Below are 144,179 nucleotides of genomic sequence, written 5' to 3' on the forward strand. Positions count from 1 at the left end.
TGCCCAGAAACTCACTCATGAGACTCGGGTGTGTGGGTATTTGTGCATGTGCCTGTTTGTGTAAGACATGGCTGTGTGTTTTCACTGTCTTGATGGGTCCTGATCAACAAAACCAACACAAGTGGTCACACACGGCTGTGTCCTCTTGGTGTGTTCCAGTGTTGTATCTTTTAACATGCGGTGTCACCCAGTGTGTCACGTCATCCCCAGGTGTTGACATTGTTGTTACTGTTTAGGGTTGGGCATAATGACCCGTACTGTGTACGAATACTGTAAACCAGTAGAAGTTTGTCAACAGTCAAATATTTCTTCTTTGGTATTTAGCATCAAGACATCTACTGTATACTTGTCATTTAGCAGGACTGCGTTATGGCAGCATATTTCAGGCATTTACTGTACTTGAAATTATTAGATTTCCAGAAAATTGACAGTTCACACGACATCAAAATGTCGTGCTGTAAAATGACCCACTCCTATGGAGTCGCGACTTGTCATGAATAATGGAAACTAGGCAAAAATAGATTAAGAGGCGCGCAGTCAAACGAAGGACCAGGGTTATGGTTGTTACTGCAAGTAGGTTAAAGTCAGGGTGAGACTGAAAATCAGTGTACAGTTATGTGTAGATGTCTTTTAATACAAACAGATGCCTGTAGTATCTGTGTTTGTGCATATGGACTCTTCCTTCCTTCCTTCCTTCCTTCCTTCCTTCCTTCCTTCCTTCCTTCCTTCCTTCCTTCCTTCAGTGACAGCAATCTGAGTCTAAGTAGGAACCTAGTGTTGTAGCGAGTCAACTCAATGAGATCCGAGCACAGCACCACCAGGTTTCCTGTAATCTGCGAAAACAAGCAAATGTTTTGGGCTTTTCTCTCCTGGTCGCTCCCCTCCCTCTGCACCGCATGGAGCAGGGTTCATTTGAAAGGCGCTGTTTGTTAAGGCTTTAGCGGTTAGTAAGTGCTTCCTTTGTTTGGTGGGAGCGCGGAGACAGGGGGTTAATATCTCCCAGGGAGCGCATACAAAGAGGGCCTTCAGCTCCCCTGGCCGGAGAGGGGTGGCTAGATGAATGAGGCCAGGCCGTGGGGCAAAGGTGCCAGGGAGGGCACGGGAGGGTGGGAAGCAGGGGGCAGGAGGCAGCGGAGAGTCCGGGAGGTCACGGGGGTATTAGAGCGGTGGAGGAGGTAGAAAAGGCTGCAGGGGGCAAGAGGCGAGAAGGAGAGTAGTTACTTGAAGGTAGTGGCGTGGCATAGAGAAGTGACTTGGATGCAAGGGGTCACCATTAGTGTCCATTTGGGTTAAAACAACATGTGCAGACTTTAACAGAAAGCAAGCCAACAAATTAGGAAGTGGGTTTTGACACCTTTTTGACATCCGTCCTGTCTGTTTTCAGATCAGGGTAGTTCGATGCCCAGGGGTTGGGGATTGGGGACATTAAGTGTTAGCCCTGTTTGGTCTCTGTGGTTCCTCAGGACAGGTGCCACAGGTGGCAGTACGAGTCCGCTAAGTAAAGTGGGAAGCAGAGATGCAATCAAAACATCTGATAACAATCAAAACAGTGCATGGGGGCCATCTGCACATCCCTGGAGGGGGGGGTGGGGGGGTGGGGGGGACAGATGAGGCGGGTACATCTGCTTGGGACATCCAAAAATGTGTGTATTTCAGTGCTCTGTTTAAAAGGAGTGCAGAGTTTCCCAAAGAGCTTGATTGTAGAGGGTCAGTGTTGCATGATGAAGAACAATGGGATTTCTGTAGTAGTTTTGGATCAGATGGATGCTTTTATTTCATGGGAATCGGAGTGTGTGTGTGTGCTTTGGATTGCAACATGTGTTGGCTTGGTCATGATAGAGATAAAATAAAGGCAGAATTTGGCTGCAGGGAATAAGTCTAATTTTCGGAATTGGGATTTGGCAGAAATAAATGTTTCCAGGTATTGATGTGCGGAGGATCAATAACAGGAGTCTCATTATTTTCCTGCTGTTATGTCTGTCCAATATTACAGATAATGGACAAAACCCCATTAAAAGTGCATGTTAATAATTACTCATAATGTATTCCAGAAGTTCGGTTCTTTGTCTTCTCTTTTGAAATGGTGTTCGTTACCCTCATTAGTTTAACTTCCACGCTTGCGGCATTGTAACGGTGCCTATGTCATGTTCGATTGAGATAATGCTGGCACTGAATTATCGAGGGCTGCTTGTGAGGGCTTTGTTGACGTCTCCATCTCCTCCTCTGTCACAAACTCTTTGAGAGGAGGGAGAGAGAGGGAGAGAGATCTGTCTCATTGAGCTCAACTCTTCCCACGGAACTCCGACTGGATTCCCGCTGCGTCTCGGCCAAACCAATGGTCCCTTTGTGCCCGTCTATCAGGGTTCCTCTCTCCGCTAGACACTGCCCTCTCTGTGCCCTGCAACCCAGGACCAACTATCTCTTACTTGCTGTGGGACTGCATCAGCCTCACGACATCTCAGCAGGTTCACTGCCCACCTCTGTCTACAGTATGGCTAATATTTCCATAGTTACAGTAACTGATGTAATGATATAATTTTACTTAATCCAAGATAAAATGGTCATATGGTCGTAGCTGCTGTCTGTTAGCATCATAAGGTAGTGGAGGTAACACTATGACTGACCTTCCTGTGCCATGTCGCTCCATCTGCTTACACATGGCCAGTTTGAAAAGATCTGCATATATCGTATGAGGCCTTATACAGAAATCTCTATTACTGGATGATCTATTAATTAAAAATGTTCAAACCCTCCCTTAACACACACAAATAGACAAAACTCAGTAATTTCTCATACATATGTTCAAAGGTTAAAGAAGTGAATGTCTCCTTACCAAACGTTAACTGTACCAGAAAATGCTGTTGCTGTACAGAAATAAGATGGCATTTAAGACAAAAGAGCAATGACTGCCACGCCTGTAATTGTGCATTTGACAAATGATGACGTAAAGTGAGACACCACAAAAGGTCCCAGTACAGGTTGCACACAAGGAATGAAAGCTCAAAATCAACAGGAAACAGTCCAGCATTTTCAAAATTTGCCTCAGCATGATGTGGACATGCCTTATAGACGTCCCCAGTCTGACCAGTAAATACAGAACCCTTAACCTGTCAAAGCCTGAGCTACACTGCCTCTAAAAGCTCCCAGTGTCTCTCCTAAAAAAAAAAGGCAAAGCAATTGTCTCAGTATCATGTTGCCTACCATGAATCTCCTTTATTAAAGTTCATCTAAGCTCCAGTCCCTGTTCGCCTTCTTTTTGTCTCCATTCCTGTTGACTTTGCTGTCTTTTTCTGTTACCGCTGAGTGTTTATTTCCCGTCTTTATATGTCACCATAGCAGCACTTTCTCCCAAATGATCTCATCCAATACATACAGCTTGAAATGTGCTGTTCAACGCTGATTCAAAGCAGTTCTGTGAAAGAATAATATTTATTCTCTTTAATCCCGCTCTCCACCTCTACACATTCCCCAGCCTACAGAACTGCGGGAGTGTGCCAACAATAGCACCCCTCCCTTCTTCCCTTTCTCCCTGCCGCCCACTCTGTTCTCTCCCCGGTCATGTCTGCAGAGTGGGTGGCAGGTGACACAGTGAAATGCCGCGTCGGAGGGTTAGGAATTGGCTCAAAATGGTGAAAAGTCAGTTTTAAGTACTGCTGTACCTGGCAGGGAACATCTTTGTAGACAGATGCACTGCTGTCTTCTGCAGATAACCTACAGTTAGAGGTATCCATGCTCTGATCCAGAGATATCACAGCTGTGGAGAGTATGTATTATATAGTCTGCCAGATAAAACGGTGCTGAAATGTACCATTGGGTTTGACTGTTTTGCTTAGCTAAATTAATTTCCTCCAGGTGCACCGCTGGAAATACTGCAGGGATTCAGTGAGTGATGTACCATAGATTTCTTTCTTTTTCAGCTCTCTGAAACTGCACTGCTATTGTTGTGATCGCAGTAATAGATATAGTCTCGCTCCAAAGTGTTTCGACATATTGCAAATACAGCAACCCCCTCGCCAAACATTGGAAATTCTGCAAACCTCCATAAGGCGTCTATTGACAAATGATTTGAACAGTCCACACCAGTTTATATTATTCTACACTGACCTAAAGTGTAGTTACAGCGGCTATAGACTATATTTTTATAATCACAGTGTATTGTGACAATTTGAAAGCTCATCTTTAATGGAGCTCAGTAGTGAGTGTCAGCTCATTTAGTGGTCCAGCTACAACTTCACTGTTTTGATGCACGCTCGTTGCTCTCGTAGCATCGTTTTTAAAAAGCAGCAGGCATACCCAGCTCATCACTACAAGGTAGACAGAGACAATAGCGACTAGCTTATGAACCTACAGAGATCACTTAGTAGCTTAAGAGCGAGATATTTCCCTCAGGAAGTGGGACAAGACAAAAACAAACCTAAAAGAAGGTGTTGGACTTATCAGTTCATCACTTATTGCAGGTTTAAGGTATGGTTAAAAAACACTTCAGTACTTTAGCATTGTACTCCTACCATTGTCAGATTCATGACAGACAGTTAAGAAAAATAGATCAAAATCTATGCAGTGGAATCACATTACCCACAATGCAATGCAACTGCAGACAGTTCGCTCAAAGGTTCAGGCGTATTGTGGGCTACAGAGGTCTGGTGAGCACATTCCTTTCTAACCACAGATTTTTGTTCATTTCAAACTTCAGCCCCAACTGATGCTGCCTCAAGTGATGTCACTTGAGGCAGCAATTTTACAGACTTCACACAACTCTGGAGCCATGAAAGGCTTTCTACAACTTTCGTCTCAAATATAATAGCCCTCCTCAAGACCTGTAAACATACCACGATTTGGAAAATCAGGGCAGTTCCCCCTTAAGGTGAGCTGGCTGAAATCTGTCATGATTAAATATTTGAGATTGTCAACATTGCAGGTCTCCTCAAAAACCTCCCAGACTTTGCTCTTTAATTCACTACATTTCCACTGAGCATTGGCACTGGTGGTAAATCGTGTCCTGCAGAATTGTCCACTGTGACTGTTATTCCCAGAAAGTGTGAGCTGAATACAGCCCTTAGTTTGATATTTCAACACACTGTCTTTTTCTCTGCTCAGAGAGATGTTCTCTGGATAAAAATGGTTTTACAGAATCATTTTCCCTTCATTCTTGTGGTCAGAGTTGCCTGGCACCATGAAATGGAGCATTTTACCAAGCATTATGATGGAGGAATCCAGCATGTCTCCAGAATGAAGTAAACAGCTTTGAAAAGCAGACACACATGCTCTCATCCTCGCTCTCTGTTTGAGCAATCTTGGGTCCAACTTTGCTCTGGATAGTTTTTCTTCTGTGATACAAAGACTTAAATCTGTTGGGGACTCCAAAAGGAGTGAGGTCATCAGCTGTGTGGTCAGGGAATGAAAGAGGAGATGAGGAGAGTGAGTTCACCGCGACCTGGGCTTGCCCTGGAGCCTGGGATATGGTTTGGGTTTTGGGCTGGGAGACAGGGGGAGAGGTCTGCCCTAGCAGCCTCAGGTCTTGGCTCATTCATCCTGTACCAGTCCTGCTCCAGGTTACTTACCTTCAGGAACAACTCTTGATACTTCTCTTTGCCTCTTTGCCTTATCTCCATTTTCCCGCCCAAGAAACACGAGATAAAACACACGCAAAGCTGTTTCACCACGTCAGTAATGGCAGCTAAAACAAAGACACCTTTAGAAGTCACCACCCTTCAAAACTGAGGACAATACATCACCATTGATGAGGGAAGACAATGTGCCAGATGACGATTCACTGCACTGTCTGTTCTGGTGCCATTACAGGACAGGGAATAGATGTAATGTCTAGACCATAACCAAACAAAACCTGTGTAATTAGCCATCTCTCACCCTGCCCAGGATTTGGCAGAGGTGCTGAGCATATAGAGGCTGATCACAGGTGGAGAAGGAGGGTGAGGTTTCGTGAGTTAAGTGGCTGTCAGAGCTGTCATGTGGACATTAGCTGGATTAGTGTGATGAAATTCAAGGAAGAATGCATCCAGTCATTGTACTCTCTATGTTTTTTTGCGACGATGATGCAAGTTTACGAGGGTTGTTTTAATCTGTTTAATCTGTGTTTGCGCTTGGCTCCTTTTTGATGTGCACACAGACACAAAAAACTCACACACCTTTTTACTGAGACCTACTCCTATCATTCCCACATGAACACAGCGGTTCCTCACCTTTGTCCCCCCCCCCCCCCCCCCCCCCCCCCCGTGTCCCTCCCTTCGCTCCATCTTCCCTCTCGCACTCCATTCCTCTCTTTTGCTCTCTGCTGCTGTAAAGCCTTTCCGTGACTAGCTGTCATTAATCTTCCCTCTCTAGGGGCAGGATCTTGACTGCGTGCCAGCAAGCGCTCATACAAAGCCAAGACAGCCATCCAAAAACAGAGCCGCTTTTCTTGTTTTCCAGAGCACCACGTAGCTCACACTCACGCTGCTGCAGCCCTCGGGGCAGCGCTGCTCCACACAACAAAGGAACGGCTCTGGATGCAGCCTCGCACATCACACCTAGACTGATATCCATACATTTAGATACACACCAAGGCATGCAGGTCGGCATGTATGAAACCACTCTTTCACTTCTCATACTGACTCAGTCTTTCCATTAATGAACACACACATCATGTATTGATTGGATGTATGTTGCATATAGTCTCACGGTTTATGGTGTATGAGTTTATTCTCCAAAATCCTCCAGTTTTAATATTTTGGGGTCTATATTTTGGCATACTTTGTCACAGTTTCACTGCATTTCACTCATCAGTACCGGCAGCCCTAAACAGCATCTGCAGATGCTTCCGGGAGGGAAAAAAAAAAAAGAAAATGATTATAGTTACTACAAGTACATGAGTCAGTCAACCACTGTTGACATTTGAGTGTGATATTATCAGACCATACACACCTATGTAGCATAATAATACTGTTTACAAGAGAGAACACCTAAAGCAAAAATACCTGGAATTCTTTGCCAGGTTGTTTCGCATTAATGTTTAAGCTGAAGCTTTAGACCAGTCCAAGTTCTTTGTTTCTTCAAGTAAACAACAAAAAGGTTGTTTAGTTGTATCTATTTTTTTGTTATATGGTTGTGATTGTCTGCATTCATACTTCAGATTAAGCTCAGCGTGCCTACTTCTGCGTTCGTCAGTCGCCTGGGTGACCCAGAGAAGCCGGGGGTCACCTGACTGTCCCAGTAATCTGTTTTGACTGGCGTTAGTAGGTGAACCTGTGCTCTGCGTCATCCTCAGTGTGTTGGCAGCAGACTCTGGACTTTGTGTCACAGGCAGAAATCACATATCGCAGCGCTGGGGAGCAGAATGAGTAGTAATTTCCCCTAATAAAAATGCAGATCCTTCACCATCATAAAGTGCTACTGTGAGGTTAACAGTCCATTGTTGGTGCTGTAAATGTCATTCAAAGGAAGGAGAAGAGGCAGGGGGGGCAGAGTGGAAACTCAGCTGTGTGGAAACACCTGTTCTGCGTGCTCCACTGTGAACATGTTGTCATTATGTGTGTGTGCATGTGTGTCGGGGGCTTGCTCCTTCATATATAATGGGCTTTTTTTGTTACGTTCTAACCCTTCTCCAAAACCTGATCCCCCTGGTCTCTCCTTTCCTGTGAGAAGAGATGTTACAATCTGCACAATAAAAAGAAAGAAGGGGCCACCAGCAGCGGGTGTATTACAATATCTCCTCTTTAACAACAAGTGCGCCATTCAGCCCCCATCAACCACTCCAAAACACACACATACTTTGCCCCCTCAGAGCACACCATCCCTCTACAAACCACCACCACATACTACTTAACTTCCCCACTTCCCTTTGCCCTCAGATCCTTTTAAGCTCCTTCACTTCAATCTAGATGGACCACCATGTTTTTTCTCAACAGTTCCCCAATTCTTTAGTGATCCAACAGCAGGAACTATGCACGGTTTACACTTCTGACTAAATAAACATAAGGCGATTATGATGTTGATATGGTTGTGAAAAGCTTTCCACTCTTTATGGGTATGCTTTTGCTCAAACCCACATTGTCTCGCTATGCGGGCTCACAGTAACGGTCTGTGGGTGTATTGCAAATGCGGAATATATTGCAAAGTTGCTGCCGCTTGCAGGCTTACAGATGTGTTTTACGTGGACATTTGTCCAAAAAAAGAGAGGAAATACTGGTTCTAAGTGCAACATTTTCGACTTTATAGTGCACTGCTATAGGCCAGTATTTCTCTTAAGGTACATTACTCTCCATGCACCACCTCTCAGCGACTGTGTTTACATGCAGTCAATATTCGGGTTATGGTCAGTATTCCTGTTTCTGAAACATTCAGAATAACCTGTTTACATGCGTGAGCAAACTGGGTTATTCCTGTATACATGGTAATTGTAATCAATTGGGATATGCCGATCAAAACAGCGATGCACGGACAGCGTGTCGACGCACGGAGAACGTCATGACGTAATGCGCGTCATTTCACCTTCTTCTTCCTGTATCCAAAAAAACCAACAACAGCAGCACGGCGGATAATGAACAGCCCGGGGCCGGTAGCAGTCGCCTTCGTTTGCGCTTTGGTGCTGGTGCTGACCCACCACCAGTACTTGACACTATTCTGTCTCACTTTCTTCATTAATGGAAGGCGAGAACATGAAGAAATAGGAAATGGAGCCGGAGCTGTGCCATCCATGCTACCTGCACTCAAAAGACCAAGATACCTTGTGAATAGAACATGCGCAGAACACAAATTAATGTTCTGTTCGATGGGGATATTCCAACAGGCCAAATATTCGGGTTAGAAAAGGAGTAACCCAGGGGTCATATTCTAGTTTTGAAAAACCGGAATATAAGCATATTCCGGTTTTTCAAAAGGGTTATTGGTGTTTACATGGCCGTGCGCAACCGGGTTATTGCTGTTATTACAGTTATGAAAGGGTTACTTGACGTAGTCCGTGTGTGTGTGTGTGTGTTTTTTCATCTGTGCGCACAGATCCACAACAGCGCTACAGTTGATTTAGACAGCTGCTGTTTGTCTTAAGAACCAGACATGCCGCACTTTGTTATTGTTTTTACAATCAGTCCTCAATTAACAATAGCATCGCTTGTACCCTTCGGTTTTATCTCCACAAATCTGCATGTTGTCTGAATCTGCTCGGAGCTTGTGTTTTCATGAACTCTGCAGCACAAAATCAACATTAGACATGTTAAAAGTTGCCATCAGCTCATTTGAAAGAACTTTCATTGTGTCAGCTGAGGGGTTGAGCAGTCACATCATGTGGTTGTGATATAAATGTCAAGCGATCTTTCAAACAGAGCTCAGAGTCCACGCTCTGCCCAGGCGGGGATGGCTTTACATGCACTGGTGGATTCAAATGGGATTTTAGTGGTTCTTTTCTATGTGCGCGCCGATGTCCATACAGAAAGTGTCATATATCACTGTCTTCTTAAAAGCAAAGATAAGCTCAGTGTAATTGCTTTTTTTAAGCGGAGGACTTGCTAATAAAACTCACAAAACGTTCAAGCACAGAAGTTCTCTTTCCTCCGCGCTTCATGTTCTCTGCCTTTAGGCCGCAGCCACTCCGTCGTATTTCATTGTGCCTGTCTGGAGGGGGAACACATTAACCTGCCTCGGCTGTCACGCGAGCTCCCAGTTGAGTGAGTCAGCGAGAGAAGTTGGACCTCAGCATACCATTCTCACACATCAAAGGCAGGCGGGCCAAAGTGACTCCATACGCTGAGCCTCCATGGCGTGGTATTCACATATCCAGCGCTCCTTCCTGACCGGTTCTTTTGAGCTGGCACTGGCAAAACATCGTGAAGTGTGACCTCACTCTGTCGCAATAAATGAGCAATAATGGTAGCATAAGCGTTAATGCCAATCATACTGGATTTGCCAGTCGGAGAAGCTCTTTATTGTTCCTTTGAAGTGGTTGTTGGATGTGTTACCTGTGGGTGTTCCTTCGTGGCAGAGAGGGCAGCGCAAATGGTAGCTCTCCTTTCAGATGCCACACAGCAACACAATAACAACTGACGTTAGCATTTGATGCACGCAACAAGTGGTTGCGGTATGTGTTCCATACAAACAAAAGCAAAACAAATACCATCACAGATCTGGGGAGTGGGTGGAACGGCTTTCCAATTTCTGATAGCGGGAAATCAGCTGAGAAGCGAGGCTAAATAATGGACTTTGGGAGCTTTTCGGGGAGCGTTTGGTTCCAAGTGTGGCTGGCGATGATCGTGATGCACTCGTTCCTCCAGAAATGTCACTGAGTTCTTGGATTTCACGCATTGCGGCTCAGCTGTGAGAGCTACTATAAACACATTAAATGGGCCGTGCATGTCGAAGAGGTTTAGTGTATTCACAGGCATTGTATTCACGACAAAGAAAATTGCACAGTAAAGTCACTCAACACCACCCTGACCTATAGAACGCTTCCCAGGCAGCATCTGACCCGCATGACATGCCTGCACGATTTGTCATCGGTACATTTAATACACTTTTGTTGCTGATGTATTCATTTCTTTGTCAGTGCTGTTCTTTTCTCTGCCAGAGCGTGCCAGGAAGCAGCCATTGTATTCCAGCTCAACCCTGTCATTAGCTGGCTGGGGACTGTTTACAAACAGCTGCTTGACATGACCGTAGAGAAAGTGACACACACACGCCATGTACTTCAGCACACCCCATACGGTCTGTCACCGCCTGCGGGACTGGATGTCATGTTCATGTTGGTCAGACATTACGGTTAATGTGCTGGAGTGTCGGACCAAAGCTGCAACGGCTGCTTCAGAATGAATAAATAAATAATGGTTCCTAATATAATAAAGATGAAATGAATAACATCTGTAATAGTCATAATTGTCTTCATGGCTCTATGGTAGAGCATGAAGACATCAGGCAGCATTACATCAGCCTTCCAGCTTCCAAAAGGCATCGTCTGCATGACTGTGTTTTGCTGGAATGTAGCTAAGTTTATGCCACTTTATCCCTCCGCTCGATGACAACTCAGAGTTCAATATCGCATTTTACTCCATTACTTTTGTCTGGGAGCTTTAGGTACATATTACTTTTCAGATTGCAATGTTTCATACCCGTCCTGTCCAAATTTAGTCATTTTGAATCTGAATTTTCCTGCTAAACTGAAGGATTAAGTGCTCCTTCATGGGTTGAGAAAATTCTCCTCCTTGTTAAACTAAATAAACTGTTTAAAACGCTCTTGGATTAGCTGAAAACAGGGCGTTTTCTTGTGAAAAGTTGACTTTGAGAGATGCGTGGTTCTCACAGGATAGCGCCACTGCAAACATATAATGATGTTTTAGAATATGATGCATTGCTGTAGAGTAAATTACAGCATATAAAGTAGTTGCAGTAAAATGCAACATCACCAAAAACGTGATATATGATGGTAAAAACACTGACGGGGGACATTTTACTGCATGATGAGTACTTTACTTTTGATGCTTTAAGTACAGTTTGCTGATAATTCTTACTTACTTTTGCTTCAGTGAGGTTTTGAACGCAGACCTTTTCCCTGCAGCGGAATGTTTTCAGTGTGCTATTAGTACGTTTACTTAAATGAAGGATTTGAATTCTTCTTCCACCGCTGGTTTCATGGATACATACTGAAATATTTGTTAACCACTTAATGCGGGTAATGAAAAGGAACAATGGTTCCTTCAGCAGCCATGTGGTACGAATTTACACAGAAAGCGTATTTCATCGTTACTGTGCCACATTGTTGGTTTGTCTCCAAGCACACCTTGCGGTGTGAAGAAGGACAATGCAGCTCTTTCACAGGCTTGACCCAACTGTCACACCTTATATCGAGGACATTCATTGGCTTTGTGGACAAAACAATTGTTCCCAAAGAGAGCAGAGAGCAACAGATGAACTAGGCATGAAACAATAGACACAGACAGGACACAGCAAGACTGAGCTGAGAGGAGGAAAGACACATGGGGGGGTTTGGAAAAGCTGGGTGAGAGTTTCTGCTGTCTTCGTTTGGATCAGTGTTTGTGCCTGCATGGAGGGTCCATTGACAAACAGCGGAGACTGTAAGAAGTATCCCTTTATTCTCCCACACCAATTGCTTCATATTCCCAATCAAACAGCCCCTTTGTCTCAGTGCTTTGTCCGCGCACGGGGAAACGGCGCGCTGCAATGACGAGACGCAGACAGATTATCTTGTTTGAATGGCTTTTCCAGAGCGGCAGAAAGGCCAGCACAACAATAGGTAACTTGTTGTGGGCACAACAAATCTAATATTCACTTAACATAGCCTTGTTGCAGGCTACCGATGGGAGCTGCTCACGCTGGTACAGTAATTGTTTGTATTTGCACAATGCACTCCACCTCAGCGGGGCCGCTAATTGGGCTGGTTGGAGGGAGCCAAAAGCCCCCCGATGAAAGAGGGCAGCGGCCACAATTATCATAGGAGACACAACAATGTAGGGATTGAAATAATTTCTTTTATGCCTACATGGGACATCTCTGACAGTGTGACTCTTCCAAATCAAAAGAACAGGCAGGACTCAGCTGAACGCCACGCTCGGAAAGTAACCTTAAACTAGAGGAATCACTAAATCATCCCTGCACAGGAACAATGCTATATGTTTTGTAAGTCCTGGGTAAGTCCTCATGCACTAACTTAACCCTCATGTCTGGGTTTGTCAATAGGCAGCACGCGAGTATTTGTGCAGACATGCATCCATGTGTGGGTGTATTTGATATTGCTAACAAGCTAAAAAGATTCTTCCCTGCCCATACGTTCATTAGCTCTGATTGAAGACATATGTGCTGCTGCTGAGGATCATGTTTTTCTCTGCTCGGACATGATGGTTGCCCATGATGTGTCAGAACCAGTCAGACCTTCCCTCAGTTTGTGCAGCGCAGCTCGAGGGATGTGCGTGACTGAGATTGGCAGAGCTGGCCTCCACAGACCAGATTTGGACTTGTTTTATTACCTTCCCTCAGTGTTCAACATCTGTTAGATCACAATCATTCACACGCACCAATAAATATTTTGGATGTTATTCACACACATTGTCTTTGTATTAGCAGTGCTCAGAACCATGTAGCAACAACACATGAAACAGCAAAGTAATGGTTACATAAGTTTGAAGTGATTGAAACGTGCTGTTGTTGTTGTATGATATGAATCAATTAAAGAGCTGAATGAAGCCAACATGCTCCCATCGTCGTGGAGTAGGAGTCAGACTTATGCTCACATATTTTTGCATCATATCATGCAAAATGGATTTTTTGTAGCGGTCCTGCAAATCCCCATTGTCATCAGATACTAAACCTAATTTATTAATATTTGTCTATTTTTTCTTCTTCCTTTACAGAGGCAGGTTAGATTAAATTAGTTTGCTAAGTTATTTTGGTTAGACACACACCACAAGTGTATTTGAAGTTTTCCCGGAGCTGATGAGGACGTGAGATGTGGTCAAAGACAACAGCAAAGACGTAGCTCGTGTTTGGAGCGTCTCTAATGTCTGTTTCATGGAACAGATTGTTTCCATTTTGCATCTGTGAGAGCTGCAACCCCCTGCGTGTATTTATTTATTTCTTTGTCACACAAATCTTTTGCTTTTGGCAAACATAGAGAAGCATAAACTCCATGGGCAGCCTTTAAAATCTCAGAAATCTCCCGCTGTCTGTCCTGTATGTACATACTGAGCATATAGATCGTGTTTTCTGAAGGCTCCTTGCATTTTCATTATGGGCGCACAGAGAAAGCGTGAGCGGAGGAAATAAATCAGTCATTCTTGTCAGTCCTTTTGGTTGTTTCTGAGGTCAGTGGTGCAGTAATGGAGGTCAAGTTTGGCATGGCTTGAATGACTCGGGGCTTCACACAATGCTAATGTTTCATGTGTGGTGTAAAAATAGGGGATTCCAGGTTCTTTTATTAAAGGAAACACCTTGTTTTTGCACATATCATGACAAAATAATTTCCAGAGAAGCTGCAGTACAACTGGTTCCAACTAGATTTTTGAAGTTTACAAGGACAGAAAAAGCGCAAAGGGTCGAAGCTGCCAGAAAGGAACTGATAGTGGACAGTCGAGCAGAAATTTGATAAGTCACTGAGCAGCGGAGAGAATGTGAGACAAGCCTAATAACCTCCATAGGAAACAGGTGCTGAGTCAGTGAGGAGAGGAATGCCAGAAGAATGGGGAGGGAAGGGTAGCGTGTCTGTGTGTGCATGGCTGAGAGAGAGAGAGAGAGAGGTGTGTGTGTGTGAGAGTGTGAGTAACGCTGAGTGGAAGCCAGGGAGCCGAGGAGAGAACAAGGGGAGGAGACTCTCTGGGGATTGCGTGCGGACATCAAATGTTTACCTGTAACAAAAAGAAAGGGGAAGGTGTAGAAGGGAAAAAAAGGAGAGGAAAAAAAGGCCGTGGTTTACAGTGGTGGGCGGGGACCCAAAGCCTAAAGCATGAGCTTCGCACGCAACTTAACAATACTACCTTTATGAAGTCTGTATTGCGTTAGTCAGTGAGCACACACGCACACACACAGTCATAGTCATGTAAGATACCGCTGGTGTCTTACACACACACACACACACGCACGCACACACATACGTCAAGGAATTTAACAGGAATAGATAACTAAGTGATGCCATTTTCACTGCAGCTTTCCATGCAAGCACTTAAAAAGAGGTGTAGAAAGCCTCCGTGACTTCCAGATAATGGGATCAAAGACGCTCGGACTCTTTTGTGGCTACCCATTATACACCAAATGGGACCAAATCACCGACCCCAGCTGTTCCACAGATGGGGTTTCTGTTTGACAGAAGGGGTACTTGTGTCCGTCCGGGCTCAACCCAGAACCCAAACTTCTGAAAGCAGATGTTCAGCGCTCCCTCGCGTCCCCGAACCCCTCTTTGCGGTTGCCCTGTTCATTTTTCATCATAATTGGCCAACAAATCAAGACGAAATGAGAGTCAGCCTTTGTTGTGGAAACCGCAGAGAGGCCCACTGATTTACCGACAGGCGGCCTCTCTCTCTCGCTTTCCGGGTCTCTGCCTGACTGTCTGCCTCCCGCTGTCTGTACATCTATAGTATCTTGGCTCTCCATCTGAAGGTTGCCTTATCTGTGCCAAGAACAAAAGCCTCAAAAAAAACCTGGGCTGGTGTTAGACTGATAGTAGATCACTTAACAATAGTCACACCATGGCTTTATATTGAAAGTCTAGTGCTATCTGTTATGATAGACCTTTACGGGAACACCTCTGATTTATCTCTGTGTAGGTGTGTAAGCTGTGGAGCAATAACATTAATCATGATTAACTTTTAAATGCAGACACTGGACCTACATACCAGGCTTTTTTTAGATTCTAGCATTTGTTTTAACACCCTTTAATGAGAAGCATGAAATATCATATGTTGCTTCCAAGCAAATAATGACAGTTGCGTTTAACCCAACACAACCTTTGTCCTTTTGCCAGTACTCGGTCTCTTCTCTTCCATTGGAAGTCAAACCTGTCAGTCACAGCTCTGATTGTCAGCTTGCGTGTAAAAGTCAGAGTTATTGGGATTTAGCCCGGGGCGCCTGCGGTCAGCACAATATGTGTACTATAAATAATTTGACTGTGTGTGTCGTGTGATTGTGTGAGCTGAGAACGAGAGAGAGAGAGAGAGAGAGAGAGAGAGAGAGAGAGAGAGAGAGAGAGAGAGAGAGAGAGAGAGAGAGAGAGAGAGAGAGAGAGAGAGAGAGAGAGAGAGAGAGAGAGAGAGAGAGAGAGAGAGAGAGAGAGAGAGAGCTACACACACACACATACACACACACTGAGCTCAGGGCTTCCTCTCCTGCGAGCGTCTGCAGTCAGAGCGCAGGTACAATAGGGAGCATTGTTCGGCTGGCAGGCCCCTGCGTGCCGGCTCCCCCTCCGTACCTGAGCACAGAGACAGGTGTATTTCTCCTAGTCACGCATAGCCCTGCCACACTCCCAGCTGCCTACACACAGCCTGCCACTGAGATCACACACACACATACACACCTAGAAGATTGAATATACCTACGTGCTGATCACAGATGCTTGTTTTAGTCCTCACAGTAGATCTTTTATTTGATTCCATTAGCCTCACCTTCACCATTTCATAATTCAACTTTTAACCTTAAACCAACCTTAACACGGGCCCCTTTCGAAGCTAAAATTTATGTCTCACTTCTAAAAAAAATCACACTCATGTAAACAAAATTTGCATACCAAGGCTTGATGTTTGCAGCGTGTGCTCTCTGACACAGACACCCGATAAACCGAAGCACCGGCAGGTTCAAAATTCTCATGGTCAAACCATGGTAATTCTCCAGGAAGGGTGTGTTTGTCCAAAGATATTCCCCTGCTTTGCCCAGTGTGAGTGTGTGTGTGTGCGTGAATGTGTGTGTGTGTGTGTGTGTGTGTGTGTGTGTGTGTGTGTGTGTGTGTGTGTGTGTGTGTGTGTGTGTGTGTGTGTGTGTGTGTGTGTGTGTGTGTGTGTGTGTGCGCGTGTGTTAGGGAAGAAGGAGGAATGAGTCATGCACATGTCAGTGGTATTGTGCAGCCAGCCCAGGCCAAAAGTTCATTTAATTTCTGCTTAAGTGGGAAAACATGTTTGAGTAAACATCAGAACCCCTGTTGCAGTTTGACATCTCAATGCAGGACAAGAGGGGAAAGGCCTGAAGGGAGCGAGGGGTAAAAGAGGGGATTTTACCAAAATCTTTACTTCTTTAGCAACAATCGAATGTTAAGGACAACAGAGTGAGAAGGGGAGGAGGGTCGGGGGGGTCATCGATTACATGGTTTCCTTTGAGAGAGCCTCCCTTCCACAGATCTGACTCCCTGAGGTGCTGGAAGGAGTCCAGCTCTATCAGTCTCATAGCACAAGAGGATTAGCTCTTTATCCTGTGTGATTCTATAGAACAGAGGTACACGCCACATTATGTCTTATTATATAGAGCAAGCACAAGGCATTTTTTTAACCACTTTTCACATGACTAATCATCCACCACGTCACTCTGAAACCTCGCCGTGACCCCTGTTTAGCTTTAGTTCCCATGGAGGGGCCAAAAACCTGACGGAAGTCTGCATATTGGCCGTACATGAAATTACACGAGCTGCCAACATGGAACCCAACCTCAGGTTTCCTGGCTGATATTTACCGAATTAATTCCCAGGCGGATGCAGAAATAATAACACCCGTGAAAAGTGGGAGAGTGGGAAAATAAGGAGGGGAAACCAAGTGTGGCAGGCTGTGAGGGAGCCTGTGGTGGGGGCCATGCCAGTGAAAGGGCATGCTGTCATTGGGAAATACTTATCATTTCTCATCTACTCCTTCGTTTCCATGATGTCACCTCCCCCCAACATAATAACATAGCTCACATCATACTATAAGATGGGCTGAGTGGTTAAATAGCTACAGTATGGCCTGCATTATTGTAACCTTCTCTGTCTTTCGGTCTCATAGGCTCTTGCTCTCTATCCTGTCGCTGGAGCTTGGGCACTCAGAGCCACATAAGGAAACATTTGTTCCCAGTCTGGTTGAATAGAGCCTTGTGTTGGAGGTAGTCAAAGAGATACAAGGGGATAGGACATCCAAACAGTCCAACACAAGAGCTCTGCTCTGAAGCCCCTCTCTGTCTGAGCCGGGCCAGTAATGAATGTCCTCTAATCTTAATCACTCTCAGAGCACACACTGGAGATATGACTGACTCCATTGTCCTCCTCTCTATGTTTTGTATGTTGAAAGCTAGAGTCGTAGAGGTCATCGCTTCCAGTAAATATTAGATTTGTTTCACCACTACCAGGTGATCACTGTGCTGCTTGTCTGGGCTCTTTGGGCAGAGTACATTTCCACACATGCGTGTTTGCATTCCTGCACTCACTTTGCTGTTGTGCACCTCGATGTATACGCTAAGAAATTTGTTAAAAAAAAATAAAAAAAATCTGAACCTTCTCCTCACTCGGTCAGCTTCGTTTCCCCTGGATTCTCTGAGGGATTTTCCCCCTTTTCCTCCCATCTGTGCGAGCAGCGTTCAGAATGCTTTTGTGCTCTCTGGATATGATTATCCTTGTCACACCAATCTGGAAAACATTTGTGTGCACATTAGCGCATACCTACATTGACGCACTGGCGTGAGTAGAGACGTGGAGGAGGAGGATGCACAAAGTGGGCACACACTTGCAGGCGCTTGTGCACACGCACACACAGAGGCGAGCCTGCAGACATGCATGCATTTAAGCACATGCACACATTGAGAAATCATGCATTTTCGTTTTATTTGTGGTTGGGCTGAGCATGAAAGCAGGAGTAACTGCTTGCTCTATTGTCAATCACATTGTTGCAGATAAAAGATAATTACCTGTACAAGATAATTACCTCTACTTATTGTTAAATTCGGCCGTGATTAATGCTTAATGAGCTATGAGAGTAGAGTGACTTTTGTGCAAGGAGCAAGGTCAACAAGGTGAACCAGATGAATATTTGTAACCGTCTTTTCTTTCTTTCTATTATGGAAAAAAAACCCTTCACACAGCAGCGGTGGCTTAGGAATGCGAGACAGGAATGCTGTTGAGTTACTATAAAGGGGGTTTGATCAGTGAAAACAATGTCTTTGTGTTTTCATCCCCAGCTCTAGTCACGCAATGCTGTGTGCGCAAACCTCCAGCAACTTTTCAACCCCGGCACACAAGAAAGCCATCAAGTACCTGCAATTGACAGAATCGCGTGCAATTCAGGTACTCCAGGATTGTACTGGAGCACGGCCAAATGTGGAGTAAAGGAAAAGGTGGAGTGGAGTTTCACCTGCTCAGGGTGCAGTGCAACCTGTGTGTTGTGATTGGAGATCAGTAATTGTGGAGGATAAGGCCACTTTAACTCCATGTAGTCAGTATAATACTTATAAGAAGGACGTATGGCAGGAATTTAAAAGAGCTAAATTCCTAAGTAAATAGAAATTATATGTTTTAAAATGTAGTTTGTTGTAAGTTCTATATGGGGAAAAGTGGGTTTTTTAAAAAATATGCTGTCAGAGTAAATCAAAGTGTCACTGGCCATACTACATCAAAGTGGATGCCATAGTTCACATAGTCTTATATACAGTAGTCTCATTCCACTCTCTCAGTACAGACCTCCTGAAAATCCAACTATGTTCTAATTTTAGTCTTTGAGGCTGCACTCCGTTCCTGAGAATCCACTCCTTGTTTTGATGTTTAAGGGAAGCTATAATCCCAGAAATACAAGCAAGCCTGGAGGTGGTTAGGACATGAAAGTGAGGTAGGAAAGACAAGAGATTCATTCATGGGAAGGTGATTCAAGGCACCGACATCCCTGTATCTCTGCACAGCGACAGATGATCATTATTACTCACTCACACTGCTCACGCAGGGCTCACACGCAACCTGGGATCAAGCTGACACCCGATGAGTGATGGCAGCAAGATTATAACTCATGACATAAGACCTTACTTGACTGTTACTGATAGTGGTAGTAGTTGTAGTAGTAGTAATAATAATAATAATAATATAAACTTAATGTTAGTAATAATAGACATTATCACCAAAACTGAGATGGTTGATAAAGCCAGGAGCACTTTTTATTTTAACTTTGTTGATTTACTGTAAAATAGTGTAAGTGGAAGCATTTCATTATCACGCTCACATGTTTTCTTCCACTGTAACCAAAATGAATTAAACACTACTTTCAATTATACATCACTGCCACTTTATAATGTTATAATTTTTTTTTTCCCCAATCTGTTATGTTCTCAAATATTTGGCAGCGACAGCAATAAACTCCACGTACCATCATGCCTTGCGCGCCTACGTTGCCCTAGAGCAGCATGTGCTGCGCTGCTCTGCTCCAACTATGGCTCAGTGCGGCTCAGGCTCCTCACGGGAGCGCATCGTACCAGCGACAGAGACGCCAGTTGGAGCTCCAGCAGAGACCATCACCGCGCTGGACCGTGAGGAGGGACGGGCTTCTTTTGTTACTAATTGGAAATAATTAATCGATCTGCGTGATTTGCCACAGCGCCGGTCAGTTTACGCAAGGATACTTTGGACGCGTAAAGGGGATTAAATGTTGCCGTTACAGCACTGACACACGTGGAGGAGCTATAATTATTGTTGTTATCATTATTATTATTGGTAAAACTTGATGATGGCAATAGCTGATGCATTCCGCACCCGAGCTGTGAGTCGTCCTGTAGGATATAAGGAAATACTGTCTCTTACACGGGATGAGTGGTGTCCATTACTCCCGCTGCCCAACTCCTGCTGGACAAGCCGTTTGGCGGACAGACGAGTCTCTTGGGATACTTCACGCATGTGGCCCGGCTCGTAAAGGGCCAGTCCCGTGATATGCTTTGGGAAATCGATATTTGTCGCGACGGATTTTGGCGCAAGGAAAGGAATACCCTGGAATATATTTTGAAAGCGATGCTCAGCAGATGATCAGCGGTTCGGATAATGACTACGCATCTCCTCATCCAGCAGGTACGTGAGCAATGGAGATTTACCTGCGACTTCTTCCTGCTCGGCAGGGGTGATAGTGAGTTGAAAGGAATTTGTTGTTTTGGGTTGTAAAAACGTGCAGTAGCCTACAGCCCAGTGCGTTCTGGGGTGCTCCAGAGGGAGCCCAGCCAGCATAACTTAATTTCAGGTATTATTTCACAAACCGTATGAAAATGAGACCCTGTGTTTCAATGCGATTAAATAAAGTTGAAGGGAAGTGAAATTAGAAATGAAAAACATTCAACAATGGCTGTTTTGACCAAAGGTTCTGTCGTTATCTCCCTACACACCCATTTGGCCTACATCTTCACTACCAAATTACACTTAACGAGCAAACTCCTCTCCCACGGGATTAGGACAGCTATTATCGAGTTATGTCTAATGTGTGTCTGTGGAGGGGGGCGTGTTTGACAGAAAAAGCCAAACCTGTGATCTGCGCCACATATTGAGGTTCACCTGTTCACTGCTCCGTTATTCTGTTACGCGCGCATCTCTGCCCCTCAAAACTGACCCCCCCCCCCCCCCCCCCACACACACACACACACCTGGAGGACTTGTCCTTACCCTGACGTTGCCATACACCTGCAGTGCCAGGTGTCCACAGCCCAGAACCACGACCTGTCATAAGTTTGGAACGACCAGGTGCAGCGAAAATAACGGAACAGTGTGGATACAGTGACCAGCCTGTGGTCCACCCACATCTCCCACAGTGACTCCATTCAGGTGAGAGGAAAACGGTTGCGGGTGAAGTCATTAGGGTTACCTGACACATGGCGTGCAGAAGAGATCAGCTCTGTGCTGCTGCTCATGCACAGACAGATTTGCATGATGTTCAGATGCTGCGTTGGAGCTGGATCCTACAGGTGCACGTGGTCAGGCTCGCTGGTGAACCTCATACGGTATCACACGGGGGAAGTGTTTGCACTGGCTCTCCATGTTACTGTGTGCATACTGGCATGGCATTCACGGTAGGTGTGTGTTCATGGAAGTTATCTGATGAGGCGTCCACCTTCCTCTTCCTTCACCCTTCAGCTCTCACTCCTCAATCCCGTCCACGTCCTCAGCAATGGAGAATTCCACCTATTGTTGAGGCAGGGGACAGAGCCCCACTATATGTCTGTATACAGCGCAGAGCACAGACCGAGCCCCCCCCCCCCCCCCCCCCCCCCCCAGCTCAGCACCCCCCACACACCCCCTCCATTAAAAATCTTCTCCAAACAAGACCCCCTTTCTCCACTGAAGAGGGACCCTCTGTCTAATGCCAAGTGACTCTCATGGCCAGCATTGACGGTGGGACACTTGCTTCACAAAAGGAGCTGAAGTGTCAAATAAACTCGGTCAGAGCCCCCGACACACAAGAATTCCTTTATCTGGCACCCTGGGAGGCAGACAAAGACAGACTTTGTGTCAGTGAGCAGGCCTTGACTAAACACTGGGGCTTTTTTTTTTTTTTTTTTCAAACTCCTCTTCTCACAACTTCTGCCTCTTCTTCCTCCTCCTCCTTTTGTTTTTTGAACGGCGGAGCGGGAGCGTGTCTGTTGACGTGACCCTCGCTCGCCCAGCATCTGTCCTGCACGCTGCCAGCATCACCCCTGCGCCGTGTTAGCGCCGTATAAACACAGATACGCCCATGCACGCCCACTCTCGCACACCCGCTCCTCTCACTCAGACTGTCTGTTGGACACCAGCAGTGTTCCAATAGATGTGCCTTTTTTTTTTTTTTTTTGGATACTTGTGTTTATGTCTTGGTCCAGAGCTGAGAATAGCAAAGCAGGAATTTGCTCTCTCACAGGGCTGAGTGTGCTGGCTGAACTGTCATATGATATGCTTGTGGTGAACCGCAGCAGAGAGCCATACACACACCAGGGTCAGACTCACTTAACAAAGCTGTACGTTTCATAGGAAGGGTCTCATCACTTGCACGTCTTTGAGCTCAGATTCACCTGCATTGTCATCTGTTTTATAAGTGTTACATAATGAGCTCCTCACACCTTCAGTTTTGGCAAGTTTTAGATGATTAACACAATTTTCCATGACTATAAAATGTTACCTGGACAAATCAGCTAATGCACACACTTCAGACTGAATGGACACACACTCTTTCCACACTAGTGATGCTTAAGTGACTCTATAGAGCTCTATAGTCTGCTCCTTGAAATTAAAAACCTGCTTGTCTGAATGAAAGCGAGTCCAAAGTGCTGGAAAATTACCTCATGCAGAAGCTGCTGAAGCAGTCCCACAGAGCAAATGCTGTGGTCCAGAGCTGGAGCTTGGTGGCCCCCGTTGGTAGACATGTGCATCAGGCCCCCAGGCATGCAAATACAGGCCTGCCAGAGAGCGATGGTCCCCAGCACGGTGGTTAAGGTAAACAGATCGAGTTGCTGTGGTCGAGCGTGTTAATGGTGTGTTTATGAGCTTAAGTTGAGTGGTGATTTATCATGTCTAAGCTCAAGTCTCACCTCGGGTTCCTGGCCTTGATCGGGCTCAGTATCTGGTGCGTGTGTGTCGTTGCGCACAGGTGACAACACTGACTGAGCAGCGTGCCCCCCCGGTGAACTGTGTCTTGGTGTCGTGACCGTTTTCGACCGCTGAAGGGAAACGGAAAGCAATAGGGACATTTATTACGCATTAACTACGCTCTGTTTTTGCAGCAAATGTGCCCTCAGCATTACCTCACCAAGTCTGCAGGGCACAAGGCTCACATCGCAGGAAAATACCCTTCCATCATTAGTGTCAGATAACCTTTTAATGAGCTCCATGAGAAATGTCAGGCTGTGAAAAAAGCCGTTGTGTATCCTTTCATATAGAGCACCATTTACACTCAGTTTGTGTGTGTGTTTAGAATGAGCTCTAAAGTTTGTCTGAACAGGAGAACTGTCATTTATTAGTAGTGCTGGAACAATGGGGAGCTTGTCTCCGGGGTGGTGGGGGCCAGAGGGGGGCCAGAGGGGGCCGGTGGAGCCAGGGGAGGGTGGCCTGAGATTGGGCAGCAGCCTCTGACCAAGAACAAGCCCCTGTCTGATGGAGAGAACTGCTGACCCTTCCTGAGTAAAATGGCACCTTTGTTTGGAGGTGTATGTGTTTGTGCCTATGTGTTTATGTGTGTGTGAGAGGGAGAAGGAGAGAGGTTTTGAAAAGCTGGGAGCACTGTGTAAAGTGTTTTTTTTTTTTTTCCTCCCTCAGCGCTTTGGTGATTTTCCCTCCATCTGTGATTTTCTCTTAGCTGCTAAGTTGTGTGGTCGATTCTCACGGCAATCAGCTTTAAGGGAAACGTGTCAGAAACGGGGCCAAATTTATTAGTTATCTGACATGAAAGCTCTGTCATGACATGTTTTGCCAGAGGTCATTTCCTCGGAATTTGGCCGGTTTTATAGATGAAAATCAGTGTTTTGAATGCCAAACGTGGACGTCTGATCCTCCCATCATGGAGCAAGTTATGTCAGTAATATACAACAGAGTAGCATCTCTGTCATGCTACACAAAGCTAAAGGCCTCTGTGATGCCATGACACCAGACCACCGCTTCAGACTAATTAGCTACTTTGTGTTTTCCGCTGGCCTGTTGCCACAGTCTGCGTGGTGCTTTCCTCCTATTGGCCTACCAACAGTTGTCTCCTCTGGCTCTAATGATGCTCATCAGGGAGAGATGCTTTGTGTAAAGAAATATAAGGGAGGAGGGAGGGAGGGAGGAGAGAGGAGGTGTAAATGCCGGTGGGGTAATGGCAGCAGATTGCTGATTTCCTACAGGGAAACCACAACTTAGAGGGTGGTGTGTGTGTGTGTGTGTGTGTGTGTGTGTGTGTGTGTGTGTGTGTGTGTGTGTGTGTGTAAATGAGTGTTATACCGCTTTGGGAGTTATCAGGAAGTGGGAGGCTGAGGGAGACAGACAGCTTGTGCTTGAGTGAGAGTGTGGCAGGGTGCTTTAGAGGAAGTGGTGAACATGAGTGGGGGATTCTTCAGAATGATGCCTCTGGGCCTGACACTTGTCTTCTTTGATTAACCTCAAAGAAGGTGTTGAGACCTTTTAGCTTAACTTCCCGCCGCAAGGCCCGCCATTCCTTCTCAGGTGATAAAATCTGACACACTTTTAAATCCTCCCATCCCTTCTGTCCTTGACCTCCCATCCAAGCACAGCCACAACTGAAGTCTGCAGGAATATAGCAGAAACAGAGCATAGAGAGATGGAGAGGCGTAGGGAGGTGAAAGAAAGATGGGCGGAGGACAGGCTCGTCTCCCCCCGCGCTCCCTCAACACACACACAGAGCAAACAGCAAAGACACACAGTGCAGCACAGGGGCATCTCTGTCGGCCCGGACGCAGACAGACAGCACTCCATTCAGCCACAGGAAGGCTGCACGCACCACCCACCTCACTACGAGGATGCTGTGAATCTGCAGAAGAGAAGCTAATAAGAGATGCTAACAGCAGGCTGACACTGGAATACACACACTGTATGGATTGTGTGTGTGTGTGTGTGTGTGTGTGTGTGTGTGTGTGTGTGTGTGTGTGTGTGTGTGTGTGTGTGTGTGTGTGTGTGTGTGTGTGTCACTCTGTTGCCCCCAGGTGCCTTCTTCAACCTTCCTCGCACGCAACAAAAATCAAGCTGATCTTGGTTTTGCGATGCTTTAAATTCCAGACATTCCTGCTGCTGCTTTCTCTCAAACCGACCTCGCTCGTTCTTTTCGCGCTGTCGTTTTGGAGGGAAAATTCCTCCCTTTGTGTCCCGCTCTCACAAATGTCACATTCCACCGAACCTGTGACCACGTTCGACCTTTGCTTTGATGGGAGTGGGTCGCCGTGGCAACGGCACCCGCGTTTTCAGCGAGTCACACCTACACAGGCGCAAGCCATCCTCATTCAGCAGTTGGGTCTTTTTTCATTGGAGCCACTCTTTCACTCCTCTTCCCTTTTCTTTTCCTTCTCAGTGGGGAGGATAAAGGAGACATTTTCAGTGTGAAGAGGAGCGTGAAATTTCCTGCGTGACCTCCCCGGGACACAGCAGACCACCAGGCTCCTCAGACGACTCTGTGTGTGTGTGTGTGTGTGTGTGTGTGTGTGTGTGTGTGTGTGTGTGTGTGTGTGTGTTCGTTAAATCCTGCGCTTGTGTAGCTGATCCGTGTGACACTAACAGCTCTTAATGCATGCATGTTTTTATTTGCCTTGTTTAAAGGAGATTGAGGTCCAGTTACACCATGTCCACATAAAAAAAAGTACAATTAAGGTGGATTGTTAACATGTAGCAGCTGCAGACAAATTCTCACGTCATAAAAGCTGTATGCTGGTTGACGGGAGGCAGATGCTCCTAGTAGGCCGGTGTGTCGTGCAGTCAAGCTGCAGTGAGCACGGTGAGCCCTGAGCTTCTGACAGATGCTGTGGAGATGGAAGAAGTGTCTGTCAGTGTCCCTGACCAGAGGCACAGACAAGCACACAGTTCCAAAGTGCTGTAATGACAGCTAAATTGACTGGAGGCTGTCCAGACGTCAGGCTGTCATCATCAACAGGCTCTGGAAAAGAAACGGACTTTTGTGTTCCTCAGCGGGCTGATGCTGATTGGATTTTGTGTCATGTGCGTTTGAGAGGATTAAAATCTTATCACAAGCCCATTGAGTTACATTTTGTCTGTCAGAAATAGTTAGTTTGCTCAAAATAAAGCGGAAAGGAGGCTGCGTTAGGGTGGAACTTGTAGTTGGCGTTAGGAATTGAGCATTTGTTTGACTGTGCTGCACCCTTGTGGACAATGTAGGCAATAGCAGAACAGAGCCTTGACTTAGCTGCATTTCCTCTGGTGGCCACTAAAGATCTGTGGCGCTAATTGTAAACCTTTGAATGAGGGACTTTTTTTTTTTTTCCCCAGTCAGCGGTTTGTGTGTTGGGAAATGACTGTTAACAATATCAGTTCTGTTCCATTTCCATCACCCATGTATAAAATAAAGGTTCTTCATAGACATTAAATAATAGCTTTGCCTAAATTACACAGAATATCATCAAAATTCAATATTAAACTAAGTCTACATCATTCCAGTGATATTTGAAATTAAAGTCATGAGTGAACAAGACTTAAACTAATCATTATTGGTATAGATTTAATCCCTCACTGACCACGCACATATTTAAGACAACTCTTAATTCATTTTGTCATTCGATGCAGTGTCACTCTTGGACTATTGCACAGTAGGAAAAAAGTAACACAGTATATAAAAAATGCATTAAATCGTGCCATTTAGCTACTGTTGCCATCTTTATATAAAGACTTACTGAACTCTATATCTAATACCATCTACAAGATAATCAGAATACCACTGTTCAGTTTCTATCTGAACAACTCATCAAACCTTTTAATGATCCCCTGAAACTCAAACATCAGTCAAGTTTTGGCCTAATGTGCTTTTTTAAACCCACCCACCTCTTTCATTAATTCGAAACGTTAAATAAACAAGTTGCAGATAGCATCTTCAATGCAACTGAGGGAGGAACAGAATATATCAGGCTGAGAAATGTGTTTACCGTATTTCCAATTATACAGAAAATACAAAGTAAGCAGCTCAACTAAAACATAAGTGAAAGGTTCATAAGACAAATAATATCTCTTTCACTGTAATAGTTATGTTTATGGTAGGTTTATGTGTTGCCTTGTAAGGTTTTTGGGTCATTTAGGTCATTAAAATATTAGATAAAGTACATGAAGGACGACTTGTCCAAGTTTCATTTCTCTTCTTGCATTCTTTAAGGCAACAAAAGCATGTCCCTTTCTTCAAGCACCACTAGAGGTCAGAGTTTGATCTTTGCTCTGAGACAGAGTGGAAGACTCCTCTGCTTGCTTACTCGCTGTTACATGCAGCACAGTGCGATTTAATATATTTTTATAGCTCATATTACAGTGGACACAGAGTTATGGCTCTGCATTGTGAAGAGCATATATGGAGGTCGTGACTGTAGCTGCCTGCTTTTGGTTTGGCTGCATGTAACGACAGAGCTTCACTTTTGTTTCTTGGTGCGTACAATCCTACAGCGCTACAGTTTACTACATTACCCACAAGGTGTCACTTTTGCATAAGACTGAACAGGTAGACCCGGTCCTCTTCAGTGCATAGAGCAGTGTGCTACTTTTCTTTTCTCAGATATCCTCCGTGATGATGATGTTTAAAGTAACTTTGATTAGCATTTGTTTTTAACTTGTTACTGTTTAAAATCCATAAGTGAAAGGAATCTGTCAATTCTAATGCAAAATACATACAAAAGTTGCCTCATAGATTGCCTTTATAGACTGATTTGTGATTTTTAATGAGTAAGAAAATGTACGCTGCCATTACAGATGAAGTGTGCTGTAGTACATTAACTCTAACTAAAGTACAAACTCAAGATTCTTATACCTCACATGAGTAATTCTATTTCATGCCAATTTGTGCTTCTCTCAGAGAGAAATATTGTACTTTCTACTCCGCCACATTTGTCTTACAGCTTTAGTTACTTGTTACTTTTCACTTAACAATTTTTCATACCCTTCCTGTTCAGTGAAAACCACGTAACTCCAAATTTGGTGATTCTGAAGTGGAATTGTCCTGATAAACTGAAAGATTAATGTTCATTTATGAACTAGATTAGCCCAAAAAGTCATTGTCACAAAGCTGAGAACAGGCTGTTTGTCTGAGTGTGCAAGGCTACAAACATAACATGATTTTATCGAACATGATGCATCACTGCGGATTGAACTAACTGTATATAAAGCAGTTAATATGAACCAAACCTTAAACATCTACAGCAGTGAAATGCAACATCCACATGGATCTAAACGCACCATAGCAGATAGTAAAACACTGATAGGGACACTTTTTGTGCAGAATGAGAACTTAGACAATTATACTTGAGTGAGGTTTTGAAACCAGGACTTTTACATTCAGTGGAGTATTTTCACAGTGTGGATCTGAATACTTCCACCACTGCTCCGCACATTCGTCTCTTTAGTGGACTAAAGGTTAGTTTCCAGCTTCGCCACTAGATGGCAATGTGGTAACATGAAACGTGGTGCCCCCTCTGGAAAGTAGAAGCTGCTTTGCATGTCGAAATAACCCTGTGATCTGTGGAGTAATGGATGTAGATTGGCATTATTATCTTCTTATTGCCCCTCATTCTTGCTCATCTCCCTTTGAAGATCAAAGTGGCCGTGTGCCTCTGTGTGTGCCGACAGCGATAAACCCAGAGTGAACTTCAATAAAGCCAACTGTTCACATCATACATCTGTCACTCCTAACCCTCTTCCGGCCTGAAACGCTGTTGAACCGGCAGAGTCAACTGTAGTGCAGCATTTCATGTTGAGCTGAGTGCGTCAGCGCAAGAGAGTTCAGAACAATTTCAGCAAATTGGGAAAATAATTTTTTAAATGTATGGTAGCGCGGCTCAGTGACGGGGAAAAAAAGCAAAAACACAAGAGCTCAGCGGTTATGTGAAACAGCAACCAGACTGGTTGTTTGAATCTTGATACAGAAACTTGGCAAGTTCTTTGATTTTTTTGGCTTCAGTCCTCCTCTGTGAACTTCAGACATTACAGAACACAGAGTGAATGAGAGAAAGATACAGGTGACATGGTGAAGGAACAGGTGGGGCAGCTTTTGATTGGGTGGCAGGAATGGCACGAGCATAATGCCACCTACGGTTTTGTTCCCACAGAAGGCCTGTGTGCTTCTTAGTGTGGTAGTTCATAGCTGTTGGTGTTTGTTGCGTCACACATGTGTTTGAGCTTATGGAGCTTAAAAAAGAAGGAATTTTCTGTGCATTCAGATCTTTATTAGACCACTGCAAATTCAGCTGAAACTGATTCAGCTCTTTTGAATGTATTTTTTTTCCTTTTGAATATTGAATGTCACAGTTTCTTTTAAGAGCTCGGTCGCTCGTTCGGGAAGGCCTCGTCCTCCGTTTCCTCTCACTGCATTGTTGAACGCTGATCGGTTTGCTTTCAGCAAATCAGATTTCAGAGTATGTAGTTATTCAGGTTCCTGTCAGATGGAGATTATGGGAGAGAGTCATAGGAAGGAGTTGTAATCACAAGCGAATGGTTAATCTGTGTATTGTGTAACTGTGTGCACATGCAGTGTGTTTGATATTAACTGTTTCGCTCACACTCAGTTTAGCCATTTGTGCTGTATTTCATGCGTGCACATGTGCAGTAGGGCGTCTTAAGGTGTAGGTTAAGTGCATCTGTGTACCAGTACAGTGCGCGTGTACTTTAAACACATAGCCACACCTCTTGCACTGGTGCAGGTGTATGTCAAGGTGTTCATAATCTGCAGCTAATCAGATTTCTCCTTTTGGGTTCGTCACTAAGGGGACTTTAGCCACCTTGAAGAGCTGTGCACACACATACACACACACACACACACACACACACACACACACACACACACACACACACACACACACACACACACACACAGGCCTCTGCATAACCTTTGTATAATTTCATACACTGTGTGCAGTTCCTCTGGATCTCTCTTTTCCACGCCCTGCTTTCTAACCCAAACCCAAAATCAAATCCAAACTGTGTCCTTCTCAGAGCTCTTGGCTGCTATTTGCCTCTGTTGCTTTTCTTTCTATTTCATCTCTTTTCTATTTATTCCTCAGTGAAAGTGCAAGTCGACGCTGCCCTCACTTTACTTTCACACAGCTTGTTGACATGAGCACCTGTGTCAAGTCTCGTTCATTTTCAAGGTGGCAGTTCCTCACCCGCAACAGGAGTCAATGGTTGCAACAGTGCTCCCAGCTGCTTATCTTTTCCATCTCTCCTAACCTCTCCACAATTACTCATCTCTTCATAACAATTGATCATCTAAATCCCTCTGCAGCTTTTGATAAGAGCTACCGCGGGCTAGCCGAGCTGAGACGTGTCCAAGGCAGGCAGGCAGGCGGGCAGGCGGGCAGGCGGGCAGGTACTGTAGGAGCTCACTTGCCTTCAGGGAAGAGATCCATGTTTTTCCCAAGCTTTTTATTGCAGACGCTATGTTGAGACATGGCAGAGGGGGTAGAGTGAATGAGTCAAGGTGGAGCTTTGGTAGAGATACAGAGGAGGAAGTCTGAGTGTATATCTGTCTAGTTGATGGCACAGGTAAACCTCTGTCTACTGTTCAAGTTAATCATTGACATTTGACTCGCTGTCTCTCTGTACTATGCAGGCGAGCAAGGTTTTGGGAAAACACTTGTTCATTAACTGTTTTTTTTTGTTTTTTTTCACTTTTGAAACCCAGAATGCATATGCTGGCTGTTGCATGAACCACATTTTGCAGCAATGCAATAAAGCATTACATGGTGAGCCTTGCTCTGTGACTATTTCTTTTGGTTTTGTGCTCCCTGTGGTTGACGTTAATGGGGTGTTGTTAGTGGCAGCAGCTCCTTTACAGGCCTCCTTAACGTACGCAGCACCCCCACCTCTCTCTGCTCAACCCTGTTCCACCCTTCCACTGGGTAACCTCCACTGTAACACTGGGCCTCCTTCGGTAACACTGGCAATACCCCAATTAGAAACCGGGGGAAACCCTAGCGCAATGAAAATGAGTAACTACGTCTTCCCCTGATGCTGCTACCCCCAATCGGCGCTGCAGCTCTCAATCAGCAGCAGCTCAAATGGGGCGCACGTGTGTTGGAGCATGGACAGCTGTGGAGAGGGAGTCTGCAGCTTGGCTCGCAGCGTAGCGGGAGTAGACGCATAGACACATGTGCATGCACACCCCAACGCCAACATATACACACGGGGAGGGCATTAGCAGCGGTGCGCGGCTGTTGTAAGCTTGGGTTTCAGTGCGGTGGAGGGAGGGGAGTTTGTGTGAGGTGGGTACGTGTGTTTGTGTGTGTTCCTCTGTTCGTTTACAAAGCCTGCACTCCTCCACTGTAAACGTTGCCAACCTCACCTCCTCCAGACATCTGTCTCTCCCTCTCGCGCACACATATGCCTACGCCACCTTCCCAGTTAATCCCCGAGTCCATACAAGCTGCAACTTGAAACCCAAAAAAATGTGCATATTAAATGGGTGATCCACCAGCAAACATAATTACAACTGTGACATTTCTAAAATCAGTATTAATTGTGTGTTATGTGCACCATGTGGCCTGTGAAGGCAGGGAGGTGCGTTTGGAAGTGTTGATGTCAAAGTAGCTGCTTTTACATGTTTACTGTTACTCAGAGGCTTGACGGAGAGCCTGGTGGCCCTGAGGGACGGGGCAAAGGTCACTCAGGTGAGGCTGGACTTTTCCAGAACTGCGCCGCCACGCATCAGATCAGCCAGCCTGCGCTCCGGAGGCCTGAGTCCGGTCGATCCGCGGAGAAGAGGCAGATTGAGAGAAGGTTTTGGAAAAAGTGAGCAAAGTGGTCAGGGACCTGGCGGCTACTGATGGCAAGTTTCCCCTCCCGCCGGCTGCCAGCTTATCGACTTTAACGATGTGAGCGAGCGATGGCCAGTCCCTCTGCCCCCTGGGTCTCCGTGTCCTTCATGCCCGCCAAGGCAGCAAGAATGGCAGCAGCACACCAATAAAGCCCCACATGGTACTGATTGAGAGGTATTAACGTCCCCTTTCCCTCGCTCGCGTTCAATCATTCACTGAATCATGAAGATCAAAGAAATTGAAACAGCCCAGCACGTTCGATAATCTTCATCTTGCCTCCTCAAACTGCCTCGGCGTAGTTTTCTTTAATCATCTAATGAATCAGCTTTGCTAAAATTATATAAACACCATCCTCGGGGCCGAACTGCCTTTCCGATCAACGCTTTTCTTTTCGCCTTGTTTTTGGGAAACCTTTACTGTGGGGCACTGCGGGGCAAAATGATCTGCCAGCCCTCCCCCCCAACTCTAATTTCCATCCCACCTTTCCCTATCACCCCCCCCCCCCCCCCCCCCCCCCGCCCCCCCCCCCCCCCCCCCCCCCCCGCCAGCTCCTGCGCTTTTTGACTGAGCTGTTTTGGAAGGAGCTCCAGGGGCAGCATTCGTTTAAGAGTCAGATATAAACAGGCATTAAAAGGCAGCGTGGTCTTAATTAGCTGAAGCTGCTCATATGTTTGGTGTGATTGTGTAATGTTTATACTTCAGTGTGTGTGTGCACGCTGTGTCAGGCCACTGTGCTAATCACCTAGAGTTTTATTGCCCTGTGCCATGTTGCAACAACGCTGAAACGAGACGAGCAGAGAGAATTCGCGCTGAGGCAGAAGAACGAGCAGACGCCCGCCGCAGTGATATCTATCAATGTCACCGAGATAAAGTTGAGACGTAGCGTTTGCAGCGCCTATACATGCGCCTCTGTGCAACATTATGATAAACATAACATGCAAGCAATGTTAGGAGTGAGAAATGAGTTGATTCAACGTGCAACTCTCCTGCTGGATGGTTGCTTTGTGAAAGAAAACCAATGAGCCGCCACGGTTTGTGACGCAATGCGCCGCAAGCGTCGTTGAAGCTGCGGCCTTTGAGTTCAAACTGTGTGTGATCTGCTCATCAACGCTTCCTCAACCTGACCACAGTTTCTCAGGTCCTGCAGCCATTATCAGAACAAGATAACTGTCTAGTCCCTCTCATGTACAACTACCTGCCCCCGTGCTGTACAGTGTAGCAATGACATTTGGCCCAGCCATAAAAGAGCAACAGGAGCCATAAAAACACCTTACGATGTCTGGGTTTCTGTAGCCAGGCTATTAAGCTGTAAAGCCCTATTGTAAAAATCTAGATTGAACCGATACAGTTGAGGAGAGCGCAGCAAAGATGAAAAGGGCCTTGCTCAGCCATACTTTCATAAACCTGCAGTGGGCTTGGTTTTTACCGGTAAGCACACGGGAAAATTCTTTGAATTCCCCGGCCTCACACCCTCACTCTACTTTTCCCGCCCTGCAGCCAGTACCTCTGGGTACATGGGCTTGTTTGTGGCGCGTCTGACGTCAATGAGAGATCGATGAGTTCCTTAAATGGTTGAGTTGTTGCTTGTAACCCCCCCGTTTTGAGATATTTTATAGTTTGTACATTGGACTGAGTCTGTAGATAAGAAAGTCTGTGGGACACATTTAACGCAGCTACTGCCGTGTAGGTGGGCCAGATCTCACAACTGTCTGACCACACTGGAAGCCATCCACATGTTAACGCTCTCCTGCCCTTTTCCTTTGTCCCTCACCTCCTCTATCTATCTTTCTATAATTGTGTCCCGGACCCAGACATGTCCATAAATAAACGGGGTCTCCCTCTCCTCAACCAGACCCAAGCCATGTTTATGTTCAGGCTTGTGTTGGGGGGCCATCTGGACCACTGGGCCCGCCTCACCGCCTCTCTCCGGGCTCAGGTGGAATCAAGATGTGCCACCGAACACCAGCCTCTGCTTAATGGACTAACGTAGGCTTCAAACATAAGCAATGGGTCATTGGAGATGTATTTTTTTAAACTTTTATTGAAGATTAAACAATCCTTGACTCGCGTCTTGCACATTTTTGTTTTAACACTTTGCAGTCTTAGCATAGCATACGGATAGCATAGCACTAGCAAAACAGTCTCAGAGAAAATTAAAGATCCAGATGTGAGGACGTGTGCTTTTGGAGCCTCTGTAGTTCAGATCAATACATGCACGCGATGCCTAAAAGGCTTTTCATTCTGATTAGAATACAAACTGTTCCGTTCGGTCAGGACGGCATAAGCTTCCAGTTCCTGCTTTCCTCTTATCCAATCCTTAAAGAAAGTGAGAGACAGACAGTGGAGGAGATTTCTGGTTTATTTACATTAGCTGGATGTGGTCTCCTGGTCTTCATTTCATTTGGTCCAGGAGCCACGCTATTAAAACTAATGAACACTTATTACCCCGAGTTGGATCTTGAGCTCCTTGCTAAACATCCCCTCTGTAGCTGTTTGTTTTACTTGTACCTGATTATTCAAACAGAGCAGTAAAACATGTGGCTGAGCCTTCGCCTCTGGTCTTTACAGGTTGTCTCATAAACAGTCTGATCTATGATATGTGATTGGACATGAGAGCCACGGTTTTTATACTGCTTTTGGTTTTTATAGCAAACACGGGTGGTCTTCACTTTTCCCCGCTAATCATCTTGGACTGAATCCAGTATTTTTTGAATGCATTTATTGTACAATCTGATCTCCTGTGTGTTGAATCTTTGGGATACTATGTCATTATTAGAGCAGCAGTTTTTGTGAAGACAACTCTCTCGGTGCATTTTAATGTCTCTTGTCTTGTTGGCGGGGACTCTGACAGATTTTCTTGCTCTGCTCTAATCAAGACATCTGCTTTGCAAATGTGAGAGCGCATGGAGAGCACAGGATGCCTCAGAACTCAGCTGACACAGTTTAATGCATTGTGATGTTCAGTGCTGTTGACAAATATAATGGCATGCTTTGGTCTCTTTTATATCCATGCAGATGCAGAAAATATGCATCTAAACATGTGCTGCATGCACTCTGTCCAAGAGTTATATACATGCCTCTTTTGTCTAAGCTTACATTGCAATTATTTATTTATCGAGATATGCAGTGCCCTTTGTTACAGTTGGCTAACTGTTGCACCTCGTGGCCTTTTGATCATGGTTTCACCAGGATTTGCTCGCTTGATAACTTTATAATTGTTTGCTTATTGCCAGGTGACGGACTGGAGATCATAGCGACAACTGACAGATAATTTCAGTACGTGTGTGCATATGCCCACATGCTTGTGTGTGTTTGTGTACACGGCCGCGTCAGTGCGTTGCCGCAGATCCTCGGTGGCAGTGGAGAGCGTCAGTGAGTGACACATGGAAGTGTGTATCCTCTCTGAGACCTTTGTGCTGCATAAATCAGCCCCAACAGCTCGGGTATTGTTGAGGGAAGGAAAGAGCTCTTTCTTCTGACTCCTCTGCCGACGTCTTGTGGTTTTTAATATGATATGTGCATACAGAAAGCATGGTCAAATAAACAGAGTGTTAGGTTTCCCCCTTGTCGGTACCAATCCATCAAAAAGAGATGGAGCTCGACTTTCATCTCCTCCCTCTCGCACTTCTTCACCCTCACCAAACCCCTCCCACAGCCCCTGTCATCCCCAGCCGGAATTTCCCTAGAGTCAGAGTTCGCCATTTTTCTACTCGTTTTAACCTAATTAAATATTGTTAGAAGGCATGCAGCATAATGGCACCTTTGTTTGTCTAATGTAAGATAAAAGAAATGTGCACCTTTTGCGAGAAGAGGGCAGAGAGGGAGAGAAAGGGGGAGGAGAGAGTGAGCTCAGGAAGAATGGAGTGATAAGGCTGGAAATGAGAGGCAGATTGAGGGAAGGACTGACTGAAAGATAAAAAAAAAAAAAAACTTTTCCTGTCTGCTTCTCTGCAAGCGACATTACCTCTGCACCCTTGAGGAGAAAGGATATCAGCCCTTTTCGCTGAAACCTTAGATTGTGAAATTAAAAGGTAGACCTGCGCGGGCTGCTATGTCTAGGTCAAAGCGATGGTTCTAACGCTCTTGTGTTACATTTCATTTAACATGCTATCATTGTAAAAATCTGTAATTAGATATAGAACACAAGGCACCACACCTATAAATCTAGCACGATTATAAAGGCCTGTGTTGGCTTGATACTCGGACTCCACCTACGTCAGTGGCACAGCTGGCACTCTGTGGCTGTGTGTGTGTGTGTGTGTGTGTGCTCGCAGGTTATACACTATATCAGTCCCTGTTGTGCTTAGTCATTCTACAGCTTTGCTCTAAAGAGTTTGGAGATCTCACAACAGCACGAAACCTTCTTTTACAGCCCTGCTTTCCTTGTTTGTACTGAAAATCATAGAACATACTGGCAAGTCAGCAAACAATGGAAAGAACACTTTAGAACATTACAGCATGACGTGACGACAAAATATTTAGGGCACGAATGGGCCTTGGGTGAAGTTGACTGCCGTGTAAAGTAACATAAAGAAACGGAGAGCGGGTGATGCGCGAGCCAAACGTTGAGAGGGAACATCGAGGACAGGCCTATGGAAAGAGTTTCAGGTCCTCGGAGTGTCTTAACTGCAGCTACTGGTGGAGGAAATACTGAATCCTCTCTGCAGGGGCCTTCCTCTGTTCTCTCCTGGAGAGAGGGTGCCTCCGAAGTGCCTGATAGCACACGTTTTTCTTGGATGCCTCACAAAGACTTTCCTCCTTCTCCCCACACATCTGAAGATGTATTTTTATCACAGAACAGATGACAGGGGTAATCCTTTGGTGTCCTGCCACCCCCCCAACTGACCGTTCACTTCCTCTTTTTGTTTTGCTTTCGCTCGCTTTCTTTACCCCCTCTTATGAGCTAATCCCTGGCCGTATAGAAACGTCAATTAAGAAGCTTAGTTGATAGAAAACGAGACCATTTTGGATGCATTGAATGTGTGAAAATGCAGTGAAAAGGGGGGTTGTGACTGGCCCTCCAACCAAAGAAAAGAGGGAAATGGAGCCTTTTGGTGGGATTCATCCACGAAAGGAGAGTCTGTGTCGCCGGCGAGAGGCTGGGCTGAAAAAATTCAGGCCAGAAATCTCCCATGCTTGGCTGGTTTTGTTATACAAGTGAAGGGATTCAGGGATTGGGGGATTTCGGACGTCACCGTCACACACTTTTGTAACTGTAGCATTGCTGACCTTAGCATTCCTAACCTTTGTCTTGGATGCAGGAAAAATGGCAGCATCTCGCACAGCAGCGCACACAGTTTCTGATCTGCTTACTAAGATTTAACAGAAATGACCCGGCTTATGATGTAGCAACATGGTGTGATTAAGAACCATAGTGTTATGGTTTCAAAGCCATCTACTTTTGTCTCATTGAGGAAATTTCTTTTCACAACGCTAGTGTAACCAGTTGAAGCCTTGAGGTTTCAAGCAGCTACTTCAAGAAACGTCATTATAGAAGGCATTTTGCTCTGAAGTGAAGAAAATTTGCAGCAAAATTAGGATTTCATTATATTCAGAATCACATTTTCTATGCATGCCCTCGGCTCTTAAGGCCATTTTTGAGTCAGTATTTCTGCGTGTTTGCTTTCACTATCATACAAGCACACAACCAGCAGTGATTTGCTTGGCTCTTTCCTTATCTTATCCCAAACTAAATTCATACTCGGCCCCCTCTTTTTCAGCAGCGCAAGTACATCTAATCCACCTTAAGTCGAGTGAGTGGCAGGCCGTTTCTGCTGTGAAGTTTGAGATTCGGCTGGGGGTGAAAGAAATGCTCTCTGTGTACAAAACATAAACGAGATGTGCTTTGGAACAGACTTCATGCTGTGCTGCTGGGACGGGGGTGGGGGGTGGAGTGGGGGGGGGGGGGCAGGGGGGTAATTGCCACATTAAGGGGAAGGAATTCAAAATAAATTTAATCTCCCAATCCCTTTCACCCCCCAAGAGGTTTACAGTGAGCATGCTCTGTCTTGTTATGACACACAAGGAGAGTACAGAGAGGGTGAAATGGAGACGGCAAGAAAGAGGGCGAGGTTCTGAGCGAGGTAACCGACTGGCTCCCGACCAGGTTGAACTTGTGTGGGAAGGTTCACGCAGAACGGGCAACGTTGTATGCAAAAGCTGAGCAGCCATCTCTGAGTTGCTCGTGCCGTGTTTGTGTATGTGTAAAGTAGCACTAATGACCTCTGTGGCCAAAGCCACATTTGCATTTACTCTTCTCTGCTGGTGCCTTTCCCACAGTGCCTCACTCTGTAGCTGAACAGTGTCATCAAATCCAGCAGCATGTCTGCACCCTAACCAAACACACTACACCAGCTAATTGCACAGACTGGCACATCTTCAAGAGAAGGAAGGAGAAGTGGAGGGAGTGTGGACGTCATTAAAATCAGCTGCTAATGTGTTTGGTCGGACTTTAAACTTGCCAATTCTGGGGTCACGACAGAGCATGATTGAAAACCAGACGCTCAGCTAGCCGAAGGCTTTCTTAAGCACAAATTCTCCCTTGTGATGTCTTTCCGTCCCATTTTTCCATCAACTGGGTACTTGCTGAATAAGCATTTGCTGTCTTGGAAGTCACTCCGTCCTGCTCTTTTTCTGGAAATACCTCCAGGTGAGAGGATCGCCCAAAGCCGCGGTGAGGCTGTGTCAGCTCGCGAGCTGCAGGAGCAGGGTTAAAGGCCTGATGGAGTCTACTGTATGTCATCGTGTGGTTTGGGCTCTCACTAGGACATATGGTGTGGTGTATTTTTTATAATGTAATCATTCCTCCTCCTGCAACAACACCGTTAAAACTTTCTGCATGCTGGGGGAAGAATTCAGTCAAGAGCCCTGCTGACCCAGACACAGCAGAGCATAAACAATGGAGCAAGGGCCTTGGCAACACACATAGCGCACATGGACACACAACAGCACACACTTTGCCCCGTGCAACTTTTGTTTCTGTCCAAAAAGCTGCTCCAGTTCCCTTCAAAACCGTCCGTCCCGAGTAGCCCGGGTGTTGCTCGGCCATCTTTTTCACCTCTCCGTTTTAGAAACGAGCTCAAATGTAGGTGATTGGTGCGTGTGTGTGGGCCCTTTTGGGTGGTTTTATTAGCGTGGTGTGTTTACTTGACCAAATGTAACCTGTAGTATTCTGTGATGAGTCATCTTCCGCTATCAAGGAGGGACCACAAGGTCAGCTGGAGTTCTTACCTTCAGGAGCAGTTTAAGTGACACTGATTTGCCTCTCGGGTAGTAAAGGTAATTAAGATGGTTGCACAAGCCTGTAATTAAGGCCTCTCCCTGTGCGTCACCATGTATATCCTCTCTTTCTACACTCATTATCAGCTGTAAATATCTATCTACTGTATATAATGGAAAACCTGCCCCCCCATTGCACTTAAGATACTGTTTGTTTCCGGTGTTGCTGCTGACAAAATGTCAAGGACAGCAAAAGAGGAAGAAAGACTCCTGACATCTTGTCTGTTTTAACATTTAATTATCAGCCTCTGTGTATGAAAAACACTTCCTGTAGAGATGCCGCAGTGGCGCAGGAGGATTGGCAGCATGATTGAATGGGATTGTCTTTGCTCCCCCTCGAGCTCATTGGGGAAACACCACCCTTCAGGGTTTCAGGGTGCTGACAGGCTCATTCGGCGTGATGGGGTGCCCCGTGCAGGAACATGCTATCCCCTCGGCTGCCGGGTGAACACTGCGCTCTGTGTTGATGGGCACGACGGGCACTCAGATCACGTTTCCAGCAGAAGCAGGAAGTGAGAATTGGAGGGTTCCTGTTACCAGACCCCTTCTTTCCTCCCGGTCCTACACAGAGCCAAACTCAAACCATGTGTGTTCTCGCCCCGTGGACCTCCGCGCACAGCCGGCCCGGCTGGCTGGTTGGCAAGTGCTCTGGTCGTCTGAACAACATGTGATCTCAGGAAACATTCAGCCCCTCCCTCCTGCCATTGTTATTTGAATCCCTCCTCTGTATAACTCCACTGGGGTCTCTTGGGGAAAAGTGGTAAGTGATTCCTCTCTGTGTCCGGTCTCCAAAGACACAGCCCTCCCCCTCGGAGCTTTCATTCAAGGTTAGGCACACGATAGATGTGATTGGGGAAGTACAGTAGTCTGTCTCTGGGGCCAAAGGTCATTTCCTGATACTCAAGCTGCCACCGGTTAACTAGGAGCAGATTAAGAAAAATGGCTTAAACTCACAATGACAATGGAGGAAGTAAAACACTGACGGTTACACAGCAGTTCCTTCAACTGACCAGTATTTGTGACTAATATTGAGCTGAGGGAGAACAAATCATTACAAAAATATGATTTATTGCTTTTTTTGCAGCCTCCAAGCTAAAGAGGCCTTTTAGCTCCTGCAATATCTCTTAACTTCCCTTTAAAACACAACACTCCCTTAATATGCACTTATGTAATACACACTTGTGTAATGAACATACACTATAAAAACACCTCACAGACATTTGGTTGTGCACCTCTGAGCATCGCTATATGAAGTGTGTGTACACCTGATTGTGTGCAGTTTCATCAAAGTCAGAATACGTAAGTCATTGGTGGCGTGTTCTGGCATGGGAATACCCTTAAGATGAGGTATTTATGTTGATGGAAAGTGAGGGTGTATGAGGCTGATTAGGTGAAATACCCATCTCTGCTCTCAATCCTTCCACTTCGAAATGGCTGTTTACAGAAAACACTGACTGATGAAGGGATAATCTGTCAAAAATATACGTGCCACTTCTTTCTTTCTTCACTTTCTTTACTGACTTTTCTGGTTCTTACGTTTTCAAGGCAGAAAAAGCTCATTTAACCCCGGCATGGTGGAGAGCATGCATGCAAAAGAAAGAAAGTTTAAAAAAAGTCCAAATATACTTGCTCTGACACGGAGCTCCTGCAGCCGCTGTCAAGCCTTTTGTGAGGCATTGTTCAGGCATTGCTCCTGGCTCGTTCCTCTCCTCTGTCTCATGTGAAAGTCACCCCTGACCCACCTCCCATCACCCTTTTTTTTCTACATTGTATGGACACCTGTGGGCTGCCATTTCCACTGGGGAGGGGGGGTTGAGGGAAGGAGGTGTGGCAGCATTGCCAGCTTTTAATCGAGACGCGTTGACTAATCGCCCAAGGATTAGCCTCTTAGACAAGGCCTCTTTCATTCTGACACTCCGTATACCGCAAAGACTCTGCGTGGGGATGGAGAGGGCGGGGGAGAGTAAATTTTTGGGGAGCTGGGGCGTAGGGGAGAGTACAGATGGCATACTGTACCTGGATGTGCTTTGTTTGATCATGCCTGAGCCCTCTGCATGTACACACACACACACACACACACACACACACACACACACACACACACACATATCCTGAGGCTGGATCTTTCCCCAAGTTCTCTAACTGGAGACAGCTCTGCATATTTCTCACAGCAGTCACATTCTGTGATTCCAACAGCAGCGAAATGAAGGAATACGTTTGCAGCAGCGTGCCCTCGTGCTGTGCATTACAGCTACAAAGAAAACAGAAAAAAAAGAAGAAGCAGTGCTTAAGTGATGCTGAGCAGCCGAACCATTGTCTCATCTCACTATAGGCCTCTGCAGCACTCTGCTCCCCATACTGAATGAAGATGACATGTTTTTGGGAACCTTGCCCTTTCTTCAGCCCACATACAAACAAACACACACGCACACATGTACGCTCGTGCACAGACGCGCTCTGAGTGAGATTGAGTTTAGCATGTCGTGAATGGTTTGTGTATGTGTGTTTGGGAGTGGGCTGTGGACCTGTATATTGTTGTATTTAAATGAAGCGGAGAGACACCATCGGGGCTTTGTGGCGTAGCTCGAACCTGATGTTGCCCAGATCCCTCTGCTGTATATTCTAGGGTTTGATGAGGTCATTCGTAACACACAGTACACAGACGCACATATGCAGCACACGCACACACAATTACAGGCAAAGAGATAAGGTAGAGAGTGTTGCACGAGGCTAGGTTTTGGGCTAGTGCTACATGCTGTATGCATTTATTAGGCTGAATATAATCTGTCCACTCTACGGTTTTTTCATCAGGAAGATGTGCAGAAGAGGTTGTGTTTAAGCGATAGGTTCCCATAGCACCTCCTCACCTGATCACAGTTATTTGTTGCGTCGCCTAATTCTGCCAAGGCATATTGGGCCTGAATGGAAAATTAGCACCACCAACAGTTTATCTGGAGACATTTGACTTTTAGTATTTGCATAATGGTCGTGGATGGAAACGCACATTTCTGTAAATTCATTTAAAATTTGGACTACATGTAGATGGAAACCTTGGTCATTAATTGCAATTATTTTTATGGCAATTTATTGTCAGTTAAAATTTCATGGCGCCAGCTACCTGCCTGTGTGTATCTTTTAATTGCCAGTATGAACGACTGTTTCAGTGTACCTATGAGCATTATTCTTTTAAAAGAGTACTTCACCTGATGTGAAAAAAAAAACAGATTTTTTTCATTTGCAAACTTGCCGTCTTCAGCCCCAGCCAACAGAGGCAACTCGTCAGACTGTGTGGAGCTCCTTCTGGAGCCATAAAAGGCTTTATACACTCCTCAAGCCATTTAAATAGATCTGATCTGCGGAGTTCCCCTTTAAGAAACACTGGACAAAATGTGCAGTTATCCTTTAAGGGAGAAAGAGGTGACACCCACGATCCATTAGAAATACAGAATTACATTTCCAGTGAAGAGGGTGTGTGTCTTTGCTCAGTTGCTGTTATGACTTTCTACACGCTCTGCAAATGACTGTTTCCAACTACTTACTACTTACTTCATGTCATTAAACAGCATGCTGCAATCTGTAATTTTCAAGAAAAGTCATGTTCAAGGTCATTGTCAGAGACCGCACTGATAATCTAGATAATCTGCTTTTAGTGCCTAATAGAACCGAGGCCTGTAAGGTGTGACATGCTGTTTTTCTGGATTCTCCATTTGCACAGTTTGCCTCTAAAGCCTGTGAGTTTCAGGTTTCACACACCTATCAGAGTAGCCTGCTACACACTAAGCTCTCTCTGAATGGGACATGGTGCCGAGCAAGCATAGGCCCAAGACAACCTTGTAACATGACAAAGGAGGGCAAACACCACAGTGATTCTTCTCAAAGGCTTCTGTTGGGGTAGCACGTTCCAGAGGTCCTCCATTGTTCCCTCGATTAACTCGGCCTGAAGTGTCTGTTTGTACTGCAGCCCTAAACCAGCAGGCTCGGATCTTCAGAAGCTTCTCTTGTGTCTGATTTGTCTTGGTGACAGCTTCTGCAAAGGTCATGCATGTGTGGCGGGCGGGCTGAGCTCAGGTGTTGCATGTTTGCTCAGAGGTCTTGTGTGTTCCTTCAACTGTGGACACTCTCAAGTTGCCCTGGCTCAAGCAAACATAGATGAAGAACAGCGCGAGAGGAAGACATTAAATATCAGGCTCGTTGAATTGTAATCTGCTCCACCCGAAACTAGATTAGAAAGTTCCTTTTCCTTTGTTGAATTGCACCGTTCGAGTTCTCAGAATCCGTTTCTTTCGTGCTGTGTTTGCTCTGGAGTACATACTGTGGCCTGTTGTTTGTCTAGTCACAGGAGCAGCCTGGAAGCGGCTGCCAACCTGGCTCTGTTGTTTCACTAAGCTGGTGAGGAAAATGATAACAAAGGAAATAAATTAAATAGCACTAAAACATTTGCGGTCGGGGAGATAGAAAAGTGAGACATATTTTACAGCAAATGGGAGGGGCAAGGTAGAAGCTGAGGCTGCAGGATATGAATAGGTGTGTGTGTTTATATATGTGTGTGTCTGTGTGTTAAAAGGCTGTGTTTACGAAGCACAGAGCTGGGAACTAAGTGTTCGGCCCTCCAGGTGTGTGTGCCGGTGGTTGTCAGGGCTTGCGAGGCCCGCTGCGGAGGTGGCTACGTGACAGCGGTAATGATAGGTTGTGGCAGGTGAAGACATGAGTGTGTGTGTATGTGTGTTGCTGCAGGCAAGTGTTAGCTTGGCTCCTCATGACATACACATACACACACCCACAAGGCCGTGCACACAGTCAACAATGTACCTTATATCAGACTTCACATCCCACGCTGTGAGAGCAATTAGACGCATGACATCAGGACGAGTGAGCACTTGCCAAATGAAGCGGGGGTGGTGGGGGGGCAAGTTCTACAAGTCTGGGGTCAGATAATCCTCAACCAACCTGCTGCCTTCTAAAATGCAGGCTCGTAAATCAGGTGACAGTGGGTTCAGGTTCAGGTTGAGCTGTTGTCTGGCAGAGAGGGTCAAGTGCCTCTGCCTGTCTGATTGTCTTTGACCTGCTGACTTAAAAAGAGTATCTGTGTTTTAGCTCTTTTACTCCAAGCATGGATGGTTCAGTCATGCATTTGCTATGTACACTTAGCGTTTAGCATTTACGTGCTTGTGCAAATGAGACCAATTCCACCATGTGCATGCGTATACCAAGACTTCCTGAAAAAGTGCACCTCTGTCTTCTGAGCAATTTGTGGTTTGTACAGTCTGACACTTAAAACACACCAACTGCATCAAACAAACCCAAAACATTAATTTGAAGACGATTTCTGTTGTTTAACCTGGTTTAAAGACCACAAAAAACCCGAACAAGTCCATAGTTGAAGCCTCTTAACTACCACAAAGGCTGCTAAAATTCTGTCCAATGAACAAGTAGCTTGTGCATCCGAATAACCTCTGGTTTCAAGCTCTGTTTTAAACTTACATTTGTTTCCAAAGACTTTAGTTTCATATCCCGATGTATTTCTAGAGATGATACTTAGGATAGCTGATCAGATTTTGTGGACTTCGTTTCCTCACAGCTGAAGCCTCTGAGATCACCTTCTGCAACAGCTTTCAGATCAGCCCTTACATGCTCCTAGACACTGACGGCACATGAGCTCAGCTCTGCAAATGTTTAAATTAGTTTCTCGTTTTATGACAAGCACATACCTGGAGCTCATTAAATGGGATCTTCGACACGTACCCTCTCCTGTCATTTACTGTAATGTGCAAAGATAATAGTGTTGCTTGACAAAGATGCTCGTTGTTGTGGCTTGCAGTGAGGCCTTGCATCTCGGGGAAGTAGAACTTGCTGCGGCTAGCCGCCCCACACAATAAAGCTCTCAGGAGGACCCTTTCAACGCCGGGGCGTTCCACAGTGGTCTCACCGCTCCGGCCGCATCCGTTTGCCCGGTTCTGCGTTGCTCTGTTTTATGATACCGCAGTGTTTGAAAACACACACAGAAAAGAAGACAGAGAGGAGAGACAACAGGCAAGCTATTGTCTCATCTTACATGTGATGGACTCACGACGACTCACGTCTGCACGTCTGATCTGAAAGTATGAGCTGTGGTTTTGTGTAAGACGGTTGAGTTGCAGCCACTTTATGGCAAGATGACTCTTTAACATGTCAGCTACCATTTAGCCTCTTGAAAGTAAGGCATATAAGAGTAATGACGCAGGAGACAAATAACTTTCAGAGAGTCCCCTGTCATTCTGAAAGTGGCAGCTTGCCATATACTTTGCTCAGAAGCAAAGTAATAAAACTTTGCTCAATGACAGACGAACAGTGGGCAACCGCTCGTTTGGTTTGGTAGCTTTTGTCCGCAAAGATCAGACGCTATTGTCAGGTGCATCTGTATAAGTCCTTGTGAGATTATGTTTTTTTTTTTTATTAGATTTTATATTCTGAATTGAACTCTAATGGGGCCGAGTTCAAAGACGTGAAGAGGATATTTCCTGCTGTCTCGGAGCTTAGTGCGAGTTCAAAGCCTTCCAACTGTTGACAGCAGCTGGTCCTCTCAGGAGCTCTGACTTTGTCAATCCCCAACAGTACAACACTATACATGCCCCCATGCACTGTGGTAGAAAGCTGTATGATTTAGACAGTATTAAGCTGTCTGGAGAGATATCAAAGCTCCCCTCTTCCATCTCTGACTCTTGTTGTTTCTCTTCAGTTGGTTTCTTTTCCAGTCCCAGAGACGGCAGTGCCCAGAGGCAGTGTCAGTGCTTATATTTGTGATTTATTTGGCAGAGGAACAATGGCTTAGTTTAGGCAGTGCATTCCTGATTATTGACACACTGTGGTATGGAGAGGGATTAGTGAGCGCCTTGGCTTTCTGATTCTTCTGCGTTGGCTCGTGAGCAACACCTGGGTGTATCCATGACAACAGGCATCACAATGAACAGTGATTTCGCCACCAACCGGTTCGACAGAGAGTCCGCGGCAATGCTTGTGCAAGGAGGGTCACTTAAGAGAGGACAAGTGGGAAATGGTTGCTTGACGTTGCTAAATGCAGCACAAAGCGAGTCCTCACACAAGCTTTCATCAGATTTGAATTTTTTCTACTCTTGATTGAAAATCGTAACTTTTTTATGTGCAAGTTTCGTTCCAGCATGTGCAGTACAAATAGTTTTATAGGGTGGAGATGGTTTCTGCAACAGGAGCAGGTCCCATTCTGACAGCCCTGATTACTTGTGTCCGGCTAGCCCACATGTGGTCTGTGGTGAGATGGCCTGATAGCTGGGACTGAGGCAGCATTGTTAGACAGCTTGCTGAGGGTCTCCTAATGACCTGCTCCTCAATCTTATCAGCAGGAGCCCACAGGACCCATATCAAGCATCCTGGTAAAGACTTCCACTGACATCATGGCCTCCGCATTTGAGAACCTGCTACCTGGTTTCACAAGGACGCATTAACAATATGAAACCACATTTGGTCTTGCGTTGTTATAATTTGAACACACTCACATGTAAATATGTGCTCTGAAGGAATATGTGTCAAAACATTACTGTCTCTCTTAAACCTGACAACTGGTGCTGAAAGGCCCACTAACATCTGGCTTTTGTCTTCTGTGGGAGAAGTTACAGTTGGCATTGATTCCCAGGTCAGGGGACTCTGGCGTAGTCATGGGTATTTGTTGATTCCAGCTCTGATCGGCAGTGATGGAAACATGACGACCATTACGGCGCGATGCTGTGACGTATGTTGAAGGTCCGAACGTTTGCGCGTAAATAGTCGGGAAGCTCAAACATCATGTAACTGGTGTTGATTCTGAAAAAGAGGAAGGACAAGATGTAAACGTGTTTACCCACATTTAAAAAAATGACCTGAATTGATTGAAATTAGTGCATACATACACAAACTTATATGGTGTAAAAATGGTATCACAGAATGTGGTTTTGGAAGCCGTACAAAGTGTCAGCTTAGCCTCATCTCGTTGTGAACTGAATGACAGACGTGGCGTTTCAGTGTTTGTTTTTTCACACGTTTTAAATTGTTTGTTTGAACTTCAGTGAACCTTGCTTGTATAAATTCAATCCTGGAATTTTCTAGGAATATTTTGGCATGCAAAGTTTGATTGACTGGTGCAGTCTGTTGAGCGTGGTTGATTTTAATTTTTATTTTACATATCATGTACCAGTTATATCAGGAGGCAGTGCAGATAATCTACGGATTTGGCAAACTGGGTCATAAAAATTAATTTTGATTAATTGCTGATGGGTCAGTAATGAGGAAATGATCAATTATATTACCATCAGTGGTGTGTCTCTCCATTGAGAGAGACGCTGTGCACAGCAGCCTATCAATTATTTAACACTCCCGCTGCAATCTAATGGATTTAATGTAATTACTGTTCTGTGAGTCACACACACAGTCAAGGTTCATCCAGTGAAATTGTATGAAATAAATCAGCTGTCCTGATAAGTCCTGACCTCCATCAGAAGTGCCAGAAAAAGCTAACTCAGACGCTAAAAGTTGAAGAGCTTCCTCTGTCCTGGCAGGTTTACCACTCTAGTTTTCAGCTTTGCTACTTAAATTCCCCAAGATATTTGCTGCACTGACATTACAACATGCATGGGAACATGCAAAATGACTGTGAGCAGCCTCTCTAATCATTTAAGTAAATGATTAAAGAAAACACTCATACATCAAAACAGCACACAATAAAGAAATCACCTGGAAAGCTCGCGCTGTTCAGGCATAATTTGAAAGGCAGTATAGCCTACAGGGACTGATAGAAGTGCAGTGAAATGTCCATGTGGGTGCGGGTCTCTAAATCGGAGAAAATAATTTGTTCGTGTGGGTGGCGGGTGGATGATTAATGTGTACATGCGGCTTCGGATGACATCAGAGCCGATCGGCACATCACCACAGCACGCAGTTCAGAATGTGGGAAACATAACGCTTTGAAGCTCTGGAGGAGCAGCTGCAGCCGTGGCATGTTCACATTTCTCCTGACAGCGTCTCTGCTCAGTGTTTAAGCTTCATAGCGGGCCTCAGAATTGATTAATTACTTGTATTATTGTATTTGTGTGGCTCGTGTATCCTCTCCTGCATGGAAGATAAACCTTCATGATAAGTAAGGTATGTAGGTCATTTGACTGCCCTGTCGTGTGCAGTCAGAGGTGATATTGTTTGGCAGGCCAGACGGCTGACAAATATGGCAAGTGGGGGAAAACCCATCAGCTTGGAGCCAATTAGTTGCTGAATGTTTCCAGCCCACTCACTGTTAGCTCACCTGGTGTGCGTAGATAATTTCTAATGATGTTTTAACAGATTAGTATTTAACTACCGCTTACTTTTCAACCTCCTTTGGTACCTTTTTCTACAAGACTACCAAGTATTGGTACAGAAGTCCCTTTTCCAGAAATGTTTCCCATGAGCCTCCATTAAACATAATGGCTTTTTTTTTCACAAGGAGAACCTGCACAGATAAAACCTCAGGTCATTACATGACCAATGACGTCAATAGTCATGTCCCTCATAAAAATCATCTACCTGCTTAGGTTATGAGTGGAAACTCCACGCGCTGCTCTCCTCGGTCTGTCACAGGCAGCAGCAGCAACAACAAAAGAAATTCTAAACTATATGAAAATAGACAAATGGGAAGAATTCAAACACGGAAAAGGTCACATGAGAGTAAGCGTGGGTAGCTGCTGAAAATAGAGTCTAATGACAGAAAGAAAAACAAACCGAATGTTCTTCCTGATAGCTGAGATGTCAAGGAGACTTAATGTAATTGGAAATGAGGGCTGAGCGCAGTGCAGTGGAACCGGACCTAGCCTGTTCAGGAGCCCTCTCGCTCATAACAAGTGGTTTTGTTTGGCACTGTCCCTTTGTTGACACTGTCAGGTTCTCATGCCTATTAGGTTGCTGCCGACAAACGGGCACGGTGATGACATGCCCCGCACAATGCCATTGGCGGGCACAGTGTCAAATTATCACCTGCTTGGCTCTCTGGAACGGTTCTCCACCGCTCGAGTGGGAAGGTTTTTGCATTGTAGTGGCGAAGTATCAATACGTGACATACCTGTACTGTTTGGCTGTTAGATCACTGTGACATCACGATACACACCTGCCACATTTTCTCATGTGAAAAGTCTGCTCTTTTCCTGGGTGTGTAGCTGGTGCATTAGCCTTTTCAGGCTGATGAGGAAGTCTGTTTTTTTTTGTTTTTTTTTTTCCTGATGGCTCATCCCCGTGTGGGCACTTGGGCACTGGCCCTTGTGGAAACAAAATTCCCCTGCCAGTAATGAAGAGCGTTGCAGGCTTTAACTGCGATCTTATGGTGTAAGGCAGCGTGGGAAGTTTGGTGAACTTCCTGACCCCACGCACCACCGCAGCACATTGACCCTCATCACGTGACAAAGGAATGCTCCCCAGCTTTTGTTTTAACACCCACGGCACTCATGGAGTTGAGAGCAATTTTGCATACTATAGAATGATCACCAGCTTGGCATTTTACCTCCCTTTTCTCCTCCAGTGTTATTCCCAAACAGGATTTGCAGGCAGCTCTCTCCTGCATCTTTTAAATCACTTCAAACGCTACTGAAGCCTTTTTCACCCAAAGCGGGCGCCCAGTCTAATGGCATCATTTGGGCCTGCTCACATCGAGAGAATCAACCCCCCCCCCTTTTTTTTTCTACGCTTAAGTTTTTGTGAACAGGGGAAGACAAAAGGCCGGCCCAGTGAAGCGCATCTCTGCTGGCGGGCTGAATAGAGGGGCCCCTTTCATGGCTGTTTATGAGCACCCCTCTTCAAAAACACACATACAAATCACATCCAGTTCTCCCAATGGCTCCTCTGATACCAGGATGATGGCAGGGAGGGAAGGGGAGGGAGCTGGAAGCTTGTGGTGCCTCTCTCTCTTTTCATATGTTCCAATTGATTGATTTCCACCCAGGGTTACCCCTGCTTTGCTATCGGATCCATCCGCTTGTTTTCATGGGCTGAATCACATGTTACATAAGAGCAAGTCGGGCATCTCCGCTGAAAACATCATTAAAATGTTTGAGAGAGCAGATGCGGGACAGAAGGCAGGAAAAAGGCACCGTTATTAAACTGTCTTTTGGGTTTCATAATGTAGATTATAATTGATGGGGAAAACGTCCATCATGATACACTGCAGTGTAATGCTGTGACTCTCATGATAGTGTGTGTGAAAAGTAGAAATTGCTAAGTATTAATGGTAAGTGTAAAATATTTTCATGGTCAAGTAATCGGCAGCTCTTTTAATTTCAATTTTCAGGAAATAATACCGTTTTGTGGTTCAGGCTTTTCAAATGTGGAGACCTGCTGCTTTTCCTCATTTTACGTTCTAGCAAATTCAAAAGTTTAAGGTTCAGGATCGTTAGTAAGAGGAAGTCACTTTAGCCTGAATTGTGAGAGAATTGAAACTGAAAGAATTGTGACCGACATTTTCAGTGTTTTCCCATATTGTACAGACCGAATGACTCAGCGATTGATTAAAAGAATCAAATAAAATAAAATAAAAAATCAGCAAATTAAATAATAAGAAAATAATTGTTATTTGCTGCCCACATCTACTAATTACTTCTTCTATGAATTAATCATTATCATTATCATTTAGTATAGAAACTGTCAAAATTTCCTTGAGTTCAAGATGAAAAACACCAGATCATCTCAGTTTAGAAGCTATAATAAAATGCACCAAATATTTTTATTTTGGGGTAAAAACATGACAAACTATTAATCTGTTATCAGAGCAGATGCTGGTGAATTGTTAATGTTGATCAAATAATTATTTCAGCTCGGTCATTTCAGAAGGTCCAGAGGAGAAAGACACTGCACTCCTGCTTATAAACAATGTGCAGGCCCCATTACTCACTCCTCAACCTCTCCAAATTAATTTTCCAATAAAAAGAAGAAAATGGCAGATGCACAGAAGGTGCAGAAGAGATCCCACACAGACGTGTCGCCCTCAGACACAGCTGGGGGAAGAAGAGGTGCTGATGAGGCTGAAGCAATACCAATTCAATTCAATATTTCAATATTCAATAATATTGTACTTATATTATGTGTATTGTTTTGTTGTTGTTGTTTTTGTCTTGTTGAACCTCTCCCATCCCTGCCGCCTGCATCGTGTTTTAATTATTGCGAGCAGCGTAAGCTTTCCAGATGACTTCCTGTAATATTTACTACAGTATCCTGTGGTTAATAGTCTGCAGGCCTATTGATCTGCTGTGGCAGGAAAGCTTGGACTGGATTCAGAAATCCTCTCTAGCATGAACAAAATACTCTGCAAATGCAGCTTTCAACCAGCAGCACTTCAAAAATCAGGTTCTGTAATGAGCGACGGCTCTGCGCTGTCACTGTGCTGACGGCTTAAACAGCCGACGTTTCGTACTTTTTTCATACTGTCATATTTGTTCTCTGGCAAAAAGTCCCGTGAAGCTGTCGAGATGTGATTTGCAGAGTTGCAGGATCTTTATGAAAGTCTTCAACTCGAAAGTGTGTTAAATGCTCACTGTAACTGTGTGTTTTCATTGATTAAATTACATATCCACTGTGTGCACAAGCACAGAGCTGCATTGAAAAAATATTGTGGATTCTGCATAAAGATCATGAAAATTAAATGAATTAATCAGCTGTTCCCAGAATTCCCCCCAACAATGTTATTACAAGAAAATATTTGAAATAATTGTGGTAATGAAGATATTTCCATTACTTTCCACAATTGTTTTGATGTTTCCTCTGACTACAGGCCTTAATTTGCGTTTCCTTATTAATGTTCATACTTCCAGCAGAGAGAGAGAGAACGAGCATTTATTCTCAAGCAAACTTGTGGATGCATGCTTCTTTTCCTTGGGCCACGTCTGAAGGTCAGAGAGCTGACAGCCTCGGAACAAATCGCAAGTCATCCCGCCGTGAAGTAGATCTTCTTGTAACTACCTTTTCCGCTCTGTGTCATATCTTGTTCAACAGGTAGGGTTTGATGGACAGCAGGAATGCAGGCTGAGGGATTTGTTTTGTAATGGCAGTCCATTCTTTGGGTGTTCTTAAGTAAACAGAGCGGCGCTATGTCCTGTTTTTTACGGGTTTCACACGTCACTGTTCAAACTCTCAAACAGGCTGGTCCCCAAGAGTACATGGAAGAGAGCAAACACTGCTCTAATACTTCACCACTCTGACCTTCTGCTAACTTGATACACACATAGACAAACACACACACACCTTTGACGAATGCGGTCCAAAAGGATGTGTGAAATGTGTCTGTTAATCTTAGATTTTTGCGGTTTATTTTATTTATTTATGCGGTTTGTTGTGCAACTGCAGCAAAGACACGGATAGTGTAGATGTAAACCAAACCCAGCTTTTGTCTCCTATGAAAGTGCTTTAACTTAAAAATTCCCAAAGTGTGGATCCACCCAGTGCTACCAACACAGTTCAGCTCAGTTTGGCCTTAGTGTACAACTTTTAAGTTTTTTGCAGTATTCAAAAATGCAAAAATCTTTTAATTTGTACTTAATGAATGACTTTCCATTGTCTGCATGTCCGGAAATAGCATTGTTTTTAATGCTGCGTGGGTCTCGTAAATATGGGTGCTAAACTGTATGTCATACTGTATTTGAGCAGCATATGAGTTCCCCATTTCAGGCTCAGCGTGCCGTCCTAATTGAGTGCTACTTTAATGTGTGTGGGTCAAATGTACGGAAAATCAGTGGGAATTCTGTGGGAAAGTTTAAAAAGCTCATAAAATGATGGATTTTCAAGTGCTCCCTGAATTCCAACAAAGAGTACTGAAACAGTGCAATGTCTATTTTTATTAATGGTATGGAAAAATATAGAGGAAACGTGTAGTGCTCCCCGGTTGGTGCACACGACCGTGTGTCTCGGGCTGATTTAGTTTATGTAAGCATGTGTGAAGGAGTTAGGTGCGTATGTGTCTGGACTTGTTTGTGTCACTGCAGTGTGCCTTTACAGTACTGCCAAGCTCCCTGTCATGTTGTCCTTTTATACAAACATAAAGGAAGTAAACAACACCCACGGCTTCAGTGGATCCCTCTGAGATCCTCTCTCTACTGTTCTTTTCTTTTTTCCGCTTGTTTTAAATCTGTCTCCGATATATGAGGCATTCCTTTGTGGTTGTGTAACATGATTTGAGGCGAACTCAGAGAGGGAGAATGAGAAAGAGAGAGGGATGCAGGTTTGTCTTGCCGGGTTTCATGTCCTACTGTGCGCTCATATTTCTCAGCCCGCTTCACAGTTGTGGGTAGCGGGCTTATCGCTGGCCTCCTCAGCTCTTTCCGTCATGCGTGGCCTACCTTAATCTCTCTTGTGTACTGTAAACCGCCCCTAATAACCCTGAACACGATTAAAGCAAACATCTTAATAACGGCCTGCCTCATTATCAACTCACACTGGGAAAATGAGCGGTTCAGCCTCACCTCTGGAATCACACACATGTGGCTCAGAAATAAGCCAGAGAACAAGACAACCTGTTTATTTGGTATCTCTAAAAAGAAAAAAGACAAAAGCAAGCATAAGCCTGTTAGCGTGTCTGATTTTCTCATTTTCTCATTTTACAAATGAACGTAGCTGACTGGATTTGTTTTTTTTTTTTGCATGTAATAATGGTTACTGATGGAGTATAATTTTCTGCTGTTTATGAAGAGCAACAAGAGTTGAGAGTGAGGTGCAGGACTGAATGTAGGGTGCTGCTCTAGAGGGTGCTGTTTACTGAGGAAATGTGCTTTCCTCTCCCTTAATCCCAGCTGCTCTCACCAAATATTATGCTTTTTGCTTTCTAGAAAACACACAATTTAAAAAAACAACAACATCCCAATGGTTGAAAAAAGGGTTAAAATTGTCTGAGTGGATATTTTCCTAACTTGATGCAGATCAGATTGAACTCCTGAGGGGAAAATGAGACAAATAATATCAATTATAATTTCTCGAAACATATTACAGTCTCTGAAAGAATGCGTGGTATTGTGCCACGAGGCTTCTTCGACATGACATTAGGCCATTCTAATCCTCGTGTGTGTGTGTGTGTGTGTGTGTGTGTGTGTGTGTGTGTGTGTGTGTGTGTGTGTGTGTGTGTGTGTGTGTGTGTGTGTGTGTCCTGCTCACCTGCAGCTTCCCCTGCACACACAAACAGACACAGACATACAAAAGCCCACGATGTTTACACAAGTTTCACGCAGCCAGCGAGGGCAGATGATGAGCCGTCAGTCAGACCTCCAGCGGCAGAACGGAGACGCTAAGAATGCGTCCGCGGCGACGGTTACACCTGTGCTGTCTGTGGTTATCCTGCGGCGGTATGTCAGGGTGTAATCCTTAGCATCGCCTGTGTTTGTGCTTGTGTTTTAGTTACAGCCCGACACTAGCATGCTTTGGAGCTTAGATGGGACTTCTGCTTCACTTACTCCTCAGCCTGGCCCAGGGGCATCCTCCCCAGCCTGCCACACACAGGCTCATCTCCGGCATGATGGGATACAGTAAACAAACACGGTAGCTTTCTGCATGTGTCACGCTTCCCTTTATTCACTTTTTGAACTCACAGTCGTAGAAACTCAAGTAAAAGGCTTTAATTCTTGTTTTTCTTTATCTCAAACAAGTCTGTGTTCTGTTTAAAGTCGTTATGTAAAATGTACTGTAATTTATCCTCAAGCTCTGTTCTAAATTTAGAAAGTGGGCAGCCATATTTTTCTGTTGATTTGGACTCGGGGCTCCATAATAGGATCATTTACAGGGAACATTAAATTGCGGTTGTTTCCTTATGTACTCGGAGTATTTGAGGAGGTCTTTTTTTTGTTGTTTTATATGGTTTGTATTTCGTCACTGAGTGACGCCGGCTGCACCACTGAGGTCATGAATGGAGAGGAGAAAGTTCCAGTGCCAGTGACTGAACTCACTTTTTATTTTAGCAAATATGCTAAATTTAGAGCTCAGCCGCGGCCAAAAGTTCGTCCCAGACTCCCTGAATGACACACCTTTCGAGAAGTGACTCTCAACATCTGCTATTTTTATCATCGTCTTACTTTTTCCCCCTTGTTTTTGTTCCTCTCTCTCCTTTTTTTTTTTTTTCTTTCTGACAGACACGCTATGAATGATGCGGTCCTGTTTTTCATTTATAAGATTTGTTGGGTGGATTATTACAGAGAGGATCCTAATTCCCTCTCAAGGAAGGACATGCTTCAGCAGTGTTTGTGAAAACACTGCGCTCTGACGTGAGTAGCAGTGGAGAACCAGTAACAGGTCCACTCTGCTAACACACCCTCCTTGCACTGCTGCCCAGTGAAAGGTCTGTTGTAATGGTGGCATTTCAACCCAAAGCAAGATGGTCAGTTGGATAATGGGATTCAGATTCTGGGGAGCGGACCAAGCTGTGACAGTGCATAAAGTTACATATGACAGCTTCTGCTGACTGAGACAAAAGCCCACGCTACATAAAGTCTAGCCTCATATAAGTACAGAATTGAAGCCTTGTGGTTCTTCTTCTGTATGATGTGACATTGATGAGATCCACCCGTCGCTCGGCTGTTATTTCTGCCTCTGACCCATTATTGTCAAGCGGCGCTCTGCTCCTCTGTAGAGTGGTCAGTGTTTTGGAGCCCGGTCCTGCGGGTTGAGGCTTTGAACTGTTTTCCATTCCTACCTCATATTACATGCTCCAACGCTGTTTCACCTAAATGAACCCAGCTGAACAAATGGGGAGTGAGGAGTTAAACAGATACAGCGATGTAATACTATATAATTGGCGTGTGAAGTGACGTTTGTCCTCTTTTGATTTTCTTTTTCACAGTGATGGAATCCAAACTCCTGGAATGAGATGTCAACCTTTAATTGCTTCCCGGGGATCTTGTGGTGAGTATATGTGTTTCTTAAGACGCTGCAAATAGTCTCAGTGTGCTTGTGGTGTGAAAGTTCTCTCTTGTAAACCCTCTGTGTCCATGTGCTTAATCATGTGTCCCTACTGGCAAAGGGACATTAGTTGTCATAAGATGATGCTATGTCCTTATCCCCGAGCTTTTTTTGTCCAGTAGTGTTTTGCTTTACGTCTCCTGTGGCTCACCCAGATGTGCTAACTGCTAACTATCTGTAACAAAGCAGATGCATGCCAGAGACTTTATACTGCAGTGTTACTGTGGTTTAGGCTTATAAAACTGATGCAACTCCTGCTTTAACTGTTGGCACAACTGGTAGCCAAATGTCGTTAATTGTTTAGCTTAACATGAAGAATTTATGCAGAACTTACTGAGTCGTATTTGTTGTGGTCTACTTGAAAGATTGCTCTCATCCTCAAAATGGCATTTTAACACAGATCATTTAATTGTGCTGCTTTACAAAACCACAGCCATCAATACTGTTTTGTGACTGCACTGTAGCCTGTGGTACTCAGTGTACTTAGGCCCCCTCCCTCCACACTGGTGCCCCCTATCCCTTACTCCCTCTTTCAGCTGGTCCACCCTCTACCCACCAGTGTGTGTCTGTCAGCGTGTCACCCCAGGGTGATGCCCCTCTCTCAGCCCCTTGGGGCCCTTTTGACTCTGCAGCACTCCGTGTTTGCCCAATCATTTGGGAGCCGGATACGGGCATGAATTGTTAACTACAGCAGGTCAGCCTGTGCCCCACAACCCCCGGCCTTCTCTGCTGCCCCCCCACCCCCCACCCCCAGACCTGCTGTTGACTCATCTCCATGGCAATGGGGCAAGAATTTGTTTTCTCTCATGCGTCCGCTGCCAGGCAGCTCCCCCGCTGTCCCTCCGCCACCGCCGCCTCCCTCTTCTCTTCATCCTGTCCGCCTCTGAGCATCCAATCAAAAGGCAGCTGGAGGGAGTCACGTGGTCAGGAAGTGTTGAGGGTGCATCCCAATGAGCTGAGCGGTGCTGTCACCGGAGGGCTGTGAGGGAAAATGTGAGCGCAGTCATCAGTGATCTCCTGACAAACAAGCATGCGGACGTCTTTAAACGTTCTCGCAGATGATCAGAAATGCCGCGACGCGCCATTAAAGCAAATGACGTGTGCTATAATGTGTAACTTATTGTAAAATACATTCTATGTAAGCCTCATAAATCTTCCTCCTGCAGCCCTCATGACGGCCTTAATTAAAATAATTCATTTTCTGTTTGTTTTTGCCGTGCAATGATTAAGATAAACCCTAAACAGAGCGGGCCTCCTCATATGTTACAGTCATGTGGCTTAGCACGCCTCACGTAGCACAGTAATACTGCACAAAGAGACATAGATCTCTTGCATTCCTCTTTTGTGTTGTGACTTTCATGAAAAATCCTGCATGTGGCTGATGAGATGGGATTCTTTTTGCCCTGCAGAGCGAATCTGGTCCTATCTTTACGCTAACATCATTTTGCGCAGGCAAATTCCCATCGCTGTCTCAACATATCGACAAGCTCAAGTGTGTGCATGTGTGTGTTTGTGTGTTTGCCTCCACATGTGTTATTAGCTTAGGGCAGGTGAGTGTTTGCCTACCTGTCGTCCTTTTATGAAGCGAGTGTTTGCCCAAGGAATGCACCACGTCCGATTTGTCATTGACTCTTATTGTTCGGCTCATCCGACCGGTGCCTTGAGGTTGAGCTGTGCTGTGCCCTGGCAAGTGAGAAATATGTGCAGGCTTCCTTCCTTTTTTCCTCCTTTGCTCAGTGTATTTGCACGTGGTCTTGGACGAAAATGTGACCTGGTGGAAAAGTATTAAGGATGGTAAATACATTCAGAGCGAAAACGAGAGGAGTCCAGGCCTGCATTGAGAAATGCGGAAAGTGAGGTTATTAAACATCGCCATCAGTGTCACCAATTTAAAAAGATTTACAAAAAGTTTTGATGAAAGCCAGAGTTTGAGCCTGGCTTCTGCTCCTCATCTGTAACTACATGGAGGGCTCTTGCTTTGGCCGTGGCTCAGCTGAGATACAAAGTTACACAAGCAATCGTGCATTATGCAAACTGAAGTGAGAAAAAACCCCCCCAAAAAAACCAGTATGACGTAATTGAGAGGAATTACGTGTAACCAGGCACATCCTGCAGACACATATGAACCCTGATGAGCAAAGCTGGCTCCTTTGCTTTGTGGTAATGAGGAAGCCTCAGCAAACTAATCCCTCCAACTGCACTTGAGTGGTTAACAGAGCCATTACCAATGACATGTGCAGCTTTACATGTTTGGTTATTTCCAGAAAGTTTTAATCTTTCATAATCAACGTCTTAAACAGCCAGATTTTTCTTTGTGTTTCAGTCATTATTTGTTTGGATTTCTGTGGATGTCTGTGTAAAAAGGTTCATATAAGTGCTTGTGTGAATGTATATTTGAATTTCCGTGCGTGTGTGCCTGTGTCTGTTTGTGCGGCCGCCGTCCTGTGCCACCATCTGGGTGGTCCTCACGGCTGGTTTGATGGTAATCCCCCTGTCCCATAAATCAGTGTCCGGGCTCGGGCCGGGAGCTGATGCTGTGTGACCACTGGAGCGAGGGGCTTGAGGCACTAAGCCGAGACCCCAGCCGCTGCCCTGCCCCGGCCTGGCCACACGTCAGCTCTCCACACCACCTTTAAAATAACTCATCATGCATGGCTGACTTTGGGAAACGGCCTCTGTGCCGAGCACCTACAAGCCACCAACAATATGAGGGGACCCTCACAAGATAAAGTTTCGTGACTTATGACCTGAACAGTTTGTGACTTTAAAACTTGTCCCTCTGTGTTACTTTTAAAACTTTTTCATCCTAGATATTTTTGCAATTTTCAGGAAAACGTACCAATAATATATATATATTTTTCTTGTTCTGACTAGTGGCTAACAACCTGAAGTGACTTCTGATAGCCTTGCAGAGAGCTGCTCTCAGTTCAAATGTTTGTCTGGCTGAAAGTGCTAAGATTAAAGCCATATCTTAGTCTTTGTAGGGCCTAATACCTCTCTCTGAGAACGAGGAGGGAGGATGAAGGCCTGTCCGAGCTGTCTGGCTTGCATACAGCTCTCCGCTGAGCTTTTATCTAGGGAGATTGGTTGCAGCTCTTTCCAGACCCGGCTCCCGGGGAGTGCACAGTCCTGAGACCTGTGGCATTAATAAAGATAATGCTGTTTGGAATAATAACAGTCAATTCTGCCCAATAGAGTGGAGAGACAACAGACACAAGTGTATAGCGGAATACAAAAGAAGCCAAGATGAAAGGCTTAAAGGTAGGCCTGTGCACCTCTCTGGCTCTCTTGTGGGAACTGATGGAACCTATATCAACATGCTCACACACAAACAGTGCTGAGAGGGACCCTATGCCGATTTTGACCCTCGGGTGCCATGACGCAGAAATGTAATTTGTTCTTTTGTTTGCCAAGATCACAGAGGGAGAGCAGTGACTTGTCTTTCTTTTCGTTCTAACTTTTTTTTTCCCTCTTGCTCCCCTCCTTTTCATTCTCTCTATTCCCCATTGCCTTCTCTGAGTGCAATTTAGTTTGATGAGCAGGTGGTCTTTTTTGAATCTCACAGTGCTTTTGGCTCCCACCTCTGGCGTGTGGTGCTTTCAGTTGGAGTCAGTCATGTAGGCCAGGATTAGAAGGGTGGAGGAGAGGGAGGAGGAGGTCCAGTAGGAGACTTGGTATTGGCGACCTCAACGCCCTGCAGTCAGAACCATGCAGAGTGCAGATTGAAAGCGTTATTTTGTTGCTAAAGCTCTCAGCCGCACCCCAGATGGCTTTTGTGCAGGCCAGGGACATGCTTGGGGACAGGGTTAAAGCAACAGTGTTCAGGCATGATGAGTCTCTGGGCTCAGCAGGTAAAGCGCCGCGGGCCCCACAGATGGGCAGAACGTCGCCGTCTCGCCACTTTTCCACCTTGAGTCTGAACAGCGGACCGAAACAAAATAGGTGGATTACAGCGAAGGGAAGATTTTACTTCTCAGCACACCCACAAATGCACACACCCAAAAACAGAGTGAGATTAAGGCCTCCAACATCCACACAAGTTAGTGGAGAATCTCACCTGATGTCACATCAGACAAAAGAGCTGGCAGAAGAGATGGAGGGAAACATGCTTTGTCTGCATTTCCAGTGGCAGCTCTGTCTCCTCTGTGCTTTATTTCCTGGTGGCAGAAAACTGTACCGACCAAATTACAACCTGCTGTCACTGCTGAACCTTTGATCTCAGTTTCATCTCATGCTGCTGATTCACCAACGAGAATTTATGGGCCATTACTTTATCAGTCCAACATTCCTCTGCAAAAATCTCCATGGTGACACCGACACAAGCAATCAATATTTTGTCAATAACGCTGAGCAGGTGCGCTGCACTGCTGCCTTTCTCATGTTGACTTCTGGTGTCATAAAATAACTTCTGCCCTTGAGCATGAGGACTTTGTAGCTTGGTTCCAGACATCCTGAAATGCCACTACTACCAACTACCATTTTCAACATAAACTGTTTAGATTGACAGAGACACCAAACTTAACCCATAACCCAAAAACCCAAAAACATTTAATTTAAAATGATAATATCTTGAAACTTGCTTAATTTCTGCTAACTGTATGCTTGCTAACTCAACCTCAATGTCGACTTCAAATGACGCAGCAATCGCTGGATTATATGTCGGTTAGGGCAAAATCCAATTGTCACCTCGTGAAACATGACCAACAAGAAGCCAGTGTCAGACTGAATAAACAAAATGGCCATTTCACTCTGAATATCAAGTTTAACATTTTGAGGTCTGCGCTGTAAATCAAAGTAGGAGGAGTGATTGGTTCAGACTTAGTCCCCCGAGTGTTTGCCATGGAGGTTTTACAAGTGGCCGCTGCTAATCGCACTGATAAACAGCAGGGATTGGGTCCAGACCCTGCTGGGTTCTAACTGGAGCCCCGGGGCATGTAAACCCACAGACTGGGAGACATTTGTTTATTACTGGTGATATTTGCCCGCTCCTAATCCCGCCATGGATTAGCCTTGATGTGCTCCTCATCCCACCTTTTTCCACCATGGCAGCCCCTGACATTTACATCAGAGTGCATGTGCATGCTAACATGTGCGTGCACCATATGGCCACGCACGTCTGCATGCAATGGCGTGCTTGTATGCTTGTGCGTCTGTGCGTATGAGCTGAAATGTGTGTGTCACTGAAGGATGTTTGTAATCAAGGGAGTTGGACAGCTGTCCTCTCTGACTCCTTCACATGTAACGCTGTGATCAGTGGGAAAACTCTGTCACTGTGGCTGATATTTTATCCCATGCCAGGGCATCTTGTTCTGTGGCAGTGCTTGTGGCTGGAGGCTGGATCTGACAATTCAGGCCTCTTGAAAGTTTTTTTTTTTGTCATTTATTTATTTTTTTACATGGAAACACTTTATATAGGAACCAATTAATCAAGGATGCTGAATGTCAGCGTGGCGTCACTGGAATCGGAAATTCCTTGTGTCATGAAGGAGGAGAGAGCGGTGCTTACGTGTCTGTCCCGTGTGTTGTGAAACTATTGGCCGAGAGTCACCTGGATCAGAGAGGGAACAGGGTTTACTGAGCAGAGCTAACTTGTTCAGTGTGACCTTTAAAGAGCTGATCCCGAACACTACATAAATCTGTTTCCAGTTTCAAAACACGAACACGCACATGCTTATTAACATGCCGTACTCTTTCACCCACCGTGTTTTTGCGGGTGAGAAAGTCCTGCAAATCTGCACAAGCACTCAGGCCCTGCATTAAATCCCCGCTTCCCAGTTCCTCCCACAAACATACAGAGACGCAGATACACCAGCGTCGCAAGACTGACAGACATATACGTTACATAGACGGGTAATTATCTGTGTTTATGTGTGCAGGCTTTGAGGCCAAAAGGTTAAGAATGAAGCTTCATAATTTCTTGGAATACTTGAGTTAAACTTGTCTGGCTAAGAATCCCATCTCACTGGAGGGAGCAAAGTGTACTTGGCATGATTTGCAATAAAGCCAACCCAAATATCAAGTGATCTAGGGCACATCCAAGACAAGTCAGAAGAATCTATAAGCAGTTTGCTAGACAAGATGCAAGTGCATGGCAGAACATTTGCATGGCAGTAACTAAATCTTCAAAGTGTTGGGGTATGCAACGCCTGCAGAATATGGTCTTATGTAATTTTTAGTGTGATTTTCTTTATCAGGTCAAAAGCTGAGACTTTCGCTTTCAAGTCTCAAGGCATCATTTTTTTTATGACTTTGGTTGATTTTTGAACATCAGCTTGAATCAAGCTCAGTGAACCCTCAGCCAGTGTTTGACCCTCCCTCTGCATCCTTTCTTAGCCTGCACACAAAGTGTTTTTACTCGCTGCACATGGAAACTGTCCAGCTGAAGCGGTCACAGCTGAGCTTCATGGGGTGTTGGTTAATTGGCACTTTTTGGTAAATGCAGATATGCTCCACTATGCATATCTTCCTCAATGTCCCTTGTAGTATTTGCCTTTTTAAAGTGTCCTTTAATTGGCTGCACAGTCACAGTCTCCTGCTTTAACTGTCCCCTGTGGTACCTGAATGTGGCCTATTTGACCCTGGGGCCCTGGGGTGAAAACCTCATGTTTGGCAGCCAAAACCACCGGCTGTTATTCTCTACTGTTTTCAGTCCAACTGTGCCTTTACCTCTTGTTTTTTTTTCTTCAGCCTCTTTAATATGAATTTTGAAGGTGATCTCTTCACAGGGGCACCAAAAGTAAAATCCGCTCGGTTTCAACACCTTTTCATAATCCTTGCTTAGCCCGCGTTTGCGCGAGTGTCTGCCAGCCTCAGTCAGGCCGTTCTGTCAACATGGTGACATGCCTGCCTCCTCAGTTCCAAAGAAAGGCCTCAAATTTGGGCTCTAGAGGACTCTGGCTAGTCCATCTGATAGATCTGGCCACGGCTTCTCCCCACACACCAGCCACTTCCAACTGGGCTGCATCAGCAGTACTGAAAGACCTGAGAGGACTGTGATCCCACCATGGGGTGTATGGCTGTGGCTCCGGCTGCACTACACTTTAATCCCCTTCCCTTTTAACCACAATGGGAAACATGTGCTTACTCTGTGTAGGGTACAGGCCCACCATGGGAGAGGCTGTTTACCTTCACTCTAAAACTAACATTTCACAGCTCCTTTGACCACTCAAACACACAATCTCTGCAGGATTAAAAAGATGATCATTTGGTGACATTTTTGTCTCAGACAAGACAATTTTCTCCTCACTTCCCACCTTATAAAACTTGACACACAAATTAGGCGTTTTCCGCAGTATGCTCACCACGGCTGGAGGGTTGAGCTGTCTAATTTGTCTTATTAAAGCATGTGATGACATTTTATTATCCTCTCAAATTTGCATTCCAGATTGAGTTTTGGGTCAGTGTATGACACCAGTGATTGCACCTCTCTCCCTCTTTGGGGGGAGAATTAAGCAAAACCGGGAACTATAACTACATCCTAACCATAATCCGCCTCCAAATGTCGGGGGTGCATCTCATCTCTGTACATGTTCAGCACAGAGAACAGAAGTCAGTTTGAGGTCCATGTCCTTAAAGTTCTGTCCTGTTTTCAGTGGGAAGACGTTGTGTCTGTGCAGGCAGGGAACAACAACAGAAAGATGCAGTGGTGTAAAACAGGAACTTGCGGCCATACGCCAACCCGGAGGACAGGAAATGCACTCCAGATGAAGATACTACTTTGTGGTTTATTTTACCGGCGTGTGTGTGTGTGTGTGTGTGTGTGTGTGTGTGTGTGTGTGTGTGTGTTGTCAGGAATGTGTGCTGTAGGATGTCCATATGTCTCTTGAGTTACATCACAGCGATTCAATACCTGGTTACTTACCCGACCAGCCTTTTTTTTTTAGCCTTTTTTTTTTTATTTCTATCAATGATTGATTGATTGTTTATCTTATATACGTAAACATCAAACATAATGGCAAATGCATCATTACCAGAGCCACCACTGCTCCTTTTGTCCAACTAAAAGGGCTTTAGTTTACAATGATTTAAAACCGAAAACAACTACAAATAGATGTTTTAGATGCTGTAACCAGCAAATGTTACTGGTTTTCACTCACTCACTTAAAATCAACATGCAGAGACTTGAAATTTGCTTGCCTTGCTGTTGCTGTTGTCTCACAGTTCTGCAGCTGTACACAGACACAGGATTTTAATTAGCAGCTGCCAGTGTTGCGTTCAGTCCCTATTCTGACACAAAATCTGATAACATACGAGCATGGACGTACAGAAAAGGGTAATAGATATTTGGTCATTTCATGGATTAAAAAGTTGTTGTTTTCAAACCTCAGATGCCAGGGTGGTGTCCTTGAAGGTTCCCAAAAAACTTAGAACATGACAGTGGTAACATTGACAAAAAATGTTGAAAAGATAACTTTTATTGACTGCTATGTCAAGCATGTTTCAAGTCCTTCTGTAAGATGTGTTCCTACACTGAAAGTAATGGAAAACCAATGACTTCAACTCGATAAGCTTGTTAAAACATGTAAAATCACCAGAACAATAACTTGCCTCTTTCATTGGTTTAATCCAATCTGAGGCTTTGGGGACCAGTTCCCAACTCCTGGCTGGTTGCACTGTGTGACTGACTGGATTCTGGCCTCCGCAGGTGTGGCAGGTGATCTGAGAGATGAGTGAGCTCTTCCTGGGGTAACAGTAGCCCCATCCATGCCCTGTTGCCCTGCCACAGTCTGCCCTTTCCTGTCGTCTTATCTGAGCATCCAGTGCAATCTAACCCAGGGCGCGGTCCCTCTGCTCCTCCGTTCCCTTCGCTGTCGGTCTCCATCGCTGGTCGTCTCAGATGTCACTGTGAAGAGAGAATGACCCGCTTGAGTTGAACTTGAGTTGGGCTGACTGACAGAGTCCTGACACTCCATTGTTGGCACAACTGTCTCAGCTTCCTACCACCCACAACTTCCCACCCTCTGACCTCCATGGCACCAAGGGCGAAATGAGCACAGACAATGAGCTACACAGCCTGATAGAGAAGTAATTCCCATCTCCTTAAAAAGCTGTAAAGACAAATGAGATTCGGTCACTGGTCGGGCCAGAGGGACATGCTGATGTAGTTTCAGGGCTTTCTGATTAGCAGAGTGGAGACTTAACGGAGATCCTGTAGGGACAGAGACTTGTACTTCCTCCAACTGTCTGGGTTTAATTAAGCCGACCAATCCACCAGCAGCCAGCAACCAGCTTCTTTTATTGTGACTTAGATCGAGAGAACAAAAAAAAAAAAAATAGGATAACTACAAGTCTTATCACTGAATCTAAAATGTGCAGACAGCATGATAGTATTTACATGCTCACCGTGTTTCATCACAGTGCTTGTTCAGCCGTGCATGTACTTATTTAGCTGCTAACTCAATCACTCAATGGAATAATTAAGCTTGTTAGAAAAGAATTAAAAAAAAATTGACTCTGGCAAATTTGACACTAGTTTAAGCAGGAGAAGCTAGTGTGATTTTCCTGCTTTAACACATCAGTGCTAGGTAACCTGAATAGCACTTGAATCATTTGCGAATCATCTATCATTTGCATTCCTGCCAAACACACTATAAACATGTTTCCACATGTGCTCATTCCATAGCAGAGCTGCCAAACAGCAGTCGAGCGTTGCCTGAAAGGAGGCTTATCACAGCCCTCTATGATTTTCCTTGACAAAGAAATTGGTTTGTTTTGTTCTTATTCAGGGAAATATGCAATGTTCGCTGCATTCGTTTTAGTAGAGAGTATATAGTCCATGCATGCTGTATATTTACTGTATGCTGTAAGTTTATATGCACATTTTGAGCCAGTATTTCCGGACCTGGCTGATACTTGCAGTTTCCGTACATTCACAAAGACGATAAGGTTTTGTGGGGCAAAATCTGATTAAGCTGTGTGTGTGTGTTAATGCGTGTGTCCATGCATGTGTGTATGTGTTGCGTGGACCTGAGGCCCGAGCTTTAAATGTGTGTGTGTGCAGGCTTCAGCTCGGAGATGTAATCTGATTTGCAGAAAGGAATGGGTCGTTTCACATGACTGGTTTAAAGGACCACTGGCGCAAGGTTGTGCCAGTGTCCCTGACTGGTGTGTGTGTGTGTGTGTGTGTGTGTGTGTGTGTGCGTGTGTGTGTGCGTGCGTGCGTGCGTGCGTGCGTGCGTGCGTGCGTGCGTGCGTGCGTGCGTGTGTGCACATGTGTGCTTGCATGCTTGTGTGTATAAACACCTACAAGCATTTATTTATTTTCACAAAGTGCACTGCAGAAATATGAGCATTGGTCGGTGTGGGCTCCCGAACAGTAGAAACAGAAAGGTGTTGAAGTTTGCTGGAGAATGAACCCAGAATGCTGCATTTATTCTGTGTTCTTGGTTTTAAATGCAATTTATTTGCAAACGGTTACATGAAAGTAGGGCCACTGCTAATTAAGAGTCGATTACACATCTGGAAAAAGTAGAGCTCTGCTTCAGACGCTGATGCGGGTTTTGTTTGCAGCTTTTTGTTTACACATCTCTTATAATCAGAGCTTTATTTTGAACTAATGGACCATCAGAAATTATATCAAATAATTGAAATCATCCAATAGCCTCAGCCCACTTTAGAGGACTTCTGGGATCAAATCCCCTGAAAGCTTTGCCTGTGAATCCTCTCTGTGTTTTTTTTTTTTTTTTTTTAACTTTGTTTGTTGATGCTTTTTCGGGGTGGAGATTCTCGGCTGTTTTTTCAGAGCTGGATGTGGTCCATCATGTGATTTTCATTGGAGAGTGGCCGCGGGAGACGATTGCAGCAAAAGCAAGTGAGCATGCACGAGTGTGTGCTTGTGTGTCATCTGGCCTCGTTAATAAGTGCAGGTTGTTTTCCATCTGGGGGTCATCAGTTGTGGTCATCACGTACAAAAGTGGAGGAAAAGGGGCCCTGGGAGGTGACAGCCATGTGTGGACAAGCTTGTTTACACGTAAGCACACCCAGAACTTGTGAGCTGCGTGTGTGCTCTCCCAGCGCTCTTCCAAGAGGTTCAAGTGTGTGCGCTTGCTGTTTGGTTGTGTGTTTTCTCTCCTGTGTGTGGAGAGCTCATAAGCAGGACGATGCAGCGGGCAGGAAGCTCTGATCCCATCAGGCGTGTCAGCAGGGGCAGTTTTTCATAAGGTAGTAATCTCACCACACAAAGGGGTGTCCAATATTAGAGAGAGCCCCTACCCCTGAGCTAATCAAGACCTGACCAGCCCTTCTCCTGGCTCGCCAACTCTCTAAACATTACCTCATCTGGAGGCTTAGCCTAGCCGCATGCTGCTCCGGCCCGCTGGTGTACATGATAACTCACTTAGCTCAGTACGATAGCTCGAAAAAACGGAAATATAAGAAGGCACATAAAAGAAATGGGACCAGCACACAACTACCTATGGTGCCTGGTGCCAGGGAAAGGTATTTTAAAAGGGAGAGGAAAGAAAGAATCATTTCACCATGTCCTCCAGAAACTCTGGGAAGAAATTTGCCGGTATTCAGTTTCTCTCCCCGCCGTCCTGTTATTGCTGTTTTCCCCTCAACACTTGGAGCCTTCAACCTGAAAGGAGGTTCTTAGGTTCGGGCTTTGTGTCACTCGGAAACAGTACATTTGTTGCCAAGGTAACAGGCTCGGGACAGTGAAACCCAGAAGCAGAGAGCACCTTTGTCTGCGAATGGATGAAGAGGGGACCGGAGCTGTCACCGGTCCAGAGAGCACAGCTTCAGACTTAAACACGTCTGTGTCAAGAAAGCTGGGATTGAAAAAAGAAGCGTCTTGATCCAATATCTACCTGAACCTGTTAACCTTATAAAACAAAACCAGCGCACCACATAATTTTAAATGGTACAATGGAAAATCCACTTTGACTGCCTCCGTTCTCCTGAGCTGCCAGCTACTGCAGAGCCCCACTGAAACCTTAGATTTACATAAAACAGAGTGGAGTAATCTGTGTCGCTACTCCAGGTTTGACTTTTTAAATGTTCTGTGAAGATACCGGAGAAGGTCTGAGTCATGTGGTCATTACAAAACCAGATTTGGTTGACCAAGAGCCTTAAGAATAATGCACCAAGAAGGTTTAGTCAAGTTGAGTGTGGGCGAGCTGGAGGGCCTTTTCCTGATTTTGATGGTGGAGCGATGCATAGTTTTTGTCACTTTTCGTATTTGTGCAGGCATTGTTCTCTGTAAGGATCACGATTAGTTGAAACTTAAAACTTTCATTTTCCTGAGGACATACAGTATGTCTAAATTCATTTCCAGCATCTAGCCGTCTAATCCACTGCTTCCCTTATGACCTTATGTCCCACACTATGATATGTCACTGGATATATACTGCATTGGGTGGCACGGTGGTTACACTGTCGCCTCACAGCTAGAAGGTCCCGGGTTCGATTCCCACCTGGGGGGCTGTGGGTGCAGGGGGGGGCGTGATGCTGCTCGAGGAATGTGGCCTTTCTGTGTGGAGTTTGCATGGGGTATCCTCCATAAAAAAACCCACTAAAAACATGCAAGAAGATCACCACCTGACCATTGGTGACAAAGCTGACAAAGCCGCAGCCCACCGCTCCTGGTCTGCCGCAGAGGAAGGACTTGCCGGGATGGGTTAAAAGCGGAGAACTCACTCACTCACTTAAGCATGTCGTGTGCAGTTTCCCCTGTAACTCTGCATGTTGTGTTGTGACTAATAAAGGGATGTCTTCCTCTTCTTCATATCACTCCCTGGTCAACGAATGAGTGATAAATGTGTATTTTTCAGTTTTCCCCTCCTGCTAATCATCTCTCAATTCCCCAAAGTTATTTTGAGACCCGACCCACTGCTACCTCATCATACCTTTTGAAAGAGAGGAAGGGACTGATCGCTCTCTCATTGTAGTGTGAGAAAATAAAATATTTGTCAGAGTCTTAATGCAAGTTTGGGCAGGACTGGACTAAATGACATCTGAATCCTCAGTTTTTTTGTCGACTTTTCTGTCTACTCTGTCTAATGAGCACCTCTCTGAATCATTTCATTTGCCTGTCCTTTATCTTTTTCAGATGATCTCAGGTGAGCGGCGAGAACAGGCTGACTCATGGAAACATGATCTGAAGAGACTCAACCGGTAGGGATGACTGTTTTTTTTTGCTTGATCTTCACTCAGTGGAATATGTGATCACACACACCGAAGCCTTATTATGAAGTGACAGTTGCTATAAACAACCAAAGTATGGCACATTCACTGATCAAACAGGGGTATCAGCAGTAGTTCACATATATGTGAGACATGATCAGGGTGGTGGCACTGGCCTTTTGCCCGTGTTCTTGCTTTTTTTATTGTGTAACTCAAGTCATGACAGCAAGGTAAAGAATGCAGTGGCACAGAGATATCACTTCAAACACGGCGTCTCTCAGGAGCCTCAGATCCTTTCAGTGGAAATGAATGAAGATATGCTTTGATGACCCACCACAGAGTCGGTGGCCTTCAAAGAAGCCTGTTGATGGGCTTGTGCGGGGCAGCCAGCAGGCTGAATGAGCGGTACTGTATGCATGCGCCTCCCAGGGTACCCGTGGGTGTTCTCAATGGAGGTCAAACATGCTTGACCCTAACATGAGTAGTCTTTCTCTGTAGATTTTAGGCTTTCATTATCTTCTTTTTTTCCCCATACCAGGTTCTCTGGGTAAATGAAGGGAAACTGTGTGCGTCTTTGTGTGAGTGTGTGAGTGTGTGTGTGTGTGTGTGTATGGCAGGGTGCCAGCAGACAGGTATAGTAGATGTGCTGATGAGGGAGGGCGATAGGGGCCGGCCTCAGTGGCAGCCCCAGGCACAGACAGGCATACGTGGGCAGGCTGAGACTCAGAGGCAGGTTGGGACCTGGTTCTGTATGCTGATGCTGCTCTACAGGCTCTGCTCCAAGCTGAGGCGTAGGAGAGGAACGTGGGAAGGGAAAAACCGGAATTGAGGGCGAAGGGAGAGATAGACAAAATCAGGTAAAAGGGTGATTGTTGAGTGGCGAAGCAGAAAAAGCATGGGACCAAAAAATGAGGGTAGATAATTGAGTGTGAACAAAAAGCAAGAGAGTGGTTGTAGCTTAGCGGGCTGGAGGGAGATGATGTGTGAGGCCCAGGGGAAGGAGATTAAGAAAGAGTACGAGAGTGAGGCCACATCCTGTACGCTGGTGGAACGTGACTCCTCGCAGGTAAACTCGCTCAGAGGTGCAGACAGGCAGAAAGAAGATGAGAAACACTGATGGATGACTACTTACCCTCTGACACGTCGTTCCTTCCCCGGGCGATGAACGGGCGGGAAAGGCCTGCCCCGCCACTCTGCTGCTGCCATGGCAACAGCAGAGTGGATGGTGTGTGGGGGCGTAATGTCATTCTGTGGGAGGTTTGTACGCGTAAGCACAGGTAAAGCAGAGTACAGGTTGTCCAGAGGCCACCTACCTGCATTACCTCACCTGTTCTGACGTTTTTGTGAAAGTAGCATTACACTGAGCTCATGAGACAACAACACCATCACCCAGCTGCTGCTCCGGATGTGAAACAATTTTCTCATCATCCTCACTGCGAAAGCTCAGCTGTCGTAAACAAGAAAGCAGCAAAACTGGGGAGCTTTTATGTAAAATGAATAAAATTATCCGCCAACAGAAAAGGAAACTTTTACTTATCAAAATTGTGAAAACAAACCCAAAGTTTTCTTAAAAGTGGTGCAGCCAGACTAAAAACAAAGGAAATTCTGACTGTAACAAAGCAGTTTCGTACTGTTGATCAAACAGCATTTTAATTCTGGATATTCTAGTTTCATGCATTAAGTTACTCCAGAAACAAAATCTCAGTGAGATGTTGTAATACCTTATTAAGATAATTAAGGATGAAAAAGCTTGAAACAAATGAAACGATCTAACATAAAAACTACCTGGGGAGGAGATTATACCTTGTCAGACAAAAAAAAACGAACATTTATTGCCTTAATTTAAGACATTTCATTTTAGATTCCTCAACTGTTCACACACATTTCTAATCCTCTTTCTAATCAGGACTTTTTTGGCCTGAAGTGATACTTGGGTGACATCTTAATAATGGCATTGGACTCGTGGTGGCTGCTTCCAGCTGCAGCGTGAGAAGGCCCGCTGATTTGTGTCCACACTGCTGGGAGTGAAACACACAGGCTGCAATTTGCCACCGCTCATAATGTGATAATTTCAGCTGCGGATGAGGCTCTGGGTGGTTCGACTTCTTTATGCCAGTTTGAATCCTCAAGCTCTTTTTTTTCTGTGTGTGTGGAAAGTTTGCGAAAGCAGCCAAATCTGTTAAAGGAATCAGCCGAGCAGAAGTTTGTGTTGATCAATTTGGGGTGTTTTATGAGTCTGATCACTGAGCAGTTACTTTTAACATTAAAACAAATGTTGCCAGAAAAGATTAAATACCTCTAATTTTCTTTAGTGTGGGTATGAGAAACATGTGTCAATGTTCAAGCCTCAAGTGGTTTTTGGCCTCAGTCAGTCATTAGTCTCTGTATTATGTTTCTAGGATCACACTAAATCCTGGTTTGGACTGTGGACCAGCATCCCCTGCGGCAGATGTTTGCTCCTGGCATGGCTGCGAACAGCGTGAGCTCTATGACTGACAGTCTCGCGCTCAGGATTCAACGCCAGCAGCTTGGACTTGGAGAAGCTGTGACATAAACTCAGCGGGACAGTGGAGTGTAATCTGCTGCTCAGACATTATGGAACAGATCAGTCAACCCTGTCTGGAGCGCTGCTTGATAGGAAAGTGAGCTCGATGAATGTACATTTACCGGAGTTACCACAATGGATCAACACATTGTTTCACTTTTTCTAAATTGAACCTGGATTAATATTTTCCCTTAATATACATCTGCTTTTGATATTCTGTTGCTCCTACGCTGCAGTTGTGACATATACTGTTTTATTTTGGGTACAATATCAACAAACGCTGGAACTGTAAATGGAAAATAATCAAGTGTTATTTTCTTTTTCTTTTTTTGTGCACTGAAAGCAGAGGTCCCACCACTGCAGTCACACACGGCGTTTATCTCCTGAAAAAGGTGTCAGATTAATTAATACACATGCGATCGAGATTTCTCAGAAGGATTACTCACTCAGTGGAAATGTGATGTTATCATCTTACATCTTGTAATTGCCATCACAAAGAAGCCATTGTGATAAAGGTGCTGATGAACGCAGCCCAAAAACTCTGTTATTGATGCTGCATTTCATTGTGACACATTGGCAGCCTGTGTTGATATTGATTAATAATCCTGTCAAGGTGTTTATCCTCATGATGATTTATAACCCCATAATGTTTGTTGTGTCTGTAAAAACCTGTTAGCAGAAATAAAAAAAGAAAAGAAAGTTTATCCAAGCTGCTGCCTGTTTGTTCTGTCATTGCAGCTGCAGATCTGTGGGACCAATAACTGATAAGATGCTTTAATGCTGTTCGTTATGCGTCTGCATATGTGCGTTTGCTGTTATTGTTAGTAATGCTGGCTTCATTTCTAGTTAGGCCGGTACATGTGCCAATCTGCTACTAGGAGGACTTACAGGAGTTGTCTTGCTTTTATTTCCTTTGCTGCCCAGGCACTGAGAAGCAGATTAAAAGTGAAAATGAAAAAATGTGACATTTAAATGTTGATAAAGGGAAGGTTATTGGAAATCACAGGGATTTACTTCACTAATGAATAATAGGTCAATTTTGAAGTGATTCACAAAAGCGTTTACTTTTATCACAAGTTCTCCTGAAAGAGGTGACATCATGGAAAGCTTGCCTGCTGGGTTTAGTTTCTGTAAATGCGTGCATGATGATGCTGGCAGAGAAGTGCTTAATGTCACAGTCTGGGTCAACATGGGTCAAACCTCAGTTTTGTTGTGGAGTTTTCACCATTTTGTGGGTAGAAATCCCCACCGCTCCGCAGGAAGACGACAAAACGCATTTCTTGTTTTCAGTTAGTTTAAGTGAGTTCAGCAATTCAGCAGCGACTTCCAATTCAACTGTCTTTCACTGTCAATTTCAGCTGTGATTCAGTGAGGGCTGGCTCGGCGTTTGTGGGGGGGCTGCGGGCCCTGCGGGGGATGGGGCATGGGTGCAGGGTTGCGGAGTTGCTAAGGAGGTAATTATTCCTCAAGGGGTTGCTTATTGTTGTCTTTCTCTCTGCGATAAAACAAAGCGGGCCGGGTTAGGCTCCACTGCAGTGCGCTCGGGCTTTTATTCTGCCGCTTGACGATGTTCTGACAAGTTGTTCAAAGCATCATTGGGATCAAATTAAGAATCAAATTTGTGGGGGACGAGGTCATCTCCATCTAAAAAGAAAAGGAGTGTGAAGGCCGCGGCACTGATGTTTGGGAAGTTGAGCTTCATGACATCTTTATGGCCCTGCTTATGGTCAACAACATTAGCATGTCCACAATGGACTCGCCTGCCACCCCCCCCCCCCTCCCCCCACCACCACCACCTTTTTTTTTTTTTTTCTCCCCCGCTTTTTCTCACACACATACACAGCTCAGGGGAAAAATGACCTCTCTGCAGCTCTCAATTCACTGCACTTCTATAGCCCTGAATGGACCGGCTCAACAAAAGGTGACATAATTTTCTCAGGGTTTGATTGGCCCCCTCCATACCACAGGATGACATCATGCAACCCCCCCGGGCTCAACACATCACAACCAGCACCAGCACACAACCAACCCTCCCCTCCGTGTTCTTGGATGCTGGGTTGCCAAGACGACAGAGCTAGACCCAGGCTGTGGGGCAGGACTTGGCAGTACGTTGAGGCTTGGCTGCTCATAATGAGCTCAGGCTGCGTTGCTCTTGTGTTTGCAGTAAACAGTCTTGGGAAATGATAGAAGTAGACGTGAGGAAAGGGGGAGATGAGAAACACTGTCTTGGATATAACGCCGACTTCCCTCCTCATTCCTCCTCTCCCCTATAGGGAGTGTTGATGGAACGTTCTGCAATAAGAAAAGCGTTCCAGCGCACAGTGTCAAGCCACAAACTTTTAATGTCAAGCATGAGCTTTGTGTCAGCCACTGAGCTCTCACTTGAGGCTCTGCCAAGTTTTGGTGCAAGTTTCATTGTGTCTCACTTTCTCTCTCATGAGGTTCAAGGAGGGAGTGTGTGTGTTTGTGGGGTATGGACGAGGGGGGCATTTGAAGAGGGATGTGGGCTCATGCATGGCCCACAAGGCACAATTAATTTTCCTTAATTAATGAAGACATTGTTGTAGTGACAAGGATTCACAGCTGTTCCATCTATATACCCTAGGTTGAGCTTTCGTCTTTGTTCATACTTTCTTTTACTATATTAATATCTACTCTGATGTTTTTAAATTGAAAATGTATTTTTTATGCATGGCACATTGTCACAGATAAGCTCTTATTTTCCTCTTTTTCTATGTACCCAGTAATTGGGGTGTTCCTGCGTTGGTCTGTGACGTCAAGTAACAAATCTAGGGTTCTCCCACAGTATCAGAGCCAAAAGAGCTGCTATTGGCTGCCTAGCTCAGCTCGGTGCAACCTGTGACCCTGACTAATAAATGCCACTTTCTATGCTGGTGTGCATCCAGGACTATTGCAAGCCCTGTATACCAGAGTATCACACACATACAAATGGCCGTTTCCCCTTGGAATTGTCGTTAATGAGGATAATTTGAAGTGAGGTTGACATGCAGCCCGGAGCCAAACCTTGTTGGTTCCAAACACTCCTGCAGCATAGACGCCTTTAAGAGCACTCCAAACCATTTCCTCAAATTGGAGCTGCATCTGAAGAAAAAATGACACAATTACTACTTGGTCTTGGAAAAGGTCCACATTTCGTGTTGAACGTTACATATTGCATTAAAGAGTCACGTATGACGCATGGAAGTGCTGGTACATACCGGTTTTAATGGAAAAAGTAAGATAACTTTCTTTTTTTGCTCTTCCCATACGGCCTCCTCTCTTTATCTTGCCCATCATGCCAAGTCTCTTAGCCACTTTAAAGTGCACCTCTCCACAGTTTTCATGCTTTCCCTTTCTTGCTGCTCCTTGTGGTGTGATGTGATTAACTGTGGTGTGCCGGATTGGCCCCTCCCTGGACTTCCTTGGAAGAAAGCATAGCTTTAGTGGGTTTTTGAGCTTGGATGAGCGCTGACTGGGTATCGGTTACCTCTGGCATGCTGAGGGTGCGTGGGCTCCCAGTGACCATGACGTCGATCCACTCAGCTCTGCTTGCACAGGAGAAATGGTGGGAATCCACTGCTTTCCCTTTTCTCTCTATTTTCCACAATTGTTCTTTATAGAGGTAACCTATTTTCCAACCGGTTTTCACTTTCGCATGTGTCATGGGATTTACCTTGAGTTTATTATGACCACGTTTACGCAAGTAAGAACTTTATCAATACGTGAGCAGCAAATTGATAGTGACATTAAGGTTATGCACTTCCCAAAAAACCATAAAACATGCAGCAGTGTTTCTGGTTTATTCATGGTGACAGCCTTGATTGGCAAGGTGACATGGATGAGGCAGTTGCATGGGAAACCATCCCTCAGTCTGGCAAAGCACCCTCTCTCACCCTCTCCATCCCTCGTCTCTCTCCCTCTCTCTTAATCCCCATTGAGAAGGGGAAGGGGAGACTAGGGAAGCAGGAGAGGATGAGGAGGAGGAGGAGGGGGGCGACAGAACAGGCCAAAGGCTCCACTGACATCCATGGGAATCTGCAGATCCATTCAGTGGTAATTATTAGCATCAATGCAGAGAGGCAGTGGCAAGGCGAGGGGCGGGGGCAAGGGGGTGTGGGAGAGTTTTGGGGGTTGGGTCGGGCGGAATAGAGTGTGGAGGGGTGTTGTAATGAGAGTGAGAGAGGTGGTGAGGTGGAGAGTGATGTGGGTTTACTTTCAATTATGGCAAAAATGATGTGAGCTTGACCTTTTGAGCGAGTACAATTCGATTCAGCGCAGCATTTCCCTTCACGGCTGCTCTCAGGGGAAGAGATTACAAGAAAAGAAATACTCATAGTAAGAGGAACTATAGAGTACATCATCAAACCTGAAGCCAGTGATCATGAACATTTTACCTCCGATTATGTCATTTGGTTTTTATGTTTTAGGTCACACACGACTGGTTGAGTGCTTTTTAATGAATTACAGTCAGTGCTGATTAGCAGCAACTCCGCTTCCTCACACATAGGGAGCTCAGCTTAATTTATAGCATTATTATTTGCCTCCTAGCGACACGTTCTTCATGCAAGTATATAATACAGATGTGTGAGATGTTAATGAATTCATGTGCTCTCTCCTGCCTGTCTGCGTGGACTACAGGGCCTTGGTAGACATTCTCAAGTCCAGGATGCCAGCCCTCTGTCCCCTCTACATCATACATCACACTGACAGAGCATTTCACTCCTGGATTCAGAATTCCGGCCGAGAGACCACCTCAAACACTTTGAGTTGTCCCTGCTTGGTGAGAACGTCACTCCCAGCCCGCTGAGCACCACGTTTGAACTTTTGCCCACTGGCAGCAGAGCCAAATCTGTCCGACGGGGGAAATTATGACAAATGATTTTTATTTTCTCCCTTTTTTCACTTCAGAATCTGAAAACTTTCCAGGATGATTCAGCACAGCAGCTTTAGTGGCTTGACCTTTACTGACTGGCAAAGAGGAAGGATCAGATTTAAATGGAAGACACTAAAATTTTTAGAGATGCGTTTTCCCCGGCAGTGTCGTCTATTTCTTCTCTCTGTGAAAGAAAGGTCAAGTCAAAGGTCAGGTCAGTACTTGTCCACTTCGTTAGAAGGCCTGGTGATACTCTGGAGTTTACCTTGGGAAACACAGTCAGATAGAGATGTCTCATTATGCCTCTGGTGAATTTAGACAGAGGGTGTCAACGTGTCAGCTGCAGGGACAAATGATGTTGTCAAGTGAAGCTGTCAGAAAGAAATGTGTTGGCCACATTAACTGTGGGGTACACATGCAGCATTATAAGAAAAAACATGTTTTTCAATTATTATTACTGTTTTTTATTTTTTCAAGTTGGTCATTAGAACACTTCCCAGAAACAGCAGATAGAAAAATCTCATGATAAAATGTGAAATCCCCAGAAACAACATACTGTGTGGATCTATATTTACAACAGTGGTAAAGGCACATGTGTTTTCCTCAAAAGTGTTTCACACTTCCTGCTCAAGCTCAGACAGTGGACTTGCATTTCTGGGTAGTCATGTCTGCCTCCTGGAGCACTGCAGAGAAAAGATCCTTTTCTTATAAATCAATATTTCCTACTGCACAGACTCTATGCATATCCAAAGCAATCCCATACACAGTACTGCACAATGGCTGATAAGAAGCCTGTTAATGCTGCCGCCTGTACCAGTAGCTGCTGATGATCTCTTTGAGTTATAAGCTGTGATCCTGCTGTATATCAGGATCTCATTGTTTTGCCCCGACAGTTTGCTGCCTCTCACTCTGCAGGAATCCTCTGGTCAGAGAGAGGACTGACCCCGCGACCCACACACACACAAAGTTCCTTTTTACATGCAGCACATGAATTTCGTTTCCTGATGTGCGAGTTGACAGAGGGGTGAGGAACAACGAGAACTCACACGGCCATCTATCACAATGATAGCACAAGCAAGATGGTGGCGGTGTGTCACTCACGCATTGTATGCAACGCGAATGCCCCACTGCACAAAGTCTGAACCCCTTCCCCCAGAAAATTAAGCAGAGACGAGGTAAAACACACTGTAGGTATTGCGCACACACACTCACACACACACCTAGACATGCATTTCACATAGCCAATGCCGGTCGCAGATAAGACCTGTCATTCCTGGGTCCTGGATGGTCGATAGTCATCAACTCTCAGGGTAGTCAGGCCCTGTTTACACAGCCAGTGAGGCCCTCAGCACCAACACACACTCCTGATTCATCTGCTTCACCCCTGTTACACATGTATCTACACCAGGATAACTGCTGGACACCCATATTTGCACACAGCCAAGGACATAACAAAGATATGGAAAAAATCGACACCATCTACTCCTTTCCCACCTTCTGTCGGGGACCATGGCACACTTTCAGTCTACCCATGTTTATACAGTATGCTGAAAAGTGAATGAGCTACAGGCCAAATTAAATATTCTAACAACCACACAAAGTGCTATGATTCTGGTTGGATTTTACTGAGTTTATATTTAGACAGTTAATGGCTGATAATGATAGCAAAGGGGATAAAGGTTAAATCCAGCACGCATCCTGTCGGCAGAAATCTGAGGAATCCAAGACAAAATTAGTCCTGCTTTTTTGTCTGGAAACGGAGGATGATCAAAATACTGCAGACTCAGGGTTTTTCTTCACTTGTGTTTGTATTTCAAAGCCCGCTTTGTCTCCCTGTTCATCCTGCTTGAAATGTAGCCCAGAAAGTTGACGTTTTGTGATCTTATCAGCGAGCTCCAGAATGTTCTTGTCCTCACAAGAAACTCAAACCGCTTCCTACTTCTTCGAAAGCTCTGGGGTCAACACCATTCATAATTCTTTAGAGGATATCACGTTTAATCCATTCTGGGTGCTTTGTGAGTAAGATGAGTAACATGTTACATAATTATCACATTCACACGTTATTTAATTTTTCAATGAAGCCATTTTAAGAGCTTCAGTCTGTTTAAGTAACTACTCTTTTTACAGGCACATCAGTGAAAGTTCAAATGAATTAACGTTTGACTTTTCCCATTTTTTCAGTCTCAAACATAATATTTGATTTGAGCTGGTTGCCAAAAATTGGTAGATCAGATGAAGTTCAGGTCAAGTTCATCAAAGTGGCACGATGTACATGAACATGACAACATCTGTGGTGTGTGTCTATTTATCATTAAAAAGGCCCTGTGGAGTTTCTGCATAAGTAAAGGTTCTGCTATGTATAAAGGTACATTTAGTGGGGCAATTTTGTCACCAAACCACATAAATTCCAATTAAAATTGGGAACCTGACAGCACTCTGGAGAGAGCACCCGATTGGTCAACGCTCAGGAACAATTTGTGGGAGATGACACACAAGACGAGTCAAGACAACTCAGTGATAGTAAGTGTCTGTGTGATTTGGCCTTCATGGTGGACATCATTGTGAATTACTGTACCAATTATTGTGTGAAGCAAAATTAAAGCTGTGGCGAGTGCAACCGGAAAGAAGTAGCACGGCATTTCCCTACTCTGCAAGAACAAAAGCCTGCTCTGACATCTGAATATGCTGCTGAGTGTGAAAACTCCTTCAGGCATTTGGTGAGAGGTTTTAGGACCTGAAAAGTAAACAAAAGAAACTGAACATATTTGCTATGCCGTTTAATGTGGAACCTGGAACATGAAATCACTGAGCTGCAAAGCTACAATGAGCTTAAAGCAACCTCCCTCTGCTGCACTTCGACAAACTGCCTGTACAACCTGAGGATTTTCTCATTCTGAGGAGATAAGCACAGTTTGCACCTATGATTGGGATAGCCTGCTACTTTGAACAGATCTGGGTAGCAGCATTATCATCACTATCACCTGACATGACACTTGCCAAAGAGCAGCAGTTACAGTCTTTGCATTAGAAGTTAGTGTGATTTTAAATGTTATGATTTATCAAATTTAAAATGTCCCTTGGTAAGAAGAGTGAGTGGGAGCGAGTGGAAAGGATTTTATATTGTCATTTCTTCAATAGTGACACTTTAATGTCCTCCAAATGATGATGCTAATTTCAAAGCCAATCCAATCATGAATCATTTAATGGACATTTTCAAAACATCTGTACGGTATTTCTAGAATTTAAGCTCTGTGCATTTTAGCAGTTCAAAAGTGCCTGGACACGACTCAGCAAGTCCATTTGCTAAAACAACACAGTAATTGAGCTGAGCTACTCCCTAGAGTTTACTTTCACTGTGCGCAGAAACAAACATGAATTCACTCATTTAAGGGAATTTTATTTGGATGGGGAAAAGCATTGCACTGGCCTTTGTCCAGTCAGTAAGAGTTCTGGAGTAAAGTGCAGCAGTAGCGTCTGTCAGTGGCAACATATGACACATAATACAAACTGATCAGGCAAAGTGGAGCACTGAAAAAAAAAAAGGAGAACTTATTCAGTCCAAAAGGCCAGACCCTCTGAATATGGATGTTTTGTGTGACACGCTCATATGCTGAGGCACGTTTTGATTTTCTGCGGCCTGCAGGAACACACATCAATCGCTGACAGTGAGTGGTGTTTTAGGGTGGGTGCCTGATGTGACTAAGTCAAGACTGTGCAAAATTTTCCAGCAGTTGGCTCCATGCGTCCTCTCTCTGGGGACATGTTTGTGTGGGAGAGCAGGACCAGGGGCTGCGTGCCTCCCAGCCTCTTCTGAAAATCTGGTTGCAAGACTCTTGTGCCAAAACGCTGCCTGGGCCTGGTGCTGTGGATCGTGTATATGTTCATCTTGAGAAAATGCAAGAACTTTTAATGGTGCATTTGTTGTTTTGTTTGTGTGCTTCTGTCAGGTGTGTTTTCATGTAACTTTTTAACAAATGCCTGCACGGTATGATTCAGCTCTTTCCGTGCAATCAAATGTGAAAAGTTTCATTGTGGATTCAAAACATTCCCACGTTGAATCCTCCTGAGAACGCCCGATTGCTCAAGTCCCATCTGCACCTGAGGCAGTTTGAATGACATTGTCACCTTTGCAGGTGAGTGTAATTTGGCACCTGTTGTGTCCAGACCCAGTTTCTCATGGCACATAATGCAAATATCATCTGTTTTAATTATAAATCAGAAAATTGTAGTGTATGAAGGTACCCTTTCATTTTCTGCTTTTCTGTACTGTGAGAAAGCAGCTTACTTCATCAAATTATCCCATTTTCACCCACTTACACAACCTGATCACACTGCTGTACTCATACTTGACATATACTGAGAGTCCGACCATTAAATGCCCCTCAATCAAGTCCTTCCTGTTTTGATACGATCGTCTCACATTTCAGCCCCTGCGTTCATTTAATGCACCTGGGAACTTCCCTGACAGAGGGAAAGCAAGAGAGGGACTTATTCAGTACAGCAGACAGAGGGAAGTGACAGCGACTTTGTGGTGTAGAATACATTCAGTTCAACTATCTAAAGAATCCCTGCAGCATAGCGATGTGCAAGGCTCTAGTTTATGTGTTTACAACCAGGGCATGTTGGGATTCACTCAGCGAGCCGATGGACAATGGGTGTGAAGCTGTGGGTTCACAGCTGGAGCCAAGCTTTGCATATCACATGATTAGAGCTCCAGTGATGGCCATAATGACAGCGGTGGCGGTGGGGTTACCGAGAGGTTAGGACCGGCTGAGGAAGAGCCACAGTTTATTGCCACTGGGGGGAATCAATTAACTGTGACACCACAATGTTTTTTTCGGTTTCACATCCAGAACTTTTTCAGAAATTGGTGTAATTTAAAGCCATTTAAAGGCATTATTTATAGCTGTTTCAAAAATGTTAAAACTTTTGCTGTTGTGCGGGAAATAGTTTAAAATTTTAAAACACAGAGAGTGCTTAGTATGATTGATAACAAACACGGAGTGTGGGATGGATGGATGGGAGTGACGGAGTGTCCTGGGACTGGAGCACATCCTGTCAGCTGAGCTCCCTCTCTACCTTTTCTTCCTTTCCTCCATTGCTCTTCTTAACAGCTGGTGCTCCCAACTGCATGCAGGGTGATGTGTGGGTTGAGGGAGTCTCTCCTCAGGGTGTCCAGCTGAATCAGGGCTCGGCTTGGAGTAGAGCTCTGGGGTTACCTGACCTATTGACCCCAGGGTTAACCTCTCAACTTCATCTCTCCCCAGGGCCAAACGCATGGCCATACTGAACGCATTAACCCACTGACCCCCCTCTGTCCTGCTCATTGATACACAAGGCACTTCATCTACACTCAGAAGTGACAATAGCTATTATATGCCTCAAGACATTCATTAACAAATATTATGAAACTAGTATGAATCAGTTGAGGTGACCAGGAAATGGAGGCTTTGCATGTGAGCAAAAATTCAGAGCATGCTAATGCTGAGTGGACAGGGGCAGTTTAGGACACAGTCACACCAACAGCTCAAAGTCTGTTCAGCCAGACGTGGCTGTAACTGTGCAGCAGCTCCTGATCGAAGTTGAAGGCTGAGCCTCCAGGCCTGCAGGCTGCAGGGCTGCCAGGCTGGTCAGGTGGAAGGCTCGGGGCTGGGTGACTGCCACGGGGTAGCACCACTCCTCCCTCGGTCCCTGATCTGCCCAGCGTGCACAGGACTTAGGGCAAAAGCTGGGGATTATCTCCACTGCACTTCCACCCCTACCACCCACTGCCTCCTTGCAACGCAACACCAAGCAGCGCTCCACCTTCTCCCTCCCTACTTTCTGCCCTGCACCTGCATGACATTGAACGTCCACATTTATCTGCAGGACTGACAAGATTTTATTGAAACAGATCAGATATGTGGTTGTACATTTGTACAATGTACATCATTTCACATACACAATACATTTCTCTCTTGCTCCCTCTCTGCTACAAACACTGATCACAAGGTGGCCTCCATAACCAAACACTTTTTTGTCAAAAGAATGAATGTTTGTCAAAGGTGCATGAGCGGAAGTGCTTCATTGTTCTTTTTTTTTGAGCAGAACTCCCAGTGACAGGCAGCTAACGATACTTGTTTTTCATGTTCCTTCTAATTCCTGCTTGGTTACTCACCCACGCAGTCAGTCATCACTCACCGAACAACAGCATTTGCAATGAGACGTTTAGCATATTGACACATCCAGATAAGAGCAACACATTACGTTACAGCTGCGCAGAAAGTCTGAAACCTTTGCGAAATTCCACACTTGATTCAAATTCTTTCCTGAAACAAGTTCAGTATGTACCTGCATGTCCAAACATTTCTGTAATGTTGGCGTTGCCTTAAAATAACTTTAATATGTTATTTTGAGATTAGCGGTGCAGCCTTTTAATGTGGTTTGCATGATTAGGCAGATCCTTGTATTTGTTAAGGGTTAAGGATGGATCCTTGTTGTGAAAGCGATGACAGAGGCCTCTACCTTGCTCTCCGTAAGGCTCCTCTCCACAGGACGCGGCTTTAAAAGGGATCTTATGTTTCATTTCGCCATAACTCATGGCCCACTGTGTGCTCTACTCCTCTCCTGATTCTTTCATTCTGCATCTTTGCTTCTCTTTCTGTCTCACACACAAATAACGCAGTCCTACATCCTGAACAAATCACAACATGATGAGCTGCCTCTCACTCATGATGTCATGTATGAGTGCTGACAAGAGACTCGTCTCTGTGTGGGTTGAAAAGCAAACAGTAGCTGAATAAGATGGCTGCTGATAGAGACATTACAAAAAAAATCAACCGTCACAATCGGATGACATCAGTTAGCCTGTGGCTGACCCTGCAATGCAGCAACAAAAGGCATGGAGAGATAAAAACCCAGTGGAGTCATCAAACGTTTAAGATGAAGTGATACAGCTCTGGTTAGGCTAGCAAAGAATAAAAAGATGAGTGGAATTACCTCATTATGTTGGAATAAAGACGTCTCTTGCAAAGATTAAATTATATGCTTGCTTGGGGGGAGGGGTGTCGGGGTATATTTCTGTGTCCCTCTTTGAGGGTTTGCACTGTCGATGTGTGTCTGTGCCTCCAATACAGGCCAAATGTTGTAGCTTTGCAGCTGTGGGGTGGGATCTGTTTGGCACAGTGACATAGTTTTTGTGCTCAAGATGAAGTCACTGAGATGTATGCGATTCCCTATGCCTTTCATTGCATAGTGTTGCTGATGCAAAATGTTATCAAAAAGATTCCTGTTGTACTGGAAGACAAACACTTTACAGCTTTGGGCCGTCTCCTCCGCTCAGGCTTAGACAAGCTAAACAAGCTAAAATGGCCTCCAAGAAAGTGGATGTGTGGCGACATGTTCTCACAGCGCTGCCTGCTGCAGGCTTTGGCTCAGACTTCAGGGTAGAGGTGGCAATGTGTGCGTGTGCATGTGTGTGTATGTACATGCTTCTGTATTTTAGTGGGACATGGGGGGAGTGGCACGGAGCGCAGGCAACGAATCATGGGCCCGATGCCAGGTGAGATAATGACACTGTCAAACAGGATTTTGGGTAATGGGGGCGATAGTAGCTGTGGAAAAAATGATGTCACTAAGTCGGTTTGGAAGCGCTGGTTTCATGGACGGTGGCAGCTTTAACTTGAAGAGAAGATGAAGGGGGGAGGAATGAGAGATAAGGGTTGGAAGGGGCTGAAGGAGGTTGTAGGTGAGATGGAGGGGAGTTTATATGAGTGTTTGCACACAGAGAGGGCTGTGATGGAAGTGATATGGAAGGGATTACGTGATATTTAGCTTGTTCTCCATATGCACTCGTGCATATCTATATGCAGAGCATGGTGGCAGAGCCTGGCGTAATGTATAGGAGATTTATCATAGTGCATCGTCTCCTCCTGTCTCCCCTTAGCCTGGCCCCGGTAAAACCATTTTGCAGGCACGTAGCCACTGCACCCCTCCCTTCACCTGCCTGTGTCTGCAAGCACACCGCCCTTACACACTGCTGGCAAAAAGGCTGTGTAGGCAATGTGAAGACCACATTTGCCTGCATGACCAAATACACCTGACAGACTGCGAAGGCACAATGGTGAAAGGATTTATAAGCATTTAAGTAGCATTGTTTTATTTTCAACAGCAAACAGCATTTTTATCTTTTTGTCAATGTTTCATGAAGAGTAAAAATGTGTAGACAGATTTCAGGCCAGCAACTCAAAATACAATTCTGGTTAGGTCTTATTTTTTTATCAGCCAGACACATAAGGTGCACCACAAATAGAAACAGGAAGTATTGTGGGTAATACAGGAAGTTCCAACAAAGAGCATAACCCTGGTTTGTCAAGATTAGGATTTACAAAAGACAACAAATACATCTTGGTTTGAAAGAGCCTGCTTGGTTTCAGGTTTGGCATCCCTTAATCTTTTATTTACTGCTCTACTGGTATGGCAGGGAGCATTGAGCAATCCCTTTTGTTCAAAGCTTACTGAGGACTTAGCAAGAGAAAACAACCGCAGTGCATATAACTTAGAAATGTGATTCCATCATAGTGCATGATGGAAATGCAGATAGATCTATAGTCTATGACGGGACATGCCTGATTTAGCCACAGCACTTTTCTGGTATAGTTTGGATCTTTGAATGAGGGCTGCCTGCGGTTTGAGGTGAAACCCAAGGCCTCACAGTCTAGGTGGGCCTACTGTGTTAGCCTAGCTCTGACAGCACCTGGGACTGGTTAGCATCCATGCTAGAGCTGGATAGAGCTCCTGGACAAAGTTCAGCTCTGTGGGAGAGGAATAAAAGCTACAAAGAGAGAAAGAGCTCTCTATTGTGAGTATGACGTGAATGTTGCCACACGTCTCATGAACACTCTCAAACTTACAAATCAATTTACACATGCACAGCCTAATCTCTTTCTTTCTGTACATCTTACACAGTAGGAGCTTTGCAGCTGCATCAAACATCTTTCTCAAAACCTTAGTGTGCACAGGCAGGTCCACTGCATACAACTGTGCAGGGCGTGCATATTATGCAGATGTTTATATGCCGTAAGCATTAGCATTAGCTAGCTCAGAAAATGGGACAAAATGATATCTCCCATATTTTGTCAAAATGGCTAAATCTAATGCTTAGAAGGTCATCTTCACGGTTGCTGAAGAGTTGACTCCAGCGGGACGACCAGAAGATGGTTTGTAACTTTAGCACCGTCACTGTGGGTCGAGCAAGATTTAAGATTAAAGTACCTTGTTTCTGCCCAGCACAAATCCTACTAATTTCTCAAACATTTATCCCTCATCATTTTTCTCTTTTTCCATTTGTGTCTCAGCAGGATACATTCTATCACCACCTCAGTTTATCCATGAATGGTACTGTGTCCTAATCCCAAAATCGTCCCTTCCCTTGCCCTCCCATACAGCCTTACTTTTCACATTAGTGCAGGGTTAGAGCAGTGGTTCCACCTCAATTGCCAGTTGGCTGTGATCCTTGTTCCGGCTCCAGCATCTGCACCAATGCAGCAGCATGGCAGCTCAGTCCAAAGGGGGTTGTGCAGACTCAGAGCCTGGGTCAGAGAGAGGGGCTTCTCTGTTGTGACGCAGTCATTACAGAGGCCAGGATAAGCCGTCTTTGCTGGATGTATGGGGCCATGTTCTGACCTGACCAGGGTTGACCTGACTAGACGACCACAAGCACTTGGCCGGCTCTGGCTCATTTTTGGGCTGTCAGCCCACCTCCATGTTCTGTGCTCCATTTGGGCTTTCTTGATCCGTCCCAAACAAAACCACAAAAGTGGAGGGACTAATGCAGTGGGGTTGCCGAGCAGTTCTACCCAGCCACAGAGCAGTGAGGTCATAGACTGTATGCACCAGCCTAATACTTGGCCTGATGCATGGGAACTGTCTTTGAATCTCTCTCAGCACCCGTAACCTCCTATCCCCTCTTCATTTTCTTCCCCATCTTATTCCTTTCCTCCCCTCTGTCACTCAGTTTTCTGAGTGTCGAGGATCTGACATCCAAGCGCCTCATCATCCTTCAACCTCCTGGTCTTGCGGAGAGGCAGCGAACATATGGTATCTATATCATGAGCATATATTACTCAGCTTTGAATCTTTCAAGATCCCATCCATGAATGCTGCACCAGCTTTCCCACACAGCACAAATCATTAGCGTCTCTCCATCTTGGCACTACAAAACCCTTCTATGACGTGATATGTTAGCATAACAGCAGTGCTGCCAAACAGGGCTATATGGTAAGCCTGACAGAGTTTTATATTTAGATACTGTTACACGTCACAGAGGGGTATCAACTCTTGAGCCAAACCTATAGCTTTCTCAGAAGGCAACATATCCCTTACGTTTCTTAATTGCTGTCTCATTAAAATGGACATAAAGTATTTTTTACATTGAGATGAGACGGGGATAAAGACTCAGTGATTTACTGTGGAAGGTGAGGGTGTTGGTTTACACGCTCAGAGACACGGAGACTTCTCTCAGGGGACGAGAGGAAGCTGACAAGTGGCAACAGGGAAAAATAAAATCCTGCAAATTAGATATTATGCATGCTGGATCTTGCTTTCTAGTATTTGGTCCGACATTGCTGCCCGATGCAACAACATATGCCAAGCGATTATAAGTAGGAAAGAGGAGAACTTTAGATTTCCTTCCACGTCTGCTGTGCAGTGACTTGCACACAGAGTTACACTTCCACAGCTCGGTTACTGCCTGGGCAAGCTCCAAGGGCAATTTTGTTGTACCATACCATGTTGAACGGTAATATCCCTCTGTTGTACAAACTGTGCTGCGCTTTTATTCATGACGAGACATGCATGGCTTGGGAACATATTGCTTGTCAGTCAAACATTACCTTGTTCTAACACCTTCACAGACACAAAGGTGCCAGTATTGTTTCTATAATGCTCCCTCTTCCCAAGGTTTAATTCTTTATTTTACAGTGGGAGAAAAAAAAACCTCACTTCCTGCATCAGAACGTGTCATGTTTCTGTCTCACACAAACAGCCCCTTGTCTCGCAGTGCAATTTACCTGTCCCATAGCCATGAGGGCTGTTGTTCCCCTTCGCTTTCGTCAGGGCACAGAGCACAGTTCACTGGGAGGACAGGCCTATATAGATGTTGTCTTGGTGATACACACCACTTGGGAGTGAGAATGGATTCAAATCATGGGATGCCATGTATGGCTGTAGTCAGTAAGTGATAAAACGTTTCTCTCATGTTGTCCAAAGGATTACTGTACATATTGGCTTGGACAAAATAGTCATATGTTCTAACTCTAAAGCACTCCACTATCTGCTGCCCAGCAGTGTGAGTCCTGTGCTGCTTTGCCAGGTCTGGTGCCACAGTAAAAGGTACGTGAGCCTCACCCTGCTGCGACTGCCTACTGTGTTGAAGGCCTCAGGCCAAGAGTAATGAAAAGTCTGAACATACGCTGCTCAGACTTGTTTGGCCTGTCACTGTAGCTGGAGTGTATCGGGCCTAAGTAACTGTCAGCAGCTCTGTATCTGATGGCTTTGTGCACGGTGTGTGTGCTTGCACACTTGCGTGTATCGTCTTGCTTGAGTGTGAGCTAGGTGAGAGAGCAAAGGTGAGTGATTTTTTTGGGAAATAAAGTGTGCGTATGTTGCTTTACATTTACATGTTGGCACTGTGTAACACTCATCCATAAGTATTTTGACAGTCGTGGCTCGTTAACAGATTGGATCCAGCAAGGTTTCCAAGCTCCAATGTAACAATTTCATTGTGCGTCACTTGAAAAGCCTCTTCCTAAATTCACCATGAATCTGTCATCAGATTGCAGCTGTTCCAAATCTTACTAGCTACTTTATTACCACGCGCCTTAAAAATTAAGAGGGAAATTAAGGGGGGGAAAGAGAATGAGATGAAAGAACTTGGGTGGGGGTGCCAAAATTTTATGATATTGTCCTGCTTGTAAAAGCACATTGGTGATGATTTCACATTGGTGGAAAATTATTCATAAATCACGTAGCTGCACTATGACAAATCTCTCAGAGGCTCACTTTTGCATGACCGTGACTTGCAAATAGACCAGGATGCCAGAACCTATTAACAGAGAACTAAAGTTTGACAGGTTACACAGAGGAACATGGGTGGATGTTTTAATCTGAGCGCAAGTCTGCTACCACAAAAAAATTCAAATATGTCCAAGTGTCAAGTGACACTGAGGTAGACATGACAGATATTTGGTGTTGTGATCAGTCAAAGACAGACAAGCAGCTTTTAGACATGCATTGTTTGCGCACTTTTTGTTTACACTTACAGCTCTGCTCTTAATCCCCACATATGCACAGCTCCATACAACTATAATGCTGTCTGATTGAAAGGAAGGATGTCTGTATGGATACTAGATGCATCATATGTTTTGAGGAATATAATCCATGCTTAGCCCACTGAGCTTTTCTGGCCCCCTCACTTAGGTTATTAGAGTGAGGAGTTTGACGAGCCTGCCCACCGGGACGGGGTGGAGACTTGTCATGTTACAGTGAGGTGACATGTCAATACATCTGCATGTGCATTACATCGACGATGTTTTCTTTTGCATTTTTGTAACCACAACAAACTCCGAAAGACGTGAAACAACAAACCCGAGCGTTCTGAACCTGGTGCTTTTCCATTTTCACATTTTCAGCTCACTTGTTGATGCACCACACATTGAAAAAGAAATACAACGAAACACACACACAGCATTTGTAGCCGTACTGCATCAGGAACATCATGCAAGGGAGAACACCAGGCAAACAATTTGATGGTAGATTAAACATGTACCACAACATACATGCATGCTTCATTTCTCTATTATATTATGCTACATATTACTTCACAAACATCTGGCAATTGCAGCCTATCCAAGCATGCAGGGAAAACACCGTATACTTTGCCAATATATTACAGGGCTCACATGTAGACTGCCATGCATTAGCTCAGTCCTGTATTGAGGTGAAACTGTTAACGTCTAAACTCCCATTTCCAATAAGTGGGCATTCATTAGGATTAAAAGAAAAATGAGCTGTTAAGTCACATTATTTAATCAGGAGTGCATGATAAAAGTCATGATTCATTGTTGTACAGTAACATATAAGTACATTTGTGTGTTACAGGAAAGAAAGAGTAAAAAATATTTTAGATGTTCGCCTACTGGAGCTGCAGTGAAAATTAGGTCAGTTCATACTCATCCCTCTCACGTACATGCAGCCGTATAAGCATGTGATGCATACATAAATAACTATTAGGTTTGATGCTAGAAGTTAAAGGTATGTGTCACTGACTGTACTTTGAACCTTCAGTTTCATTAAATCATTCCTTTCATTAGTGATTCTTCGGGCCCATTTGTTTCTTGTTGTGCTGTATCTATGCAAACAGGCCACTAATCAGAAAATCTGAGTCATGCAGAAAGCATAAGCTGACAACTTGTACCCAGTAAACTGTGCCGGCTGGGTGAGACTCATGTACCGATATGCACTACTTTACGCCACACTCACACGAGCATTTTTAGCCATCATCACTTGCCTACTTAATTAATATTACAGTGACTGACAGCTTCAATACTGGGCTTTACCTGCCATCTTAACTCTGCTTGACAATGCAATGTATGCACGCTTTGCTGTGTCATCGCTGAACTCCTTGAGACTTCTTTTATTCAGTACTTCAATTTTTCTGCAGTTCCTTGAATGGCCACTTGAGGCTGGCTCTAAAAAAACATCAATCCCCATAGACCTCCATATTAAAATCCAACTTCACAGCAGAAAGAAACATGTTTACAGATACAAAAAAAGTTTTGCGGCCCATCGATAATTTCCCCTTTCATGACTTGTCTACGACAGGCAAATGTTTATATAACTTGCTTGTTTAAATTATATTAAGGCTTAAAGCTATGCATAACTATGGTAATGGCCACTTTGAGTGACAGCTAGCTGCTGGGATTCAGCTCTCAGTCTTCATTCAGCTTGCCTCAGATCCACCCACGCTCCATGTCTTTGCCCATTCTTGGATTAGCTTGGAGTTTGGTGGAGTCAGGCCCTGCCAAAATGGCGACGGAGCCACTGAAACTGAGCTTAACAGCGGCTCTTCAAAAACCTGTCACATGTCACAGAGACTACGTCCATGTTTTGTACAGTCTATGGCAAGAACACATACACAGTAAATAGCTGCTTTAAATTTGCTCTACAAATTAAAGCAACATCATGTAACTATTTTACCTTAATGTAACAGCCAACACTTTGATGGTACACTGACAAGCAATAGAAGAATGGTTCCTCTTTCATTCCCACTGTGCTCTTGCACAGTGTAACTTGAGTTTAGTGGGTACAGTCTCCCGCGAGAAGTGGGTAACACTTCACGGCACTACCTCACACACCATCAACTGTCATTGATTTTGGTGAAACTGAATTTTATAGAGAAAATATTTTCTGGTTTTCCCTCTGATGTCCTCCAGCTGCTCTGCCTCAACCCTCTGTGATGCTAATGTTAACTAATGCACATGTACAGCTCACATTTATGTATGCACAATGAATGGCACTAACAAAACTGCAGGGGCACAATACTGTAGAAAAAAAAATCTTGCATGACGTTGCTTTAAGATGAATCCACATGAGCACAATTGTACATCTGTGTTACGTTCGAGCACAAACTTGTTTACCTTGTTTCTGACCTATGGAGACAGATGGAGATGACAGCTTTGTTTACTGTGAAGTAATGGGACTGTATGGTGAATCTGACACAGTAGTTGCCCGGGGTAAAGTGTGAAAACTGAGGCAGCTCTACCTGCTGCTGCCTGTCTCTCAAGAACTAATAGAGGTGTGTGTTCAAGTGTGTGTATATGTTTGAAACTGGGGTAGGCTGCCAAGCACAGCCTATATGGACAGAGGGGAGTGCAGTGAAAAGAAGGTAAATGACAATGTATGTAGGGACAGGAAGGAGATGAGAGCAAAGAAATGCAGTAATAGAGAACGCTTCAGTGGTTTGACAAAAGAAATGCGAAGAGGGGTGGAGAGATGGAGTTATCCGGGGTGGAAATTCTGCTCTGACACAGGCCTGTCAGCACTCCCAGCAGCCATCTCAGAGCGCTGCCATCACTATGGTGACTGCGGAGTGTTTTCTTTAATAATAGGCAACTGTGAGCCCGTGAGCGTCCCCATGCACAGATACATTTACTCATACTTTAACGACACCTGTCAGAGCAGCCGTCTCCTCCAAACCTGATGAGCTCAACAGCTACTGCAAGGAAATGCACAGGCTTATGTTTGTTCATGCACACACACACACACACACACACACACACACACACACACACACACACACACACACACACACACACACACACACACAGATCCTTACAGACGAGTGCAGTCATCAGTGCAGTCAACAGATTGGAAGTCAAACTCTTCATGAAAGAGGCCTGAAGGAAAAGAGTTTTGACAAGGAATCTGTCTCGCTGTCTCCGCTTGACAAAACAAAAGCTTACACACTCTAAGTGGAACTCTGGGGAAGTGAGAGAGAGGAACAAATTACTGATATTGTTTGCGGAGGGATGTTTGGGGGCCTGCATCTGATGCTATCGCTACCGTCTGATGGTATCTCACCTTGAAGTGATCCTGGGAGATGATGCACCAGGGAGGGAGGCTTGGTCACGTCTCATTGCCATAAGCTGGATAACATGCAGCTGTTTACATCAGCTCAAAATCCCAGGATTGGGACCTCTATCGCACCAGATTACTTTTTATTTTTTATTTTTATGAGGTTCCCTCACTTCCGGTGGATGTAACTTCACGATCCTGTTTTGTATTCTGTTTAGATAATATGATGACTCAAAGATATGATTTATTCAATTCCATGTAAACTATGCTGTCATTATGACAGTATAAATCTGCCACCGACTGACTTCATCTCAGTCTTGGAATAACAACAGCAACCATAAAACGCATTTTTTCATGTTCCTGTAAGGTACTCACTCAGATGATAGCTGCTGACTCTGCTTATTAACCTTGAGTAGAGGTGCTCATTAAAACTGAAATTGATATGGTGCTCTATCTCCAGTTGCTTGACGCTTTTGTTCAGTATGGGAATGGCACTATAACCCAGAGTGCTTGGCAGTAGAGCAGCGGGTCGTTTTGGCTCTGCGGCCTGTTGTGTCTTTGTCAATCACCTGGCCCTGGGAGGAAATGGCTGTCTGTGGCATGGGCCAGAAACATCCTGGCAGGCACCTAGGACAGCTGAAACCATGGGAATGTCTACCGAATAGAAACTCAGAGCACTTCTCTTATTGCATTGTACAGGATTACTGCATAGACACTGATGTAGAGGTTTTCTTATGGGAACAGGGGAACCTGTTGGCGCTTTCCTTGTTTATGGAACTGATCAAGATTGCTTGCAGGATTTGTGGATTGTGTGCATTTTTGATATGATATTTACATGCCAGCAGATTTGGTGTCGGACAGTGCCGCTGATGAGCCAAAGTATAAGCCTCATTGTTCCTCAAATTACATGCATTGATAAAGCCAGAAACTTCATGCAGCATTTACTGCTACGCCTCAATAAGCATCTGGCTTTTATGCCAAAACTAGGGAAAGAAAGAAAGAAAGAAAGAAAGAAAGAAAGAAAGAAAGAAAGAAAGAAAGAAAGAAAGAAAGAAAGAAAGAAAGAAAGAACTTATTAAGTAAAAAGTTTTCATATTTCTTTTGCTGTATCGTGTTTGAACGTGTATCATGTTTGACTACATGACACAAGATAATAATTCTTTTTCAGTGAAGTAATGTGATATTTACTGAAAGTTCTCTGATGAAATTTGGGGACACGCAGACCGTGAAAAGTGGATGTGTCGTGGATGCCAGCCACCGTCCCCTCACGGGCTGCTATCACTGCAATGAAGAACGTGTTTGTTTTCCTGTATCAACACCTGAATGTGTGTAAATGTGCACTCCTGTGTAAATATAGATTATATTAGATGTTGTGTGTGAGTTCAGATGAAGGTTCATATGCATATTTCTGGGGAAATTTAGTAACCTGGTTAGTAACTAGCAGCAAGTGGCCAATTAGTAACTTTCCAGAAACACTTTCCAAATAATTTTATTATGAAGAACATTTGTTTTCAATCCAAGTGCAGCTTCTCGGAGCCAGTAAGAGCTCAATGAATACTGAAAGGCCATTTCTCAAACATTTGTCCCAAGTGCTTTGATGCCTTTAATCATTAAGCTTTTGTACAATAATATGAACTTCCTCAACTTTCCTCTATGACCTGAAGGAGTTCGCATTCAGACAGCAGCAAGCCAACAATATAGCAACATAAAGCTGGCCGAGGGAGGACGCATTACTCGGAGAATCCATATAGTTTGTCATCATTTGAGGCAAAGCTCAGTCATGATCCTGTAATCACTCTGAACCCATATAACAAAGAACAGACCATGCAAGTAAATCTGATTCAAAGCAATTTGTTCAATTATAGGGAGCTGGGGAGTGGAAACTGATACCCGGTATGAGACTTTAGTTCCACTGCATTCAGGAAAGGGTGAAAAAAATGCTTGTAAATGGCCACGACTGCTGCATTTCTCTCATAGCATGTGCACTGTTGCTTGAGGTGACACATTTACAAGTTGTCGTACTGAGTCGGTGACACTGCTGCAGGTGTATGGAGTGAGTCTGGGACAGCAGCAGGTATAGGCAGTGCATAGGTTACTGCTGCTGTCAGTAGTCAAGACAGGCCCTGGGAGATGTTCACACATGCAGTAACTGCAGACAACGTCTAAGAATAGCAGTTATGGTTCATTGTGAGAGTCTAGCTGAAGAAAAGTACTTTCCATCTGTTCTGCATTTGTTTCTTTTATGTCCAATCTGTGAAATCAAATGACAGCCACCTGCAGAAATAAATGAATGAATAATAGTGATAACTGTGTGTTACAGGAATGCAAGTCAAATCATATTCTCATCATATTCCTTTTCTTCTTTTCATTTTCTTTCATAATAATGTAATCTAATAATAATAATATGTGTAATTACATAAATAACGAATAATAAATAGTTAAATAGATATGGTTACTAAAGAGGAGAAAGTAACACAGTTGGGTTAAAACTGTTTTTGACTACATATTAACGAGCACAAAATGACTCATTAAATGTCAGAAACACGTACCTCAGTGTATTACACTTTACATAAGATGGTGATGATTTTTCTGTTTTTAATTTAAAAAGTTGCTCATTAAAAAATCAAGAAAAACCTGATCCAGTCCCTTTGTTCTTAGGTCAGATGTTGGTCATACTCACATAATTGAATTACCCTATCATATTCAAGTGTTTTCATGTTATTTCCGAGTCATGCCTCACATATTAGAGACATTCCCAGCATGATCAGATGTCTGATCTGCAAGAGGCTCTTTGACATCATCACTGTGGGCTGAACACAGACGTTATGCACTTTCACTTCTCTCTATTTTGTCACGTCTGTCTGACATGAGTGATATCATACAGACACATTTCTAACCAGCCTCTAAAGGGGAAGTTCTGAGTCTGTTGTTGTGTCTAAATACGCCGTGCTGTCAGTCATTCCCACCATGCAGTGACGTGATGATTGTGATGAGCGGTATTCTGTTATAATCTCTGTGGTTTCTGCTTCTCTTTTCTCCAGAGATGGCTGGGAGTGTCCTGCGGCTTCCAGGGGTGCATTCCCTTTGCCATGGGCAGCACAAAACCTCACGCGTTCCCTGCTGTAACCTTCTGGGAGTGGGGATTCACAGCTTCTGTCTCAGCATGCTTACTCCCTTGTTTTCACGTCCAACCTGTCACTGTGGTTGTATGTTTTCCACACAAGAGCACGGGTTAAAAATTCCCAGTTAGTGCGCCTCTCAAGCTTGCAGTGAATGTGTTTCTCAAAGTTGCAGTAAATGCTTATGTCTTTGTGAAAAAGGTCACAAATTTGACAAGAACAGAACTGAAAGACAGTTCCAAACGCTTTCCTGTAAACTACAAAAACAATTACATGTCAAAAAGGTCACAAGGTACTATGGAAATTCCAGACTCACTTCTTAGATTGCAAGTTTTTCTGGGAAATGTTTACCAATAAGTTATGCAAATACAAATAAACACGTATAACCTGAGGCAAGTGTAGCCAACATATGCACATGCACACTTTCACATGCACACAGTCACAAAAGAAAAAGTATTTAACCCATTGAAAGTTGCTGCTCTGGGTGCCAAATTTATGGTGAGAACACAGCAGAGAGCAAACAAGCAAGGAAGTGTAGGATGCTTCATGAATACTAATTTGGTGCTATTAGCCAAAAGGCTACCACATGAGACAGCTGGAACATGCCTGATAGCAGAATCTGTTGAACAGGGGGGAAATTGTTGTTTCAGCAGCATCACAAACCTTTGTCAACTTTAGTCCAAAATCACTAGCTTTTACCAACAACATTAGCATATTACGGACAATACAGCATTGTGAGACTGTTGTGTGAGATGGTGACCCCACTGGCAAAGAACTGCTGTTGAGAGTGGAAAGTGGGAAGGATGGAAGGAATAGGAAGGGGCAATAACAGCCTGAATCAGTGGAGCCAGGAGCCTGACATCTCAGGTACCCACACTCGCTTGCTTTGCCAAGCACTGACTTCACTCCTGCTACTGGCGGTGTATGAGTGTGTGTTTCTGTGTGTGTGCGTCACAAGAGTGGCAAGAGGTCATCTGTGACAAAAACATGCCCTGGTCTCCACATAAATAATCCGGTTCTTATTTTCCTGTATTTTTTTGGTAATCCCTTGCCCCTGGGGATGTGACAACTTGAGATTAATCCATACTTAATGGACACGTTGGATATGACCACAGCTTCCATGTCGCAAAGCCAGCCTATAAGAACTGGGTCAACTGCCAAGAGGAGGTGATTAAGGTTTGTCTGCTTGACAGGCACCCAAAGCCTGACAAAGAGAGGTAAACTCAACTCAGGCGCCTTACTTCTCATGGAGGTGAAAGATGAAGGCACCCACCCAAAACCCACAGACCTACAGGGGCGGAGTACCCCACCCTCTGATCGTTTACATGCCCATGACCTCCATCTCTGCAGTGATCCAAAGCTATTACTTTCATCTTGGACCTATCCGTCATACTTTATTATTACCACTTCTTGGCTATACAACATTTTATTGCAAAAATCACTGACAAACATAAGTAGCATGCAGATTCAAGTCCAACTCTGGAGCCAGGGGTGCAAGGTGAGCTAGGCACTCTGGAGTGTTCCCCACAGGTTGGAGATACAGGAGTCTGCACTCGATGGGGAATGATGTGATTTACGGACGTCAATGGTGCTCCCCTCCGCTGGTTTTGTTGGATCACGGATGGCTTCGATGATCGCTGGGTCTCACAATGTCTCCCAGACGCAAAAGCATGACTTAATCTGTCCAGTAAAAGCCAGCAGGCCCACTGCTGCCGCAGGCCTGGCTAGGCTTGGCTGGGACTGCGCTGGGCTGCGGTGCGCTGGGTTGGCTGCAGAGGGCTGCAGCTGCCAGATAGCTACGTCAGAACCAAGCAACAGACTGAGTGATGAGGATAAACAAAATCAGCCTGATGTGTTTGGAGGTGGAATTATTATCAGAATTTAATATTCATGTGTCTGTGAAAGTAAACAATACTGTACATTGTTATTTGTGAGGTGTAATTTCAGTGAACTATGTGCTCATAGCTTGTAAGGCTGTTCAGACAGATGGCTTGCAGTGACCTGTCATGGTACTGGCATGAGATTTTGATTAGATTGTACTGTAGTGGAGGTTTTGAGTGTCCTCCCTCCTGGTCTAACTGCAGCTTTTGTATGTTCCTGTTCAGCAATATGTTTGTCAAGTACATTACTTCAGAGCAGATATACCATAGATGGCAATTATATTGCAATGCTTAATGGTTAAACTTCATGGTTCACGGTTTATTGTTGCTTTTGCTCTGCCTGTAATGCAAAACAGGTGAGGGAGGCAGTGCCACTGAGGTATGGCCTGCGTGGCTCGCCAGTTTGGATTGGGCAGCTCTTGCCCATATATCCTTCCTTGATGTATCAACCCTCCCCCTGCCTGCAATGGCCCTACCCTCACCCCTTTTGAACCAGACCTGGTCCATTAATGACATCCATTTTGGGAGGCGGTAAGCGAGGTCCTTTTATGTGGCAGCGATAAAATAGCTTTTTGCCTATGCTTAGCAATGGTGCTGCTCTGGGCAGTAGACCATTACGTGAAAATAAACCTAATTATTCACTGTGCAGCTACAACTGTGGCCCCCAGTCTCCAGCTGCAAACTCAGACTAATGCTCTGACCTCGGCTCCTGGGCCTCATGAAGCTCAGCCTTCACCATTTCTGTAAAGCTAACCAAAAGGGTAAGACTGATTCACTTAACCAATAACTGGAACAATGGTCTTAACTCTAAAATCATAACCATCATCCGATTCTGTCTACTATAATAATCTGTGAAGTGTCCTCTTTCCGTGCATTAACTCCAACCTGATGTAAGCGGGTTTGAAAAAAACGTAACCAGGGAATATATCTGGTAAATCTTAATCTAATAATTCCCATTTGGGCATGAATACATATGTAAATGAGGCTGGAGGGGTTGCGTCAAAGGGGCAAATGGTGTAAGTCTGAAATGCTACAAACATGAACCATATGTGTTTCCCTCTTTGTCTATAAATGCAGTCAGATGGCTTTGTTCTTGCACTACCCCCTAGGTTCTGTTCAACCCAGATCTCCACTGTTCTCCCCCTTCCCAGTTCATCCTAGGTCCCTTCAGGCAGCCACAGACCTCTCCTGCCTGCTGGAGCTTCGTTTCCTGGAAGATCCTCCTCCAAGTGTCCCCAGCCAGATAAGGATGGTGTGTGTGTTTGTGGGTCGTGGCGGTGTGGCTAGAATAACTCTAAATATCTGTGACCAAGCCCAGAATAACTGCATTATGAAGGGGAGGTGGACCGGAGGAGCCAGAAGGCAGGAGAAACCACAGTTTCTGAAGAAAATGGATAGGAAATAGATGTAAACCCACTGCAGGATATTTTGTTTCTAGTCCCAGAAGCAACAGCTTGCCCAGGTAGAGCGCTGCACGGGCCCAACCAACGCGGAAGTGTCCTTCACAGTGGGAAATAGGGCTCATTGCTTGGCAGCTCATGTGTACCGCTGGGAATGTGACAATGACAAAAAAGAGCATTGCATATAAGTCTTAATAATGCCAATAATAATCGCTTTGCACTCTGTCTAGACGAGGAACGGTTAAATTGGGTGTGCGAGGGTGTTTGGGCGCGGGGGGCGGCCACTGCTGGAATGGGTGAGTAAAGTGAGCATTCTATTGAGGTCTTAGTTTGGCTAATCTCCCCCATGTGACAGCACAGCCAGATTTGCTGCCATGGAATGCCACAGGCTGTTGTGCTGGGGACAAAAAGAGACAGAGGCTTAAGCTGCAGGGGGGCAACACTCCGTGGTCCTGGAGAGCAGTGCAGCTACGCCAAGAGAAAAAAAAGTTCTCAGGGTTTCCACACACACCCCTTCCTCTCCCGCCCTCCACTCCCCCCATCACCCCTCCATCTCCAACAGTCATCACCAGCAGTGCACACTCACCACCAACCATGACACACGTGTGCTCACACACATAGTTCTCGCCCACTACTGGAGGCTGATCAGAGGTGTTTTGGGAGGTGTCTTGCACACATTTTACCGCTCTTTCTCCCTCTCGCTCTCTCGCTCTCTCGCTCTCTCCCCTCTGTCTCTAGTGTATACAGTGGTCCCTGTCCTGCTCTGCAGTCAGCTTAGGACCACATCTGGTCTGCAGATGCACAGGGTACACAGAGTCTTCCCATGAATGCCAGACCCGTGGCGAGGACAAACAATACAGATCCTGAGGGTGGATCGTTCATCTACCCAACCTTCAATGTTTTTCTGCTTTCCAATTTTGTGGCGCACACCCTCTCAAGGGAACAGGACAGAAACCAGCAGCAACTGCCTTCATTTTTGCCCTGCGGTAACAAACGGTCATCAGATATCAGCTATTAATCGATTTGCTTGTTTGTTGTGATCGGTTCCAGTTCAGCTCAGTTATCCCATTGAACCCATCCACTCTAGGGTTTGATTTTTTTTTATTTATTATTTTTCTTTTTTCAGGAATTAGTGTTGCAATGATCAACATGATAAGATGTGAACAGTGGTGAAGAATATTTTGTCCTTATGAGGTATTATCCTTTAAAAATGCGACAGAAAGAGGGTAAATGTGAGAAGCTCAGATGGGCACTGATTATTGCAGGGTGCCAATTCATATGTACACTTTAAATGGAGACACTCTCAGCCAGCTTTCTTTGCAGTAATAGAAACTAAGATCTTGTAATTTGTTTGGGGCTTAGATAAAATTATATTCTCTGAGGCAATGTAAGTGACCTGTGTCACAGATTCAAAGGCTCAGCCTCAATCCCCTAACCCAACCAGCCTTTCACAAACCAGCCAAATCCCCCAGAGCCCCAGATCTCCAGTCTGGGACGGACGTGAGAATCCTTGTCTAGTAGGGGTAAGGACATGGAGTTCTGTCAGTGTCAGCTCCACCCCTTCTCCCCTCTTGCCCCCCTCTGATGCTTTAATTAAAGAAATAATCAGGATTTGCATCACAATGGCAGCCAGGGCTCTTACCATTAGTGGCCCGTTTGCCATCAGAAGTCTAATGAAAATGTAACATCACCTAAGCCCTCCTTCACAGATTCTCAGATTAGCCATAGCGGACTAGAAGAGAAAGCTCGGACCTTGAGTTGGTTTAATTCTTTTGTATGATAAGCATCGGCCCCCTAAATCTGGCATGGCCAAATCCTCTTGAGAGGGGCTAAGTGGCAGAGCTGAGAGAGGAGAGGAGAGGAGAGGAGAGGAGAGGAGAGGAGAGGAGAGGAGAGGAGAGGAGAGGAGAGGAGAGGAGGTAGCCAAGGCAGCCATACCAGGCTCAGGCTAGGCCAGACCCCTCCTCCCTTGCCTGCCTCCGCCCCATTGCCCTCCCCCCTCAGCTGTCCCGGGCCACAATAGGCTGAGCATCTTTTGTGGCATTAACGGTTTGTAGGAGCAGGAGAACAATGTATGAGAAGTGAGGAGCGCGGGGTTCCCACACACAGGGCCGACATGTCCTCACACCCCCACCCAGCCACCCCTCAAAGACGGCAACCTGCACACAGCTGATCGCGGCGCCCCTCTGTGCCCCCCTTTCAGACAAAAACACACTTCCCTCCACATGCATGTACAAACACATACACACACACACACACACACACACACACACACACACACACACACACACACACACACACACACACACACACACACACACACACACACACACACACACATACACAAACTCTTACAAAGCAAACACTCATGCAAACGTAAATATACATCGCTGGCAGATATTTGCTCATGTTTAATGCATGAATGAGAATTTATGACATGGGATGCAATTGTTGATATAGCTGCATACAAGCATGCACACATACACTTGCACATGTAATTTAATTGCCTGGTGAGGCCATAGAGCGCAGGGGAAAATCCTTTTGTTGCATGAAGGGTGAGGGTTGTCTGGGATCTTGATTAATTTGTACTGTCATATGTGGGAGGGGTCTTTCACCAGGGGGTGCAGGGTGGGAATGTCACTTACTCAAGGTTCCTCCCTGTCAAATAGACTGACAGTAAACCGGGGTCTCCGTGAGTTGGTTCCAACTATCTGATTAAGAAACTTTTGGCTTAGGCCTTAGTTAATCAGCACTGATTCAAATTTGGACAAACAACTTGTCCACAGCCAAAAGTGCAGTATGTAGATTTGCATCACGGTTTGAGCGCAGGCCAGAAACAACTTATGGCAATTCTTTCCAATTAAAGCTTGTGAAGCCCCCTTTGTGTCACTTATCTTTTATTCTCCGTCTCCTGGAGGAAATTAGAATTATTCCACACATAAGTATGCTGATGACATATGAGTTAGTAAGTAAACAGTGGAAAATGCAGAAACATGTTTTATTGTGTTGAAACAATGTTGTCAATAATGTTTATGTGTACTTGCCAGCGTATTTCTTCCAAGACATGACAGAGGTGATGACAACCTTGTAAAAGCTTTGATTATCATATTTAAGAAAGAGTTTCTTCTGGTTCTTGTTCTTGACATTTCTTTATTTATTTATTCACTGACTCATATTTGACTGTTTCGTTTCCTTTTTTCATTTGGCTGCACCTCTCTGGGCCTGCAGGAATGGCCGGTCACATGTCTAGGCCAAAGTGGCCACAGTGCTGCACTTGTGCGTGCGCTCAGCCTTGGGTGAAATTAGTGTGACTGCAAGCTCGGCAAGTGTGTGTGTTTCTGCATGACAGAAAGCAAGCCTGCGAGAGCGTTCGTGTATATGCATGCATGGGTGGTTGTTATTTGCACTAAACCACTTAGTCTCCTAATGGCGCAACATGCCACTGCCAGCAGCTGCATTGTTAACCCTGAACAGTGTAATTCCCTCAGGACTGTTGAGTAATTAAACAAGCTACAGAAACATGCAAAATATGAATTGTAGGTAAGTGTTCAGATGCCATCTGTTAAAGTGTCTTTCTCACTTATCCTGAATTACGTGTGCATGCGTTTGGAGCGTGACACTGTCGCCCTGTCAAAACGTCATTGTCATAATGTGGAATAACGTGTCTTCGCCCCTTCCCTCTCCCCTCTGCTCTTCCTCTACTCTCTAACCCTCCATCATCCAATTTAGCTGTGTGTGGCACTCAGCGGATTCCCACACTCCACTGCTCTTGTGCTGTCAGGCCCAATCAGAGGCCGGATCTGTATTGATTTTCAGCCACCTGTGCCAGGCGCCATGCTGCTGCAAGGACTCCCCGCTCTCTTCCTCCTCTGCTCTCCTTCCCTGTCCCGAGTCTGCCACCGTCTCCCGGGGCAACTGACGCACAGTGTGCAGTGCAGTCCATTTGTCACCAATTGTCAGCGTTTAGCAGGGCAATGAAGTGTGGCAAGATGGGACAGGGAGGGAGGGGAGGAGGGGGAATACGAGCTCTGGATGTGGGGGCAGGTGGAGTGGGTGGAAGAGCTCCCTCCAATGGGATGAGAACCACATCCCACCGCAAAACTGCTTGCAATGAGGACATATCTCTCTAACCTGCAAATGTGTGTGTGCATGCATTTTTCCCTTGGCTCCTCCCAGTGTAGTAGCTGGAAAACTTGAGCCTCTAAGTCAGGTAGGCACACTCCCTTCCTGCATGCACTGTGTGTTATCAAATCTATGGCTGTCTCCTCCATTCACTTCACAGGATAAATGCTAGGCTTTACGCACCGTGCATTCCAAATCACCATAACCTGATTTGATTTTCAACAAGGGACTATTAAGTTGCACTAGCGATCCACTGGACAGTGTTTGTTAGCACAGAGAGTGAGTGAGTCTGATGTCCTTGTTTGTTTTCCTTAATAACCGGAGACTTTTTAAGAATGTCAAGGGCTGGATGTCATTAGCGGGGTGCGGCTGGTCCCTAGTGAGACAAGGCCTGAGTTCAGCTTACTCTCTTCCAGCTCTGAGTCAACAGAGAAGGGGCAGTTTTCCGCCATCACAGCGCCCATCGCTAAGCCCAGACCCTGAACTCAGTCAACACTGAGAAAGGTGCCCCAGTAGGAGACGAGATACCAGTGTCCTATAATGGATCTGTTTTCATTCCAGGGGAAGTGGTTATTTAAGTAGACTATGGGGAGAGCCCCGTTCTCCAAACATCCACAGAGGGTGAATTGATGTTTTAAATAGAGGTGAAGCTATCGGGGAGGCAGAGGACTTTGCACAGGTCGTTCACTTCTGTCTGTGAAAGCTCTGCTGATGGAGTCCAACTGTATAGAAAGTACACCAGAGAGATGATGACAGTTTCTTTTACAGTCATTTTGCAAACTTCTATGTCACCTTGAGGCTGTGATGAATCTCCTGGACTGTTTAATGGATCAAGAATACTGGCAGCAAAGGACCAAACAGTCCTAACTGTTCAACATTTTCTGTCAGAGCAGGAGGTTGTGAGTGCCATTGCACTGACCGGTACCAGCATTAAGTCCAACTGCCAAGATTTAGTTTGGCAGTGAGACTTAAGAGACTTTAGACTTCCACCTTGTTAAAATTATTTGACACCTTCTTCAGTCCAAGGTTGACAAAGAAGCTCAGATTCTGTAAGGATGCCATCTGAATGTGACACCCTGATATTTTCTTCAATTTTCTGAAGCAAACACAGATGTAATGCTTTTGATATACATTCCACATAAATGGCCCTTTTCACAGGCTGCCAGGCAAAATGTGTTGACTTGGCCTTGACTTTAGGTGCCTCCAACAATTATGAAAATATGATGGGTGTAATCTGTAACGGTGCTTGGTGTGTGTTTAAGTGCATGTGAAGCTGGGGGTGTTTTTGCCAGGTTGCTGCTCTGCTTGGTGCCACTGTGTAGTCTGCGTTAATGGATCTGCAGTAGGGGGTGTCCTGATTACCCAAGCGCCTTTCGTCTGCTCCCCTCCTGGGCTGTAGTGCCAGAGAATGAGTCCTGGGACCCGTTTTGGGGATCAGCTCATGTAAACACAGACTGACCATTCCTCAGTCCATATGGAAGAGATCATTACATAGAGGGCTGCGTGATGCCTGTCATAGTGGGGCCATGGGATCACCTATATCCCCACCCATTCCCCTAAACATCTCCCTGGTCCTCTTCTCCTGAATAGCCCCTCCTAGAAAATACATTCAAATCTGTCAACAGGCCTTGCAACCTGGCAAATCGTTGACAGAATTTCTGGCCTCCCTGGGTTGGCTGGTGGATATGAGGACTGTTGCCTAGCCTCTATGACCAGCACTAGCAAAAGCTCAACCTGCCAATCAATCCTTGATTTAAACATATAAAAGATCATCAACATCAAACGCATCCTGCTCTCCTGTGTCCCAAAGCTCAGGGGTTAATGAGCAGTAGTCTTATTACTGTGCTGAAGACTTGCTTCTTCTCATCATGGATGACTGGCTTGGGATTAACTCATTACCCCCTGTTCTAACCATGCAATTAGGCCTTGCACCACAATTAAGTCTCCATGATACGCCTCACTAGGCACTAGACACAGTGATTGCTGCCAACACGCCATCACTGCTACCTCTTATCTCCACTCACTGAGCTCTCCTTGTTATTGTAATGACATTCTTTCTACCAGTCCTATCTGGTGTATGGTATTGATTAGGTTATTTATGTGTCTACTACGACCCCTGAAGCATGTAGACAGACAGGCACAGATGCAGAGGTTGTGGGTTGTCTGTGGCTGCTGTCAGTAACATTCTGGGTCTTGCAGAGTCCTCCAGACGTCTGCCAGGGTGGCCCAGAAACAACGGTGCCCATCTGGAAGCAGCTTCTCCTGGGTCCAGATGATCTGATGGATGGGGAGATTTTTCTGTGATGTCCAGCTGAGCTTGCCGACAGGGGCCCAATCAATCACCCTCCTCCTCTCCCTACTGACGCGCACCCACCCCAGCTGAGACCCACAGGTCAAGGGTTCTGTCAAGGAATCTCCACCTCCTTACATTCGTCCCTTGACCACAGGCAAACTAATTTGATCATGTTAAGTGTGTCTGTATGCTATGAGTGTTCATTGTGCATCCACTTGTTCCAGTCACATTCAGATGATCATTGGGTCTTTGCCATGATTGTACTGTCTCTCTTTGTTAGTTTATTTCAGCAGCTCCTGAGAAAAGAGAAGCAACTGATTCAAAGTGTAACTCAGGCATGTCACCAAAGACCAGGTTATCTGATAAAATAAAACATGCCGTGCTTCAGCCTGCATAATGATCCACTTCCACAGCTCTAATGGAAGCCATAAAAAAGCAGTTTTCTTCAAATTGCAACAGTAGTGATATCAATGTAATACTTACAGTAGCCGCACAGTCTGGAAAGTCTTTGATTTACGATCAGTACATGTCCTCAATCAAGCCGTTTTGACAGCTTCACAATCTATTATCTTGTCAGGATCTCAGACGAGTGAAAAGCAGGTCTTTTACCCAATCTGCTGTGCCGTGATTGATGGGGTTTCAAACTGATTTTCCGTTTCTCTGGAGACTTCGCTTGTCAAGAGACCTCTCAGGTTTCTGGCAATAGTTAGTTGCAGTTTTTAAGACACATGTAGAGAGTGATGGCAATGTTTTTTCAGTATTTTTATTTGACAGCATTGGTCGTGCAAAATAGTGGGATATTGTGTTTTTTTTTGCATGTGTTTCTTCATGCACTGAGGCCTTGCGAGAAAGAGGAGCGAGAGAAAGGTATAAGGATAGATACGGGGCCAATGAGAGGCCTCGCATCCTGTCACTCAGTTGGCCCACCTCGGCACTTGTCAGTCACAATGACAAATGGCAGCGCTTGATGAAACAGAGGGGTTACATTATCACTTCCCTAATGAGGCAGCTCACAGCAGGAGGGGGAAAGAGGGAGAAAGACAGACAGTACGAAGGCAGAGATGGATAAAAAGGAAGAGAAGGAAGACCACTTTACTGTTGCCAAATAACCGTGGCTGCCCAGAAATTGTCTATGTTTATCGCTGAGCAGATTTCAGGATTGCTGCATAATACTGAAACTGCAATCAGTTATATAACCAAAGTATATCTGAAATGATTGCTTTTGTTTTTTCCAGCCCAATGTCACATTAAAGTGTCCCTTTCTAATGATCACATAAGCCTACCGAGGACAGATATTTGAGCTGGACCATCTGTACTATTATTTGGAATCCACTTATGGAAAGCCATGTGGTGAAAAAGCCACAGAGAGGCAATGTACATTAAAACAGTAGCATTTCACAACTTTTAGCCATGAGGCCAGCAGGGACAGAGATAAAGAGGTTTGCGGAACAGTTTGTTTTGAATGCAGCGTGGTAGCTTCAGCAGCAGCCAGGCCAGAGGACGTTCCCTGTGGGCCTGTGTCTCTCTGTGTCTTTATGGCTGGCTCTGGACTTGGCGCTGGAGTCCGAGGGGGAGATTATCTGGCCTGTCTGCCTTCAGGAGCTCTCAGGGTTTGTGTCTTTGTGCAGCAGTAGAGCTGGCTGGGAGTGCGCCCACCGAGAGAGGGGAAATGTGTTTGACATACGCTCAGCGCACACGGTCGGGGAGGCTGGAACAGCAGGATACGATTAATGACCACAGAATAAGATTGTTACAATATGGCTTCCCTCACCCCCACCTTCTTCACCGTGGGGCTGTCATATTTCACGGACTTGCCTGCCTCTGTGTGTTTGTAGTGTGTTTGTGTGTGTATGTGTGTGTGTGTTTGTGTGTGCCTGTGTTGCGAAGGGGCCCTTTTATCCTCTCTTTTTGTTGTCTCTCTCTCTCTGTCTTGCTCTGTTGATGTGGGTCATTGATATGCAACAGTGCATTCCTGGATCTTACAGGAGAGTCTGTTCTCATGGTTATTGTGGAGCACTTTGGCAGATTAGACACAGGGACACAGGTCCTTGGACTTTTGTTACGGTCTGGGTAGGACATAAACCCTCCAATGTAGAGGTTAACAGACCTCTGATTTATCAGATGTATAACTGAATGGAGACTAACAAAAAATATATTGTTTGGTTTCTACAATTATTTTCAGCTAAAGTGAATCAAATTTTCAAGTGTAGAGAAACAAGTTTTGTGTCTTATGTCCAATCCTATGATTCTGTGATTCTTGGCCAATAAGGTTGCATTTGATATCTATTATCGTTAGGGTCAATCATGGTGATAACACATCAATTTGCTGCACAACAATAAAGAGAAGCTTGAAAAGGACTCTCATGAGGAAACCTCAGGAAAAAAAAAAAAAAAAACTGGAGGCCAAATCTTGCCACATTGTTGTGGTGGCTAGGAGGCTCCTTTGAGTGATCCTCAGAGTTCTGGGGTCAGTGCCCGAAGCCCAAAGGGCCACAGAGGCATGGATGTGCAAGGGTAGAGAGGGCAGGAGGAAGGAGAGGAAAACCTTAACAAGGTGTCAAACAGGCCTGTTGGATCTTTGCACATGATCGCATGCATAGCTGAACCTGCGCTGTGATGTTTGTTGACACGTCTGAGAGAGAATTTTGAAGTTTTCACAGCTATCATAAATCAGGAGAGGGCATGATTTTTCCCAGGGTTAGGAGCCTCATCTCGTTTCCTATTGGCCAACGCCAATGAGCCAGCCAGGCCTGCGAACACCAGCAGGCTTTATTACCTTTGCAACCAGTGATAATGCTCTTCTTCAGCGTGATTCCATCTCAAATTCAACAATGATGACTTTTGCCAGGTAGGGAGAAAACGGTGTTAAAAGTGATAAAAACAAGAAGTGAAAGTTCTCACGCAAGAAAAAAAATAATTATTAATGCGTGCAGTCTTGCATTCGAGATGCTGGCTTTACTGCACACAAAAACCAAATGTCTGCCTCCTGATTCTTCTCTTCCTGATGTCTCGGAATTTCACAGCAAGTTACAGAAAGTGACTTGAGAAAAAAGGGCTGAGAGGGGGGCTGGATGTTCTGTCTGGCAGCTTTGGCTCTGTACTTGGGCACAACACTCACTTATTTATTGAAATCCCACAGTGTGATCCTGCTCTAAAGTGAGAGATTTAAATTTCTCCTTCATCTACCCACGTCAAAAAGACACTTAACTGGCACCTTTTTCTATTTTTTTCCCCCAACTGTCTCTTTCTCCAGATGTATTGGCCAGTTTCCTCTGCTCTAATAATCTGACAGAGACACAAAAACATAGGTCCAAAAGAGCTAAGCATCTCTTTCTGTCTCTCTCTGCACTAGTTAAGCAGCAATGTTGTGTTTTATGTATTTAACATGTGGCAGACCTCATCAACCTCACCATGTGCTCACCACACACACCTGTTCCCCCAGCTGCTGCTGCAAGGCACTCTGGGACATGATGCTAATTCCATGCTTTTTGAGCCTCTGGCAGAAAAAGGGGTACTGGAAAAGATTCTCAGGAGATTTGATTTTTGTTGGAAATACAGCTGCCGAATTAGGAAGAGTTTTAAATCTTAAGAGAACGGGGCTGTACTAGATGATAGCCTGCCACAAAAGAGACATGACCACCAAATAGATAAAGCTGTCTGAGAGGAATTTGTGACTGTAAAAGCAACTTTTCTCTGAAATTAAAGTTGCATGAAAGCTTCCTCTGCACCTCCTTTCAAAGTAGTCCCCTCTGCACACGATAAGGCCAAAACTGCTGATGCTTCAGATGTAGTTGGAAAGCAGTGAACTGCCTGTGGAGAAAATAATAGGGGCACACAGCAGAACAAACCCAAGCCCTGCCCAACCCCCATCCCAGAACTGCTACCAATTAATGCACTAAAGAGGCTGCACACATTACTTTGTGCAAGTTGCTCCCAAGGATGGGAACATGAGCACATAATGCCAGTTTCTTTTTGAGAGATCCACTGAATTAGCTTTCAAATTATAATTATTCTACAGATTTTAGCATTCGTTTCAAGCTAATGTAAGTTGCCGTTTACCGTCACCCAGTTATGTGAGCAGTCAGCTGTCGTCTGCTCGGCAAACTTTGAGCAGCGAATCACAAGACACTTGTGTCTTATTAGGTTCTTTACTCAAATTGAGTTCCTGCGTCTATTTATTACTGTGATGTGATATTTTTGCTTTAATTTTAAGGGAACTTGATACTGTCTGCTTCCTCCTGTGCTGTCAGCATCAGAGCTGGGGGCTCTGCTTAGCGCTCTCTGACAGAGCTCTGCATGGAGGAAATGAGGCTGGTGAAGACCCCATTGACCGTAAGGCATTCTGCCCATATTTCACTAAGCTCTTCTCCCAGAGGAGAAGGCCGCAGAGACGAACCATATCAGAACACATGCTGGGGCTGGGGGTCAGCAAGGGAAAGAGAGTGAGAAGCGGGGAGGAAGACAAACCCACTGGCACATACGCACACATATAAACACACAAATTAACACACGGAGGCGTGCGGAATTTAGAAAAAATGTGAAATAGGGATATTTTACTTAGAAAGCAAAACAAAAAGAGTTTTAAATCTCTTAGTGTGGGTGTAAGAGAGCCTGCAGGGTTGTTTGTGTGTCACCTCATGTCTCCATGGCAAACCGTGTGTGTAATTAATTGGTTTACTGCCAGGTTAGGCACTGTCTGTCTCTCAGGAATCTGCATTTGGCCCTGAACTTTACTTTTACATGTTAGTTGAGGTATTAACTTATTTGGACAAGGGATTAAGTCTTACTGGTTGTCCCGTAGCTGGAATGGACAAACATGAGGGAGGTATGTTTGAGATTCTGGGCTGTGGAAGTAAAGAAAAGGCTGCCAGCAATATTCTGCAGCTTGGCTAACTGTGATCACCACGAGAGCAAGCAGCTAAGACACACACATGTATACACTCCCATCCCATGTGCATCTCCTCCCACTGATCTGAGAGTATGTTAGCTTAGCTGACTATTTTGGTGACAAGCCTTGAATTCACATTGTTTTTCAGCGTGTTATCCAGTACAGGACAAACATGAAAGGTAATCATGACCTTAGAAAGCCACCAAACCGAAACCTCCTCCTGTTTGCAGTCCAGTAGCTGAACGAATCTAGAAATAGTTCAGATTGAAGGGCAGAAAATTTGATCATCGTGACAGCATGGTATCACCAGATGACGTTATCACAGTGTTTTTATTGTTTTTTTGCTTGTCGAATGTCATAGAAAAACAAAATTCAGGTGATGTAGTGCGAAGAGTGAGAATGTGCACGAAGGGAGGAGGCTTGGGTGGATGGATGGGTTAAACAAACAGGATTTTCACTCGGGAGACTGCTGTTCATGTCCCATGTGAAAAAAAAAAAAGTCAGCCTTGACTTCTTTTAACATATAGGCTGTATTAAAGATATTTCTTGAAATCATAATCTAACCAAACTAGCTTTGTCTCTTGAACAAACTTTGGTGCATGCACTGCACCCAATTTCAAACTGTAAAGTCGTGTTATTTGTACACAGATTGAAGAGGTCGATTGTGAGCAGTTTTTATTTTACACAAAGCTGTGGCCACAATTTAACACAATGAAACAGCACAGAAACTAGGTTGCATTCCAATGTTCCACGTCAGATCATCTCTCTTTACATGTTACAGCCACGGTTGTGCCTCACAGATCAGCTGCCAGAGTTTGGCTTACGTTCAGCTCTCATGCCCTGTGAGAACAGTTTAAGTTTTGCTGACGTCCGTTTGCATCCCGTCACACAGCCTGGGCCTAATGGGCATGTGTAAAACAATACGTTGTGTGGAGATTTACCAGGTGCAGACGAGGGAATTAGCAAAGACAAACTACTGTGTCGGTGTTTGGTTGGAGAGCAGAAACTTTTTTCTCTGTGTCTTAATTGGAAACAAATGTAAAGATGGGTGGAAAATCACATTATTATTGGAGAGAATCCTTTTATGAACGATGGGGGATAATGAAGATAAGGATGAGAAACCGAGAATATATAAAGCTTATAGACAAACCCACTTGATCCATCATCTTATTTAAGCTTCTGGCTTCAGTTATGAGATTTCTCTTATACTTTGGCACATTTATATTCTTTTTTATGGTCAAACAGTCAATATCTGTCATAGAAGCTGTCATACTGTGATAAAACACATGCTTTGGCATAGCCCACACTAATGCATGGGTTTATGGTACATCTTTGCATTTGGCATAAAAGCCAGAAATATCACAAAGGCTTAAATATATAAGGTGCAGGTAAGCTACCAGCTCATAGTATCCACTGACTGTGTTCTTCATCCACAAACCCACCCGCCGCCAGCCCTCACCTACCTTCCTCCCAGACTGAGCTGGAGCTCATGAGGCCTCAGACACACTTAATGGGATTATGGTAATATAATTTTGTGACGCTGACCTCGGGCCGGTGCCAGGTTTCTTCCACATCCTCAGACAAAGGCAGGGAGCTCACCAAGGGTTCCAGCAGGCTGGCCCAGCTCAGCCTCTTGGCACAGGCCGACGTCCTCATGGGGCCAGTGCAAGATGGATGGCTGTGGGGCAAAGTCTCACTTCCTAACTTCTTGCTCAAACAGTGAACAAAATCAAATGGTGGCAGGAGGGGATCGTAAACTTAAATAAACATCATTTTCCCAAGAGTGAGCTGGATCCCACGAATGTAATAATCAATACGGTTTACGGTAGGAAATGTGCCCTCCCTTTGCTCCCAACTTGAATCAGCACGGAGCAGTTTTTCAGCTGAGGGTGTAGCTTCCATGGAGACGGCCTTGTGGTCAGCTTGTCGTTCTCCGTGATTTAGCAGGGGTTTCCTCCACTGGATGTTTCTTATTGGTTTAAGAAAGAATTTTATGGACTGGACAATTTAAAAGCAACTCAGTGTGGGGGTCAATTCAAACTGTCTCTGTGGATAATCTAAACAGAGGACTGGTTACCAGTGAAACAAATACACAAAGAAATACAAATACACAATAAACTGGTCATGAGATCTATGAGATTCGGTTTGAAATACAAACATAAATCTTGATATGATTTTATGTTCATGTTAACGTTGATTAAACCACTTTATGAACAGTTTTCCTCGAAATACCAGAAGTCATATCATCAGAAAAAGTTTGGAATGCTGGCTGACTCTTCATCTTGTTTTGTCTCATTTTACTTTGTTGTGTATTTTATTGTTGTCCAGTCTCCACGGGTGTATCACTGAATTTTCCCCCCCTTTTCCTTTTCTTTTCCTCTTCCTTTTGCCTTCAGAAAGACCACCCATAGGGTTCGGAGGGGGCAGACGTTTCTGTGGAATAATAATGGGGTCGTCCTGGGAAAATTGCCCATGGAAAGGCCTGCCCAACAAAAAAAGAAAAAAAAAAAGAAAGAAAGAAAGAAAAATTTGGTCTTGTTTCCGATCCTTCTCGGAAACATTCATCAGGGCACTCCTGCTGTTTGGAGGGGAGCGGTCCCATTGCCGGCCCCAGTCCACTCACTGGCAGGGTCACTATGCCACTGCCAAGACTTTCTGAGGTCAGAAGGCTGCGGCACAAGCTTTAGAAAAGATGCTTTTGTTTGTCTTGCCCTGATTTTTGTTAAATATAAACCCACAGTAATGATGGATTTCCTAGAAGCTGGATATCTGAAAATTTCTGTGTAATTTCAAAGTTAAATTTCTAGTAGCTGCTGTGCTCCTTATTGCTTCTCTTGGCAAGTTACTGCATGGAACATTCTGAAATTTATCATTATGTTTGGGCTGCTACTGGGCAAGGCTGTGTCTGTCAAGCCCAGTGAATGAGTCACCATGGTCTCACACAGGGAAAGCCTCAATCCTGATGTCATTTCCTGATGGTGTGCTACTCCGTGACAACACCACATGACACACTATTCTGATGAAATACGCTGAAAGTGGCCATCGTCGCTCCATGCTTGTTATTAAGCACGGAAGAGCAAGGTCCTCTTTTCTCCTTTATTTTTAACCTTTATACCATTTACACACTTTCTGTGATTCCTGCTATGGAAAGCAAAAGTGCAACGTATATTTTCTTCTTAAATTTACAAGCAAAAGTAAAAGCAAACATGAAGTCGGCCATCTCATATTAATAAAAAAAAAAAAAAAGACATGGTGAAACATAGATGTAAATAAAACTTAAACTCTACAGGAAAAACTATGACCCTGAAGTTTTGACGCTGTGTAAAACATAAATCTACTCAACTGAAAGCAAAACAAAGACAATATATTCAATGTTTTACCTCATCAGTGTCGTTGATTTATGTAAATATATGCTTTTCTGAGTTTGATGCAGCAACATGCTTGAAACAAGTTGGGACAGGAGCAACAGGTAAACAGGTTGATTGGTAACAGGTGATAGTGTCATGATTGGGTATGAAAGGGGAATCCTGGAAAGGGTCAGTGATTCACAAGCAAGGATGGAGCGAGGTTCACCACTTTGTGAACGCATGATTGCATAAAGGATGTTTCTACAGGGGCTCAGGAACAAAACAGTTTGCTTGAAGTGATTGCTATTTTTTGAAGTGGGGCTGTAGATTATCGATGATATGCTGCATAACTGGTAAAACTGCTGCTAGATGCTAGCTTAGGTTTTTCATGGCGCCTTGTTGTTCACATCAGGGAAATTACTCTCAAAGAAGGGGCCACGTAGAAACAGTCGTTGGCTAAAGCAGTTCTTATCAGTCATCATGAACTTTGATTTTGAAAGAATAATTACATCCAAAAAGTGATAATATGATCACCTGATTTCAGTTTATCCCAACTCAAGATTTGTTTTTGAGGAGCTGGACTTGCAAATGTAAACTTTTCACATTTTCCCATGCACGCACGCTGCCAACAACCTGAGAATGAAACAATTCAGCAAAAACGTTCTGTTCATTATCTGGAACTGGAGGAACATGGACCTGTGTTTACCGAATTTGACGTTTTTTTCCCCTTGTTTGCTGAACAGAAATCTTGGCTGTAGTTTAACTTTCAGGCAACATCTTCCATCAGGAGCCAATCATGTCCTGAGTAGCGTGTTAGTATATGCCTGTTGGATTCAGCTCAGACAGCATCAGGACGTTGTGATTACGATTGCCAATGATTTGAGTCAGGCGAGATTTCTTTTACATTAAAAGCTCCCTGTTACAACTGTAATGTCAAAGTTCGTGTGAGCGTGCTCCCTCAGTTCCCTTCAAATAATTTTTCTGACAGTCTGATGTGATTCAGTTTTGGAGAATGAGCTGCATTTTGAATTATTCTGAATAATGTGGACCCCTGGCACTTAATATTTCGATCTTTTCTGTCTCAATTCCTTCCTTTTGAAGACTAAAAAGTGGATTACAAAGGTTCTTTCTTGTCCCTTCCTTGTGATCTCCATGCTGCACTTTTCTTCTCGGCCCTGAGCCGTCACTGGCCTCCCTTTGCCCCGTTAGGCCCTGAGGCCCTGCTGCCTCACTCCAGGTCTGAGCCACTGGAGATCCATGATGGATGTGCCTCGGGGGCTCTCTGTGGGAGGTGGGTTCAGGGCTTCACGCAGTCTGGCTGCTCCTCACTGTCAGAGGGGAAGACGTCAGCGTTCATGCTTAACCAGAGACAGCAGAGTCATGCCTGCAGTAGGATCACTGTCGTGTCAATAACACAACAGGGCTTAAGTCACTGCAGACTGATATGTTTTATTTTTCTGTTTTTTGCCAGTTTATATAACACAATGCTGTTTTAATCAGCGGCCAGTTCCTGAAAGCATAATTATAAGACGAGGGACAGCAGCTTGAAGCAAAGTTACAGAAGAAGAAGAAGAAGCCAGAGCAGAGATAACAAACATGTCTGAAAAGACAAAGAGGAGAATAAGTAACTGTGACTTTGAAGTGCAGGGAAAGATACACTAAAAATGATTCAAAGTAACCTGAAATCATTGTTTTAGCTGCATCAGTGATAGTGCCAGGATTTAAAACAATAAGTTCACATTGTTGATACTAACTTTAAATCATAATTTTGACTGTAGATACACTCTTACTGATCCATGTCATCAGTCTGTGATTGTCAGGGAGTGCCAAGAGGTTTTGTTGTGTTGAAATGGTGTAATTTCCCTTTCAGCTGTAACCACATTCCCACATCTTAGTCAATGTTTTCCAACCCCAGAGCATGTGGGAAACCTGCAAGCTGGCATCTTAAGGTTTTATTATTATATTGATTTGATGACATACAAAAGCAATGTTACACAGCATTGCTTTAAGCATTTTGTCACCCTGAAAGATAGTGAAAAATTGTCTTAAACTTACACAAATCTATTGTTAAATAGATATTTTGCTTCCTTTATTTCAGGAGAACCCATGAAGAAATTATGAGAATAATGGTTGGTGATTCGAGTCAGTTTATCAAAACAGTGTTTAATTGTAAATTATCTTACATTTTACATGATGCTATTTTACAATATTATCATATTTCCACATTCTTATTTATTACAGATGTGTTGAGCTTTACAGATGGGTTTAGCATAGCCTAGCATGTTGTGCAATGAGTAGTCAAAACTGTCCAGTCATGGCAGTGAGATGAGGTGCAGCGGTGGGTGGCGGAGAACGCTTCAGTCCAGTTGATGTGAGGAAAGAGACGTCATCGGTGAATGTGCCTTAAGTTTCAACACAAAGCTATAGTACCTGATTGTGTTTACACTGTCACTGATTTATTAAGGTCAGCTCTATTCCTATACTAGTCGGCCAGTAACGAATAAACAATATTCAATGTCGAGTTTGTTTCTTTAAGCTGTCGTGTATACAGGCGGGGGGAAGGTTGCGGACATACGTCTTCTCAATAGGCCGTGGTAATAATGGACATGTGACCTCACGGTCTGAGAAGCCAGCAGCAAAATCACTGTTCCCAGTACCACAACTTGAATTTAATGATTTTTTTTTGTTTGTTTGTTTTTTTTGAACAATAGCTTTACCAAACTGCTGATGTGGATGGCTGACAAGCTGGCTCTGATTAATTCAGAAATTAAATTATCTGTGTCACGTCAAAACAATCTTCTTGATTTCCGATGTTTTTTTTGTGCATATGAGTTGGATGATCCAAAGTGATTTCAGACTCAGTGACTAAAATCTTATTTTATCTTGTGCCAGTATCTGGTATCTGCGGACCAGCACAGATAATACAGGATGAAAAACGCTTGTAATTAAAGGCACAAGACGATCCCATATTTCTCAGTGTTTTGTTTTTATTGCAAACAATATAATACAAAAGATAAGCTTTTGAGACAATGCCATGTTTACCTACGGAAACTGCATTAAGAAGATGACAAGATGAGAACTAATGACACAGAAAATAAAAATGAGGAACACAACTTTTTTTCAATAACAAAAAGTATCCTGTTGATTCCAGCAAATTCTTTACAAAAACAGGCGCAGCTTCCATATCCATTAATTCATTTGTTAGCATGAAAAAAGAGAAAACTTCCAGTTTTTCTTTTTTTTTTAAAGAAAGACTCATCGTGTAATTATAAGTAATCTGTACATAACTAGATCATGAATAAAAGAAACTTTTATACGGAAACATTTACAAATGATAAATAAACAAATTTGTACCACATATGACAGCAAACTATTCCACTGAAAACTTTTCATCTCAGTTAGCTGCTGCGGAATTAAAAAGATAATTGCAAATAGTTATTTTCAAATAAAATTAATGCTAAAGAATAAATTAAGAAAAAGGTTAGGGAAAAAAAAGGATGGGGCTGTAAGAATGACAGAAGCACACCAGACTCAGACCTGCTGGCTGCTGAGGAGACTCAGGTCAAAGGTCATTTCCTGCATCTCCTCAAGCAGGAAGTCAGAATTATGCTGTGGTTTCGACACTGCAATGCCAGTGGAAGGAGCCTCCCAACAGCGGCTCCAGAGGCACCAATGGTATCAAGGCAGTACCCAGATAACAGCAAGCATTGCTCAGTTGCATCTACCAGCACAGTAAGGCCCCGAGTAGAATTACATGGCACCTGCTATAGCGTTTCCAGCACAATAATTTGAGCTAAAGCAAAGAACAACAAGTAGAAGATTTGACTAATTCACTGACGACGCGGTCATGTCATGGCCAAAAATTCAAATCTATTTCGAACCTGCATTGCTCAATTCTTGCATCTCATGGCAATTACAATAAAATATGTACAGTACAAAAATTCAAAGCAGAATGTAGGCTATTATAAGACGGCAGTGTCAGTAAACAGATGTTTCTTACTTCTGTACAAAAAATACATTAGTGAGAAGTAAGGCCACTGAGGGTGTTTTTACCCAGCATTCCTGCTCCTTTAGATGTGTTAAACCTTCAAATCATGACGATGAGGATGCTGATGACACTGATTATGATGATGATGACAAGAGCAGAACACATACACAGTACATACTAAAATATTTATAACCAGTATGTCCTCACAGAGGATTTAACTTTTTTTAAACATTATATCTAAAAAAATATAATCACAATTCCAACCGATACAAAAGGCACTGTTGTGAGCCAATCCAAAGATATATTTTCAGTACTATAAAAAAGTCCTTGTTGTGTTTTTCTGTTGGCAATGATGGGTGTGTGGCGTGGTGGCGCAAAGGCCCCTGGCAGAAAGAAGTCTATGCATGAGATGGGTGTTGTACAGTCAGTGCTGAGGCTGCCTCCTCATGGCCTGGAGAGCTGTGTGTAAATGGGCTGCTGCTCCCAGTGCTGTGGACTGTGGGTCTGGGGCACGGAGGGCACCCCGGTGTTGTCGGCGATTGGGGTGTACATCGGCCTCTGGCTGGGGCTCATGTAGCTGAAGGTGGAGTACAGGCCGGAGCCCTGGCCAGCCGCGTGGCTGTAGTAGGAGTTGGCACCACCTTGGTGGTCTGAATAGTCATACTGTGCTCTTGTGATGGACGGGTAAGAGGAGGTGCTGTAGTGCTGCAGGTTGAAGGAGCCATAGGTGACATGCTGTGGGGAGCCCTGCTGCTCGCTGTAGTGGCTGGGGCTCAACTGCTCTGTCTTGATCTGGGTGGTTCTCTGCTGACCCTGCTGGCCTTGCTCTCCTCCTCCGCCCAGGGTGGTCAGAGAGTGCTGCTGCTGCTGCTTGGACATCCAGGCGTGGGCCCCGACATTGGCCGCCTGGCTGACTGAGGAGCTGCTGATGCCGTAGCTGCCGGTGTAGCCAGCCTGGGCTGCTCCGGTCACCCCAGCATGGCTGTGAGGTGGCAGGTACTGATCAAACTCATCGACATCAAAGCTGCCCATGTTGGAGATGACCTCGCTGCTCAGCTCGCCAATGTCCACAGCTCCAAAGTCGATGTTGAGTTGGCGACTGGTGCCCTCCTGCATGGGGCGCCCCTCACGCTTCAGGTCAGCTTTGCTGGAGGGGAGGTCTGTCTTGGGGGTGGTTGGAGGTGTTGGTGGGCCCTGGGACTGACCTGGTCAGAAGAAAGGCAGAGTTAGCCTCACAGTTCAAAAATCAGTTTACAAAATGATGCATCCAAACAAGATATTTCCTGCATGAAGGACTTGTAATAAAGTGAAAGTACAAATGTAAATGCTTTCAGGAGGAGTTTATTGGCACTATACTGACAGGTGTATTTGCATGATAGCTTGTAAAAACACACTAATTATTAATCATTAACAGGTGTCTGTTCAAGGCCCTGAGGGCTTCTAAAGATCTGATTTCTACAAACAGTACTAAATTTAGTCAGTTCTGGAAAAAATAGCAGAAAATATCTTTAATTCTTTTTCTTTTTTTCTTTTTTTCTTTTCTTACCTGAGTGCTCTCCTGGAGAATGCACCTCGCCCAAACTGGACGCGGGAGAATCGGCCTGTTGCAGCGCCTTGAAGATCGCATTTGGAGAGATGTGGGTTTGCTCGCCGTCCTCGGGATCGTTCTGCCCATTCTTGACAGATTTTCTCCGCCTTGGCTGATATTTGTAGTCGGGGTGGTCCTTCTTGTGCTGCACTCTCAAACGTTCGGCTTCTTCCACAAACGGGCGCTTCTCCACTTCGTTTAGCAATCTGAAAATAACACAGAGAATTGTACGCTCACATTAACATGCGTTCAATTACCACAACGCACAAGACACGGTTGATTCATAGAGGCGTGAAAGAGATGTGGGGAATTTATTAAATCTTTGCATTAACTGTTTCAGTATCGATATGCACGAGGAGCAGCTAAAAAAGTTCGCGCATGCTTAAAAAATCTTCTGTTAATGCAGTCGAGCATGGAAATTAGAAGCGCAACCAAAATCACAACATAAAAGACAGCAACAGAGAGATTTTCATGCATATAAAATCCATTAGTCAAATCCCCACACTGTAAAGCTCCACTTGAAACAGCACGCAGGTGGAGCATTTCATCGAAGAAATAGTGCGGTGCGCACAGCGGCGCGTAATAACGCACTGCGACAGTAACTGGAAATGCAAAGCGAGCCTACCTCCAAAGTTTGCCCAGGGTTTTGCTGAGTTCCGCGTTGTGCAAATGCGGGTATTGATCGGCCAGCTTCCTCCGTGCAGCTTGAGCCCAGACCATGAATGCGTTCATGGGTCTTTTGACGTGAGGCTTATTTTTACTTGAGCCGTTGACGCGCACCGGCATGGGCACCAGCGTCCAGTCGTAGCCCTTCAGCACCTGGGACACCGCATCTCTGATACACACCGGGAACTTTTCTTCTTCACCCTCCTTTTTGTAGTCTGGACCCAAGAGGAGGTGGTTGTCGGACGGCCGGGTGTTCTCAGTGTCCGATCCGGACCCGGACGGGCATGGCGAGCCTGCGGAGTCCTCAGACATGCTGGGGCTGGGAGCGTCTGAGTGACACTTCTCCTGTTCTTCTGTCATCTTCAGGTAAGGGTCGAGGAGATTCATGCGAAAAAGTTAAAGAACAGCTTCTCGCAGTAAAAAAAGGAGAAAATCCTTCCTCCTAAATCCACGCGCTGTGCCCGAAGACTGCAGTGACAGCCTGCGAGGGCGCACAGCTTGACTGGCAAACTTGAATCCTCACAGGGGGAAAAAAAAAAGCAAAAAACAAAAGTTTTGTTGCTCCTTCGGCTTTTCGGAAATTCGCAGACGAGGAGGCGAGTGGCAAGTGATCGCTTTCTAATGCTTAACTTTGAAACTGTGACTTTAAAGAGAAATGTGACTGGGAGATCTACTCTTGGAGGATTGCTGAAGAGTCTACAGGCACAGGAGGCGATGCCTGGATTTATGTCTGACGGCGAAGAAATGATTGGGGGAAACTTTCTGTAGGCGGGGACGTAACATGACTCTGCTCTAGAGAACTTTGTAGTCAACAACAGTGAAAATGCAATTCAAGTGGGAAAAAGTGTTTTTTCCTCCTATAATCCTTGATTTCATTTACATGTAAAACTTAAAGTTTAACGAGGGGATACTTAAAAGTTTAATATTAAACGCTCTGAGAAAAACAATGTAAGTAGGGCTATAATTACTCATCTTGACTACAGAATAATACAAAAATGCAAACCATTTTAATATTATAGTGATATGAAGCTAGATAAAAAATATAGCACACAAGTAATTCTTTAAATCTTTGATTTACAGACAGAATCTCTGCATCATCAACATTATAATCTTCATTATATAACTTCATAATTGCAGTTCTCATAGCTTTATTATACTTAACTATAGACTGTAATCCCTTTATTTAGATTTAATGGAAAATACAGGCTCATTTACACATTTTTACAGATTTAGATTTTTATATGTTGAAATGTCTAATGTTTAATTCCCTTGCTTTATCAGCTAAAATTATCTTTTTGTTAAAGTTGCTCTTCTGAGGGCAATAATCAGCTGTTTGCATGAGATATCTATGTGATGCCCAGTTCGGACGTAAGAAGTAAGTAAGAAGAAGTAAGAGCAGTTCTCACGACAAAGCTAAACGCATCTTTTATCATTCAGATTTTGGTAGAATAAATATTTGTGCATTTGTGAATGAATGCGGCCAGTCTGAGGTGTTTGCTGCACTGGGACAGTTGAGTCAGAGTGAGGCTGTTTCGGAGCTGCAGCTCTCTCAGCTCCGCTCAGTGACCGCATGGACCAATAGGGGGCGACAGCAGTCCAGAAACTTTAGAGGAAGCCTTGCAACTATCCGGGGGCTGCACACATGAAAACAAAGTGGGAAAGTAGTACACAACATATTTCAAAATTAAAGCTCTACTTTTATATTTCAGGTCTTCCTCTTTCCTGCGGAAAATGTATTGATCCGAACAAGGTGAGAGGCCAGACTGCAAAACAGGAGATTCTTGACAAAAAACGTTTCTTATTGAAAATAATCAACAAGGGACATGACACTATCTTCCAATTAATTTATAATGTCTTTATTTGAACAGGCTTTTTCCTTTTTTGTATGTTTGTTTGTTTGTTTTTAGCATGAATGAGCATTCTTTTGATTCATGATTTAATTGACTGATGATGTTATGATGAATTCAAGTTTGCCACTCAGTATGCAGGATGCAATTTTAAAACAGTTTCTGATTAATGTATAAATATATGGCAATCATAATAATAATAGTAACAATAATAATAGTAATAGTGATAATAATGACATTACTCTAATATTATTATACAAATGTATGAACATATTAACTATAATATTATATAATAACCTAAATATAAACTTATCTTTACCTCAGTGAAGCCAAACAATTTTAAACATAAAGTCTGTGGAAAAACTGGAGCAAAACAAACGTGTCGCAACACTAAAATCTACTTTGCTGGATTTGCTCCAGCACTTGTTTTCAGTGGACAAAGGACACTTTGTTGAGAGAGTTCAGTCACCATAATGCATGTGTTCAATTTTAGATACCAGCTCCAACTCTAAGTAGTGAGTCCACATGCAGTCATGACAAGATAGAAAGTTGACTATTTTTATCACAACTTTCAGGTTTTGCAATTGATTAGTCAACATTATAGTGTTTTTATTGGTTACATCATTCTGTAATTATTCAAAAACATCAAGATGTGTTGAATGTTGCTCAAAAAGGGAGAATAGTTGTCACACTTTGGCTTTTCACAAAGCTCAGCAGTTGAAATCAGGTAAAATTAGGTCTATATCAGTTATAGAAGAGGTCATAAAAAGCACAGATATTCCAAATGACACAAAAGAAATATGCATAAACACAGTTTCTTTTTGCATCTAAATATTTTGTTTTCAAAAGCCACATTTATTCATCTAATATGATATATTACAATGTGTTTGTTCAGTAATTGTCTCCATCTTTCTGTGTAAAGAGTGGTTCAAGGTTTCCAGTTAAAGCCTCTCAGTCTGTCTTGGCCCTGACATTTTCATTAAAAGCAGCCTAATATGCCCATCAAATGTACCTGCTATTTCTGCTTGTCTCATTGGTCAACTGGGCTGCGGCAGGCTGATAAACACTTTACAAAGGCCACTTTTCCAAAGTTCCTGTTGGTGAGAAACAGAGGAGGTTGTAAAAAATAAAGGGATGTAAGTTTTATTTTATTTCATCACTAATTAATCAGTATAATTTTACTGATTTTAGAGCACTTCACACAAGCAACCTGATTCTCTGCACTTGATCCATTTCCTTCAATAAACTGCTGAGATGCCTTTGAGAGTTGCAGCTGATGTCATGTTGCAGACCTCACAGTCAAATGATACTCTTACATTTAGCTTTCTTTCGCTTTTAGTACTAAACAACTTACACCTCATTAGAAGGTGAATGTCTGATGCGCGGTTTGTTGTGGGAGGTTTGACGACAGCTGCAGCCTTTTGAGCTTGCTGACTGGTCTCAACACGCAGAGGAGGAAACCCAGCGATGGCTAACACAGAGGCATCAGAGGTGCGGTCGGGCATGTTCGCGCCCCCGCAGTGCCCTGCAGACTGACTTACGATCCAACGGGGGGGGGGGCCGCAGATCCTCAGGGGCCAGGCTCGCAGCTTACATGGAACACCCGCCTGCAGAAGGAGCAAGTCTTGGGAAACTTCTCAGCTTGACTTCGAGCCATGGCGTCAAAATTTTGAGGCAAACACTGGGGGTAAACTGCCAAATCATGTCTTCCACCTCTCCTTGCTCTCTCAGATTCCATTGCAAATGTTTGAGTGGACCGCCTCTTTTTACAAAAAAAACTTTGAGGTGTGTTAGTACAGTAGACTATATGAGTCTTTGCATTGTTCTCTTTGAAGTGTATTTGTCAAGACAGTTGAATCAAAACAGCATGCATTTTTGCAGATATGTCTTTTTTTATTAATGATTCAGTGCATCATGCAAAGAATTTATTTAATTTCAACCAACACTATAGTTACAATGCATTCATTAGGCTGTTTGGAGGCCTGCTAAAATGCTAAGCTAAACATTTATTGCGTTAAAACCTCTGCTGCATGTAAATTATCTGCCATGCAAGACCCAACAAGGGTTAGGAGACTTCTGAGTGACAAATAGTGCAGCAGAGGTAGCGGAGGCAGAGGTGGCTTCAACCCCTCACGACCAACATCGCACCTGTCTGAGACTTTCCGCAACTAGTGCCAACTGCCGTAGACATGGCAGAAGACTGCAAGATGGAGATCTGTCGGCACCCATCTGAACCTTCCTTCCAGCAGCTTCCACTGTTGGGTTCTTGTTGAAAAAGGCAGCTTTTTTGTTAATTCTTGAGCATTTCAGGTCAGTTTGGTTGCAGAATGGTACCCTTACCCACTGTCAGCCAAGGTCTTGTGGGGATGGATGGGCTCCCTTAGGTGTTTGCCTAACCAGATCACAACGCTTTGGCCACGGGCGACTGTTGACACATGGCATTTTGCAAAGGCTAAAGTTTGAACAAGACTTATCAAGGCCCTGACACGCTGGGAGTAATGGGCTTCTCTTCCCTCTTCTGACTCTCTCACACCTCCCCGATATCCCACGCAGAACCACCACAGCTCCCAGTAAGACTGACGGGAGAAAGCGTGCAGAATAGGATATATTTTCATATTCATTTCATTTCATATTTTTAAGATTAATTCAATACTTCTCAAAAACACTGATATATGCTGTACATATTTAAAAAAAAAAAAAATAGAGCAATGCAACATTGAAGCATTAATCTCATATCATACTTTGCATGTGCAAGCTACCAATTGTGCAATTATTTATTGACCTGGCAGCTGGCAGCTCCATCATCAGGTCAGATCAGACAACAGATTATATAGCTCTTCCACAACCAACTGAGACACAGGTGTATTCTGGCCTTCACCCCTGTGACCAGCACTGTGTGTAATTGCTGCCGCACACTTTCTTGTATATCTTCTCCTTTTGCCGGCCTCCTCTGGAGATAGTGCCACTGTAATCTCAGCCTTATCTGCTCCTGGCTTTTAGTAAACTGAACCACCTTGGGCACTCATTGATAGCGTATCTGCAGGAAAGGAAATGCACAATGATTTGGGAAAGCAGTGGAACCAATAATTCTTGATAAAGGTCACCAGCATTGGATGGGTGCCACCACTGAGCCCTAGTTTTATGTTATCATGTTATTGTTGTTATGTTATTATGTTTACGCAAAAACAACAATAAAACTGTGGCTCATAATTTATGTAGTGAAAATGTTTCAATTTCATCTAATGGAGTTTTTGTCTTGTTAAAACGTTGAGAAGCTGCTTGCTTGAAATCCTAATATTCACCTTTCAGCCTTTCTGACAGCACACCTGAAAAGCACATCCAATATTGAACTGTGCTGAGTGACTACAAGGTACCCTCCATGCCTTCAGGTGAGGTGACCTCTGAGTTGTTTCAAATGACAATGAAGTGCTATTAAAGCAGAGTGTGATCTTTGCGACCTGCATTTCCAATAATAAAGCCTGACCCATAATTATGTATGAATGACAATGGCTCATTCTCAAAGTGCTGACAAAATGTTATGGAATTGCCAGAGTCTTTGCAGAGGCTAATAATGGGCTCGTATTCTCAACAGGAGTCCTCTCAACAAAGAACAGGTGACAGGTTAAAAGGATGAATAAAAATAACACTTTTCTTGTGCTGTCACTGCTATTTGCAATGCAAATAGGAATGCAAAGATTTTTTTTAGAGAGAGGGCTCATGTAACTTTAAAGAGAAAAATAATACAATCTTCTTGTTGTTGAGTTGAAATCATAAGAAATAAAATAAACTTTTGCTCAAGTCAGCACTCAGGGATTTTGTTGATATTTCGTTGATTTCGTATATGGCAAGTCACAAAATGCATTATGGTATGGCTGTTAGGTAATGACTGGAGAAATGAAAAAACGTGATTCTCACAGTGCCTTTTCTGCATATCTACCTCCAATATACAAACTCAGATTTAATAAAATAATTTTCAGCCTCTCTATTGTTGTTCTTCCTCCAAATTTCTAGCATGTTTTCATTCATAACATACATACATACATACATACATACATACATACATACATACATAAAAAGATGTTTAAAAGTAAGCTGATTTTTGTTCAATCACATTATTGAAATGTGCTAATCCCTTATCGTCAGGACTTCATGTTTAGATTGTTTTGAGCAGAAATGAGGTTGTGAAACTCTTTGCCGTCATGGACTTTTTGCACAGTTGTGTCTGGAGCGTAGTGCTGAGTCAGGCTGGCTGACAGTGCTAGCAGCTCCCTGGCACTGCTACACATGAAAAGTCCCATCCACAGCCCTGGATGATGTCAGTGTGGCACCTCTGCCTGCACACAGAGACACCTTTCACAAAGAACCTGTATGCGCCTGGGTCTGGTCTACGTAATGGAATATTCAGCCCTCCTCCCCCTCAACCTGTTTCTATGATCAGGTGAAAATGAGACTGTTGTTGTCGCCTGATGTGTCATAACCTAAAAATAAACTCTAATATATTTACCTACTTCCCTTCTTATTTTGGTCACCTGCCCTAGTTTACACCACTTTTTTTTTTTTTTTAAATTTCTCATTGCATTTTGTTGTCATTTCAATAAGCCCATCTTTAATTATCCAAGTGATATTGAAGTGCTAACAGTTTTAATGCATACATTAAGATACTTTAATTCAGAAAACACACACATTGCACAATTTCACAAATCCCTGGTGTCATGTTTTTTGTCACATTTCTCTTCGCTTTTCTCTTGTTTCATTATCCTTCCACCTTAACCTGGTCCTTTCAGCAGTCCTCATTAGTGGGGATGACCGATGAAAAGGGCCATTCTTTCTACACAGTCACCGTGATACTAGAAATACTCAGTTAATGAAAGAGTGATGATATCTAATCACCTTCCAGGGGATAGCACCTGCATTGGAGCAAACCTTTGCTGTATACTCACAAATGGATGGCCTACAGATGTACTTCCTCTTAGCTGCTCAGCAGTGACCACGGTTATACCTTTGATATCACTTGTTGCAGGGGAAATAGGAATATCTTGTGTGGTCGAACAGATCCAGTCCTCTTAGGTGTTTCCACTGGGGATTTCAGCATCAGACCGTGGCAATGGGATTAATACGTTTAGAAAGGGCAGGGGTGAAATGAACAATGGCATACTTCAAGGGCTTTAAAACAGTGTCTTATTACAATGGCGAGAGCCAAGTCTATTCTGGATAAATCCTATTTCAGGGTAAAGGAAAAAGAAAAGGTCAACAAACTGCATTTAGTGACTTTAAACTGTACACACAAATTTAAAATTAATATGAATTTAAACTCCAGTTTTATTCTATTTTAGGACAAATGACACAAACCATTCGCCCACCCATTATCATTTATGTTCAGGAGCAAAAACACCTTTAACTTCCAGCATCTATATGATGTAAGGCCTGACTGCAATAGAAGTCAACCAAATAATTTATCCTCTATATAATTATTATTATCTGTATTATTATAAAATTACTATGCACCAATTGACACTGTGTGCCACAAAGCACCTGAAACTGGGCTTGTATCATCCAGGAACAGAATCGCAGGTCCAACTTACATATATATATAAATATATATATATATAAAAATATATATATATATAAACATACTTATTTTAATACAAATATGATCTTTTCTTAAACCTAACCAACTATTTCTGGTGCCTAGACCTAATCAAACTGCAACTGTTTCGCCATATTAACCACGTGTTAGCAAGCCTTTCTGGCAGAAAGCCTTTCTGCCAGAAACAGCACAACTGTGTTTACATTCTATCATTAATCTGGTCTCATTACTGACTATGAGAAATTTCAATTTTTCAATTCAATTCAATTCAATTTTATTTGTATAGCGCCAAATCACAACAGAAGTTGTCTCAGGACACTTTCCATATAGAGCTGGTACAGACCAAGCTCTTTTATCTACAAAGAAACCAACAATTCCCCCATGAGCAAGCACTTGGCAACAGTGGCGAGGAAAAACTTCCTTTTAACAGGCAGAAACCTCGAGCAGAACCAGACTCTGGGTGGGCGGCCATCTGCCTCGACCGGTTGGGGGAGAGAGGAAGAGCAAGAGAGGGAGAGTGAGACAGACAGACAGACAGACAGACAGACAGACAGACAGACAGACAGACAGACAGACAGACAGACAGACAGACAGACAGAAATGCAGTCAGAGAGAGAGAGAGACAGAGACAGAGACAGAGAGACAGACATGCAGTCACAGTAACAGTGACAGTGGATGTAATAACAGCAGTAGCAGTTGCAGTGGATGTCAGGCAGGGCCAAGGCAGGAGATGCAGCTGAAATCCACAATCCAGATTCAGCCACTGTGGAACCTGCAAGACGACAAAGCACAGAGACTCCGGGGAAGGAGCTAAGTTAGTAACACGCCGTGGTAGGACATGAGAGCGTGCGGATGGAGAGGGACAGAAGGACGGAGGAGCACGGTGTATCTTTGGATGTCCCCCGACAGTCTAATCCTATAGCAGCATAACTAGGGGCTGGTCCAGGACAAGCCTGAGCCAGCCCTAACTATAAGCTTTATCAAAAAGGAAAGTTTTAAACCTTAGCCACAGTTTTAAGAAATCTGTGAAATCGCTGGGTTAATGTCTCTGCATTCGCTGTGACAGAGAGTTGGACTTGCAGTGAGCAGATGTTCTGCTGTAGAGATGGATTTTCTAGATCTAGGAAAAGATGACTGAGCCTTTCTTCCACTTTTTCAAGTTGTCTTCACTTGCAACAGTCTTGACCGACACTGGAAACTTGTGGCAGAAAGCACGTCAGCGACAATGGCCCACAAAGAACTAAAACCCCTTAACCGGAACTATAAATTCAGCTTTACAGCTGCAGTTCAAGCATGAGTCAGTTAGTTTGTGTGTTTGTGACTGAGTTACAGGCCACTTTCATTAAATGCTTTGCATCTAAAAACAAAAGCTAATCAGTTATTTGATTGATCAGTCAACTTATGTAACATACCATTTCTTTGAAAAGTTGCTACAGTATTTACTGACTTCTGTTGCACCCATTGACACTGGACACAAGTCCGTACAATTTGAAATCAAACTTTTTGAATTAGCAGTATTTTTACTTTTTTTTTTTTTTTTCAATTAGCAATACGGAAAAAGCTTAAAAAATGAAAATTTGCTCCTTAAAATATCAACATATTTTTTAAATCTGAGGTAACAGTCACCACAGCAGTAGCAGCTTTGTCTTTATTCTCCCCTCCTTTACATGTTTTCATCTCTTTATTTCCTCTTATTTTTCTTTTCCTTTTGCCGTCTAATGATCACTTTGCAGCATGATCAGGGACCAGAAGTGTAGACAGGGAGACACGTTCGGCGAAATATGTGCCAAGCATAACACGCCACTCAGGGCTGTGTGTGTCTCCCCTCTCTCCTTCCTCCATTTCTTCCTCCAGCTCCTTTTCGGGTGCTCCTGTGTTCAGGCTGGCTCGGCCACAGCGGGGAAGCTTCATCTAATTGGAGTGGCCCAGCGGTGGTGGCCCCGAACCTCCGGGAGCCAGGCTCGTGCATTCTAATGTTACGCTCGAAGGAAATTGTCCTCCGCTATTTCCTGAGATCTAATATTTGAGGAGCTTGGTTACCATTCTTGGTGGGAGTAAGAAAACTGTAACTGGTTTATTAGATTTGCTGCAGAGTTCATCGCTGTCCTGTCCACTGTAGCTTGCTGTGTCCTGGCACTAGACTGATGAGTTCATTGCAGGTTAGCTAACTGGCATACCACCTGATAAATGGAGTGAGTGTCAATAAGCAGAAACTACAGATCTAATTTGTGCAGAATTAGTCTGCTGAGTGGATCCACAGTTTGTTGAAGATGTTATCTTATTCTGATTTTAGCCATCAAATCAAAAATGAACATTTTCTGCAACCTAGCTGTAAGGCCATGTTCAGAACAACTACGTATGTCTTTCCATTCACTTCAATGAATGAGCCCAAACCAAGGGAGCTCTGGCAACAAAATGTAGGGCCGTGCAGCACAAAAAGGCTGATCCAGACTCAGTGTTTGGCACAACACAATCAATGTCATTTGGCAGCGTACTGTGCAAATACATATGTGCAAATATGTGGTAGATTGCTTCATAACATGTAACGGGTAACTCTACTTTTAACCTCAGAATCGTTGACACGAAGGATAAAAGGCTAACTTTCCAGAGCTGTGAAATCCTGTCTCATACTAATATAAACTACCGTGTAGTGTTTTGACATCAGATAAACCTAAAAACTCACAATTGTATTATTCAAACTGGACTTCCTCGATCATAATTTATCTTCTCGATGCCTGTAGCAACACACCCATACTAATCCAGTGCTATTTTGGGTCTGAAAGATCCTAAATAATCTGTCTAAATAATCTCTGATAGCTCTCTGACAATAGAAAAAATACTCTTAAGAACACAACTTAAGACTTTAAGCTTTGATAATGTCAGTCTCTTGCAAAGCAACCATGTTCCCATTGTTTCCTCTGGATTCGTCACAGTTTTTTGCTCGGGCAGACTTTGAACAGTGACTCAGGTGTGTGGTTTCAATAGTCGGAGGCGAAAGCAGATGGCGGCTCTTACTTTGAGTCTACATGAAGTTCAGAGAGACGTATTGACACAAAGATGAGATTTTGTCCCATTCTCACAGCTTACCCTACGTCTGGGTGACACACAGCCACTGACTCACCAAACAGGTTATCAGGAAGCTGTGACCCTCTTATCGCACCGCCATGCACACTCTGTAATTAAAAATCTAGAGTTACCCAGCACCTACACCTCAGCGCACTCCTGTGACCTGAAAACAGTGGCTTCAGCGCACTTTAGTTTGGTTGAAGCTGCTCACTGAGGCCTAACTCTTTAACAATGGGTGTCTATACAGAAGGCCGTGCAGATGGCAGACCCCGAGAAAGAGCAGATGAAGTCCGATGGATAAACCCGGGAAGGTGAGTGTGTGGGGGAGTGGGACGTTTTGTCAGTAAGCCCAATCCAAGTCTCTTGGGCCACCACTTAAGGCTGTGCATGGAACAGGAAGGAAAAGGAACACCTCCGCATGTTTCTCACCAGCCTAAAGATCACAAGCTCAGGGAGGGAGAGGGTGCGACACAAGACGTCTGCAGTCCCACCGGGGCTAGAATTTACAGTTGAAGGTGAAGGCTAATGGCGAGGAAAAACAACAACTCGGAAAAGATGACAGAGAACATGAGCTGGGAGGGGCAGGAGAGCAGCATTTTTAAGATACGCTACCTGAGCTGAAGGAAGACAATTTAAGCATCATATCTAGTTCGTTTCTGTGAGGTAACCAGACTGAATGTGAAAAATAAGGGTTTAAGTTGAATATTCTAAATAGAAGAGAACACCTCTGCTGGTACATTAAGGTGGAAATTCCTGTTTCAGGCATGAGTGGGGAGAGTTTTTATCCTTGGCGGTGACAGGACATACACAGGCACCTCCTCAACAGGCGCCAGCTGATTTTTATCGCTTTTGAAAACCGACTCCACTTCCCCAACCTCACTACTCTCCGGGGTTCTGCATATATTTCTCATTGGCACGAATGAGAACAGGTAACTCCACTGGCTCAGTCCAAATCAGGGGTCTCAGTTATGAAGTTAATACCTGTACTTTAATTCTACTGCGTTGTATTTACGTAAATAAATATTTGTAAGCTTTTAAAAAATTGGCAACCAAATGGTTTGATAATTAAATTAAACATGCATCCAGGTTTCTTTAAGGCAACATAAACAGCAATAGAGTGATTAGATAAACTTTGTGTATTTGTTATGGCAAACATTTTTTTTCTTTATATGGGCTGCTTATGAATATTTATCTGCTGGAGGTTAATGTAATCCATTTACTGTACTTGCCTGGCATCCTGTAGTGAAATCTGGATCCCATCAAGTCCTGTGTAGTGCATAGCAGAAAATCCACTCTGCTCCACTAATGTGTGTTTTTTTTTTTTAATGAGTGAGTTTTATGAAATCAGACCACCATTACATTCAAAAATAACAGGCTCATATCCTTCCGCAGGACTCCACAGTGTTAATGAGAGGCTACTTGATTGGAGGCTGGTATTAGCAGGCCAGTTATTGCCCTGCAGGCTCAGCATGGCTGCAACAGACATGGTGGATCTAAGGGCCTTCCTCCAAACACTGAAGTTTGGCCAATCAACAGGGTGCCAGCAAGGGTGATGCCTGCGTTCGCACAGTGGGAGAGACTGCAATAGCAGATCCAATTGCATAAAAAATGATCTCATCCCACTATTGCCATCCCACATGACAGCCAGTCTATTTCTCTATTACTGTCACCTCGGGACTCATGGAATGGGTTGGCATTATTATACTGTAAATTGCATAAATGTGGACACACATGCATGCAGAGATTTGTCAAGTGTCTCACATAAAACTGCACAAGAGCTCTTTGAGGACGCATGCTAGCACTGGCAGTTTTATGCTGAACAAATCAGTGTTTTTGTCACTTGCATTCATTTTCATGTGGCACCATTCTTGTGTTGAGTTAGAGTACCTTGTTTCTTGTTTGGCTCTGACATACATCAGGTTTTATGTTTTAGGTCGATGTTTGAGGAGTATTATATTTGAAATAGATTAAACTGTACATACAACTCTATATTGGCATGTATCCAATAAAAAAAAATAAATAAATAAAAGCCCATAAAGAGCTACAGTATGTATTATATAGGAAAGTGGTCATGTTTATGTAAGAATATTTTCATCTGAGTACAAGAAGATTTTTGTTCATATATGGTTTGACTTTTAAACAAAATGTCAGAGCCACACTATCTATGGCCTATAAATGGTCTGTGAAATTATGAAACTCTATATTTGTCTGTACTGTTGACTTTCACAGAAGGGGCTGGATCTGTAGACGTCTCTAATCAAGAGAAATACAGACACAGACGAACGTCTCAGTCCCTGTCAGTGCCAGCTTGCTGAGCCAAGAACGGGGGAAACAAAGCAGGGCACTGAACAATGATGAGGTGCACAGGGCAAAAGCAAACAGCAGGCAGATGAAGTTTACTTAACTGATCCGACCATAAAATCCAGAGTTTGATTAGCGAGGCAGCCTGAAGCAGTCACATTAGCCAAAGGAAGCCTAATCATCATCATGATTGCTGGACTCTTCCTTTCACCTCCCGGTTGCGCTGGACTCGGTGCACCGGCCCCATTCCATTCCTGTTTTTTCACTCAGCCAGAATCACTCTACAAGTGATGTAGTGTCCTTCCCAAATCAAAGTCATAAAAAACGGCCATGCGTCCTATGCTCTGCACCACCTCTTTCCTGTTCCCCCTCCACCCCCACCGCCCTAAAGCTGTCAGCCTGGGCCGCTGTTTCCCCGAGGGAAAATCCAGCGCATGAAACCTCACAGCCAGTCACTCATCCAGAAGACTGCAGACTGGACAGCCCTCGTGGTTTATCACGCTGTCATAAGGTTCCTGTAACACTCACCAACTGATCACCATTTTACAGTTGTCTTGCCAATCATTGCTTATCCTTTGCAAAATGTGAGGGATTGTATATGAAAGAGCATGATACTCTAAAACCAGCAACAGATGTGTGTGTGGGGCTGCCTGGCTGAGAGGGGTCATTGAAGTCACTGCTGCACATGTAGTGTAAAGCCTGAGGAGTGACCTTTGAGACTTTGATATGAACAGTCATACTGCAAAGAAAACATGCGTGTAAAGTCTGATGGAAATGTATCAGTAAGCTGGTTATGATGGCAACACCTAAGGCCACACAAGAATGGTGAAAATGGACAAATTCTGCACGACCCTGAATTACGTCAAATGACGATTGTTTTTTCTTAATGATAAATGTGAACATTTTAAAAATCTTTAAAATATTGGCACAGTAAGTTTGGAAAAACTGTAATTATAGCACATCAACTAAGTAAAAGAATAAACACTATGTTTTTTTAAAACTATTTTATTTTTGTAGCTTCTGCCATCAGTTTAATCATCACCAAAATAACAACAACAATATCACAGAAATGTTGGCGAGCTCGATGCTGTTGGTCAAAGTTGAACCAGGAAGTTGTGCTTTGGTGGATGTTTACAACAAAAAAAATTTGCTCTGAAATTCCATCTTTCACCATTATCCTGTCCTGTCCTCCAAATAAACTTGACTAACAGGGTTTGTTTTCAGCCTGTACAGTTCATGACCACACTTGTTGCCCCGTATCGATTTACTGATGCTGCCTCATACAGAGAGCTCAGCAATTAGTATTAGTATAGTAACCAGTAGAAACAATAACTAAAGCAACTAACGTGAAACCCAAATTGTACTAAATGATAGTTATACTTACGGTACGGTTACAGGACTGTGAGGGAAAGCCCTGTCTTCCACGTGAAAGTTGAACATCCACCATCCAGCACCCCGACCCCACACGCCCTCTTCATCTTCCTCGTTACTTAATGGGCACAGTACTTCCTCCCAGTGAGCTTTGACACTGCGAGGTGTAGTTTGTCTGATATCAACAAAATGATATGAATAGTGATAGCCTGACAGCTCCATTATCATCACTGCAGCACTAAGAAAGGTTGCGGTTTCCTCACACACACTCGTTAAAACACAAGTTGTATTTCCAAGAGTTGTTGACAGTGATAATTTCTTCTGCTGAACTTCATGAAAGGAAATGCTAACCATTGTTGTTGACATCATTTGGCTCAATTACGCTGCCCTACAGCCAATCAGATTCACTTAAAGCCAACAGAGAACAGGCCCCAGTAGCTAATTTTCGTCTAACCCACTCGCGCCCCTTCCACCAACCTCCCGTCCCTTGCCTCAGTAGGCACTTATATTCAATTTGTCAGCCGCTCTCATTAAACATGCAGAATAGAGAGGCCCTCCACTTCACATTTCAGTGGCACAGCTAACCAGGTCAGAGTTCATCTGAGGACGGCTTTCAATATCGCTCGCTTGTTTGCAGACGGCATGGTGCAGGCTAGAAAACAGAAGGAATATTCTGCTCTGCCAGGTGTGTGTCAAAGCTGAAAACTACTAGTTTGAATTTTGACCTGAAACAGAATACGCGCTACACACACTTTCCAAGATGTTTAAGCCGATCCAAGAAGAAATTTTATGATGTTTTACTTGTCCACGCACTGAGGATTTCAGTCTCTAATTAGGTTTAACATCATCAGCCTTGGATTTAGCTATATAGACTGTCTATGCTGTCAGATTTGACATTTAAATCTAAGTATCCTTGAAATCGTTTCATTGGGAGCAGATTTGTCTAATGTTTTATAATCATAAGAATTCTCACTTTTATTTATATCGTCTCTGTTCTTGCAGCGATGTCTTCCTCTTCTTTTTGAACCTTTCCACAATTTCTACTTATATTTTATTATCACCCGAAATTCCAAGTGTTGACCTTAACTTGCCTGAATCCTTGAAAGCACAAAGAGGGGCCACTGCATAAGGAGTTGTGTATGGATGTGGTCATAGCAGCCACTTGTGAAGTTAATATGTCCTATAAAAACACTGAAAGGGATATTTATTACATCTTTATGCATTAGAGGACTTTATTTTATGAGGATTTTATGCTTCCTTGGGGTGACTATAACCTTTAGCTTTATTTTTAGGGTAGTTTTTATTTGTATTTGTGCAGCTTTTACCACCAACTATCCCTTCTCTTCCCTCAAACATCATGTACCATTATGTGTGTAGCTGCTTTCTTAATTTGAATTATTGAGCTGTATTTCTGTGGGATCAGCGTGGAGTGGCAGACAAAGAGACGCTCCTGCTTTGCAACTTTTACACTACTTTCTCAGCTAATTTTCAGCCTCGCAGGCATTCTCATGCAGAGAGGTTTGAGCTGTAATGCATGTGCTTGGCAGTCATTTCTCCGTTTACGTCCAGATGTTGCTTGGCTGATGCACAGCACACTTGTCAAATGAAACCTGGTGACGTTTCAGTGGCAATTATTCTCTTTGTGCTCAAGTGTAACTACACACATGCGAATGCGCGCTGATGCACACACACACAGGAAGAGATCTGCCAACAAATCTGCATTTGCCAGGAAGTAATTGTTTCCATGTAGCTCCAAGATGCAAAACTCAACAGCTTTTCCTTTGCTAAACAGTTTGTGAGTCTGTTCAAATACAGAATGAATGCATAAATTACACTGTATATGACCTGTAGGAATGAAGTTGTGTGATTAGCATTTAATCAAATCCAAGGATACTTGCTTGCCATTGAAAATGGTTACGTAATATTTTAATAGCCTGCCTCTCTGAGGAGACTCTGCACCTGGTTCTCTGTGCAATGATTTGCCTTAAAATAAGTTTGTATCTTCATGGCCACTTTGTGAAGTTTGATCTTGTCAATAGTTTTCTTTTCAGCGTTTTTAATACAAAGGAAAGATGTTAGCAGCTGCCAAGATTTACATCTTACTCTTCTTGGTCCAGGCGTGGAGAGGAGTTGGAGTGAGTGGCAGAGGAAAAGGGTGGAGTGAGAACACAGAATGGAAGGGGTGGTGTGATGATCGGGAGGGGCGGTTTGGTCTGACATCCAACTCCTCAGCACACTTACTCAGGCTGGTGATGTTTTCCTCGTGTCGGCCTGGAAGCTGGTCATAAAAATTTCCAGTCACCCTCTGTTTGCTTCATTACCGGGGCATTCTGCACAGTGTACACTCAACTCAAGTGACTATATGTGTCACATCAAAAAAAATTCTCCGATATATTGATATCACTGGAGTGTAAACTATCAGTACTTCTACAGTTTGTATTGAAAATCACACATGCTCAGAACAACCTACTTTGGGGATGTGTAGCATCTGTTTTCTGACCTCTGATCTTCAGTAAATAAATCGCCTAATATGAATCCCCAATCGGGGCAGTCAAATTCAAAATATTCATCATGACATCTTTATGTATGAATTGTCCATTCGTCTTGGCACAGAGGACACATGGAGAGCAAGAATGAGCCCAGTGGTGGTTTTATAGCTGCTGGTTTTATAAGATGAGGGCGGGATGGTGGAGGTGAGGGGGAGTCGGTGAGCTTTAACAGGCACTTGGGGTTTGATGGCTGCTGAGGAGCTACTCGAGGATTTGTGTCATTTTACAGCCGGGGTTATAGAGGCATGGGGCTAAGTTACATCCAGGACCTCAGCTGTGTTTAAGGCTGGCTGGGCTGCCCAGATAGAGATGTGAGTCACACATATGATGCCTTCCGCCTGTTCAATAGGACAGAGCGGCGGTTGAGCGGTGGATGCAGTCTGCGTGTGAAAACCTAAATAAACCTACTGTGGGTTTCAGGAGGGGAAATACAAACACCTGTCGCCTGGGTGTCAAACACCAGCAACCAATTAGGCACTTGTGGATATAAGGAAATGGAAATTTTACAACTCCTGGAATTAGCTATTTTTTCTGCACTGGAATGTCTTCTTCAAATTTACTGCATGTTTTGTATTGTTATTTTTTCAGACCGTCGTATTTTAGCTGATCTTAAATGTTAAGTAAAGTAGATTGGAACCAAAATGGCCCTGTGACTTTACGTCAAAGGCTAATTCTAACAAATACTTGACAGTTCATATCAGAGAAGCTCAAAGGCCTGATGATCGTCGCCTCGAAAAACCAATGAGACGCAACACACTCACTTAGCACTTGCGTTTCTAAGTAGTAAATCTGTTTGTTTGTTCTGAGTACACATCCCGAGCCTGAACACAGAAGCTCCGACACTGTTCTCAATATATGATGGTAGAGGAGGTCCTGAAATGCATTCGTCAACCTTCTGGAAGTAGGTATGGGTACACATGACTTGAAAAATAATCTGTCTTTGCAATAAAGAGCCAGTGTTTGCTCCAAGTACGTCTTTCTTGAGTTGTTTTAATTCGCATGTATTAGAGATGTCCAGCACATATATTATCACCAGTCTCAATGTGCAGAGACATTGTCCCAGCTGTAAACCACCAGGAGCTTAGTGCCTAGTTAGAGGTCAGAGGTTAATGTGGTGCTAGAGGCAATACAAGGCACTGTCCTAAATATAGTCATTTATATGTAGTCAGGACTGTCATTTGACCCCAGGGACTCTGGAATAGACATTTAAGAGATGATTTGTCTCAGTTTGTTGAGGACACTGATGGCCATTTCCACAGGAACTGTTGTTTTCTTCAGATCTTACAATAGAGTAAGATGTCCCACTTGTTGATATCTTATTTTGGAGATAAATACGGTGTATCTGAAAAATAGAAGTGTAAAAATGATCTCAGTTAATAAAGGTAGTAATTGACTAATGGTCCCAATTAGAACATAGAACTAAAGAAGAGGCATCTGTTGGTAATTACTGACCGTGGAGCTCACAGCCCGCCAGTGTCTTTGAGAGCAACAACACTTTTCTTACTGGCTCTCAAGAAAATCTGGCCCACAGCAGAGAGAATTATCAGCGGCCATGTCCCCTGAGTCCAGCAGCTCTACATGCAGACCACCTTAACTGCTGTGAAATGCTGGCCTGATCAGGCCTTCCTGTTTCCCTCTGTGTGAGCATGCATGGCTCAGTGCAAAGCAAGCAGAGAGATGCTTCGTGTTGGGATTGCTTCAGGTCCTGCAGTCAGCCAACTGTGTTGAGACAGATTGCGCTTTTGCTTTGCCCTGACATCTCGGGCCGTCTGCGTCTTGCCAAAGAGCCTTCAGAGACAAGGAGGGAAAGGAACTGCCCGGTGAGCCTGTCTCGTCTCAGCGTCCAGCCGCTCAGGCCTGCTTTCCGGCCAGGGCTCTTAATTGTGTCTCTGGGTGAAGTGGTAGCGGCCCAGCTGTGGGGAGGGGGCACGTACGTGTGATGTGAATAAGACCACACACACAATTGCATGCAGTCACACATATGCACATTCACACAAATACTGTAATCCCTTGGCCTGAATAAATGACCATCACAGTTGTAATTAGACATGACTGTTTTTGGATATCCGAGGTCCACAGAACAGTCCCTGATACACACCAGGACCTACCAGCAGGAAGACCCTAGGATTAGTTCTGGTTTGGCTAATACCTGGATGGTTCAACTAAAACCAGGAGCCGATAGCTTTCTAACATGACTCAACCCAATTCAAAAATTCACTGGGTTTGGATCCTAACTTTGAGACCAAGATTCCTTCTACTGATACGTATACAGTACCAATGTTATTTTGATGAGTATACTTACGGAATACTTATAGGTCCCTGTGTGTATCAGTATCAGTCCTTTCAATGCTACATGTTGAGAATACCTCAGCTGAACAGCAGTGTCTCATATTTAGGATGGTGTGTATATAAGCAGAGCCAGAAATAGAATCAAAGCATGTCTCCTCCCCCTCGCCTTCGTCAGAAGACTATCCCATAACGGTGATGTCACCAAGTCTTCCTCACACCTAGCCGAAAGGATTCCGTACTGGCTCAGGCTGACCGCAGTCTGGCCAGCTTCCTGTCTGACCATCATTGGCAAACACAGGGAGACGGGCAGCAAACACCGGTGCATCCACCTGTTAACACAGCCAGGTCACAGGGGCCAAAGCCAGCGGGGAAAGGGCTCAGGTCCAGGGGGAGTGATGTGTGTCTTAGAGGGCCACAACTAAACTGTATTTGACAGCATCTTTGAAAAGCGTAAAGAAAATTCTAACAGTAACAGAACATCTTGATCTCTTTGTCCTATGTTCCTGCTCTCACTGCTTAGTGCAATATGTCTTTTACTGAGGCATTTCAGCATGACATACAGTTGATGAAGTTATAATGAAGGAAGGCACAAGAAGTGGACTCTCCAAGGCATGCCCAGACTGGTCACTGCTCGGGGGTTTTATAGTATTTGGCTCAAAACGGACATTTTTCAGTCTGTCTCCAGTTGTCAGCTTCCTTAATTGGGGAAGTCTGACCACCTACGTAAATTTATCTTATGCGTGTGCATGCAGCCGACCGACGAGCGTGTTTATGTAGTGGTAATTGGTGGACAGGTGGGATGGAGGCCTGTTGTTTTGCTTAACCTTCTCTGTGGTAATTCAGAACCCGGCTAACTAGACCTTGCTTAACCCCCTGACTTTAGCCCCAATCAACACATGGATATTAGGCACCGTGTACCCTCTGCCTTTGTGTATCTGAGACTGGTTTGTGGTAAAAACCTGTCAAAATATCCCCTTCTCATTTCTGTTTGGCGACAGCAACAAGACCTCTACAGTAATTTCCAGAAATCTGTCCAAATTGCTTAAGTCTTAAATTATCTATAATTGGCCCCTGCGTTAGGTTACTGGGGGTAGCCTCCAATCATGTGGTGGGATGCAGAAAGGGCTCTAGTCACTTCCAGCTGGTTAATGACGGCCGAACGGGTGCTTACCAACATCACGCCAGTTGCCAAAGGTTACCACAGATGAATATTAGCCTGATGTGAGGTTTATTTTACTAAATGGCAAGGGCACTTATGTGTGGCAAGCCACTCTCAATTACTATGAATAATATCACTTCTGGGACAATGCTGACTTGTATGACTTGTCAACAGCTTTCCGCATTATCTTACCTTTGAATAAAACCTAGCAGTTTGCGATTTACGATTCAGATTGATTTCTGCTCTGCAATTGAAGATTTGCTGAAATGGATGCTCTCCATATTTATTCCCAAGGGAACCCCCATGGCTAGCAGTCAGCCTATGCTATGTTAGTATTATCTTTTTAGTACCTGACTCACCTGTAACCTGAACTCTCTAAATAGCAATGATAACAGGCTTCTCTGCATGGGGTCACACTGCATTAGGGGTCAGGGTGAGACAGACTCTCTCTTTGTGCTTTGCCAATGAAGTTTAGGACCAGGGCTAATCAGGGGGGCGAAAGCGTACACCGCTCCAAATCAGCTCCAGCCTGGCCAGCTGAATTTATCTCAAACTTATTAACTTTGCTCAGGGCTCAAATTGAAACCAGCTCGGGTGCTCCCGCTCCAGAGGTGCTGAGTGTGAGAAGTGACAGTATGATTTACAGGGGGGAACCATGCTGCAGATGCTGCAGAGCGACGACCGGTTGGGAATGGGTGGAGGGGGTGAAGTGAAGCATTTTCATCAGACAGGAAACCCTTTGACTCTGGAGAGCGACTGATCTGTTAGTCTCAAAGTGAGAGAAAACTCATGATGAGAACATCATTATCTGCATTGTGACTCTGACAGAGTGTTGGAGGTAAAGCATAAGCAAAAAGTCATGTTCAAACTGGGTGAAAGCAGAGTGGCATTGTGAAGGGGTGAGATCACATATCCTGTTGATGATCAAGACACTAAAGCCTTAGCTGCTCATTAACATGGTGTAAAACAGTATCAGGTTTATAGAAAGCTATGCATTTTCCAGTGGAAATTGCCTCTGAATTCATAGTACTTAACAAACTAATTTTGGCTTATTTTATTGAGCATTCATGGTTTTGGTAGGCGTTGCTTTAAATTGAACTGGCAGTCTAACAGTTGATGTACAGCAGTTTGACTCTTGATCATGCACAATGGCCTTAAAAACTCAGGGTTACTTCACCAAACATTTTCTCATCTCACAGTAATCTCAGAGGCAGATTTTCTGTCCAAAATATTAGTTTGTTTTTTCCCTTAACCTTAATACGGAACAAAGTGTGTTTCTTTCTGAAGCTGCAGAAGCCCTTGCAAGGAAAGGCACACTCGCTCAACTGGCACGTAAAGTTTCACTGGCTGGCAATGCTTTTTTTTTTTTTATTGTTCCTGACTCAGGCTTCACAAGAGAGTCTCAGAACATATAAATCCTCAGTGATGCTCTCCAGTGCACTTTCAATGTCTTCTTATTTTTGTGTCTATGCTTAGGATGAGGCTGCAGATGGCCTTAAAAGAAAAAATCCTCTCTTGTTTATTTGACCTTACACCAGTAGTAATCAGACAGTGTGTGTGTGTGTGTGTGTGTGTGTGTGTGTGTGTGTGTGTGTGTGTGTGTGTGTGTGTGTGTGTGTGTGTTTGTGGGAGCATGCTTGCCTGCATGCTCATCCCTCCCCTCTTCCTGGGCTTTGTTAGGCCAGGTGTGCCTATTCTCAGTGCAGTGCCCGGGGAGCCGTGAGAACGCAATCGCCGGCCCTTCTCTTCCTCCTCTATCTGATTTATTCCAACCTCTATGGCATTTTAGCAAACAAAAGTGCCGCTCAATATTGATCTGGATCTCTCCCATTTCCCCACTCCGCTCCCTTTGTTTTGCTCAGGTCTAGGGTGGCTGCTTTAAATCAGGCCCTCTTGACGTTTGCTTAATGTCTAATTAGCCATGGGTGGGCATGGCCTTTGATTATAGGAAGTGCCTGGAGGTGGGGCTGCAAAGACGACTGAATTTTGACAAAACACCCCGGACTGATCAATCATTGCCTGACACATTGTTTTGTCCTTAATTTCAGAGTGCTTGGTTTAGGGATATGTCCTCTTGGTCACCTTATTCTGAGCTCAAATGATGTGATTTCCTCTCACCAGCCAATGTGCCACTTTTCCTGAGCCATGATGCATGTAGCTCCGCTTACAGTGACTGCAGGGTGTGCTGCGATCAACTCATCAATCTGGAGTGAACTGAGTTGATACAGAAAGCTGAACCTCATTGTTAGTGTTACAATTGTTGTTAATTGATTAACAAATAAAGCAAAAATAATTGATTATGGTCTCAAAAAATGGCAAAAGAAAGCATTAAAAATAAAGCTTTCTCACTCCGACTCTACCAGTCTTCAAGGCTTCCCCCTCTATCCCAAACACTGGCCAGATGGCCGGAAAGTTGACTTTATTTAAATCTGGTAATTCCGGCTCTTTTCCTACCCCCCCCCCCCCCCCCCCCCCCCCCACACACACACACACACACACACACAACTGCTCCCACTCCTCCACCACTCCTCCGCCTCTCTATCTTCCCTCTGAAGATCACGGCAGTGGTGTGCCAGCGAGTAACAGCCTCAGCTTAGAGTGGACATGTGAGAATGACACAGTGATGACATGCTCCCGCGGAAGGGATTAGAGAGTCTAACGCTCACAAAGAGAGAAGTGAAAGAAGTGAAACATTGGAAACTGATTTACTTGGACCAGAGTAAGGAAGAGAGAGGTTATTCAAGGATGAACACGATTCTGTTTTCTGATGATGATGATGATTACATTTTTCCAGTGTGACGAAGAAAGCAGCATCTTTAAAGCTGCACACATACGCACACGTGCACACGTATTGACCTTTTAAAGCTACTTTTGCTACTGTGTTACAGTGTATGTTACACATGATTACTGCACCTGTCTCTCATTGTCTATTCAAACTGTCATCCCACCTGCAGCCCACACTTCAGTGGCTACCTTTCATCTTGCCATCCTCCTTCAACCGAGACCCCACACTGACAGAGTAATGTCCCTTATTACAGCTCTCATTAAAATGAGGGTCATGGGTCAGCCAGCGGGCCAGAGGACATCAGACTGTCATTAAGGCTAATTGTTGCCTTGTGACCATCTTCCTTCCTCTGAAAAATTACTGTTCAGTATTTCATAGCCCCGCATTGCTCTTTAGAAAATTTTCATTACATATTCAGCACCAATTTTAAATCGTTGTTACAGGGAAGCATGAAGAGATCAGGTCTGCCACTGAAGCAGAAAGTCCAGATTTACAACAAAACCTCTGACATCACTGACCCCTTGTGCTGTGCATCTCTCCCAGTTCTTCCTGTGCCACTCTTTCAATACTCCCCACCTTAGCAGGTCTGTCTTTTAAGCAACCCCTTTTGGTAAAGAGAGGAGCCCACTTGAGTAGTCCTCCACTGTGTGGCCATCTGAGAAGGAAACTGAATATAAATCCCTCACAATGGGCAGGGTGCTGGGGGAATAGCTCGAAATGGCCATTTAGCAGGTGCACCTTCATGGCCTACACACAGTTCCCACACATATCACCGAGACTGGTGGCCTGCCCTAGAGAGTAGCCCTGAATCACCATCGAAGATCAAGTAGCGATCAATTAATGGGAGAACAAGGCGTCCGCTGGGGGGATGTCCAGTGTCCCACCCTCCCCTGCTTTGACTCATAGAAGTGCCCATTTGCAACTCTATCTGTGTGGCTGCTCCATGTCAATGCGTGTGGGGCTGGGGGGACGGAGATATTATCGGGGTGACTGTGAGAACCGGCGCTGGCATTTTCACCGGGCTGACCTTTGTTTGCGTGAGTGAGGGCTGATTGGCGACGCTGTGATGAGGTCACCTGGCAAAGCAGCAGGGGGTCCTATATCTGTTGTTCGCCTAAAACAGAGGGATGAGAACTTGGGTGGGGTGACAAATAGACTCCGCGGATTTGTGAGCACACTTTAGACAGGTGACTTCAAGGTTTTCCCTGAAACTACATGGGAAATAATGAACATTTTCCTCTTACATAATGTCAGACCTCCATATGCAGCCAGCTATTTGGAGTTCAGGTCATATTTGACATTCCTTTCCTATCTGTTCAAAAGAAAAAAACATGTTTGCTCATGAGTGACTGCTAGTGATACGCCAGCATTGATCAGTGAGTGTGACTCTGCTAATTGCATTCTTGTCCATAAGCAAACAGACTTTATCCTGGTCACTGATAAAGCCATGAAGGTAAATCATACCAGGAAAACACTGTCAGCCAGGTTCAATTAATGCTGCAGTGATAGACTGAACAACCAATAAATCATGGTGGCTTAACACTGGATCATCTGATATACACTACTCATACAATGTGCCTGCTTATTCCTAAAATATTTTCTGCCTGTGTTAAGGCATAGCTTAACCTGTAGGTTTTGCAGTTTGCTCCCAGAACACATGCTGACAAGTTTGTGTCCATATTGTGGGTTTTCTTTATAAGGCTGGGAGTGTG

General features: G+C 44.3%; 1 protein-coding gene and 1 long non-coding RNA gene across 2 annotated transcripts; one reads left to right on the top strand and one right to left on the bottom strand.

The window, feature by feature from the left end:
* Positions 1–19,857: 19,857 nt before the first annotated feature.
* Positions 19,858–72,445, top strand: LOC139343025 (uncharacterized). Its single transcript, XR_011603085.1, has 4 exons — positions 19,858–20,479; positions 55,952–56,013; positions 69,119–69,183; positions 71,592–72,445. It is a non-coding gene; the product is annotated as an uncharacterized lncRNA (long non-coding RNA).
* A 44,055-nt stretch (positions 72,446–116,500) lies between these two features.
* On the bottom strand, positions 116,501–120,211 carry LOC139343252 (transcription factor Sox-9-A-like). Its single transcript, XM_070980765.1, has 3 exons — positions 119,473–120,211; positions 118,806–119,053; positions 116,501–118,464 (listed from the first exon to the last, which is right to left on the bottom strand). Exons 1-3 carry the CDS (start codon positions 119,898–119,900, stop codon positions 117,704–117,706), a joined length of 1,437 nt encoding a protein of 478 aa, XP_070836866.1. The 5' UTR covers positions 119,901–120,211; the 3' UTR covers positions 116,501–117,703.
* Positions 120,212–144,179: the final 23,968 nt, after the last annotated feature.

The sequence above is a fragment of the Chaetodon trifascialis genome, chromosome 15 (genome assembly GCF_039877785.1).
Source record: "Chaetodon trifascialis isolate fChaTrf1 chromosome 15, fChaTrf1.hap1, whole genome shotgun sequence".
Lineage (NCBI taxonomy): Eukaryota > Metazoa > Chordata > Actinopteri > Chaetodontiformes > Chaetodontidae > Chaetodon > Chaetodon trifascialis.

Excerpts from the sequence above, each read along its gene's own strand:
- LOC139343252 (XM_070980765.1), bottom strand. The coding sequence starts at position 119,900 with ATGAATCTCCTCGACCCTTACCTGAAGATGACAGAAGAACAGGAGAAG. Across the intron at positions 119,054-119,472 it reads ACCCTGGGCAAACTTTGGAG|ATTGCTAAACGAAGTGGAGA; the intron begins GTAGGCTCGCTT and ends TGTTATTTTCAG. Across the intron at positions 118,465-118,805 it reads TTCTCCAGGAGAGCACTCAG|GTCAGTCCCAGGGCCCACCA; the intron begins GTAAGAAAAGAA and ends TCTTCTGACCAG.